Below are 142,625 nucleotides of genomic sequence, written 5' to 3' on the forward strand. Positions count from 1 at the left end.
CCCACCATCAACTTTGATAGTGGGTGCTTTTGACTATCTCATGCATGATTATTTTCATTAATTTGATAAAAATATTCACATAATTATATGAGAAGCCTTCAAGTAAGGCACGTTTCATGGCTTTGCATGCATAATGATAATGATATATATATATATATGTCCCTTCAATTTCAACTTGATAGTTAATATAATATTGCTTACTTTAAAAGAAAAATGTGGGCGGGTCCAAAATCTAAATGGAGAGCATGCTGCTCTTGCAATATGTGGACTACTCAAAATTTGGTTACTTTTCAAAATTTCACAAAATTATTGTGTGATCCCGTATTATAACACGTCGTGGTGCAAGATGAGTTTATTACGGTATAATAAATGTACACGTGTTATAATTTAGGTAGATTAGAAACACCATGTCTGAATGGCACGTGGTGGTGCAACGCAGTAAGGCGAATGGGCGTAGGGTATAGAGGGGGTAAATGAAAATAATTTCTTCAAACGTCACTTGTCTTTAATTGTCTATTCACGAAGGGTCATAACTTGTCTTCTTGTTTAACTTCAGATGGGGGGTACAATGAAATTAACAATAAAAGGGGTAGACACCAAACAGAAGCACCCTTTGTGAAATTGACAATAGAGGAAACACAAACACATCGTTTATCATCGGAATGTCATGCCTGTTGTTTTCAATGACATTCTTTTCTTGCAGATATCCCATTATTCGGTGGGTTTTAACACTTCTAGCTAGTGGTAGAACAGTTACTTCTTACACATAAAGTTGAACTCTTGCCTTCTATCAGTTCCCTTACTTGAATCGGAAATATAAAAATCAGGAAAATTTGACTTTTCATCCTTTGATAAGGTTGCAAAAATCAAAATCTAATCTAACACTAAGGTTTAAGAAAAGAACATCTTATTTAAGGATGAAACTCCATTTTAAAAAAATAAAAACTCGTTATTAATCTCTATGTTTTGTAGCTCGAACTGAATTGGACTATTTCAATTGAATTAGACAAGTGTTTTGGCCGTTGCTTTATTAACTTATAAATGTTGGGAATTGACTTACTAAATTAGCCGATTAGTTTGGTTCAAATTTCAATATCTGAAAATTATTGTTGTAATAGTTAGAAGTTCAGATGATCATGATGGTTCTTGACAGGGTTCGCCTAACTATAAAGCCCTCAATTAATTCCCCAAATGAAGCCATGCAATGAAACACTTGTTTGGTTCGATCTCCAAAACAAACAAAAACATACTGTCAAAATGAGGAAGGAAGTGATTGTTCAATAAGGGAAGAACGTGTTCTTCTAGCAACCTAGCAAATAAGTACAGAACAATAACTATTGAGAACCAAATAAGCAGAGGGTCGCATTCCGATCTGTCCATCTGGGTACAAAAAATTAAAACTGGTTTCAGCCACAACATACAATATAACAGCTAGCTACGGAATCTCCAACAATCACAAGTTTTCTGTCAGTGTGTGTTGTGTACGTGGTTCTTTTTCTTTGCATGCACCATCCTGTCATGTATGGCATGCATCCGTACGACCACACCCTATTGCTGGGATGGTCCCCAAGCATTTTGAATGCATGCTAGAAATGCTGCATTCAGTTAGTTTTATCGGTGATGCACACGAATTTAGGCTCGACCAAACGTAACACTTTTCTGATAGAAACAGGCACCACATGACTCAGTTTTATTAGTGATACATACGAATTTAGGTTCAATCGAACGTAACACTTTTCTAATAAAAATAAAACGAGTAATCGATTTGGTTTCCGTCATTAACTTCTTCTTATTTTGGAAGATGACAAATTGGACAAAATATTTGGCGGCATACATGTATTGCAAATCTTTATATACTAGATTAGACAAGCTTCTGAGCTTAGCATAAATGAGGAAGCTTGATATTCATAGAGTATGCCTTCATGCGGCCTTCCCCAAAATTTTCAGCAGTATACGGCATATCATGACCTAATGAGATTCATTTTGGTTATGTTTTCAGCTGTGTGCGGCACCAATTCAAACTCATCCAGAATTTTATCTTATCCCAACACCGAAAGAGGAAAAAAAAACACTATTTTTTTCTTCTCAAAAGGGAAAAAATCTGGTTGGCTTCTTCCTTCACTCCAAGCTGAAGTTTCCATTGATTAATATATTTATCATTTTCCCCTAGAAAAACGAACATTTGTCATACTATTGAACTTGATATGTTCCCTACTTCCTAGTGTATATTTTTCAAAAAACAATAATTTCCCCACTGAGTTGTGTCTTTTAAAATTCAACTTCTATACTCACCAACATAATCTTCCAAAATGACATGTAATATATCATTTTATGTGGTAATGGTGATATTTTATTTCGTACAGCTCCAAGCCTCAATCTCAGAACCAATCATGCATTCACTGAATTTGTCGTATGCTAACTTGGACTATGATAATATTATCATTTCTCCACATGAGTCGAGGTGTAAGAGCTCAATTAACCTTAACAAATATATGTTATGACTTATTTTTAAGATCATCAGTTAATTAATTAAAAATATGAATGATACATATGGTTGTTAAGGGATTATTCTTGGTCAATGAAGGTTGGTTCAGTTGATAAGGTCCATACACTGTGTGTAGCCCAACCATTATTTGAGTCCCTCTGCCAGCAATCCTCATTGGTGCGAGATCTGTAATTTCCTACATAAATCCATACCGATGGCAGCTAACAATTGAGTGCCATACATAAAGTTCTTCTGACTTGAAGTTATGAATCTACCCTGACACTGATTGTGAGAGTAGCTAATCTCCCCTTAAACTGTTATTTAAGAAAAAAAGGATTATTCTTGCAGTTAACATTTATATGATCCGTTGAGGCATGTTCCCCAATAATTAAATGGCAGCATCTTAACAGCCAATAGGAAGGTGATGCTCATGCAATTATTTATTTTGAGCCCATATTAAAGTCTTCACCTTAATTGCTTACACTTTAAAATTAGGGCTTCACTTAAATACAGCACCCATGTGCCCATGTAACCTTACCAACCAATTACTATCACTTTCAACACTAACTATATATTCCAAAACCAACTGCTAATCTCTATTTTGAAAGTCCTTTCAATAAGACAATAACCACCTCATTTTCTCTGCTAATTGTTGCCTTTAATATTAAGTTGTCGACTTATTTAATAGTATCATAATCAAGTTTTGTCCAAGTAATTAAGAATTAAGTATGCCCCTGGTTTTATTCAGAACGCTTATGTAAGATTGTATATTTCCCTGATGTATTTCTTTTAATATTTAATAAAGTTCTCTGGTATTGACGAGTTTCATAAAATAAAATAAAAATTATTTGAGTACTACTTTCAAAAAGTCAGGAAAGAAAAACTCCATATCCTCCTCAATCCTAATGACATAATCAAATCTAAAAAAAATTGGTAATTTAAAGAGCTTAATTAATGTGTTTTCTGATCCCATAATCACATCCTCTCCACAAAATAATAATACTTTAGTTGGAGCAGCAGCTTTAATTATTTGAAGGAGCAACCAACCATCTCTCTGAGACGTGATCGGGATTTGATCATGGTCTCACTTAACCCCAATTTGCAGTGACAGATTATAATTAGACAGGTACAATGGACTAATTCAAAGGTTTTTGTTGAATGCAATGTGATGGGATCTCTTGATTAACAAGTTGCAGGCAACAAATCCGCAACTTGGAGTTTGCAAAATGATGGGATCTTTTGCATATGGGGTGTCCAATTATGTCATGTGCTATGTGGTCAGTTTTCTAAACTCCAAACTAAACTGGTTCAAGATATGTATTAGCTCAAGTTGCCTAGTAATTTAATTATATATACTTGCTTCGTGCCACTCACCTTTGCAATTCATCACCTACTTGTTTTGACTAGAACTAGAAGCGGTAATATTTTCAGCTTAGCAAGATATTGTTTTTGGGTCTTCAAGTTCAAAATACATCTTGCTAAAGGAGATGGACTCTGCACATGTGAGACACTTTACTTTCCCTCACCCAATCGATGTGGGATTGTTAGAGTACGTAATCACTTAAATAGTGATGTGAGGCGTTGAAGCCTTTGGTATGGTACGCGTTGCACCATTTTTTGCCGATGAATGACATGAGGGGCAAGGTGCAAGGTGTCGAGAGGCATAGTGATGCCGAGCGACATTGTGATAGTGCAGCCATGCGTGGAGGTGTCAAGCGATGTGGAGATGTATGGTTATCAATCGGATGGTGAAAAAGTGATCTCCTTTTATAGGTGAGGGTGACCCGTTGGTCAATGGTCCATTTGATATTCTTCATATTGGAGGAGCCTCCTCGTTCCCATTCGTTGTGGATTTTCTTGTGAGGCTAATAAGAGCACAAACATGTAAGAGCTTTTGGATTTGAGTCATTAGCATATGGGCTGCTTGTGTTTTGTCCACAGGTGAACTCGTGATGCGTTATTATGAAAGGTAATAATAGGCCAGCTAGTACATAGTAGGCGGACCCTATGTTCTATTTTCCCAAGTTATTTAGGTTTGAACGATCTAAAAGCTCTCCAACGTGTGAGTCGAAGGGTTTTGGTTATCATCTTGTGTTAGGATACTTGTGCATTTTATTTGATTGGTGGGATACCTAATTCTAATTTGAAATCAGGGGTTGAACCAAGTGCATGATATGCTTTAAGCCTTTTCTATTTAAAAAATAAATTATTTGGTATTTGAAAATCATGTTCATGTGACGTATATCTAAAATATATGTTGACGGATTCATGCTTTAAACATTTGCCACAAATGATGGATTAATTTGAGCTCTATGAGCAATGGAAACCCCTATAAAGGAAATTCAATCACTACAATGTAGATGAATCGTGGCCATTGATATAGAGGAGGACGATAATTTATGTCTTTTATAGCAAAGAACACTAATAAAAATCGTATGTAAACCCAATTATCCTTGTAGTGATGCAACAATATCACGTAAATTGCAACATGTGCATATCAATCACTGAAACTTTTGTGGCGGTTTATACCTTACCCACAACGAGTCAAAGTTTGATTCTTGCACATCATTTTTCCTGAATAAAAAAGATGTTGAATATACTAATTTTTGGTGTTGGAAGATTGATTGGTAAGAGGACAAGTCGTGGTTTACTACTACTTTCGTAGGCAACTTTTCATCATTATATATATACATGTTAATTAGTGTATAATATAAAATGCTATTATGAGTCATTTTCAAGCAACAAGAAATCTTTACCCCCTAATTTGCGTTTAATATAATCATGCCATCTTTTCTGGTCTAAAAATACCACTTTATTCCTCACCCGATCTTATGATGTGATGTGAGTTAGAATTAATCATGATAATAATGATGAAAAAACAACAAATTAAGGCTTCAAATTACAACAAATTAAAGTAAGAGTTGTATAAAAAATCAACACAACTACATTAGCTTTGTTATTTTATTGGAGATACGTGAAATCCATTAATTAGTAGGTCCTCTTGTTTGTGTATTATATTTCTTTTGATTGAAACGTCTTTGTTTGGATTTGCAAAGAAACTCAATTCAAAATGAAAAAGAACATGGGACTTGCTTAGAAAAATAAAATTAAAAAAAATTAGTAAAAAGGAAAGAAAAAGAAACTGGATTTAGAAGTATCTCTCGAGACAAACAAAACCATTCCTTTCATGATTTGTTAGTTCTTACTTATTCATCATCATGAATATGCGGTCAAGAGCTTTGACTGAGTTGGGCTAGATTAGATTGTGCCACGTGGAGATAGGGCTAAACACATATAGGCGATGATGATATGACGACGATGAGTAATCCCACATGGTATGCTAGTGCTACGTTGGCAAGTAAAGGGGGCCCACGCGGGAAGAAATTAGCTGAGCTTTGAAGACCACTAAAACATAACAACCTCGGTACTCACGATCATCAGCTGACATGCATGCATTAAGTTGTTGACTGCAGCATACGTAACAAGAACTAAAAGAGCCCACTGCCCACTGACCTGACCACCACCCTTTAATAACAAATTATTTTGAAATTTGTGTACCAGATATTAGATTAAATCATACTCATTCAACGGTAATTAGTGTATGATAAATTTTCATTTATTTAATGGTAATTAACTTGATGGTAATGTTGGCTTAGGTAATGATGTCCTTTGACTCTAATCAATGGGTGATTAGAAGTGTTATTTTCATGCATATAGAGCTTGGAGTAAATATGTCTTGTTCTTGTACACATGTAATTATCTCATTGGGGTGTATAATATGTATTCCCACATCTACAAATGGAGAATCTTGAAAAAAAAGAGCATACTTTGTTAATGATTGTATATTGACATTATGTCTGAATTAGCAATATTAGATAAGTATGTCACATGATATATCATGACATTATTCAATATTTTTTCATTTTTAGAGAGAAAGCTACACATAACACTGCATACTTTGTTTCATCGACCGACGTTATTTAATTTTACCCATTCAAAGAATCAAATATTTTCATTGGAGCTTAAATTTGACAAAGTCTAAAACCACAGCCTATCATTTGAAACTTTCAAAAAGATCCCATTCCAAGCTGTTTACCCAATTAATAAGCAGTTTAGTCAATTAATTAATTAATAACAACAAGAAGAAATTGTCCAAGACTCAGAGATTGAGTGTTGTCTTAGAAAGTAAAAGCAAAAGCAGAAGCAGAACAAAAATAGTTAAGATATCACTAAAATCTAAATGACCTACGTACATTTGTGGCCAATCAATCAATCCAAAACTGCCAAACAAAACACACACACACTCATCTCCCACACGGAAGTCATCCACGAGAAGAAACTTTCTAATCCAAATAACTAAACAAATGGTTAAAGCCACTTTTTACTTTGCCTAACTTGATTTGAAAAATATTAAATTAAAGTTGATAATTAAGAATGATTAGGTTCAGATTAGGCTTTGATACTTTATTCTTCAAGGAGTTGACATTTTCAGAAACTCTTTCAGCCTTGGACCTGAAGAAAAACGTCAGCACTGGAAGGAAGAGGGCTAGGGTTTTGTAGCTAACGGCGTTGGACTATTCACAGACCTATACGGGTCCCACGTGAGGGTCGAAATTATTGACCATTCATGACACAGTCACTCTTTGCTGTCAAAATCACACTGTGCCACTCTGTGATGCTCTTTTTTTTTGGTTTTTGGGGAAGGTACTCTGGTACTATTGCACTCGCAGCTCTCTATAAATATATATAAAATATTGTCATTTCATTGCCTTGGTTTGCTAAGTCCACATTGTTTACCCAAAAAGAGGAAAAGTACACAAGTAATTTACAGTTTACTGGGAGTGCTTGAGTTTTGAAAGCTTTTGCTCTATAAATTGGGTTCAATAATGCAGCTTTATGGGATTGTGGTATAAAAGGGAGGTGGAGAAAGACTTTCGTGAAATGCTATGGTATGTGAGATAATTTTTTAACGTATCATTATGTATTTGGTTAGGAATATAAGTAAGATTTTCTAAGAGAAGTGGTGTGGGTGATTAACTTGTATTGTTGTTGCATCCTTAAATGTTAACGAGATCAACATCCCTAGACTTGTTAGAGTCAATCGTGCATGAACAAGACATTGATGTGTTCTGAGAATCGAATTATGAATATTGACTTATAAGTTAATTATAAATATAATTTACAATTTGAACAAATGAGAGAAATTAGAAAAGGAAAGATAAAGATATTATATTGTGCGCATGTAAAGAAGGTTGAAATTAACTTAAACCTTTAGAGCAGTAGGTAAAGAAGAAAGAGAGAAAAAGACATGTTATCGGCTACATACCTTTAAGGATAAGGGAAGATGACTGAGAGCACATTCCGTCACAAGGAAATATAAAGGTACCCAATAATCACATATAATTCTCATGATATCATATGTTAGATTGTCGTGGTACCTTATATAAAAGTCTAGATATTTCTTTGTTTTCAAATTAATTAAAATTTTATCTTATGATTCAATAACGACAAACAATGTACAAAGAATAAATGAAATGACTCATAAAGCGACACACCATAAAAGAATGAAACTATATAAAGTTTGATTTGGATAAGTCTAAACCTAAAGTGTGAAGGTAACCTTTGGAACTTTGACACCTATTACAACTCTAGATCTTGTCAAATCCTGGGAAAATTTAACTAGATGGGTTGTTGTTTAAGTATATAATCCAAATTCATTGCATGTAAGATTTCTTACCATATCATCCCCACCTATTCTCTTTCCATACACTCCATTTTTGACTTTTTAACCATCCCACTTGCTCTGATTCCGTATGTTCTCCACATTTCCTTTTTCACCCTACCTGTAGGCTACAGTAGCAAGTGTCATTTCCACGAGGATCACGTGACCTAAGCTTGCTGCTGCCACAATGGAAGCAGGCGCGTGAGACAGGTCTGTACATAAAGGAGCATGGAGCATATAAAGCCATGGATGAGGAGGATATAGAGGTGAGGTGGGTGGTCGTTACCGAGGGTAAAATCCTAATTACCTTTTCCAATGAATATTAAATAAATATCGAATTTCATTAAACCTCTGATCACGTAAAGAAGCAGTAGATCTCTAGTCTTTTGGTTGCAGAGATCTTTTTGGTGCTATCAATGGAAAAGAAAGAGAAAAAACAAATAAAAAGGCAAACGAGTGGGAGGGGTCTGGTCCGAGTCTGATCTGTGTAGACTCTATACTTCCTCTTCCTCTGTATTCTTTCTCTCTTATTAAATCCTTCCCACCCCACTAGTTTGTCTCATTGCTTTTTTCTTTTCATTTGATCCCATGCTCTAAATTCCATCCTCCCCTTTTGTCTTCTCCACTTTTCTCTTTTATCTTCTTCTTCCTTCTTCTTCCTCAACAAAGGTAGAGGCCATAGATTTTGATAATATCAGAAAGAGAAAACAGAGCCTACCCATCTACTGTGCTTCTTTCTTTTTCTTTTTTATGGTCTTTTTTGGGTTGAATTAAAAAATGGGTACTGGTTGGAGACGAGCCTTCTGCACTACAATCCCTCGAGATCCAGCAGATCAAACCAGAGTATCAGAGAAGCAGCAGAGAAGCCCAAGCCCAAGTCCCAGAAGCTGTACGAGGCTTGGTTTCTTCTCCAGTGGCAGCAGCAACCCTTCTACTCCGAGATTGCAATCTCAGCCGGTGATCTCAACCCAGAGCTCCATTGATGACCATGAAAGCCCCAGGCTGCTTGAATGCAAAACCAGTAGTAGCACTCCCAAGAGTACAAGAACTTCCTTTCTCTCCAGCTCAAACCCAACTTCTCCTCGATCCCCTCTCAAGCTCTCCCTCTTCAGAAACAGCTTCAAATTTCGAGTATGCAACTCTCTTAATTCACCCATTTATTTTATTTGCTACCCAATGATTTTTATTTATTTATTTATTTGTTTGGCTTATTGGGTTTTTGAATTTTCGTTTTCTGTGGGGAATTTTGCAGAGCAACTGTGGGATTTGCTTGAACAGCGTGAAGACAGGGCAGGGCACAGCCATATACACAGCAGAGTGTGGTCACGCCTTCCATTTCCCTTGCATAGCTGCTCATGTGCGCAGCCATGACAGCCTCGTTTGCCCAGTCTGCAACTGCACATGGAAAGACGTCCCTCTCCTCGCCATCCACAAAAACCTCAACCAATCCCGAAACGACGTCGTGGAGCCCACCAAACCCAAGCCCAGGGAAGTGGAGAAGAAGATAATAGTGGAGGCCTCCTCACCCAGAGCCTCATCGAAGCCATTGTACGACGACGACGAGTCTCTTTTCTCTCCCACATCACGGATCATCCCTATACCAGAAGCCGACGATGAAGACGAAGATGCCACAGACCCATTCCCCGAAAACGACGACGTCGAGGAGTTCCAGGGCTTTTTCGTCAATCCGAACCCTTCATCTTCCGACGCGCAAATCAACGGCCGAGATATCAGAACCAATAATGTCCAGGTCAGGATTTTACCCGAGTCCGCTTTACTCTCGTCGGGTCGGGGCTTCGACACCTACGTCGTGGCGTTGCGGGTCAAGGCTCCTCCGCCCCCAGTTTTTAATACTTCGCGTCGTGTTTCGATCGATTTGGTGACGGTGCTCGACGTCAGCGGAAGCATGAGCGGCGCGAAGCTCCAGATGCTGAAACGGGCCATGCGTTTGGTCATTTCGTCGCTCGGCTCCAACGACCGGCTCTCGATTGTCGCATTCTCAGCTACCACGAAGCGGCTGCTGCCGTTAAAAAGAATGACGGCTCACGGTCAACGTTTGGCCAGGAGAATCGTTGACCGGCTTGTGTGCGGTCAGGGGACCAGTGTTGGCGATGCATTGAGGAAGGCGACTAAAGTGCTTGAAGATCGGAGAGACAGAAATCCGGTTGCTAGTATCATGCTCTTATCGGACGGTCAGGATGAGAGGGTGAAAAATTCAGCCCATCAACGTCAGGGATCCGGCCACGTGTCGGCTACCCGATTCGCTCATATTGAGATCCCGGTTCATGCTTTCGGGTTCGGTGAAACCGGCGGCTACAGCCAGGAGCCGGCTGAGGACGCGTTTGCCAAATGCGTTGGGGGAATTTTGAGTGTGGTGGTGCAAGACTTGAGAATTCAGCTCGGCTTCGATTCCGGCTCGGCTCCCGCTGAGATTGCAGCCATCTATTCGTGCAATGGAGGGCCTGCGGTGCACGGTTCAGCTTCCGTGCGGCTCGGCGACTTGTACGCCGAGGAAGAGAGGGAGCTGCTCGTTGAGCTGCGTGTTCCCCGAGCTTTGGCTCGCGGGAGCCACCATGTTATGTCAGTCCGGTGCCTTTATAAAGACCCGGCTACTCAGGAAATTGTGTATGGGAGAGAGCAGGCGCTTTTAGTACCTCTCGCTGATGCCGTTCGATCAGCTTCCGGTCCAAAGATCGAACGATTAAGAGGTCTTTTTATAACCACACGTGCCGTAGCCGAGTCACGGAGATTGGTTGAGCATAACGACTACTCTAGCGCGCATCATTTGCTTGCATCGGCTCGGGCTTTGCTCCTAAAGTCTAAGTCTGCATCGGCTGAGGAGCACGTACGCGGCTTGGAAGCTGAGCTGGCGGAGCTGCATTGGAGGAGACAGCATAAGATCATGGAGGAGCAGCAGCAGATGCTGATGATGATCCAACGGCGGAGGGGTGGCGGCAGCAGCGAGAGGGAGATAGCCGTGGACGAAAACGGGGAGCCGCTTACGCCGACATCAGCGTGGAGAGCGGCTGAAAAGCTGGCTAAAGTGGCTATGATGAAGAAGTCGTTGAATAGAGTCAGCGACTTGCACGGCTTTGAAAATGCTAGGTTTTAATATTTATTTCTAGAGGGAAAATAAAACAGCATTTTTTCCTCTTTATTTTTATTTTTTGTAATTTTAAAAATTGGATAATATGATCATTATATAATAGGGACAAGGTGGTAGTAGACGGGCGCGACCCTCATTCATTGGGTGTTTTTTGGTTTTGTTGCTTTTCTTTTTCAGTCATTTTATTTTGAGACATTTTCATTTGCATGATGAACCGAAAGGGGCAGAATGATAGGTGGGTTGAAAATGATGAACAAATCATTAACTTTAAATAAAAATCATAACTTTTCAATATTTCAAGGACAAATTACTTTTAGATCCTTCTAGCTTTCTAGGAGACATGAAGGTCTTGTACCCTAATTTTTCCTTTTTGTATATCATCATCAGGCTCCCTTCTGTCCTCATCAACTCAAACCGAGAAATCGAACGACACCTCATTCGATAAAAACTTTCCGTTCGAAAAAAGTAGTCTAAAAGTTAGCCCTAGTCATTTTTGAAACGACTCTCTCCGTTCCTCTTTTTGCCTCATATTCTCTCACCATCTTCTGCCCACTCCCAAAAGAAAACCCAGTCCAATACCAACTCCTCAAAACCACTATCTAGGTTGCATAAGTAGCTCAGCCGTGATCAAACATGGCAAATGACTAGCTAGCTTCACTGAAAAAATTTCACGCTCAAAATCCTCCCCCAGAAGGATCTTTTTATTGAACGATATTTTCAAAATTATTATTGTTATTCCAAAAAGGCTTGCACTCTAACCCACTAAAGTTATTCTGATCACTATGCCCCCTTTATCAAGCACAAGATACACAAGGTTGCAGCAAAAATCTGCAAGTCCCACACGGCCTGGTGGTATTTCCGCAACTGTAACCAAAGGGTTCTTCACTTCTCAGTGGTGATATATTTTTTTTTGGCTTCTGCAGCAAAGCTTCCAACTAGTTCAGGCCATACAAACTTATGTCCTGTAAGAAATCAACACTTAAGTTTGTAAATATTCTGTCAACATTTCAGTTTTAATTTCGCTAAAGAAAATCTTATGTAACATGAAAGAAGGAGAAAAACTTTCAAAATGGGTCCGATTAGAATAGGTTAATGGTTCGATCTTTTTCAATGTGAAAAAAAAACCCTTCTACTGTAAAATTTTCTCATAATTTATTTATTTATCTTTTAATTGAGGAAATGCACAGCATACTAAGATAGGCTAGTAGGGTAAAACATACCTCGCTCAATGCAAAACATTTTCTTCTTCTTAAAATTTAGTATTTAATGTAATATGAATACAATTTACTGCTTAAAATATAGGAGTTCATTCTCACAACAAATGAGATTTTGTTCGTATCATAAATAAAAAATTCTCCAAATAAACTATAAAGATTGCACATGCACTCCTAAGATAGACTTGACTTGGACTAAGTCATGTCCTAGATTTGGTGTGGTGTTGGACTAGGAGCTGGAGCACCATCCTATGTATGTATGGTGGAAAAATGACTATAATTCTAAACTATTAAAATCATTATTCCCCAAATATTACCCCCTCCCCCTCCCTAGCTATTGACAAAAAAAAAAATCACAAATTAATTAATTGCACTAATTATAAACTAATATATAGATCCAAATCAAAGTAATTAACTTGAATCATATTCCATGAATCACTTGTTTATGCATAATCAACTTTAACAATATCACAAAAACAGGGGCGATCCTGAGGGTATGTAAGTGGTGTCATTGCATAGGAGTCACGAATTTTTTTTTTACGTGTATATTATGTATTTTAACATTATAAATATTATATATATGGTTGAGCATGCAGGAGAGTAACACAAGTGTGTATCTAGTTGAGCTAGAATCTCAAAACCGGCCCTCCACAAAAATCTAATCCCCAACTCTACCCAAAGAGTTCTGACAAAACAAAATACTAATAATATGCTCTACCGAATAGAAAACAAGAAAAATTTCCATTTGCCAATTCCCAAACCAAGCAAGCAACGAAACCAACACTATCAAAAAAGAAAAAAAAAAAAAAAAACCCAAAAAATCCAAAACAAACAAAAAACGAAAGAAAATGCCTGCCAGTTCATGGGGTGCTTGCATGCATGCATATGCTTTTAAAATTCAAGCCATAATTAAATTTTAGGTCCAACCTAACTTAAGTCTTCTGAGTCAATAACCCAAGGACGTTTGGTCATTGTCCACTAATAGCCGAAATAATATCTGACCATGACATTTTGACATCCCCATTGTTTTTTTTTTCATTTTAAGGCCACCCATAGAAATACAAGTTGAAAAAGGATTTGCAGTTTAAAGGAAGTACCGCACGTGAAACACTCCATGAACTGGAAAGCATTTCACCACCAATGATGATCTTTGATTTCTTTTGATGGAAAACTGAGCAATATTGCTTGTGATTTTTCCCTTCACAAATAGCTAGTGTATTGCTTGTGTTACTTACTCTGTCAGAAACTTGAAAATCTGAGTGCAATGGAATCCAAATATATTGTTTGGTTTTTTTTTTTTTCCATTGCAACCTTGTTTACCATTTGCTTATGCATTGGAAATCCAAGTGCGCGATGCAAAGAAAATGAAAGACAAGCTCTTTTGGTGTTCAAGCACGATCTTGAAGATCCTTCAAATCGGCTTTTGTCCTGGGCTGGTGAAGGAGATTGTTGCAGTTGGTTTGGAGTTGTCTGCGACAATTCAACCGGTCAATTCAAAGTAATTTGTTTGAAGACGTTTGATTCTATCTGAGCTTGGGACTAGGATTTCTCTTCGGGTTTTGGAGTGTTCTTGGCACTTTACTATGTTGAACTTGAGCAGTTATTTCTTATTAATGTGAAGTCATGGATGCTCAGAAAGTTCAACCTACTTGAATTGTATATATATCATCGCGTAAAACTTCTTTGTTGTTTTGTTACATATATTACTTTCACAAATGCGCTACAAGAAGTTATGAAAATCTTTGATGTGTTTATTAGCACGTTACACAGCACGAAACCGCATCTACAAAAGAAAGCAAAAATCTCAACAAAAATGATCAATTACAATTTATTAATCTCAAATATGCAAATATCCTTTAATTACAAGAATTAACAGTATTACAGATACAGACGACACACCATAAACAATACGACAATCGTACCAACATGAATAATTTCACCTCATTATTTCGATACAAAGCCGAACAGCCACTTAGGAACATGTGGTAGACATATTTCAGAACTCCCAGATAAGAATCAGGTTAAAGTGTTTTACACCAAAGAATGAATTGGAAGATCCCCAAGCCGGGACCAACACGGTTTATCAATGGAGTTGAAGATTACACCAGAGCGAACACTAAAATGACTGTGAGGATGTTTTCCCCTTATTCAAATTTGAGGAAGTAGATGTATCATGGAAGAAATTTGACATCGAGCTTACTTCTGGGTTTGTTCCACCTTAGCTCGAATCTTCTGTTCCAAGACCGAAATTTCTGTCTCAAGACTGAACATTCTATTAAGAGCATGCATATTCTCAAGGGTTTCACTCAGAGTTCGGCTATCACTCCCATCGCATCTTAAGTGCTGCATTGGACCATGAAGGAGCTTGTTCACAATACCTCGGCTAAGATCATCGACAGCTCTTCTAGTTTTCTTTGAGATGTCATCACCCATTTTTGATAAACATTTCTCAAGCTCTGCAGCTCTGATTCTTTCAGCATAAGCTCTTAATTTCTTGATGGTAGGGACTGTCTCCAATGAATCCCTCCATGCTTCAAATTGTTTTGATTCTTCAGTAATAATTTCCTGAGCTTCCATTGCTTTCCGGAGGCGATCCTCTTTGTTAGCAGCCACAACCTCCTTAAGGTCATCAACATTGTAAACTCGCACACCATCAACATCAGCGACACATGAGCCCACATTCCTAGGGACAGAAATATCAACAAAAAACCTCGAACCACCAGTCTCTGGACCCACAACAGGAAGGTCCTTTACATCCTCTTTGAAAAATAATGGGGTTTCTGATGCCGTGCTTGTAAAAATCACATCTGCCTCAGCTGCACAGGTAAGCATTTCTGTGAGAGGCTTGTAGATTATCTCAACACCATTCAACTCCTCACAGACTGCAGTCACTCTCTCCTCGGTTCTATTCATAACAACCATCTTTGTGCAACCTTTTGCTACCAAGTGTTTGATCACAAGCTTCCCCATCTTCCCAGCACCAATCACCAACATTCTCGCACTAGCATGTGAGGATGCAGGAAGCTTCATCAAGGCAAGTTCAACAGCAGCAGAGCTTACAGAAACTGCCCCAGCAGCAATGTTAGTCTCAGTTCTAACCCGCTTTCCTACGGTGATTGCATGCTTGAACAGCCCACTAATGTTCCTGCCGAAGCCAACAACTCCTTGCCCAACTTTAACAACTTGTTTCACCTGAGCAAGAATTTGACCTTCTCCCAGGACAAGAGAGTCAAGACCTGCTGATACTTCAAAGAGATGCTGTGTGGCATCTTTATTATAGAGCAAAAACCGGTGCTGGCATAGCTCAGAAACAGGGACCCCACTTGTCTGCAAATAAAAGCAAATAGAATGTTTTAGATCAAGAAATGATCATAATCAATTCAGGATACTTTTTGTTAATAAGAAGGTGAAAGTAAAGAGCATACAAGGTCAAATGTAAACTACACATGAAAAGAGTGTAATTCTTCTTTCAAAGGAAAAGAAATTAATTGCTCAAATGTAAAATACAAATGTTGATCCATGTCACAAAACACATGCAAAAGAGTCCCTCACAATCCATTACACTATTGTCCCAGAAACACATTATAAAGAGAAGACGAGTACCTTTGACATCCACTCAGTCACTTCTTTGACACCACGATGCTGAGATAGAGCAACAACATATATCTCCATTCGGTTGCAGGTGCTGAGAACAGCAGCTTCTTCTATATGATTTAAGCCACACAGTTCCCCTATGGCTCGAGGCCATTCTGCTTCTGGGATGGCTAGTTTTTCACGCATTTCAACAGGTGTTGTGTGAATACTAAGCCCAATGACCACAATGCTGCTTCTTTCCTTTGTATATCCTGAGAAGATTAGTTTTAGAAATTTCAGTCAGACAATATTATACAAATAATTTCAATATCCAAAAGAACATATGCATTGTTAAACAACCTTGAATTATGAATTCACAAACTGGTGGGTTGCACAACTGTAATTAAACCTAATTTTATGTTCTAGTGAATGCTGGCAGCAAATTTGCCACGGGGTTTAAAAAGTGAAGATTATCCTCTAAATGCAATCAAACAAGTGTCATAAAAAGCTTCTGAACAGACCAGGGATGGGGTAAATGACAATATATCTCTAACTTATGAAACAGTGGAAGTCATGACACTTGAACCATATCATCAAGTTTCCCTTCCAGTTTTTTCCCTACAGGTAATAAACTCATCAATACATATGTGATACAAGACCAACTGTGGATGGGAAAGATAGTATCGGCTGTGTTTTCTGTTATACTCTAAATTTCATACCATGAAGATACTTGGGCCAAACAGAAAAATCCCAAACTGCACTTTCTTATCCAGCAATTCTAAAACCCAGAAACTCTACGAAAATTCAAACAGATATATTGTGGTTTATATTTATTCACTCATTCAAAAAGTGACAGTAACTTAAACAATCAAAATGCAATATACAAAATCAATCAGAAAATCCAAACCAACAATTGCAATATGCAATATGCATTAACCAAACCAACAATTGCAAGCAGAAAATCCAATTCCAGCACAAACCCATCAAAGAATCCACCAAAAAGTTCATAAATTTAAAAGAAAAACGAATAAAGTAGAAGGTATTAATGGGAAAATAGAAACGTACTATCAGCAGCAGAGGTCTTGAGCTGCTCAAGAGCCGAAATATTGGAAACACTCTGACCGGTCTGGACAGCAGCATCAGAAGCAGCCACTTCGCACCTCACTCCCCTCTGAATCACAGCCCTTCTGCTCCTGACGGGTCTCAAAGACCCAGACAACGAGCAAGAACCATTGGAGGCCCTCGACGACGTTGTCGCCGCCGACGAAGAAGATTTCAACAACAGAGCCTCCAATTTTGCTCCGGCGAAACTGGTCGACACCGCCATTAACCCAAACGACAGGCCGTTTCCAAAAAAACCCTCAGAATTGAAGAAGAGAAGAGAATAGAGGAATGGGCTGTGCGCTAATGGGGCTGCTCAACGAAAACTGGCCGTTGGGTTTGGTTTTAATTTTTTTTTTCGTTTTTGGGTTTTTGGAAAAAGTGGGAAAAGTTGGAGGGTGTTTTGGTGGGTACGAAAGAATTGACCCCCTCTCGTTCTGAGTCTTTTTGAGACTCTGAGGAGTTGATGACAATTGGGATATGAGTTGGGGATTTTGGGAGGGTGGGGTGTTTGGGATTTCTTTGGGTTCTGATTGGCGGATGGAACACACGTTTTATCCACACTCTCTTCATCTTCCATGGGCCCTACATTGAGATTTGAAAATCATTAGATTTTGATGGCAACAAAAATAAATAAGAATTTTGTTTTTGTTGGAAATGGAATGGTTAATTGTGTGGGACAATCCAGTGTTCTGTTATTAAATGGTTAAAATTGTTCAGTTTTTAATTTTGTAGTCAAATAAGAATTTCGCTAGCAAGTAAACTTAAAATGCAAAGAAGACACTTCTGTTAGCGTAAAGTATTGAGTTGTGATTATCTTACTGTTTTTTTTAAAATGATATTTTATAAATGGGAAGAACTTGCATGTCACAGGGATAGTATTATTTTGTCATCCCCAACCAATCATATTTTACTATGTGAGACAATTATCACGCATACAAACGCAATTACGCATGTTTTGCATATATATGGTCTAATTCAAAAAAGTTTGATTTTTTCCTTTCGCCTCTTTGGTATAACCAAAAGTTAGGCTTATATTGGTCTTAATCAATAAGCATTCTCCAAATGCTAGTATACTGACAAACTAACTTCTGCTAAAACCAAAAATGGGTATCAAACTAAAAATGTTTCACTGATTCTTTCACACTGATTTGCATGATGCCCTTTTTACAAAACAAAAAAAGATGAAAGATATACAACATACAAGAAAGGGATAAGGTAGGGAGAGGTGGGGTGTGAAGATATGTGAAAGAGATTGGTTTGTGAGATTTCAGGCCTCTGTTTGCCACAACTTTGATTACAAAGTCGTACGTGGAGAACAAATATGCTCTCACTTTTGGATATGCAACTTTGTGGTTTTCATAATTTAATCACTACGTGTGACTTTTTCTACCATTCTATCATTTATATGCTCTTCTGTAATATCATGCGATTGCAATTTGGACATGTTTACCTCTAGCAGCAAAATATTTTTATTCTCTTTTTTGGCCTGATATTATATGGATTCTTTGACAAATTTGCAACCCCGATATTGTCCAGATTTTTACTTAACTCCCATCCTCTAAGTTAAAAAAAAAAAAAGAAAAAAAAAAGGAGCATTTGAGCTATATCTTTGAGAGGAAAAAAAAAAGAAACTATAAATTAGTATGTGCCTGAGAATTTACCCATGCATCTGAAGTTTTAGATTTGATTCCCCTCTCCCAATATCATTTATATCAAAAAAATAAAAAAATGTGGATAGGTTTTTCGATGTGCACTAACATATTCAAAAGTCTATATTCCATCCAAAATTAAGAAAAGAAATTTCTTTTAAAAAAGTACCATGATCGTATATTTTGCGTGGACAATAATTCAAAATGAATACTTTAAATGCGTGTAAAACCCTCTAGTTCTCCCTTTGTTTTTTATTTCAAGTTACTTAACGTCATTGGTCGCCAGTAATTCAACATTGCATTCCGTTGTAGAATATTGATCAACATGATAGAAAAATAGTGAGGATTAATAATAAACTAAACAGAAAAAAACTAATAAAGTACCAAACCAATGAGCAATATTGCATAGAAGTACTTTAGGAGCAATATAATGTGAACTGTATTCTTCCAAAGCCTGACTTAAAAGATCTAATCCGACAATCTTGCCGTAATGTTTTTGTCAACATAATGAAGAATTAATAGGGTTTTTCCAAATGGGGACAGCCTCTCTGGCTAGCTTGAATTTATTTCCAGCCATTTGCATATCTGCATTGTGTTTTACGAAACAAAAAATGCAAGCTAAAACACATGTCGATCACCTAATCCGACTCGTGCTCCACAGTTCTCATGTTTTCATCACCAAAATGAAGAAGAGGAAAATTCCTAGCTTGAATTCATCTTCATTCTAGTTTAGAACATGATCTTGGGTGCTTTCCAAGATAACAGTACAACTTGATACAAACTTGGTATCTGTATCTGTATTTTTTAACAACACTTTTCAAGAAAAAGGAGTTGATTTTAGTGCAAAAGGCTACTTTCCCACCAAAAAGGACATTGATTTTGGTGTTAAAAACTCTGCATATCTTCAAAGTGAATACAAAGGCATGCACGATTTTAGAAGTTCTATGCACAATTGGCCAATCTCTCTCCTCCTTAAGAATAGAGAATGAATGTGATTAAGATGGACCACAATATTTTTCGTCACCATCTACCTTTGTCTAGCTTATAGTGCTGCTGAGAGTATATTATTCCACGCTGGAGGAATGGAAACTTTTCATTAGTTTTAAAACATTTTGCCAATTGGTTTTGAGTTAGATCTTCCAATTTTAACATGAAATCGAAGCCACCTGTTATTCAAGTCTTCTACCTATATATGTCTACGTGTGTGAAGAACAATTAATCCTTTCGTTGTCTACAAGTAAAATCATACTAGCATTGCAAGTTAAGTTGTGTTAAGAAGTCCAGCAGTAAAGAACTTGTAGTTCAAGTGGTTATCCATGCACCCAAGATTCTATGTTCGACTCTCCATTTTTTCAATATCGTTTGTATTAAAATTTAAAAACAAAGAAGAAGGTGCTGCAAGTTGAAATCAGTCCGATTCTATCCCAATCAAATATGTTATAATTGCAGACTTAATTCAACAGAAAAAAAAAAGGTTTAAACAAACAAAAGGTGGAAATATTTCAAAGGCTGACTTCCTACCCAGGATACATTGGCTGGTTTGAACATTAAGTTGGGTTGCCTCAGACCATAAAAAAAGTTGGGTTGCCAAACTCTTGATGAGGCCCCTCTACTATCTGGGAGATTTCTATATGTTCACTAAGCCCATAAATTTTTTTTTTTTGTAGCCTCTCAATTAGGGCTTGGTCCTCCATTGTAACAAAAGAAGAATAGCCCTATCCCATCCAAACTTTGTGGTGGACTGATGCAAGAACCTAGCCCATTGAGAATCTCTGTTTGGATTTGGACCCTGATTTTTAGTCGGAACTTTGAGTGTGGACATCTTATGCTAATTTCAGAAGTGAGAAGGGTTCCAATTCAACAGTTAGTTACAAACTTTTGCAGTCGCTTTGTTTTTGGTAATTCATTTTCAGATTGGATTTTCTCTTATACTAGTCAATTACCATTCTTTCATTGTTGTTAGGCCAGACACAGGTTCCAAATTTTCCAAAGTGTCAATTCCTCGAAGTCATCATGCACACTGCAAATTAATGTCCGCAACACTCACTCTATGGTCGTCCTTGAGTTTTCTAAGGTACGAAGGTCTAAATTATGTTTGTTTATAGACACAATAACAACGTCACGATACGGGAGAATATGTGCAATAATTTGATAGAACTAATTAGCCAACTTCCATTGTATCTCATGGGCGGAGCCAATTAAGGTCCACAAGGGTCATTTGATCCTTCTCCCCCTTTGATGATTTGTGTTTTATATGTATTGCATTTGACTCAATTACTTTCTATGGCCGACCTTTTTTATCTTTTGAGTTTACTCAACCAAGTACACTACAAAATCCCTCTTGGTTCTAGTAGTATCTTTTTATAAAACACAACATCACATAAAACACACCTCATAATTTCTAATATTTCTCGTGATTTTTTAAACGAATGAGCAATCAATTAGGCAAAATTCTAATCCTCCTTAATAAATTTTCTGACTCCGCCCCTAGTAACTCTTGCAATTTTCATCTAAGTTTAAGGTCTGAGGTTGCTTTCTTCGCCATTACTATTCCTCATGACGTCAATGCGCTCATGACAAGGACATGAACCATCTGAAAATTAAGACACATAAAGAAAAGAAAAAGAGATGAGGATGAGCCCAAAACCAGAGCAGCCCTGTGATTATTTGGAAAAACAAGAAAAGAAAAAGGAAACTACAGAGAGTGATCTTGTGATACATCACGGATAATTCTCTGTCACTTGAAACTTGTGATTAGATCATTAGATGTTAGCATGTGACAGTACAAGCAATAAACTCTTATAACTTTTTCCTCTTTATTTTGATGGAGATAATTGTTTTCTTCTTTTTAATTTTAAAAATTATATATTCTTTTTTAAAACACAAAACTATTTGAACATACAAAAGGGTTTCTTTTTCTTATCCAGCATGGATATTGTTTGAAAATCGCCGTGTCATTTGTGATGCCCTTGGCTTCAATTTTATCCGTACATGCTTTGTGAAGTTGTGATGGATAGTGTAAGAACATTGAATGTAATTTTGTGGGCGACAAAAGTAGTATCTTCTTTTACTCATAATACTGTTCCTAGATACATTCTTAGTTTTCATTACGAATTTGGCATCGGAAAGGGCTAGACTGGTACCACACCGATACTTATTGACGGAGTAGAAGCAACCTTGACCATATGTTGACCATCTGAAACAACCCCACCCCAACACAAGTAAAGGAGCCTTTAGTTTAGGGCAACAACTTTGGTCACATTCTACGGTGCTCATTGGCTTATAAATTAAGTATTGAGCAAAGCCCAATTTGGCTGCACAAGATAGAGATGCATCATAATCATGCATGAACAGATAACAGGTGTAACAGCGGTTACGTTCTTATCCTTGCCCAACAACTGCAACAATAGAAAACGCGTGCCACTTTTGTCACAACTTGACCTGCTCGCCCATATCGCAAGCGTTTCACATTTAATTTCCGTTTTGGAAATTTCTTCCTCTCCCGATTATGATTCTTGCTGACATGTCTCTTTCTTTTAGTTTTATGGGAGTCTCAACCATGGTTAAGCAAAACTAACCCAAGTTAATCCATAAATCTTGAATCCCAGGACTACTCAAAGCCTTTTTATATAGATCATTTTCAAGTCTCTCATATTCTCAAGCTCTCTTTCATCCTCACGTTGACACTTACAAGCTTTTTCTTGTTGGCTTCTCTCACAACTTCTAGTCCAAGGTTGTCTTTCTTTGTTACCATATCCTTCACATACAAAAAGATAAAATCTGGTTACGGGTATCAATCTACAGAGACATTCGCAAATTTGATCAATAAAATTAGGGTTACGATTGATATCCGGTACCAGCCAATCATTGTTTTCGGCATAACAACTTGTTTATGATTTGCATTGGTTCATGTGCTAATATGCATGTTTAATATGTGTTATTTGCAGGGACTTGATCAAACATGGCTCAGAACAAGGCAGCAGAAAATGGAGGGTTTAGTTTCACGAGGACAGGAAGCATGGGACGCCAGGGGTTACCGAAGATCCAAACCCACCCTGAGGCCACGTCTGAGGTTTGCCACGACGACAGCGGGACGCCGGTGAAGGCGAAGACCATCGACGAGCTTCATTCGCTTCAGAAGAAGAAGTCATCGCAGCCCACCACTCCCATCAACGGGAAGCAGGGATCTTTTGCCGCCATTTCTGAAGAGGATCGCCAGAAACAGCAGCTGCAGTCGATCAGGTACGTACGCGCCGGTGCAGAGTAAGTTAGTATGCTGAGATCGAAACGGTGCGTTTTAATGTTTAACGTGGGTGTGGTTGTTTGTGATGCTATAGTGCGTCTTTGGCGTCGCTGACGAGGGAGACGGGGCCCAAGGTGGTGAAGGGGGACCCAGCGAGGAAATCGGAGGGCCAGAAGGCGACGCATGTGGAGCATCATCTGTACGACGCTTCCCTCTTTGGCGTTAGTGATAGCGCCCTCAAGTTTACCCACATCCTCTACAATCTCTCTCCTGCTGGTAATTTTTTAATTACATGCCATTCATCACAGTAATTTACTATTTTCTTCTAATATTTATAAAGTATTCTAGACTGGTAAGAATAAAAGGAAAAAAACTGATCCATCAATTTGAAATTTAAAACAATTTGATAAAAGGAGGATAAAAAGTGACCCAAATTTTTTGTAAAAAGGAAAACAATTGACTCAACATCTATGCAAAATTGATGACAAACAATATATTAAACAAATTCAGCACAATAAATAAGACAATCAAAATACAACAAAACCTATAAAGCATACCAAATTAGGGGTATTTTAAGAATTTGAAAAATAAAATAACATTTAAGCATAAGCATGTTTACTTACGGAGTCATGAATCGGATAACTTAAGAATTTGGAAATAAGGAACTGAAATCGAATCAACTACTCTCCCTAGTTGATTTGATTTCTTGTTTGAAGGGTATTTAATTACGAATTTTACCATGGAACTACCCATAATTTTTTTATTTCGCACGTGTAAGTAAGTGCATGGAAAATCATTATAATACTCATTACTAATAAGTAAACATACCATAAGCTTACTTAGGTATTTTCTTAGTTGAATCATAGTCATCGAAATTTGCCAAGAAAAAAATAATACTAGGGACTATAAGTAAGAATAAAGTAGTTTGAAACGACTATAGGTCATAATAATTGATGACAGAAATATAGAGTAGTGGATGAAAGATAATTTGACAAAACCTCTGTTTTTATTTGAATTAATGGAATTGGGTTTAAATATATCCAAAATTTGATTAATAAATAGAGTTATTTTACAGAATTGTACGAGCAAGCTATCAAGTACGAGAAAGGTTCATTTATAACAGCAACTGGTGCCTTGGCCACATTGTCTGGAGCAAAGACTGGCCGTTCACCGAGAGACAAACGAGTGGTGAAAGATGAAGAAACCGAAAATGAGCTTTGGTGGGGAAAGTAAGTGCTTTTCTACTGCTACTGCTACTGCTACCTTTTTTTTGTGGCCATTATATCCGTGACTTTTGGTCCTTTTTCTAGTAGTGATTTGATTTGATGCCCAGTGGAAAATATGTTCCCTGAAGTTGATTAAGCTATACATTTTTGTTAATCTTAATCAGGGGCTCACCCAACATTGAAATGGACGAGCACACTTTCTTAGTGAACAGAGAAAGAGCTGTAGATTACTTGAATTCCTTGGACAAGGTACGTACCACATGTTGGTATATCTCTCATTCAAATTTTTATATGTGGTTTAGATCAGTATGTCAAGATAGTGTGTCCGCTCAAAGCATCTGAGTTCGGTCATTTTTTTCATAAATTAGATACGTATTTTAATTAGTTTGCCTAAAAATGGGCCTAACATCATGAAGCAAACGTGTTAATCAGCTGGCAATGACTGTTTGCAAAGTTTAGCTTGGTGGATGCTTATCCTGTTAACCATTCCTGAATCTAAGGGATATGCAAAGGTGTACATGATGATTGATGATGCTAGAAGAAGAATATGATATCCTCCCACCAACTTTGTTTGCTTTTTCCATGAAGTTGACGTGGGTTAAATGATATTATAAAGAAAAAGTTGACCAAAGTATTTTTAAGCCTTAGTGGTGGGTCTGACTATTTTAGAGAACTTCGTGGACATTTTCTTGTCCTTTGTGATAGCGTTCCACTCCTGTCATAATAAACTATACGTCCAAGTGTTTTGCTGGTAAAGTATTTAAATTAATTATTCAGTAAGAGACAACAAGCTATAATCATGTAAGGCGTTGACTTGTAGATTAGCAGTTTCAGATTCATAGTATTTTAGTAGTGTGTGTATGAGAAATTTCTCTTTCCCCTTGTAGTTTAGACCATCGCTTCTATTACCCATATAAGATCAATCCTGCCTTTTCTTTCCAGCCAGGAAGCAAAATAAATATTGGATCAAGAATTTTAATAATCTTTTAATAAAAAATAAAAAAAGAATTTTGATAGTTATCTCTGTTTCTTCCAATTTAATCTGTAATGAGTGGTGACCGCTGTTCTGATAATTCTGCAACTCAGGTATATGTGAATGATCAGTTTCTAAACTGGGATCCTGAACACCGAATCAAAGTTCGGATTGTATCCGCAAGAGCTTACCACTCCCTCTTTATGCATAACATGTAAGTAATGAGGTTGATTTTCTTGCCTGTATGAGCTTAAACATATTACCTGCTGGCACGTGACAGGTGCATCCGCCCTACTCCTGAAGAGCTGTTGGAATTTGGTACTCCGGACTTCACAATCTACAATGCCGGGCAGTTCCCGTGTAACCGTTACACCCACTACATGACTTCCTCCACTAGCGTAGACCTCAATCTTTCTAGGAGGGAAATGGTCATCCTTGGCACCCAGTATGCTGGGGAAATGAAGAAAGGCCTGTTCAGTGTCATGCACTATCTCATGCCTAAGCGTCAAATCTTGTCCCTACACTCCGGCTGCAACATGGGGAAAGATGGGGATGTTGCCCTTTTCTTTGGTTTATCAGGTAGAGTTTTATTGCATTTTCATGGCTGTATGCACCGTGATCAATCCCCAGCCAACCGATTTTTCTTTATTCTTTGTTCCAGTTTCTTTTGTATCTTTGCAACTGATGATTCATATGTTTGCCATAGGCACTGGGAAGACGACTCTGTCTACAGATCATAATAGGTATTTAATTGGAGATGATGAGCACTGCTGGAGCAACAATGGTGTGTCAAACATTGAAGGTGGTTGCTATGCCAAGTGCATTGATTTGTCAAAGGACAAGGAGCCAGATATTTGGAATGCTATCAAATTTGGGACTGGTAACACCATGACATAACTGAACTTTCTACTTAGAAAATGAGTGTTATTTTTTTGGGTTTGTGTCATGATTGAATTGCTATTCGCATTCTTATCAACCACGATTGCATATGTTTGGCAGTTGTGGAGAATGTTGTGTTCGATGAGCATACTCGAGAGGTGGATTACTCCGAAAAATCTGTTACTGGTAAGGTTCCTGCATATTTTTTAATAAACTGATTACTTTTTCTGTTTGAGCAAACTATCATTTAGTAAACTTCAAAAATGTTGTGGTGTTTGTTCGTGGATACTTATTGTAGCAATCCGTAGCACAAGCAACAATAAGTAGATCAGATTTTTCAGAAAGAATGACATGAAACATAATTCATACACACAACATTTTTTTCTGTACGACTAACATAAAAAACCATGTTTTGTTTCTTGCTGATTTTTGTTTTGACCTTGACAAAAATTGTTGCAGAGAACACTCGGGCGGCATATCCTATAGAATACATACCAAATGCGAAAATACCATGTGTTGGCCCCCATCCAAAAAATGTCATCCTTCTGGCATGTGATGCATTTGGTGTGCTCCCACCTGTGAGCAAGTTGAGCTTGGCACAAACTATGTACCATTTCATCAGCGGCTACACTGCTTTGGTACTTAACCAATCTTCTTTCTGTTTGAAATATTTACCTGTTGCATGCATTGCATATTATTGATGGAACTCCCAAATGTAAAAACAGGTGGCTGGAACAGAGGATGGTATTAAGGAGCCGCAAGCTACATTCTCAGCATGCTTCGGTGCAGCATTTATAATGATGCATCCCACAAGGTATGCAGCAATGTTGTCTGAAAAGATGCAGAAGCACGGCGCCACTGGATGGCTTGTTAATACAGGCTGGTCTGCAGGAAGGTATGAAATTAATAGAAACAGAAACATACTGATGCATTTGATGATGCTCTTCGATTTTCTTTTTATCAATAGGGGAGGTGGGGATTCAAACTTGGGACATCTTCCGATGTTAGAATGAGAAATACCACTAGACTAAGAGCTAGTCGGATGGACTTTGATTATCTAACATTCAGTTTTTCTGCAGGTATGGAACAGGTAACCGTATCAAATTAGCCTATACCAGGAAGATTATTGATGCTATTCACTCGGGGAGGCTTTTAAATGCAAGCTACACCAAGACTGAAGTATTTGGTCTTGAGATCCCTACTGAGATTGAGGGTGTACCTTCAGAAATTCTGGATCCAACAAACACTGTCAGTTCACTCATTTTTATTTGGTTCCTTCTTATTTGATTGCTACTACACATTTTTGGCTGGCATTTAATTTGTATTAACTAGGTTTGAGTGAATTTTTCCAATGGCAGTGGTCAGACAAAAAAGCCTACAAAGATACACTGCTTCAGCTAGGTGGTCTGTTCAAGAAGAACTTTGAGGTATTCTTGAATCACAAGATTGGAAAGGACAACAAGCTCACAGAGGAAATTCTTGCAGCGGGTCCAAATTTTTAATGAAATAAAATATTGGTGAAGGTGAAACAAAATGAAATGAAAGACGAACCTACATATGTGATGTGTAATGATTAAATCTTTCCCAAAGTTATGTATAAATTGCTACAATAATCAGCCAATAACTTCATCACTTTGTGTAAAGAAAGAAAAGTGTCATTAAGTTTTCTCTGTTCTCTTTTGGTCGTGTGTTGAGTACCAAACTGAATGCTACTGAGCACCCTAAACCTCCTTCCCACTTCAACCAGTTTTATTCCAACAAAATTGTTTTTACTTTGAGACTCTAAATTTCATGTTGGTATTTGGATACAAGTTGCTGAATAACTAAGAACTTATGTTTATTTTGGGAATTTTGGTATCGAGGGCTAGACTTTTTTTTGTTTTAGTACAAGTGATTGAAGAAAAAAGTTTACACAAATATTCGGGTGCCTGGGGTTTCGAACACCCCCACTGGCATCAAGGACTATAATCTTATGAGTGGCTTTTTTTTTTTTTTTTTTGTTTTTCTTTTGGGCAACTATGAGTGGAACCACGATCAAGATGAATGGGATAAACTAATTAATCCATTGAAGGGCACTTCGGATGGAAGTAAAATTATACTTACTACACGGAGCGAGGCAGTCGCAGCAATAACTAGTGCAGCTCCCCCTTACCCTTTGGAAGCGCTAAGCAAAGATGATTGTTGGAATTTGTTCAAGCAACTAGCCTTTTCAGAGGGAAAAGAAGATGAATTTCAAAGCTTACTGCCCATTGGTGAACAAATAGTTGACAAGTGCAAAGGTGTACCTTTGGTGGCTAAAACTCTTGGAAGCCTACTGCGCTTAAAAAGACAAGAAACCGAGTGGTCAAATGTGCAAAAGAGTGAGCTGTGGAGTGACAATGGAGGTGAGAACAGAATTTTAACAATCTTACGACTGAGTTACAATCACTTGCCATCGCATCTAAAACCTTGTTTTGCATATTGCTCAGTGTTCCCTAAAAATTATGAGATAAATAAGGAAAAGTTGATCCATCAATGGGTTGCACAAGGCTTAATTGATGATCAAGAGTCTTTCCTGAATATGGAGGACATTGGGAACGAGTATTTTAACAACTTATTGATGATGTCTTTCTTTCAAGGCATAAGAAAATCTGATGATGACGAAGTTATGACAGAGTTTACAATGCATGACCTTATTCATGATCTTGCAAAGTCTGTCTCTGGAAAAGAATTTATGACTCTTGGGCATGACAACGTGCGTTCTAATTTCATAGAAATTCTGTACCCGACAGATGGTTTCTCAAAGATACGCCATGCTTCAGTTGTTTCCAATCCTAGCTCTTATTTGATCCCCAAAGCCTTGTGTAAAGCAAAGAAACTGCGTACCCTCAATTTGCTGTCACCAAGAGAGGATTCTGAGCAAGTCCCTCCTGCCGTAGTCTCAACTTTTAAGCACCTCAGAGTGCTCAATCTGAGTGGTTATGACACTAAAAGACTGCACAGATCGATTGGGGGGTTGATATATTTGAGATATCTTGATCTTCTTATACTCTCATTGAGACCATGCCAGCAACAATCTGTGATCTCTGCAATTTGCAGACACTGAATCTTTCAAATTGCAGTGAGCTCAGGGAGTTACCAAGGGGTACAGCAAGGTTGATAAGACTGAGACATCTGCATATAGATAATTGTGCAAAACTTTATTACATGCCCCCATCAATCGGAAACTTATGCCAACTTCGGACTTTGCCAGTATTTATTGTAGGTTGCAAAATTGAAGATGACATTACTGAGCTTCTGAGACTGAGCAATCTTCAAGGCAAGTTAAAAATCACACACCTGGAGAGAGTTCGTTCTATATATGATGGGCACATGTATATTATGAGTTGGATGTCATTAAGAAACTTCTACTCATTGGAACTGTTATGGGGGAATGTTGATGAGGGTAAGTCAGCTAGTAACACATCCAGCAGACAAAGTCCCAGGCGCAATCCACTTGCTGATCTGGAAGTATGCAATTGTTTAAAACCAAACCACTATATAAGAAAGTTGTCCATAAAAGGTTATTCAGGAGAAACCTTTCCCGATTGGATGAATATGTCTGGCCTTGAAAATCTCACTCAGGTGAACTTAATTAACTGCGAAAACTGTGAGAGTCTTCCTACGCTTGGGAAACTTCCAGTTCTCAAGATCCTTAACATCCAAGGAATGCATTCCATCATAAACATCGGTGTTGAGTTCTCAGGTGAAGGTGACAGATCATTCTCGTCCCTGAAAGAACTTACCCTCAGAGACTTTCCTGAATTGAAAACTTGGAGCATTGTGGATTCCGCAGAAGCATTTATTTGTCTGGACAAACTAATCATCACAGAATGTCCATTGTTGAGGAGCATGCCATGGTTTCCACGTCTCCAATACTTGGAGCTGCAAAAGTGCAACCAATTGATAGTGAGGTCAGCGTCTGAGCTAAACACACTCTCCACCCTCGTTATTGACTTCTTTCAGGACTTATTCTTTCTACCAAAAAAATTGTTGCAAAACAATTCGCGTTTGAAATCACTGAAAATTGGATGCTGTGAAAAACTAGAAACTTTGCCACATGGATTAAAAAGCCTCACTTCACTGGAGAACTTGGAAATTGTTGAGTGTCCTAGTTTAATCTGTTTGCCAGAGGAAGGCATGGAAGGCTTGTGCTCACTTCGATCATTCTCAATTGAGAATTGTGCCGGCTTAACATCTTTGCCAATGGGGATGAAACACCTCACAGCTCTTGATAACCTCACAATTATGTCTTGTTCAAACCTAGTTCATCTGCCAGATAATTTCCACTGCCTTGTGGAACTTAGAAGCGTGACAATTATAAACTGTGAAAAGCTCACATCTCTGCCGGAGGGAATGCAACACCTGAAGAAATTGCAAATTCTGGAACTTCGTATGTGCCCAAAACTCACGGAGCTTCCCAACTGGGTGGAGCATCTTGTTTCACTTCGATCTTTGGCAATCTCTCAGTGTCCAAATATAAGATCGTTGCCAGAAGGTTTAGGACGTCTAAGTGCACTGCAACACCTGTCCATCAGAGACTGTCCTGATCTTGAGCACCATTATGAGAGAGGAAAAGGCGAGGGCTGGGAGAAGATATCTCATGTCCCTTATACCTATGTTGAATCATCGGCATTGCAGCAGAGGCAACACATTGCGTCCACGTCACAAAATCCTTAGGTAAGTAATTTCGTAATGCTAATGTGGTTGAATATCATAACTAAAAATTATGCTTCAGATGCTGTATTCAGAATCTAACAGTGCTTCTTTCTTTTCTTTTCTTTTCTTGCAGTTTTGAAGAACTGATGGCTGGTTGTACATAGCATAAGAAGCCATTTGGGATCATGATCCGACGGAATTGTAATCGAGTCAAAATGGGTCACAGTTAATGTCCATCTTGTAAATTTGCACCTGAGGGTTTTAAGAATCTTGAAGGCCATGCAGTTGAAATATTCTCTGTTCAAATAGTAATGTTTTCAGTGTTGGGTTGCTATGACTTCTGCAACTCTGCTTGTGACCTGAACCATTGGCCCTGTGTTCTCATGTTTGTTGTTTCCTCTCAAGTCCAGTGCATCTTCTACAATATCAGGTATCATGAACCAAAATCTGGCTGGCCGTTAGATTAACAAGTTCAGTACGTTTCGTTTTTCTGTTTCTTTTATTTTCTATGCCCTTTTAGGGTGGATTATGTTTTTCCTCCTGAATTTCAAGGAAATGACCATCCACTAATTTCAATTTGCATTTGTTTTCTTAGGAATTATATTTGTTACCATCACCATTTTAATCAAGGCTAGTAATCCCCTGATTTCATTTACTTACTGTTAATTGCAGTTTTCCAGCAGGCAATGAATTTGGGTAAACAAGCTAAAGCATGATAAAGATGACAGAACAATTGGGTTTGTGGAGAGTTTGTATTTGTACCTCTTGTAAATTAGGACTGGCCTCTTATTTATGCGTGCTTCGTAATTTGTATCTATTGTGTGTGCTTGCACATTTAATACTTGTAAGAATCAATGTATTCTTATTCTGCTGGCTGCTACTGAATAAATTTTTCCCCAAGATTTTAAATCTCTTATTACAATAGCTGGCAAGTTTTTGGGACTTCGTGAAGAGAAAATAGTACAAATACAAAAGGGTTCGACCAAAAAAAAAAAAAAAAGTACGAAAGGAATTTAGTTGGTGTATAGACTAAATTATACACATTACTTGTTTTGAAATAGGAAACATCATGCAATATGGTAGAATTGGAATGTTATTAGGTATGAAATAATTCTTGAAAAGAAAGGCTTCATTTGAATAATGGGTCTTGCTTTACTATTATTTTCACTCTTTCTTTGTGCTTTCTCATCCTTCAGTTACCATTTTTTTTTAGTGTTATTCTTCAGAAACTTATTGCTTCAGTGTTTTAACTACTGAATCTACCATCTCACTGAAGCAATAATTTTTCCTACTTTAACAAATGAAAACTGTGGATCGGTGTTGGAATACCCTCAAAATTTGGAATTGGATCAACTAGGATGAGGTAGTTGATCCAATTCCAATTTCCAACTTTCACTATTTCCAAGTTTCTAGATTCCTACTTACATGTCATAAGCCTAAAAGAGTTGCATGTATTAACAACTTCAATGCCTGATAGTTTATGCTAACATACTATCGATCCTCCAAATTGAAAATGGTGCGCATTGTTGTGAGTGAACTAAATAAGTCTTTGTCAGAGAAATATTTACAATACAAAAAACTCAAGCTGAAAAAGAGCATTTATACCCAAGAAACCAGATCTGGTCACATACACTCATCAGCTCAATTCTTTTGAGCCCACATACAAAATTTGGAGTATAAGAGACATCGAATTTGTCTCTGGATGCAAGAAGGTGCAAGTGCATAATTGAAGCCTAACTCGAGCATCATGAGTTACCACTTCAACCATAGAACACAAACAATTTTGCAAAAAACACAAGAAGCACAAGAACATATCAACAGAAAAGAAGCTGAAAAAAAAAATTTTGAAATAAGAAAAAAGAAAGGGGTGTGAATTCATATCTTACAATGTGCATGTATGCATTTCAAAGCTAAAAATGAAAATGGCTTCAAGAGTATGTATTTGATCTCAAAAATGTATTTCTCTGCAGATAAAATATATGCCTCGGTTCCGGTAAATTGCTACTTATGGCTCAACACTTATTTTCCGTCATCGAGGTTTACTCTTACAGCACCAATATTACATTTTACTAAGATTCAGCTGATGATGCAGCATCATCTTTGTGCTTAACCATACCAGAATCCACAAGAATGGGAATCTCTGCTGCAAGCCATGGTGCAAGACCCAAACATAGTGCATGTGCTATACCAAACCTCGGACTGCATAACATAAGAACGATCATAAGAACTACTAGCTGATAACCCCAAAAAAAGTTATTATGAAAGATGTAAAAATGTCATAGTGTTTGCTTGCTTTAATACTTTCCAGAAGTGATTAGAGTAAGTAACTTGTATGAGATTAAAGGAAGACTGAAATTTCTAGGTAAGCAATTACCATGTGAATGCCATGAAATGTAAAAGTTCTATATATCAATGTTTTTCATTTTAATTCAAATTGAACAACAAGAAGAAACTATTTTGTCCTACTTGTGCTTGTGCACCAATGTAACTTAAACAATTACTTTCCTTCCACAGAACAAAATACAAATACCATTCTTCCACGAAGCGAAGCAAGGCAAATAGAGATATAGTTGTTACGAAATCGAAACAGGTAAATTACTTTCACAAAAAGAGACGAATGTATTGAATTATTCAAATTATGCATTTTGTTTGTTCAGTTACGTCATACTGCTCAAACCAATTAAGCGCCGAGTTCACAAAGCCATAAAATTATCAGACTTTCGCACACAGCGGATTTTGAAATCTCTTCTAAATCCAAATACTACAAAAAGTACGCAATTATTTAACATACAAAATTTAAAAACAACTAAATAATAGCAAAATTACCAGTTCTTGGCCCAAAGCGGCTTGAAATGCACTGTCAAGCAGATCTTCCCCCCTCTATACATCTGAACCAATCCAAATCACCCATCAATTGACGAAATACTCATAATTCAGAAACAGAAACAAAACAAAACAAAAGGAGGAAGGGGCAAATCGGAAAATCAGAAAAAGGTCCGACCTTTTGGGTCTTGCCATCGAGCTCAGGGAGCTCGAGCTCAGGTGCGGTAGCAGGGTAGGTGACAGGGATATCGAACTGGAGATCGAACTCGTACTTGAGGAGGTTGTGGACGTACCAGCACTTGCCGGTCCAACGTGTCCCCTCGGGATTGTCCGCGGAGATTCGGAACCAATCGTTATCGTTGGACTTGTTCATCTGGGTGTAGGCGATCAAAGCCTTGTACTCCTCCTTCAGCCTCTGCGTCCATGCCGCCCCATCTCTCGGCCCGGCCTTCGTCGTCAACAGTGGGATCTGGGTTAGCGTCGACTTCGTGTTCGGGTCCCAACCCTCCATTTTTTTTTTTTTTTCTCACAATCAAAACCCTAACCCCAAATTCAATCTCCTTCTCTTTGTGCCCGTTAAAAAGCTGGCTTCGTTATGTTTTTCAGGAAACGGGTTCAGTGATTCAGTGATTTGTCAATGAACTGAAACTGAGGGTATAATCGACATTACTCTAAAATTAATTCTATTTTTTTTCTTTGTTGTCAATTAAAATTCTTCCAAAAGAAAAATGTAATAGAAAGTCCTAAAAAAGGTAGGGGGTGGGCATGGTCCGTTTCAGTCTGATTTATCTCTTAAAATTGAAACTTACACGTTGTATGATTTGGTTTGATTTTCACGTCTAAGGTAACTAAATTAATCTGAAGTGGTACAATTTTAGTTCAATTGGCTCAATTTTCTATTTGGGTAGATGAGATGCAATGAAGAGATGACGACTACAAGCCATCGATTTATCAAATTGAGCAAGATGTGAAGAAGAGAGAAAGAGATGAAAAAAATAAAGAGATGTGAAGAAGAGAAAGAGAAGAAAATGAGCGAGAGGAAGAATAGAGAGAAATGGGGAATAACAAGAACAAAGGTTAGGGTTCACCGAACAAAAAACAAAAGTAAGGCTAAAATTGCACTTAGTTGAGTATAAATTGGGGCTAAGACATTTGGATATTAATTGGCTTCAATTTTTTAAATTATAATCAGTTTTGTTGAACTAGGTTAGGTTAGGGTTAAATTTGTTTGGGTTAGATTAGTTTGCTTTTAATATACAGTCATTATGGTTTCGACCTTGCATTTACAATTTACAAATTTGTATGTTTGCGAGTTTTTTTAAATGAACATAATAATAGTAAAAATAATTTCTTATTATATATTACAAGTGACAAATAATATCAACAATACAAAATAGTATAGCCCGGCTGGCTATACTCAGTTATGATAAAGTAGTATGGCCGCTCGGCTCTACCATTTTCACACAGTAGGGCTGCTCTGTTTTTTCTTTAGAAAATAGTATAGCCGGGCGGCTATACATTTTTTTTAAATAAAAAGTATAGCGAGAGCGTTACTGGTTTTTTTTATTTTTTATTTTTATTATAATAATATTTACTTATTAAAAATTTATCTTTAATAAATAGTATAGACGAGCGGCTATAGTCTTTTATATATATATATATATATATATATACACACGCATATGTAGGTACGTATTTTTCAACAATACATTCGTTTTTTATATACGTCTCACGTTTTCTTTAAAAAGCAAACATACAATAGTCGTATTGTACATGTACGTACGTATTTCTAATATATTATATAAGTATTTTCTACAAAATTATCATTAAGACACACAAAATTCAAGTATTATAAAAATAAGTCTCACATATTATTGAATAAGAATAACATATGTTATAAAAATTATATTAAAATATCATATAGTGGAAGATTAATATCTACTTTAGATATGTTACAAATTAATATCCATACGGTACAAACTAATGCAACTAGGAGGGTCCTTTTTTATTATTAATTTTTTAATTAAATAGCATAGCCGTGTGGTGATACTACGATTTTTTTATAAAAAAAAATAGTACAACCGGACAGCTATACTTATTTTTGACACGTGACTTTTATTGATAGAGGTTCTTCTTTATCTATTAAAAAAAAAGAAGTACAGCCAGCTATGCTCCATGTTTTTTTTTTAAAGACATGTGTTCACACGTGGAGCCTAATGGCTGGGGTCCTTTTTTTATATTAAAAAAATAGTATAGCGGGCACAAGTAGGGCTGCTCTGTTTTTTCATTAGAAAATAGTATAGCCGTGCGGCTATACCTATTTTCTTTTTCTTTTAAAAAAATAAAAATAGTATAGCCGGGCGGCGTTATTGGTGTTTATTTTTAATTGTCTTTAATAAATAGTATAGACGAGCCGCTATAGTCTATATATATATTTATACTTATGTAGGTACGTACTTTTCAACAATACATTCGTGTTCTATACATGTCTCACGTTTTCTTTAAAAAGCAAGCATACAATAGTCATATTGTACATGTACGTAAGTATTCCTAATGTTTTATACACTTATTTTCTACAAAATTCTTAGTAAGACACACAAAATTCACGTATTAGATAAATAATTCTCACATATTATTGAATAAGAATAACATATGTTATAAAAATTATATTAAAAATATCATACAGTGGAAGATTAATATCTACTTTGGATATATTGCAAATTAATATCCTTAAGGTACAAACTAATGCAACTAGGAGGGTCCTGTGTGAAAATAGTATAGCCGTGCGGATATATATATATATATATATATATCAATAATATGTAAAAAATACGTAGATAATACATGAATTTTGTCTGTATCATTCACAATTTTGTAAAAAATATGTGTATTGAAATTGAAAAATACATACATACGTGTATAATACATGTATTGTATGTTTGCTTTTAAAAAATGTATATTTTACCGAGTTTTAATGATGTATATGGAAAACAAAAGCACTATTAAAAATACGTAGTACGTGTATAATATGAGTATTAAACGGAAAAATACTAACTAGGATCACAACTACATAAAGCTCAATTACCAGCTAATCATCTGTCCCATACCTTTTTATAGGTAAAATATGTGTATTAGTTTTTGCTATATCAATTTTTGTTTCCATTTTGTATTGTAACAACCCGTGAAGTTCAAGTAGCTGATTAGAAAGAAAATTTAGTTCGGGTGCTAATTGCACAAAAGTGGAAAAGTGTGCCACTTGTGCAATTTTTCCCAAAAAATAACAGTAACGGTTTAAAACGCTACACATCCAGAAGGTGGTTAGATTTGCAAAATAAATAAATGAACAAGCAAACCAAGCATCATGTATGTAGGCCTCATCATTTGGCCCGTGGGCTCATGGGCAAATGGGGGCCCGTCCGGCCCATCGAAAAAAGCCCAGCCCGACCCGTTATGCGCTTTGAGATGACCCAGCCCGCCTTGGGCTGGGCTAGGCTTGGGCTTGGGTATCTGAGGCCCGACCCGATTAAGCCCAAAAAAGCCCGACTCGGCCCGATTAAGCCAAAAAAGCCCGGCCCGGCCCGTTAGGCCCGCATATATATATAATTATGTATAAATAAGAGTTTAGGTTTAGGATTATATCACTTAAATCACATATATAATTTGTTTCATTTTATTTACTTTTCTTTACTCATTCATAGTTTATAATTGGATGATTAGCACATTAATTTGTGTCAATTATTAATTCAATAATTATATAAGATGAACAACATATCACATCACTAAATATAATCATATCACAAAACATAATCGCACCACCAAATATAATCATCCTTTTCTTGAACACATCGCCAAATATTTGCATATTTATTAATACCATCCTTAAATTTTTTTTTTTGATACTTATTATTTTTTAAAACGTATTACGGTCTAATTATGTAATAACCTAAAAAATAATACTTGATTTTATTATTTTTGTGGAAAATCTTACTATGTTGTGTGACTTTATTAGGTGTTTTATGAATTTGGTTTGATGTGAAAATATTGGAATTAAGTGAGTTTAATCTCAAATTTGGACTAAAATGCCCTTATGATTAAGTTTATGATTTTTTTTTGAAGTAGGCCCGTTTAAGGCCGACCCGGCCCGATATGCTTTCTCAAGCCTAGCCCATTGGTTGGGCTTGGACTTTGAATTTTCTAAAAAACTAGCCCGATATTTTCTCTCTTCTCTTTAAAACCCAGCCTGACCTGGCCCAAGTCCATTAAATTTGAGCCGGACTAGCCTGGCCTGGCCCTTTGACGAGCCCTACATGTATGTTCCTCTCTTACAAGCATTCTTTCCTCATTCACATATATTTACTTGAATAAATGAGTAAAAAAACAAGTGCATGCTATCATCCAATTTAGTGGGTAACCAAACAAAAATCTAAACTACAAAATTTGGTCGAGCCAGAGAGTAATTAGTGAAATCACATGAGAACTCCTTCAACATTGTTCAGGGCCTTCTTTGCAAGCTTAAACTTATCCTTGAGGGCCTTATTGGTTTCCACAATATACTTGACGAAAAATTCAATCCCACGTCGAAGACTTTCGAGCTCCGGGGAAACAGCTACACGCGTGAATATATTCCAAATTAGGCTATCAGGATACTCAAAGATGGCCTCAAAAAGCATCCGGAAATGCATTATCCTTTTTGCTGTTAGCTGCTTGATGTCGGCTAGATCTACTGTCTTCAGCACTGCAAGGGAGAGAGTGAAAGAGGATACCATCTCTGCTACAAACTTTGCTAGGTGCATTGACCTAGTAAGCTGCATTGACTCCAGATCTTTGAAATGGTCCCAAAGGCAAAACTGTGGAGGAATAACAGATACAGGAAGTATTAGAAGATGAAAGTTAAAAAATCAAGAAATTTTCAGAATTTTATAAATAATAGAAGGCTAATATTTAATCTGGATTCTGCATTTTACATTAATTAAAATCAATCTAAGGTCTAAATAAAAAGTTTTCACTAAGCATTTACTGCAAGGACATATCCGCAATTTTGGTTCCTAATGAAAAAGAGTGAGACACGAGGCTTGAACTCTCCTTTCCCTTGGTGGACCACTCTAGAACTTTAGCGCCCACATATGCATTTTAGCTATTTGCAAAACATAAAATCTTAAGTAATGCAGCTCTACATATCAACTACTTCAATGCTTCAATCATCGATACGTTTCTAAGTCAAATAAAAACTCATAAATGGTGACAAGAAACAGAAATAAAATGGCAATGCAACTTGAACTAACCATCAAATCATTTATGCACGACAATTACATATAAGCCACAAAAGTGCTCACAAATCATGTAGAGAGTGACTCCTGTTAGACAAGTAAAGAGGAGAACTCAGAAAGCAAAAGCATTAAACTAATCTTACTTCCAATTCTCATTGACAAATATTCTTTCCCATGATTACGCATTAGATGTGGAGCCCACATGCATTTGAGATTGCCCATGTTAACAGTTGTGAAAGTTTGTCTCAAACAGTTTAGAGTTAAATCAGTTCTTACACAAATTCCGTATTTTGATCTGCTCTTTAAACTTCAGTTCTCTTCCCTTGGCTCCCCAAATAAAACCTAAATCGTCACATAGTTTCCACAACCTCTGTCCTCAAAGGTTGCTTTCCACTGCTATCAGAAGGTCCCAACAACCACATGTTTTTTTAAATATATAAAACAAGTCCCTTTTGCTCCTTAGATAAAGTTTTCTTCTACGACCCAGACCCCTCAACGATACGTTATAAGGTTCTCAATCCGCACTACATCAGTTTCTTGACAAGCAATATTCAAAACTCACCCTTGCAAGGTCAATACCACACGGAGGCTAAGTGACATACAGACTACAGATAATAGAACCAAAGTAATTGGTCACATAAGACCACGTATAATAGAACACAAATTACGAATACTTAGCATGGCAATCAAATTGTGATAGGCTTATGAATAAGTTAGAATTACTAAACAGGAGCACTATCAATTTCCTTCTACATCTTCCTTATTCCCAATTATATGCCATCTTAACTGTGAAATGGACAGAAAAAATACCTGTAAAGTGAACTTGTGATTTTTGTCATGCTCACAGAATTTGGAAGCCAGGGTGGTGTAATACTTGTTAAACACTTTCTCCTGCAAACAGCACTCCACAATAACTCGCATGATCTCTCTGTCCTGTACATAGAACATAGAAAAATTAATTTTTCAAGACAATAGAAGATGACAGAAAAAAGAGAGTATATAAATAACCAAATCAGATGGCACCCACCTGCTTTCCTTGCAAATCCAATCTTAGAAGCTTCTCAAATGCATCAATATAATCCTCCCCACTCATAATTATACAAAAGATTGCCTTTCTGGCATCAGTGTTCATTCTCTGTTCAGCAGCAAGCTGCAGCATTTTCTGGGCTTCAAGAACCTCTTTGTCTATTGTGTTGGCAACCTCTTCAACGTTGTCTGTTGATGAGGCCATATCCCCAGATAACCACCATTGGCCCTTCTTATTAGAATCAAGAAGTTTGCTCCATTTGAGCCCTCTTATTAAAATGTCTTCTACCCTCAACTGAAAAAAAAAATTATCGAATGTAAAGACAATGAAACCTGGTGAAAGCCACAAAAATGTCTAACACAAATGTTTGTTCAGTGTCTAACAAACAAAATTATGGCACTTATATCTCTCTCACTAGGACATGGCTACCATAGTTTTTCTTATCATGAGAGCATTAGCTCTGCACTACTTCAGGTCATATAGGCATGCTTATCAAAGTTTTGGCATTTTCATTGGGCCAAGAAAAGTCATCAACCTTAGCCCGGAATGTATTTTGTCAAGTCCATGGTCTTTGCTCTAACCTTTTCCTAATGAAATTATAGTAAGCTTTGCTAAAAGGATGCATAATTGGTTTTACATTTTCAACATTCCTCACGAATATCCAGGGCTGAGAGAGAGAAAGAGAGAGAGGCAACAGCCAAAGCAGATAAGGGAAACCTCATAATAGCTTTCCTCATCCTAATATCTCAGCAATTAGTAATTAATACTGTCTCATATTTCTCTAAATTACCAGAATCACATGAAAGACAAAGGTGCCAGCTAAAAGTCTCTTTGTTTTGAACCATGGGCATAAGAATAAATTTAACCTTTACCAGGATGGAAAGGGGTGGGTGACTCAGTTGGGCTTGGCAATAACCCTTACATCACTTAATATAACTACTCTGCTTTTGCATTTTTTTGCACATTTTCTCTCCGTTGGATATTCATATAATTAAACTACCTTTTTTGTACAACTAAACATATAATCTCTAATTTGAGTGTTAGAACAATCTAAAAGATATAGATGGGCTAAGAGTGGTGCAGATTGAAGCACAGGAATACACAGGTTAACAACTACCAATCGTCAAGTAGATATTACCAACCTAACTCACATAGTTCATTAGCTAGTAGGGTGTAAAGAAGGGCAGTTAAGTCCAACGTTTATTGGTAAAAGAAAGGAAAGGTTACATCAAAACTAAATTAGGTAAAATATTGGTTGGCATCAGGAGAACATTTGCTGCCAGAATGATCACAAAGCACAAGGACATAGACAAACTAGTATAATGTATCAAAAGACTAGGTTAAGGTTAGTTGAAAAAGGGGATTAGGTTTAAGTTTACAATAACCTGGTTTAGAGTGAAATTGTCATAACCAGCAACTAACTAGACTATAAGAATCCAAATGACCCTAACACCGAATTTGGATTATACCTCTAAATTGTTTAATTAGTGCTTGTTTGGCACAGCTTATCAAAGGGTGCTTTTTGTGGAAATATAATTTCTTTTGTTTGTTTTTTGTGTGTGTTTCTTTAAGCTGTTTGTTTGCACTGTAAAAGCTGCTTTTTCCATCCCCATGGAAGCTGGAAAATGGGTCTTTGGAGAAGAACCAATTTGCAGCTTTTCCAGGAACAGCTTATGTTGAATCATTTTAACGAATCAATATTAGCATTGTAATTTTAACTAAACTTCACTTATACCTTTGGTATAGCCAATAACAGAGTTCTTTGCTTTTGGTGATACGGGCAGCATCTGGGTATCACTTCTTAAAAATGCTCAACTGATGCAAATGCTTTTCCTGTAAAATCTCTACTATCATAGCTATGCCAGAATACTTTGTTTCTAAACTAGCTTAAACTTGCAGTTTGTAAACTTTGTATCAACAAAGGTGAAGCATTTTGACCCTCTCTCCACACGGCACTTAATTGTGATAGAAGCCTCTTCAGCCTATGTGTACAATATAATTTGATCAGTAAAAAAAAACACCTGATCACATTTTGCACAACAATCCCAAGCTAAAATAAAGAAGCAACAGTAAAGAAAATGTAAATGAAATTAAAACCTTTTGTAGCCATTTCTTTATCCTGGTATGCTGTGCATTATCTTCTTTAGACCTTTTTTTGTTGTTCTTGATGTCACATATAGTTTCAAGCATGAATTCCATCTGCAAGTATCATATTAGAATTGTCAGATTTTGATGCAAAGGTTTAGAACAGTTCTCACAGTAAAGATGTATAGCTTACTCTTTTGCTGTTAGTATTATCCTGGTTATCTCCACAGGAGGCTTTTAGCTCATTCACTCTATTCTGAACACTCTGAATAAAATTTTTCATTGCAAGAGGATCATCAGCCCTTATTTTCATTCCACAGCCTGTTTGATTAATGACAATTCCTGTTAGAAATTATTTGTAATTTCACGCGCCTTATTGACGTTTCAAATTAATTTGAGAGTACAGTAGATAATGCTTCTGCAAAAGAATACTAAAAACATGAACAGAGACAGACAAAATGCAGAAACACAGCATGATAGAAATATGAAGTTATATTTTCATATATGAATGCAGGCTTAACATGCAACTCTTTGCCAAGAAGTTAATAACACTATGCCACAGATGTGGCATAACATGTCCAAGTCAAAATGTAAAAAAAAATTATGGACGCCAAGGCCTCATACATGGATGCTCATGGTAGAAATTCAAAAAGGCTTACATTGTAAAACTGTCAAGATTGTAGAGACATCAACCTCTGTTAACCGCTTGCTCAAAACAATCAGAAAGTCATATATCAATTCACTGAAAAGCATCACCACAAGAACAGCAATTAGAAAAGGGTTTTCCATAGCAGGAAACATTGTTACATATACTCATTGAAACAGAACTCTGGAGAAAAATGTAATTTACTAATCAAAGAACAAGTCTTTAATAGTCTTGATCCAAAAAAAAAAAGTCTTTAATAGGGTAGCTCCAGTACGAGATTTAGCTTCTAGAATTATTGCAAATATTTCTCCCCTTTTTTTCTATCAATAACCAAGCATATAACTGTGTCATGCTATATTGACAGTTAATCCCTTAGATTCACCTAAATAGAAGCCACTTTTTAGTTGTACTGTGATGTAATGCACAACCAAGTTTGAAACCTAGCTGGAAATGATGAGTGATTGTAAAGGAACTTAAGAACTAGACTACAATTATTGATGCTAACGTCAAGATTGACTCCTTTTCAATCAAAGCAAACATATTATTAGGCATTAGAAAGGTTTAGTGAGTGGAAACTAACCTGCCAAAATTTATAAACTCAAATAAAGATCAATGTAATAAATGTTTGAGATAAATGTGGCTTACCTTGAGCAAACTCCAAATATGCATAAATGAGAAAGTAAAAGAGTAACATTTCTCAAGGAAATATTGTCTTCTTTGTGGTATTCATCCTAAAACAGAAAACCAGATGTATAACTTTAAATCAAAAGCTTTTGAAATAATTGATCATTAGACTTGAAGAAGTTATTGACCCACCTCAAAAGTTTTCGCAAGTGAAGCCATAAGCTTTGCACCGAAGTCAATTCCTACTGAACAGGCCATGCCTGCAACAAGAGCAGCAAAAACAGCAGCATATCTTCACAACAAAAACGCATAAACAAGTCAATACAAGGACAAATTGAAACACTAATTTTTTTTTTAAATTTAAATTTTTTATAATAGAAAAAAGGATTAGCTTTATAGCCAATTATGATGGGAAAAATTTAGTGATCTGATCAAAACATAAACAATCATCTTCAAATTTACAAGGAACAGTATATCATGTACAATAGCAATGGACAGCTATAATCTGTTTGACTTTTGATATGTGAAAATCTAAAAGCTCTGATCAATAAATTAAAATGAAATATGCTGTCTCGTAAAGATAACTTGCTGTGCTCCATGTTAGGTGAAATGGGAAGGGAAAACTAACTGATTCTCCTATAGTTAGAATTTATCCACTAAAATTCTTCAGACAGTATAAGAAAAGCTTTCAACAAAAAGGAGAAATACTAATAACTTACATAAATGGATACAACAATACCTCTTGAGAAAGAAGGATTCAAAAAAATTATTTGAGAGATACCATAAAATGGGAAAGTTTATTTATAGATCTATCTTTCATATCTGACTGCCTTCACAGGAAAGCCAATAACCAAAGTTCTTCAATGATTCATTGGGGATGATATATTTCCTCCTAGGATAATCTCTATTAACCATTACGGCCCCAAAGTAAATTTTTGATCCTGTTGTGAACACGGGAAGAGATAAACATGCAGATCAACTTAAGTCCTCGTTCGCAAAACTTATGAAAGACATACACGAAATCTATTTTAATGACGACAAAATTTTCATTTAAAGACCAACATATATTACACCAGAAAACACATTGGCAAGAGGAGATTTTATAATGCTGCTCAACAAATCCAATTCCAAGCCACACAATGAAACTACAAATCTCCATGCAGCAAGTTACACTTGAAGATACTAGAATGATAGTATCAAGCTTTAGTAAGTTCATGTGACCCAACCATGAGGGAAATAAGCATGAAATAGAACAATTAAAACTTAACTGTTCATTTCCACGAGGACCGCCAGCACAAGATGCTAAAAGCTCCTCACTGAACATCTGAGATGCGATGCCGCGAGGAAGGGAACGGAATATAGCAGACAGGTCTCCTGTAATAGATTCCACGTTAGATTCAGACAGCCTATTCAGAAGACCTCGTACTCGTCTACGGATCTGACTATGCTCTTCTGGCTCATTGCCTGCACGAGACCTCAAGTGAGGAGCAACATATTTTTCAGGTGCCTTCACAGGAGCCTTTTCTAATGCCATCTCTGTAGCACATGACTTCATTTTCTTAGATACATCAAAAGACATGTCACCGGCTTCTTCTATCCCCTCCAGCAACTTTCTCTTCTTATGTTTCTTCCTCAATGATATCTTGGAAGAAACATCTTCAGATTCCACCTCAACACCATCAGTTACTGCCACCTCAGGAACTTCAACCATTAAGTCACTAGGTAGCTCATTTTCTAGCCTGTCCTTCAATGGCTTATCCTTTTTACATTTCTTGCCTGAAGAGCTACTCTTAGATTGTTTGGCAGGTAATGCCTCAACATATGTCGCTTCTTTTTCCCCTAGGGAATCAACAGCTGAAATCCCTTCAAATAACACATTAAGACCAAAATCCTCACCCTTCAATTTTCCATCCTTCACTTTAAGTTTCTTAGCAAGTTTCCTTTCTAATTCCAAATCCTCCACCCCCCTATTCCTATCTATGTCAAGATACTTTTCAAAATTCGTTTTTGGGGTTCTCTTTGACCCCTTTTCTTCTTCAACCGCCTTCGATACTTTATGATCCTTCTGTTCTGGAGACTCTGATCTAGCTTTAACTTCTGTTTCCTCAGCTGTATGCTCATCTTTTGTTTTCTGTACAGTTTTTGACTTGACAAAAATAGCTTTATCCTTTTGAATTTTCTGCACACATTAAATTCACAGTACATTTATATAAAAAATCCCAAACTTAAGGTTTCAACTGGAAAAAGTTCTGACAACATAGCATCAAAAGAACAACCTTTACAACTGAAAAAACACATCCATAAGAAAAATTTGCTGCCAAAGAAAACAGAAGAAAAAAAGAGCATGTTTTTGCTGCTACACGGTACCTTATGTTGGAGCCACGACTCATGGTTTCTTGCATTCTTCGACAAGCGAGCTTCTTTTCGCTTTTCTCGTCTCGACTTCTCTGTTAAATATGCATCAATTAATCTTTTTTTCTTCTCCATCTTCCTCAAACACTCAAACCATAGGCAAAGAATACAAACGAAAACGCATGAGGAATGTATTAAAACAATAACGATAAAGATGAAACTTACCCATACTTCCTCACTGAATTTCCTCAACAAACTGACTGCCAGTTTAGATTTCAGCCTCCAAGCACGCGTCGATGCGAGGCGGCAGCAAATCTCCGGAGGCCGTCGCGCTGTTTGCAGGCTTAACGTTCGCGCAGTGAGGCGCCGCTTTCTGTCTCTGTGAGGCCCAGCTGCGCGAGGTAGATGAGAGCCCGCGTGTTTTATCTATTTATTTATATGTTTAATTTTCTTTTTTATTATAGGTTCTCTATGAAACGACGTCGTATGATTTGCTAGGCTTCTCTATTTCATTTAAGTTGAAACGCACCGTCTTGAGGGGCAAATCCCTTTTTCTATCCCTTCCCTTCCCCTCTCTCGCCCTCTCTCGTTCAAAAGCGGTATCAGAGTTCTGCCATTGTTGATGAGGTAGGAGTTGCAGAGTGGCTTTGCCATTAGCCATAGTCGATTAGGTCACAAATTTGGGTTTGTTTGTAGAGTGGAGGCTGTAAGTTTTCTCGCTCTATCTCTCTCTCTCTACCCCCACCCCGCCAAAACCCTCTCTCCCCCTTTTCAAAACCCTAAGACGCCAAATTGATTTACCACCGGCTTCAAGTCTAACCAGTCGTCACCTAAGAATGGCCGGAGCAGCTCCCAGCGACCGAGCTCTTTCTCTTCTCGCCACGGTCAACAATCATGGCGATTTGGCCGTCAAGCTCTCGTCTTTAAAGCAGGCCAAAGATATCTTATTATCCATCCATCCATCTGTGGCTGCCGAGCTCTTCCCCTACCTGATCGAGCTCCAGTCCTCCCCCGAAACCCTTGTCCGGTTATCTCTCATCGAGTGAGTTCTTGAAACCCTATATTCTACAACTTGCAAGTGCAATACGATTGATTGCGAAAGCATGTTATAGTTGCTTTTGACTTTGTAGGCCTTTTTTTGCTTGAATTGTATGGAATTTAAAGTTTTATCCTGTTGAACTTGGTTAGTTGGTTTCGTAGGTGACCACCTGCAGATACAATTATATGTATAGGAGTTTTTGGTGTGCGAGTTCAGTGAAATTAAAGTTTGGATCTTTATTTTGTTAATGCGCTCAATTACACCAAAATTTGATAGACCTCTTTCTTTTTAAGGAAGAATCTTAGTTTGTCTTTTGTTACTCTTGATGAATATATTGACTTATGCAAAGTATTTTTATTCTGATGCTAACTAGTCGTCTTTCCAACAGAAGCGTTGGTCATATAACTCAGAAGAAATAGACTAGAACTGTTACCTCCATTGCACCATGATTATTTTTGTGGGTTTATGCTATTAAAGCTTGTTGCATGCGTACTTGATTGTCATATATGTAAGGGCTAGAATTTCTTTTTTGAGGTCAAGCTTAATTATAATCTATTATTCTTTGTGACTGGCAGGGTCGTTGAGGAGATTGGATTGAAAGCAATGGAGGAATCTTCTGTACTAATGTCTATCTTATTGGAATTTTTGAAGGACAGTGACTCTATTGTTGCACGGCAATCCATAGTTAGTGGAACAAATTTATTTGTTAGTGTCTTGGAGGAGATGACATTGCAGGTCTCCTCTCTCTCTCTCTGTCTGTTTGTCCATCTCCGTACACACGCATCTCATACATGTGTGCACAAATTTGAAGGCGTATACAAACATAGAACATGCAATGACGTATGCACTTTTTTTTTGTTGAGGTCAACAGACTCAACAGCTCATTTGCAGATATTAGCCCAAAAAAAGAAAAGAAAAGAAAAACACGTATGTACTTAACATGTTATATTGAAGATGGTTGTAATACTGAACAAGTGCGTTTTGATTAATCTTTTTATAAGTTTTTTTATTTTGCAATTTCCCTCCTACTTTCTTTTGATAATTAGAAGAAAAGTATTCCACTTTCCATAAACATAATGAGAGCAAAGAGCTTCCTCCTTCTAGATAATGATGCTCAGCACTCATAAAGGTTCGAGTTAATACCAGACAAGAGATAGACCTTCCAAAGAGCAAGCCTCTTTTGAAATAACGCAATTCATTTTTACCAGAATAAATGTAACGAAATATTTTTTCCCAGATTTTGTGCATTCTTTTAGAAGAAAAAGATTTGTTCATGTTTGCGAGTACCTTCTAGCTATATGCTAGAGGTAAAAAGTGATCTGTAACGTACTAAGCGTATTTTTATATGTTCAAATACTTATCTGATGGAAGCATTGTATATTTCTTAGTCTAGTTTAATTCGCAGTTCGCTCTTCATTTTTTGAACCATATTCTAAATTTTTGAATGCTTATGGGTCTTAATTAGTTTCATCGGCGAGGTAAAGTCGAGATATGGCTTGAAGAACTTTGGTCGTGGATGGCCAAGTTTAAGGATGCGGTTTTCACTATTGCATTAGAGGTAGGTGGTAACTTGCTTATGTTTGTCTGCATATTCTGAAATATAATGTACAAAATCTCCTCTGTATCCTTCACATATCCATGCTTGAATAATAAAAGAAACCATAGTTTAGTAGGCTCATATCGTCATATGTGTCTCTAAATAGAATTAAGCTATATGATACTTCTATTTGACTCCTACTGTAGAAGAAACCTTCAAAAGGAGAACACTGCTATAGATTCTTTAAGTACTGGAAATTTTACTTACGGGTTTGGAATTAATATTCATATGGAACAAGAAAATTTAGATTATGTGTTAATTTTTCTTAATCTTATTCTCTTTTAATCATATGGTGGTAGTGTGGATCATGAGAAGGAATGGGCGTGCTGTTTTAGTGATTTTTTATGGAAAGGACATCATGCATAAAATTTAGTCCTCATGAATTGGTGCATCAAGATGTTAGATTAGTTCTGAATTCTAGTCTGCACTGCTGGAGAGGACATGTGACTGTGCTGGGGTCCAAGATGGAGGATGCCTTAGAATTGGTGGATTTAAATGTCTACTTCTTGGCCTTTGTTAAGGCATGCCTATTTGCTTACTCAGTTTATCATTTAGGGGGATAATATTCGTTGATCTCACGAAAGATCTGGCTTTTACTACAATAGACATCTATGATTTCGTTTCTGTTTGAATTTTTGTGGTCTTTGCTCTATGAATTTAGTAGTAGGAATTATGTGTTTGAAATTTAAATTCAATTGTACCTCGACTTGCATTTCCATTTCAACTTGCATTTCCATTTCATTCCTTTATCGGTGGCGGCTAAAGAAAGTATAAGATTTGTATTTTGAATACAGTAAACTTTTGGCTATATATTTTTCTAACCTGAAATTTGCTTTAATTTGATTTTGTAGCCTGGTTCTGTAGGGACGAAGTTGCTTGCATTGAAATTCTTGGAAACATATGTTTTGCTATTCACTTCTGACGCCAATGGCTCTGAAAAACCTGTTGCAGAAGGTACTGCATTCCAACTTTGATGGCCTTTTTCTTTTCTTTTCTCAAATAAATTGAACATGAAACAGTCTTACTGTCTCACCAGAAGAAAGGTCTTACTGAGATGGTGTAATGTAGGTTTTAGGAAGTTGCATTGTCTTTTACCTAATGCCTTTTTCAATCTTATGGAATTTAAGCTTTCATGTATTTTGAAGTTTGGTTTGGGTGTTAATTTGGTTGTGTAGATACAACAGCAAGTAAAAAGGCTTTTAATGTTTCGTGGCTGGTTGGTGGACACACTATTCTTGACCCATATATACTCATGTCAGAAGCAAATAGGACTGTTGGCATTCTATTAAATTTGTTGCGGTCGGCTGGTAGTCTCCCTGGTTGCGTGACAATTGCCATTGTAAATTGGTGAGTGCTCGCTTGCTGGTAGTAAGTTCTTTGTTGATTTTGTTTATTGCTCTGTATTTTGTGTGATTACATAATATTCTCATGATTGGGAAATCTGTTTCTCTCTTCTATGATTTCTTATCATGGACGTGGATCTTTAAAGGGAAAAATACATGGGAAATAAGTAGAATGAAACATGTCCTATAAAAAATAGGATAAAATTTATGGCATCTAAAGATTGTGGAACATTGAGTGCAGTGTTTGGACTGATTTTGCATTTGACCTGTTATATTCTTTTGGTAGCCAATTCTCATATTCTTAATCAGCAAGGTAGGAATAAATTAACATTCGGATATCGAAACCTTCATCCTAAGCAGTAATGTTCAAGTTTATTGGATCTATTATGTGTTATTTACCACAGTAACATGAGAGAGCTGCGGGTTTGCGTTAGTTTTCATTTTCTGTAGATTTCCCTTGCAAATTGAGAATGAAAAGCTTGTACTATCTTTCGTTCTGGATACATGTTTATGGAGTACATATTATCTGAACTTAAATTTACAATCTTTTTGTATGCCTATTGGTGGCGGGTCACTGAATGTATGGATCAGGCATATATTGTTTTAACACGATAAGATTTGGATGATGAAAAGGAAGACAAATGCATACACGCATGCATATAAGTTTTTCAAACATAGTTACCATTATGACTGTATGCATCATTTGTGCCAAGTTTTCAAGCATGCTTGCAGTTCTTATATCTGAAACAAAACTAAAACAGAATCATATAAAACACATATGTTTGTTCCGTCAAATGGCACACTTTGGTTATCATTGTAGCCTTAATTCCCCTTCTCCCCCCACCCCCAATCTCTTTTGTGTCCAAAATTCATCCTTCCGTGCAAAGAGGTGACTAGTCACTAGAAGTTGCAACATGAATGTATTTGGTTGTAATTCAAAGTGATGCTATCATGTTTCTTCACCATTACTGATTCCGTTAAATATCTTCAGATGAACGAAGACCTTAAATATTTAACACATAGACGGTATACTTTTTGTCATCAGTTTAACCATCTTTAATTTTATGGAGGGATCACTGAATCTTGGGAACAGCTTTAGTACAAGTTCAACTGCTTGTTTGTGATATTATTGCAGCATGCTGACCAGCTCTCTTATGAGGAGGTAATGGCATTGGACACTGCTGCATTGGTGGTTCAGATAATGGGAGTTACAGGGCTAGACATGTTAAACTGCAATTTTTTTGGGTACTTTGGCGCAACATTGGTCAGTGATAAGATTGGATAACTGATGGATAAAATGATCATCTCTTGTGCTGAGGGAAACATGGTGGTCAAGCAACGCAGTTTATGTTTGTAAACTGTTAGAGAGACCATTTACTTTACCATTGTTTTAAGTTTCTAGGCTGTATGCACATACAGCTAATAATGTGTGAGCTATTTGAAAAATGTATTGATTATTTTATAACAGCTGGTACACATTTAACACATTTAATAATCCAAATTTCTTTTTAACCTTATTCAATATGTTTTTTTGTTTGTTCTCCATCTCACATATTGAGTTCTTTGTAACACTGGTTTGTATACATGGAGTTATATGCATACACATTATGTTACTTAGAGTATTGCAAATAAAAATTGTTGTAATATCCCATGTTTCTATAAATATAGGTGATGTGGACCTGGTTCCTTAAGATTGAAACGTCCGCCTAGACCATCTATTTAGACTTGAAACTTGAAATGATTTTATTAACAGTTCTAATACCAATATATTTCATATGTGAAGACTGAAAGGGGCAAACAGCAGAGATTATTCACTTATTGCTTGTTAATTTCATTGTGCTAAGGGTTATGGGTTCGAGCAATTTAGAGATGCAGTTCAGAGAAGTTGAGGGAGTTGTCGACTCATAGTAATGAATATCAGTTACAATCAATAAAATGCCTCTGAAGTTGAGTGGAGACATTGGTTGTTGGCATTTCATATGAGTTTCAGTTATATTGAAAAGGAAAAATAATCCAGTGTAGAAAAGATTTTCATCATCATTATCCTGGTAACCATTATTTTCTATATCATGTCTTTGTCAACCAAGCTTTAGCCTCAACAGTTGATTGTTTTCATTCATTTTCATGAAGTCTATTCTAATCATCTTAGTACCTGGGACATGAATCGCATAGATGAGAATTATGTTATGTTTCTGTTTCCATGCTATATAGTGGAATTCCTTGAACCATCAAAAGATAAAAACTATGGAAAAATCCAAGAATGTCTTTGATGACAGCATTTGCACTTGGAAGCATGTATGACAAAAAATTTGTTAGACTTAGATGTGATGTTGTGTTGTCATCTTGTCTGGGAAGTGAGGTGCTAATAATGTTGGTGTTTTGGATATATGACAGCTTGAAACGTGTTCTTATCACACGTAAAAGAGATCTGATTAAGGACAATGAGAAAGTTCAAACAAACTTGTTTATCTCATACGAGGGAGTATTAAGAAAATATGCAAACAAATGTGTTTGTGGATGGTCTAAAAGTCTTTTGACATAGAAATGTGAGAATTTATGTCAGGTTGATGTGATATAACAGCCTTTTGCTGCAGAATTTTTGCTTCATGAAAATTTCTCTTCTTGGATGCTGTGTAAATGTAGGAAGCAACGCCTATGTTGGTAAATATAGTTATCTGGAGATACTGTTTTTCTTCACCTTCTTACAAGTTACAACACAGCATTAAAGAGAGATTGCCTATGTGCTACTTGTTTTATCTAATGATGTGTAGTATTATTGTGTGGTACTCGGTTTCAGTGTATAGTTTTATGGGCATCACACCATGTTAATAACGTCGATTGCAACGTCATCAAAATATATAGAGATATTATCATCAGATATTTATATGATGCATTGTTCTATGTGGATGTATATTTCCCTTTTGGTTAGAATCAGAATACGTTTGTTTGCTAATCTACCAGTAGTGTAGCTGTTAATTCGGATGGTGGTACTGCTGTATTGTAGACTTTTTTCCTGAAGACTCAATAGTGAATATGAGTCTTCATTTATCTGCTAATTGTTTACTTAGATTTAGGTGGATGAGTTAAACTGAGGCTGTTGTCAACTCGAGACCACGACTCCTTACAACTCGTGGCCAAGGTGGTTGTGACTGAAGTAGTGATGGTAGTGGTGGTTGGTATTGGTGATGCACTATGATGCATAGTAATCAATCTTTCCTTTCATATGTGACTTGCTCTAATTTCTTTTTGGGCCACTCCAAGTCTCCTTTTAGGTTAGCCAACAGTATGTGTGGAGCTGAGGAGTTCCACTTCGTGAGAGTTGTGTCTGCTTGCCCTTGTTTGTCGTGCTGCTTGTCCTAGTTAAGCTATCGTTTCTTCAATTAGGATTGTTGAATAAATTTTCCAATGCTTGTAAATACTTCAATAGGTGTCCCTGATGTATAAACTTAATTAATCACATTGACCTCTGATGCAGCAACAATGATTTCTAAATGAAGTGAAAAGAGTAGAGATTTAGGGGGTTTTTTTTTTTTTGGGGGGGGGGGGGGGGGGTGTTCATGGAGTAGAGATTTAGTTAATCTCAGTTATTTATACTTGTTTTTGCTTGTTCCAGAAAAGGTTCATGAAGTATTATGCTGCAGTTGATCAATGTTTAAGGACAAAATTTATATGGTCTAAGAATCTTAATCATGATACATTTTGTTCTATTTTACCCTCTCATCCTTAATCATGGAGGCCTGTATCTACGCTAGTATATGTACCCATTTCATGTCCACGACTTTTCTTATTTGCGTAGTTAGTAGGGCTATATATCCCTGACTTTCCAAGGAGATGCTTTCTTGGTTTCATAAAGTGGCCTGAAGCTTTTGGTATTATGTATGCTTTTCACCCATAAGTTACCTGAACCTGTCTTTTGGAGTCATTTGCCAAGCTAACAAGAGGAAATGATATCAAAAGTCTGGTAAGAAGGATATAACTGGGACACCTATATAGAAAGCAAAATGAATAATGAGTGAAATGCCCATTGCATAATTATCATTTAAACTAAATTTATGAACATATGATAGATTGTTGAAGACAAAAGTAGAATCTAAACTTTTGTTCTCGGTAGCTGTGCTGCAGAGGTATCATCCTCTTGGTTAATCCTGGATGGAAAAATCTTGTGTATTATTTTTGTCTAGAACCTAACTTAATTATGTGGCTTAATGGTGGGTACTCACATGTGTGGTTGATAAGTTATTCAGTTGCATGTTCTTCATTGTTCCGTTGCAGTTTTTTTTCTAGCTTTTCCTTCATTTCCTTCTCCGTAGTTCTTAATTTACTCTGGCAAGCATTTACAAAGTCTTCTTGTCTGCTGTGATTCCCACACATTTAGCTTTCGGATTGTTAGATGATGCATTTTGCTTCTGGCAGATGTATGCATGACCCTCATGCTATGAGAGATGAAGTTTTTGGCTTCAATTGTTTGCATTAATCTAATTGCCACAGGGAACTGAGGTTTTATTTATGTGTAAAGACAAAAAAATAGACAACATATTTAACCTGCTTAAGACATTTTAGAAGCAATGCCTTGGTTGAACAAATTTATCTATGTAGGTTGTAAGCAAACAAGTAGAATCAAGACATATGGTTCAATAGAGTCAGCGAGGACGTGATGGAACACTGGAAGTTACTAGATGTACAGAAAAAAATGTCTATTGACATCTTAAGTGTGTAGAGGATTCTATGATCTCTGGTTTGTTATCAAGCTGTGAAGAATAGGTGCACTACTTTCTCTCAACCCTGTGGACCTCAATCTGATGACATCAGAGTATCTTGCTCTTGATGATTGTCCACCACACTATTAGATGCATTCAGAAAGCAAGAAAATGCATCTTTTGCCTCTTATTTCCTTCACAATCTGGTTTTGCCTTGTTTTCTTCCCCCCATTACTGCAGCTTTTCATTCCCTGTTCAATCATCTCCTCTCTCTCTCTCTCTCTCTCTCTCTCTCTCTGTCTTTGTGTGTGTTTCCGTATGCACATGGTTGAGATAATTTGTAGTGCTTTTGTAAAAACTCCTGGGTTAGCTTTGCTAATCTTCATGTTCATTTCCTGGAAGTGGTTAGTTTTTCTGGTGAGAGCATGCATTTGTTACTGAAAAACTTTTTGTTTTCTAATTTGTTAGCATGTCTAGCTATTTGTGTAAGCTCAAACCTTCTTTTCTTCTGCTTGTGGTGACCTATGTATAACGCGTGTATATTTCATATATAAAATAATATACAAACATGTATATATTTTTCTGAAACCTGACCTTTAGTTGCGTTTTGCTATTTAGCTTTCATGTCTATATCTGCTTAAAGTGTCACTTTTCTTCTTACTTCTTATTAGTAAGTGCTTTTCCTCTAAAATGTTTCTTTTGCTTGACAGTCTTGCAGCCATAGCAAGGAAGAGGCTGGTTCATTACAATACCATTCTTTCTGCACTATTAGATTTTGATCCAAACTTTGAGATAGTGAAAGGACACCATGCTGCTAGCATCCAGTATTCTTTAAGAACTGCATTCTTGGGATTCCTTAGGTGCACTAACCCAGTCATTGTAGAGGTAAAAGTTTTTATAATTTCTTAATATTTTGTATGCTTTTGTGGTTATTACCAGTCATCAGTGTAATTGCGTCCCTTCAGATCCTTCTTTCTCCATGGATTTTCTAATCCTGGATTGTGTGATTTAACCAGACGAATTATGGCAGGCTTACAATTTATGGAGTATTTGATTCTTTTAGCTCTGCATTTGTGTATCACGTAGCCTATAGATCATGCAGCAAAGAATTAGTTTCGGTTGATTGATATGGCTTCTTTGTTTTTCTTTTAACCATAATTTTATCAAGAAAACCAGAAAGCCCGACTCTGTATTCTTAAAAACAAAATAGAGAAATTAGAACCAAGTCACAAATCGGTGAACAAGACATCCACCAAATGTACAACAACCATAGCCTTACAACTAAGACACTGCCCTACCACATTTCACATGAAAAACTTTATCTCTACGATACTACTGCTTTCCAATCCAAATGTGTTAAATAAAAGGTAAACTCCCTAAACTCTGAAGACGTAGATGCCCAAAACCTAATACGATCCCATAACTGATCATCTCATCACCCCATCACCCTTTACATTATAAAAAAAACCATTGAAAAGTTTGTTTGGGTTGGGTAAGAAGAGATAACATGACCAAGCATAGAGAGAAGAGAACATAATTTTTTTAGCCTAGTATTTTATCCTAGTATTTTATCCTGGCCCACTTTCATTCTCTCCAACTCCAAAAGGAGAGAGATTTGGAGAGAAATTAGAATTAGGAATTTGTTTTTTGATACTCTAAAAATATCTCTAATTTACATTTCCTCCATTTTGTTATATACATCTAAGCTAAAGTGAGATAAATTATTGATCTCCTCTCTTATTTTCTTGCACATAGTTTCTCTTCTTTTTATATCATAGATTATCTCTTCTAACGAGAGTTTCAAAACAAATTGTAAATGTGAATTTCGGTTTTCTTTCTTTTGGGCCTTTTTTTTTTTTTTTGGAGACCATCTTTTGGGGCCTATTTAACAGGTGATATTGATGTCGTCTTAAATTTTTTAGTCATTATGTCACAATAAAGCCAAAATCATATCTTGATATAAGATCAAAACTTCCCTTAATTTCATGTTTTCTTTTTCCTTGGAAGTGGATCTTTTGCAATCTTGAAAGTTAATTTTTGCACAGGACGAGAATGGGCATGGATATGGTCACATTCTGTTAAAAAAAGATAAAGTGCAAAAGTATTAAAGTATTTGTATTTTCCATCTGGTCTGATGCATGACAAATTCGTCCCTGTTACATTTTCAGTCAAGAGATAGACTGCTTAGAGCTCTACGAGCTATGAATGCTGGTGATGCGGCTGATCAAGTGATCCGTCAAGTTGAAAAAATGTTAAGAAATGCTGAGCGTGTTTCACGTGATGCTCGGTTGGGCAAGGTAAAATAATTTCATCTTGCAAAGCTTATTGTTTATTCTTCACATATAGAATCCAATCACTGATATTAATTTTTTTTTTCATTGCCTCATTGAAATTCCTATAATCAGGATGATCAACAATCAAGCCAGTTGCCTGTTTCGGGGGACCTGCTAAAGAGAAGACTTACTCCTCTGGATACTGAGGAGGCATCTAATAATCACGAGATGCCTTCCAAGCGAATTCGTTATGGTCCTGACTCCTATTCAACTTTGCCAGTTCAAATGAATGCTTCTGGGCGGGACACCACTTCTGTCAATGGAGTGTCCTCTGACCTTCCTGTATTAGATGGTGAGTTGACCCCTGTGGAGCAAATGATTGCTGTAATCGGTGCTTTGCTTGGTGAGGGAGAAAGAGGTGGTGAATCACTTGAAATTCTTATTTCAAATATCCATCCCGATCTGTTGGCCGATATTGTTATAACTAATATGAGGCACTTGCCTAAGATACCCCCACCCTTGACAAGGCTCGGGAATTTTCCAGCTCCACGGCAGATAGGTTCTTTAAGTAGTTCGGCACAAGTTGTTGCAGGCTCCCCAACATCTTCTGTGCAGTCTCCAGTTCTCACCGAACAAGTGCCTTTCTCTTCAGCAACTGTAACCAGTTTAACAGTTTCTGATGCGTCCAATGTGAATAGTCTTCCCACTGATTCCAAGCGAGATCCGCGAAGGGTAAACTTCAATAAATCTCAAGTCTTCATTTGCTTGTATATACTACTATGAATTATTCAGTTTACAAGAATTTTAGGATTTTAAATACTTTAAATGCTCAGTTGCATTTTCAGGATCCTCGTCGCTTGGATCCGCGAAGTGCAGCAGCTTCTGCTGGACTGGCATCCACACCCATGGAGGATACTACTGCTATGCAGTCTGACTTGGATGGCTCAATGTCTTTAAATAAGCTTAATCTGCTCCCCAATGTGACCACTGTCGAAACTCCTTTAGCAACTCCCATGCTCCAAACGGAAAGTGATGAAAAGACTTTTGATAGCCAATTGGTTTCTGGAAGTGGCCAACTAACTCCTAAGGAGGAGGTTCTGGATGGACCTGTTGAAATTGACCCTGCTTCGAAGCTCGGTTTATCTTCCGATCTCACAGATTCTCCCGTGCAAACAGTTGATGAGGACCTGATTGCAACGAAGCTTTCAGATATTGAAGGGAAAGATGAGGATGAGGACCTTGATACCTCATCCTTTTTAGAATCTGATCAGCATTCTCCAGTTCTTTCAAACACGTCTGCATCCGAAGATACTTATCAAGATTTTCCTCAGCTTCCCATTTATGTTGAGCTGACCCAAGAACAGGAACGAAGCGTGGGAAAATTAGCTATTGAACGAATTATTGAGTCATACAAGTATTTGCATGGTGAAGATTACAGTCAGATGCGCTTGGCATTACTTGCTCGATTGGTTGCTCAGGTAGGGATCACTCTTATGATTGTTCGAACTCAAATGAAAATTGGTAATTGTTTTCTTCTCAGAGTAGATTAAATTAATATAATTGTTGAGTGATGAGTTCTTAGCATTACTGCCTTACTTTTTTTGTCTCAATATGAGTGGCTTCGATATCTAAATAAGCACCCACATAAATTTCTTTTCAAGTATTGTCCTAAAACTATTCAACTTCCTGTAACTCTTAAGCCAGTAGACAATGCACTGGAAGATCACCCAAAATTTTCTTTGAACTCTTTCAGCATCAGTTCACCAAGATCTATTCTCTAATTATTGATTTTTGTTTTTGAATTATTGAATTATCATGTGCAGAATTCTGTTAAATTTTTTTTTTGTTTGGCATCTTTAGCATATTCAGAATTATCTGTAAATGTTTTGATCTCACAGATTGATGCGGATGATGAAATTGTTGTACTGCTGCATAAGCATATCCTTGTGGATTACCAACAGCAAAAGGTATATATTGCTTGAAATTGCAGGTTCTCTTGTTTGTTTTCCCAGTTACTTTCTTGAAGTTTTTTCTCTGGGTAAGACCTGGATGATAGCTGTCATTGTGGGCTAGATATATGGTATTTGAGATAGTGTGGTAAATTATTTTTAGTAAGTCTAAGTAGTTAGTGATATAATGATGAAAGCAAGCTTTATGTTGGTTCGTTGATTTGAAAAAAGAAGAGTTGGTTTTGCAAATTATTCCCGTTGTTAGTCCATCCCATATTGTCTTGGGTGCACAAGAATTGTTTCAAGGATTATGCTTTTGAACTAGGTATGTCTGTATCACTATTTTCAACAGCAGACCATTTTCAACCGATTGTAGATACTGATCTTCTTCAGTATTACCAGCCATTCACTTTGGTAAAAACAGATTAACTCTTGCTGTTGTGTTGTGGTGGATTTGTTGTCCACTGATTGTACTGGTTTATTACTATCAAAATTCTCTGTTCTGTTAAACAAAACAGATTAACACTGAACGGCTTAGTTTATTATTTAATGTTATTCAGTCTGATTTGTAAGAATTGATTTCAGGGCCATGAGCTAGTATTGCATGTCTTGTACCATCTGCATGCTTTGACGATATCTGATTCAGTTGAAAGCTGTTCATTTGCTACTGCTGTATATGAGAAGTTCCTCTTGGAAGTGGTAGGCACCTGCTTTTCTGTTTGTACCTTGTTTTTATTTTTGTTTCTGTAAGAAGTGGATATATTATGTTTTTCAATGCAGGCTAAGTCTTTGCTGGAGTCCTTTCCAGCCTCAGACAAGTCGTTTAGTAGACTTCTTGGTGAAGTTCCAATTCTGCCCGACTCAACTTTGAAACTGTTAGATGATCTATGCAATTCTGATGTTATTGATAAACATGGAAAAGATATTCGTGACGTTGAGCGTGTCACTCAGGGCCTTGGTGCTGTTTGGAGTTTAATTTTGGGGAGGCCACATTATCGACAAAGCTGCTTAGACATCACTTTGAAGGTAACTTGCTGAACTTTTAACAATCAAATTATTAAATACTTTGATCTATCTGTAGGTAATGGTGATCTGTTGTTGTATATGGTTCTCTCTAACATACAAGGCAATATAGAAATGCTAAGAATCTCCAAAAAGAACTTCATTTTTGTTGATCCAGGCGTCGAGGAGGAGGAGGACTTGTTCTGCATGTTTGCATGAATGGATGTTTCATGGCTATCAAATGAATTTTATGAACCAGATCAAGCATTTCTTGCATTCACAGGGTTATAATATCATTATGAGGACTATAAAAGTGAACAGGCTAGATTGTCTGTAGAGCTGACAATGTTGGATGTTTAACAATTTAGCATTCTGCCTAGGAAGGTTTAAAGAGGACAGATTGTAAAAGTGATATTTGCTAGCTGACTGTTATATGCTAGCCTTCTGCTTTGTAAAACCAGCAATGGTAATATTTCAAGGTTCTAGCTAGCCTGCTTGCAGTGTTGAGGGTTATACCAGAGATTAGGGAGTTACGATTGATTCCTGCATTAATCATAAGCAGGGAGCTGGTATGGGTACACAACCAATTTTCATTGTGGATCCTTGTCCACTAAAGGATATGCAAAAACAGTGAGATATTTGGATCCAAAAAATATTTATTTCTCCGTAGCTCCTGTAGAAGGACTAAGTAACGTTTTACAATAAGGTTCAAAGTGTTGTAATTTTGAGCTTAATTCTCACTATGTAGATGAACCTGCCTGTTGTATGGAAACTATTTCTAGTTATAGTCTGCTTCTTCTGCTATTTAATACATAACTCAAATCTGTGTTTCTTTCATTTTTAAAAATGCATAACCCAAACAAATATTTCCTCATGGCAGTGTGCTGTTCATTCACAAGATGAGATCAGAGCCAAAGCTATCCGGCTGGTATGGGATATTACTGTTCAATAGAATCCCCAAGTCTTGCTAATATACTGATTTCAAGATGTTGGCAGGGCTCCCTTTTTCAATTAAATTGTAGTCCGTCTTGCAAAGCAAGAATTGTAGTCAGTTCTTTTTCTGATACATGGTCTTTTGTTTGTGTTCTATAGGTGGCAAACAAACTTTACCAGTTGAGTTACATATCAGAAATTATTGAGAAATTTGCTACAAATATGTTGCTGTCTGCTGTTGAACAATCTCCATCTGGTACAGAGCATGCACAATCGGGGCCCACTGGGCAAAGAGCAGAACGGATGGTATGCTTCTTTCAGTTGCTGTTACTATTTCCTTTCTTGTCCATGCAATTGCAATCAACCATGAGAATCTTGCATGGTGAAGATGAATTTTTTTTTTTCCCTTTTCATCTAGTGGGCCATGATTCGTTAGGAAATGCCAGCAGCAATATAGCAGTAACAGCTTATCAATTGAATAGATCGTGAGAGTTTTGCATTTGAAAGTCCTTTGATGTTCTAAGCTTAAATCTTTTATGATTTTGACAGCTGATATGCTGAAATTTCTGAGTTGTCTTCTCTCAAATTCTATGGCTTTGTTTTCTAAGACTAATGGCATCTTTGTAGCTCATTTGTATGGCATTCTTGACATAGTAACTTCTGCAGGGTCTTCTCCTGATTATACTTGTTAGTTGATGGCTGCTTTTATTATCTCTATAGTTTATGGGGATTCCCCTACTAAATGTCTACCTTTTAAGTTACCCTTTTGAATTAGTTGAGATTAGCATCTACAGTATTTTATGGGGGATAGCTTCTGCATTTAACATCTACTTTAATCTCATCTCTTCCTCCTTCGCAATCATTTTCAGCTCGAAAGTCAAGAACCATCTATTAGTGATTTTGAAGTTTCGGAGTCAGGAAATTCTGAAAATGATTCCTCAAGAAAGGACCAAGCACTATCAACCATGTCATTTCCTGAAGTTCAACGACTCATTTCTTTGTTTTTTGCCTTATGTATAAAGGTTTGCCTTTGATTTCTCATGACTGGTAATTAATTAGCAACTTGTCATAATTGGTTTTTTTTTCAGGCGACACTAACTTAGGTTCTTTTTATTTTATTTTTTATACTTGCAGAAACCTATTCTTATTCAACTTGTATTTAATACTTATGGACATGCCCCGAAAGCTGTAAAGCAGGTGAAACTTTCGTTGATTCTGTTGACATATATATTTGTAGTAATTGATAGCATGTTAGATGAGTTGTTATGTTTTGTCTATTATGGTATCTTTCCATGTAAGCGGACTACTTAATGCATGAACTCTGTGATGGTGCTGCAAACTGTGAGCCACATTTTCTTCCTGTGAGGTTATCATGTAAAAAGAGTCTCTACCATACTGAAATAAGTGTGACAGTTATTCAAACTAGGAACCTGTCATTGAATTTAGTATCTTTGTGCTGGTTTGGGTCATTATATTTCAATTGTCCTTGTTGTCAGGCTGGTTTGAGTTGGGCCGTCAGGTAAACCAACTCTGTATGTGATGTATATATGACTGAAATGATCATTCAAAAGCTTAAGTTGATAGAATTCTGGCCCAACAATGTTGCCCTAAGCTGACACAAGGACGCAACATTGCCATTCCTTATTACAGACTTACATCAGATTCAGTTGAGTCTTATGTTAATTAACAGAAGCAGATCTATACATTGTAATAATGGTTCAGTTTGATTTCTAGGTTAAAAAATTAAATCAGTTGTGCAGTATATATATCAGTGTTTGGACTAGGTTTATTCTTGTGTTGACCCTCTAAGGTTGTCAATCATTTTTAGGCGAACATCCCATGCCACTAAGGTTAGACAATCAATGTTCAGGTTATACAATCATTGCTCCTGCGCCTGCCCTTCCAATTATTGGGAGCTATAAACAATTCAGTACTGTCTTGTACTAAATGCAAACCAATATATACTGGGGTGTATTCCTGTGATTTTGGGTTTTCCTTTGCTAAATTTCCTGAGCTCATGCTAAATTTCCTTTTTAGATTTCCAAGTGCTTGCATATTGTAGATGAAATTATATCCCATGACAATATGCCTCATGTGAGAAATGGTTTTCCATGCTACTGTTTCCTAATCATATGTAATTGCTAATGGCATGCATTTAAATCCTTTGTTTACCTTTGAAATGATGCAGGCTTTTCATCGCCATATTCCCATTCTTATAAGGGCCTTAGGGTCATCTTATTCCGAATTGTTAAATATTATATCTGATCCACCACAAGGAAGTGAGAATCTTTTGATGCTGGTGAGTGCTGTATTTCCTGTTTTATTTCGAGTGTTTTTAATTTTGAAGTTTTTATTTGTTTTTTTTTTCTTGTTAATATGGTTTTGTTTTTATGTATAGATTTGATGCCCACATATAATGCTTATGGTTTTTTATGTTTTGTTTTGTTTTTGTCTTAATATGGCAAGGTTCTGCAAATATTGACCCAGGAGACTTCGCCTTCGTCTGATCTGATAGCCACCGTTAAGCATTTGTATGAAACTAAATTAAAGGTTTTCCAAATAACTAAAGCTTCTTCTTTCGATCAGTAGTTACATCTCTTTTTTATTACCATTTTTATGATTAAACCTGAGTTGGATATTATTGGCTGTAGGATGTCACAATTCTCATTCCAATGCTGTCTGCACTTTCAAAAAATGAGGTTTGTTTCTCCTCCTCTAGTACTCCTCAAATGATATGTAGTGTTCTTGTTTTAACACTGTTCCCAAAAATTAAGCTGTTTCAACTGGGGAACACGATTAATGTTTTACCTTTTCTTTTTAACAAAGTATGAAGAAATTACGAAGTAACCAACCTGAACGTGAAGAAAACATTTTAACACCATAGAAACTTATGCATAACACATCACACTACAGAACATGTTACAATAAAGATTAAGCTTTCTCCATCATGTTGTATGCATGCTTAAAAAGATAATTACATTGCGTAATATTAAAAGTTAGTTAAGAAACATGAATTAGATAAAGTAAAAGAAAAAAACTTTATTAGTATAAAAAGTGGTACATATTATCTTCATTATGATTTCAACCTTTGTTATGCGCTTGTGGCACAAGCGAGAGGAAAATGCATGTTACTAAGATCTGAAGTATAAAAAAAACAGAAACGAATTTCAATTTTGTTTTGATTCATGAGAAGCTAGTTTTATTATTGTGTTATAATGTTCCTTTCTTTAGCATGGTTTATTAGTCCATGAAACGGTATCACACATTTTGCGTTAAATAAAAAAGGGTAACATCAGTACTGAAATTTTTTATGCTGTTATGTTAGTTTCATATAAATGTATCCTTATGGCTGTGTAATCATTTAATGGGACCAGGTTTTACCTATATTCCCTCGGCTTGTCGCTCTTCCATTAGAAAAATTCCAGACAGCACTTGCTCACATACTACAGGTACATGCAGTTTTCAGTGTCTGATTTCACACAAATGCTAATTGCGCAGTGTGTGTTGTGTATTTATATACGGATGTTTAACACTTTTTGTTTTTATTCATGTATAACACTGTTTTATGTGTCCTTGATATGGACACACACAACTATATATAAAAAATTGATTTCCTTTCACATTTCAGTTTTTTTTTTATTTTTTATTTTTTATTTTTTATTTTTTATAATTTTAAGTACATCACATTCAGATGTTATAAAGGAAAATCAGACTTAAGTTTTTTATCTTATGAATTTGAGATTTGCAAAGGATACAAGGTGTGTATAAATATGTAGGATGTTGAGAAATTCTGAAGTAAAGCTATTCAAACAATGGGTAGAATCATATACTCTTGACTTCGTGAACTGCTGAAGTACTTGTATGTGTAGTTACTAAGTTTATATCCTATCAATTGCAGGGCTCAGCTCATACAGGTCCAGCTTTAACGCCTGCGGAAGTTTTGGTTTCCATCCATGGAATTGTTCCCGAGAAAGATGGTCTCGCACTTAAGAAGGCACGCACTTATTGATTATTTTCCGTTTCAATAAACTGTTATAGAGTAGACAGTTGGATGATCTATGAACTACCACTTATTTGCTTACAATGCGCCATCTGGTCCTATCTTCTATCCAATGTTTCACAAGTAGTTGTGTACCCAAAATTCACATAATATAATGGTTATAGTCATTCGGTAGTACGTTTTGATCAATTTGGACGAAAATACGGGCCTTGATCAATTTGAAGTTTCCCACATTCCAACCTTAGGAAAATAGCTCTGCCCAAAGATAGGTTTATGTTGTACTTTATATAGTAATCTTCTTTGCAATGTATATCAAGGATGTACTTTTTGTAATAAGTACAACTCGGATGGAATAAAAGCTCAAACAAATTGGGATGGATCAGATTGAGGTTTATTAATCTTGAGTTTTGCAATTAACTCTGACGAAGGCACATCCCTTCAATTTGTCTTGCCAAGGTGCATCCCACTGGCAGGGTTTAATTTTCTGCCTTGTCAACTCAATAATAAATAATATTATTATTGTGGCACGTATCTCATTGTACTTCTACACAACTCAATGAAGCCTCCCTTTTTATTTTTTTTATTTTTTTTTATGTACTTTACCTGACAATACTTTATATCGCCTTTTTTGGTGGCTATGCATGATTTGGTGGTGATAGTATGGTTGCTCCTTTTGTATCATGCGCCTTGTATAATTATTAACAGTTTTGTATGCTTGTATTTTTTGCAGATAACAGATGCTTGCTCAGCTTGTTTCGAGCAACGCACAGTTTTCACACAGCAAGTCTTGGCAAAGGCCCTGAATCAGATGGTATGCATATATCATCTGTCAATATTTGTCCTTCATGTAGTATTTAGTTAACTGATTTGTTTTTCAGGTTGATCAAACTCCTCTTCCTCTTCTCTTTATGCGGACAGTTATTCAGGCAATTGATGCTTTTCCTTCACTGGTAACTTTCTTTCCTTCATTTTCCTTTTCCTTTTTTTTCTTTTTTTCTTTTTTCCGTTATTGTCCTGATTTCCATATTTATGTAAATACACGGTTTCATGCCTTCGTTCTATTCAGGTTGATTTTGTAATGGAAATACTTTCCAAACTTGTGAGTAAACAGGTATGTGTACTGGGGGGTTAGAATTACCATTATGCATATGTGTTATTTTGGCTTGTATGTGATCTTTCAGGTTGATGTGTCAGAACTCGTAATTAGCATGGCTAGGGGACAACTGATATTTTATATGCAATCTTGACTGCAGGTGTGGAGAATGCCAAAACTGTGGGTTGGCTTCTTGAAATGTGCGTCTCAGACACAGCCACATTCTTTCCGTGTATTGTTACAGGTATCACATTGTCTATTTATATGGAGAACTTTCCCTTGCTGTCTATTGGTGATTTTAGTCACAGCTTTCTTTGCCTATTTTTTCCTTGCAGTTACCACCCCCACAACTTGAAAGTGCTTTGAACAAATATGCGAACCTCAGAGGTCCCATTGCTGCTTATGCTAGCCAGCCTAGTGTAAAAGCTTCACTCCCTAGGTATTGTGCAATCTGATTGACCACCCACTTTATTCCGCGGAGATTGTTTTCAATTTTTTTCAGGCTACTATAGATAAAATTTGAAAGAGCATGGTCTGTGGTTTTTCATTGAAACTCAACCTCTTTGTCTGACATGTCCGGTCTATACAAATTGTCGGAAGTGAAGTTTGACTATGAAACTGTGAAACATCTGTTTGACTTTAATATTTGCAATTGCTTCAGTGATTCATAATGCATTCGTAGGCTTCTGAGTTATTATTTTGATTGAACAGGTTTATAGTATTTTTCTTCTTGCGAAGAACATTCTAGACTGTAGAATTTGCTCACTTTTTTTTTTCTTCCCCTTTTGACTTTAACTGCAGTATTATTCCGGTGTTTACCTTAATTGTTGTTTAGTCCGTTCTCCTCTATTTTGCTTTTCCATATACACTGGGGGTGGCAGTTTCTTTCTTCTGTTTAAAGCTTATTGCATGTGTTTTGGCAGACCGACACTTGCAATTCTTGGTCTTGCAAATGAAACACATTTACAGCAACCGCATTTGCCATCATCATTTCACCCTACAGACACGAATTCATCAGTTCATGGAGCAACTCCGACGTGATAAATAGATAGCTTTTGGACTCTGGGAATTGACCAGCTATGTATAGTACAAATCAGGACATCCGATAATTAGAGAGCCATAATTGTGCGAAAGGCCACACACATCGCGGCTTATCGCTTGGAGCTGTTGTTTGGTAACCTAAGATGGGTTTCAGTACGACTGCAGATGGAAATATCAATTCTTCAGAAATTGCGAGTCATGCAAAAAAGAAAAAAGAACAAAAAAGATAAGAGAGGAATTGCCATTGAAGAGATGCATCCTAACCACTCATCTACTGCTCTGTGAAATGTACCATAATTGATTTTTCAAAATTATATGTATTTGTATTTTGTCCTTGTAAATTTTGGTTCTTCCAAGTCCCAATCTAATCTGAGGGCAGGTGTAGTTAACAGTTTTGTTTTTGGGTGGTTAGCTGCTGAAAGCAAGGTCCAGCTCATTAACAGGTCCCTGTAAATTATAGTTGAATTTTCCTCAAGCTTTTTAGTTCATATTTTTTATTTCTTTTGTCGTTTCTTTTCCCAATTATAATTATTTCCATAAGACGCGCACTGAAAATGGATTAAGCAATGTAAGGAATGATTTAGCCTCCTCACTAAAAAAATTCACCTTCTTCCTGGCACCACTAATAAGATTAATATTTTTTGTTTCGAAGAGCGGATAGCTTGCTTATCCTCAAATCCAAAGCTGATATGGGCTAGTTTGCGTATACCCTTCCCTTTGTATCTCTATTTCTCTTTTTTCTCCCTCTTCCTTTCCTCACTGGACCCTCTTGTTGGCCGCTGACCTTGTCATCTACAGTGGATGTTGGGGAAGAGGGAGAGGGAGAAAAAAGGGAGTAGAGAAAGAAATGGAGAGAGATCGAGAGAGAGGAGGGGGGTCGAGCTTGTTCTCTGTAAGGTTGTTTTGTGTATGGTGAAGATTCATTAATTGCAACTAGGTGGTCTAGGAGAGGCACCTAATGAGAATAAAATAGGTAAGTTAGACATAGCTCAGTTGGTTGAGTTCTTCCACATTTTTTCATGTGCTAGTTTGTGTTTTTTTTTTTAAATTAAAAATTTAGACTCAAGTCACAAAAAGTATTCTTTTTACTAATATTACCATTAGAAAGAAAGTGGCTATTTTACAGTCGAATTAAAATGAATTAATCTTTGATTTGTTTTATTAATTATTTCTTGATTTGCTTCATTATCGTTAATGTATTTATTAAAAAATTTTAATTCAAGAAAAAATTGTGTATTAATGATTTTATCATTAATGCGTGCTTAACCATCAATCAAATTTGATCGTTGAAAGAGAACTTTTCCTTTTTCTTAAAGAAAAATAATGCATAGTATCTGTAAACGTGTCTATCACACTGAGGACACGACCTGTTTCATGTTTGTCTTAATCATGTTTGGTTTGCACTGTGTTTATCTTGAATATTTGGCAAATTAAACTCTAATTCAGTAACTGCAAAGTAGAGATTTGGCACCATTATTTCACATGGGGTTATTAGCTTCGTTTGACAAACTTAATTTCATTCGAAGAGACCATGTGATTAATTTTTTTTCAATTGTGAGTGGAATATGTATTCGAGATGTTGACTATGCAAGACCCGGACTTGTTCTCGTTCGTAATTTTATTTTTCAAATGACCGGAAGCAAGAAGGTTAGGTTGATTTATTCAACCCATCAACTTCAAATGATAATTGTGTTCCCATACGAAGTAACAAACAAAATGCTAGAGTTGAATTTTAGATCCCAACAGGAAGGAGAATGCCAAAAGCAGAACGGTTTTTACTTGAATATGTGAACCTATTTTAGGACAAGCCCTTTTGCTTGATTGGGTAAAATACAAGTATGGGATCCATAACAAACCTAACCCCTACCCTATTTTGGTGGGGTGTACGAACTGTTCTGAATATTAAGCAATTTGAAAAGAACAAAGAAACGATATCAAACACCAAGAAATCTACAACAAAAACGAAATTTCGTTTCTGTAAAAGAATATCATGCAGGGAAAAAAAAAATCTACAAACAAAAACCGTAAATCTTCTGTTTGTTTGTCGTTGCCTGTCGGGTTCTACTAGGCTGCTTAAATGCTTTGATTGTACCAAAATCAAGCAATGATCTATTCAGGGGCAGAGAACCACCAACATGAAATTCGAGAACTGTCACAAAAATGTACTTATATTAGATAATTTATTCTACAATGTTAAATGGTGTTTATGGCAGTAGAGATAAAACTACCATATGAACCTTTTAATTGATTGTGTTTACTGATAATTACTTGCATACATATGGCATAAGGGAGTCTTGAGCATGAGGTACATTATTTTCAAAATTCAATTTTGAATTCTAGAGAATCAAAATTTCATACCTTTCTCCCGCTATAGGAATCAAACTTGCACGGTTAGTGAGTTCTATCATTTAATGGGGAGAACAATATCTAGGTTCTTCTGAAGTTGCCAGCCTTTGGGATAAACAAGACTATGAGCTTGCAAATGCAGATGCCAGTTCATTACTTTTGAACAACCAGTTGGCATACTTTCCATTTGTCTTTCATCTTCCACAACTTGTTCTATAAAAGTGGTTTCCTGAAGATGAAAAGGAAGAGCAATGTCAGTGCATGAAAAATAATTGAGAAGCAAGAAAAATTAAGACGATATCGCAAATGACTCAAACAAATGGGATGATATGACCCGTACTTGGAAACCCTCCTTCACTGTGTCTAATTGTCGAATTGGAACATAAGTGGGGCGGTGCCATCTCTTTGGATCCCACAATATTGTGCTATTAAAAGCAAATCCGGACATATCAACATGAAACCTACGGAGTCTCTTGCTTTTCTCATTGGTGTGCCATCCAATTACTTGGGTCCCATTGCATACTGGACCTTCTAATATAGCCTTGTTTTTGCTTTGTGCTAACATAGCAACTGGCCAAGTTCCGAAACGGCTTCAAAACAGATCAAAGCATGAATTAGCTGTAGAGTTTTTTCTTTCTTTTTTCAAAGGCAGGCAGGGCAGCATAAATTCATCAAGATTGAAGTTGGCATTTGTAACATTCTGCAAACACGTTCAGACACTAACAGCACATAGAGAAGCCAACTTGTAGAATGAACGAAATGGTGCTCATGAAAACCAATATGTGACGGTTTCTCAAAGAGACAGAAGTAACTCAGTAATTGTTGTTGTATTCACTCTCCTTTGAACAGAATGGTCCAAAGAGGCAACTCTCTTTACTTTTCCCATCTTTCAACCAAGGCGGGCTTAGAGAAAATTTGTGGGCTTTCTTTACTCGCCTATTAAAATCATGTGATATACAAAACTACATTCACATCTCTCAAGCTAAACAATTTTTTTTTTATGAACCAGTGGGAGGAACCCCAAACAAACAACAACCTACTCAAGCTAAACAATTTAATTTAGTGAAAGAGATCAAAATATGGTACAAGAAAGATAAGAAGAAAAAAAGGGAAGGGCCTTGAATAAAAATCATAAAATTGACCAAAGCAAGAAGACACAATCATAAAAATCCACTACCTAAACGATCATAGTACTGGTAAATTGTACATGTTCGTTTGTAGATATGAAGAAATGTGGGAAGCTATATGAAATCTATCAACTAAAGCAAATTCTAACAAAATGAAGTTTAGTGAAGGGAAAGAGTAGCACCAGCTACCATTCTTCAGTACAAAAATATTCGAACCAGAGATGCAAGAAAGCCATGAAATAGAAATAAAAAATAAAAAAAAAGACCCGAGTAGCTCCAATTGCTAAAATTGCAATAACAGACCAATTTAACAGAGAAACCAGGAAAACCACCATTCCAAAACAAGCAAGTGAAGCAAACACAAACACCAACAGAAGCAAAAGTGATTAAAATGAGTGAAATGAGCTCAATTTAGAAGATATCTACCTAATGTCTCTCAAGCGATCAAACAAGTCGAGCGAGTATATATTGTCATCATCAGCAAAGTACACAATGCCATCAAGTGTATGCCTTTCAATGTGCTCCAACGCCGTGTTCCTCTGATACACGCCTCGGTCCTTCGCGCTCGTCAAGTTGTTGCCACACACCAAATGCCTATACATCACGCTGCTCTTCCTCAAAATCTCGGCGGTCTCAAACGACGCCGCTTTGTTCTCTACCACAATCCAAAGCAGCGGCGGAGGTACAAGCCTCAGCAGCTGCCCCAACCTGTTCAAGAAATAGGCCTGCAGCGCGCGGTTGTACGTCGGCGTCACAATAATCAGCTGCTTCCTCGGCACCAACTCCCCTCTACTCTCCACCACGCCGAGGCTCACGTCGACGACGAGATCCTCCCTCCGTTTTACGACGCGATCCGTGTTGTCGTTGTCGAACTGCACATTAACGTGCGAAGGCTTGATGTCGAAATTGAAGCTCCGGCCTCGAATCTCTTCATCGTCGTCCACGTGGCCGAACGGCAACAGACCGAGCAAAAACCCTAAGAAGAAGAAGAGCAAGCACCTGTAGAACACTCGACGCCATTGCTGGCCTTTGCGATTAGGTCGGTGGAAAAGAACTCCGGCGACGAAGCGCCGGATGGTGACGGTGAAGGCGAGAATCGCCGACGGAAAAGGGGGTGAATATCTGGAGCTGGACAGAAGCTTCGGCGACGGCGATTGTACCGAAAATGGAGACCCGACGCCGTTCACGTACGGCCGGTCTCTGAACGCCGGCGATAGAGTTCGCCGGATCGACGCCATTGATCGATCTCCGACAAAAAACCCTCAGAGGCGTAACATGGTCGAAATCCAAATCCCTCTCTCAAATCCACTAAATCAGATTCAAAACTCCAAAATATTAAAAAATAATAAAAACAAACTTAGAAAGAAAAAAAATGTTCGGGGAAAATGAAGTCGGGTCGGGCTTGGAAATGGAAATGGTAATCGGGTCTGGTGCGGTGGACTGAGAAGATTGTAGGGACAGTGGAATTTGTAGGCTTTGAAAAAAAAAATTGCAGAAACAGAGGGGTGTGTGGGTTTGGTTAAGCACTTTGAGGAGCAGCAGCGAAGTTGGGTTTGGGTGGGTCTTTTTTACCGCGGACGGGTTTGTGTGTTGGCGCGTTTTGATTGGCGGAGGAGGGAGGAGCTCCGTTTCTTTATTTTAAGCTACGTGTGGTGCGGCCATTGAGTAGTCAACACGTACGCAGCTGTGGTCAAAGGTGTACGCACTTGTGTATATATTTATCTGAATTGTTGTCGGAGAGAGGGTGTAATGATGTGGTAATTATTGCGTATGTTTGGGTTCCGATGGTTTTTCAGTACTATATCTGAAGTAACTAACTTTCCAATTTTACCATGGGAATTTTCTTTCCTTGAAAGGTGATTTGTGAGCTTCCTTAGAGAAAACTACATGTTCGATTTCTTGATTTGAGAGCTTCATTAGATGCCAAAGCCAGACAGCAAGCATAATCATCAATACCAGTATCAAAAAGGGCTCCTAGCAATCGGCAAATTACCTCTGTCGTTATTAAAACGAGAAAGAGAAAGCGCCCCCAAGAGAAAGAGTATACCACTCAATTCCTTCCCATACCGAAGTATCCAGTACAATCTCCTTTCTACTAGGGCCCGTTTGGTTCATAGGAAAGGAGACTTGAGGATGCGAAATCAATTGTTTTCTCATATTTGGTGAGTCTATGCATAAGAAATGATTGCCTAGCACATAGAAAAGTAAGGGGGAATGTGAAGCCCTCCTTCCAACTTGGGTTTTGTTTTCCCTCCTTATGAGAAAGTTTGGGAAAATTTGAGAAAATGAGCCAACATTCAATGCACATTTTTCATGACCATTTAGTCCCCATTAATAATTTAGAATTACAATATATCATTAAAAGCAATCTTTTTTTATTTGATTTAATATGGGTATAATTGAAAAATTATACAAACTTTGTTTTCCATTTCTACTCAAAACAAATATGGGAAAAGAAATAAAGTGAAATCTCCTGGTTATTTTCTCGGCATTACCAAACATGGGAAATGAATCTTTCATTTCTCATCCCTTGGGAAATGATGTTGGAAGTGATTTCCCCTCAAATTCGTTCCGTGAATCAAACGGGTCCTAGGAGTCCAACACCCAAACTCTGTGAAAATCAAATCTTGGCTTCTCCTCCAACAAGTAACCCCTAATCCTCAAGAAAGTAGAACCCCAAAGCTATGAGATAGATCTAACCAAATCAGAGAAGATCCAACACACAATCAAGGTAGAATTCTGAGTCATGGGTATGGGCAATAGCGGATTCAGGAATATTTACAGGGGTGGGCTATTTATTTATTTTTTTGTTGGGATCAATTATAAACCCTAATTTTAAACAAATAAATATATCAAAAGCAAGTACGAATCCAATTTTATAACGAGCATTCATATCTGGCATATCAATGTCATGACTTTTGCAAAATGGTTCCACGTTCTCTGAAAAAATAGATGAAATGTACAATAGTGAAGTGAAAGAAGAGTCTATGATTCCTCTTGCCTCCTTATCAAGTTCAATGAGATGAAAATAGAGAGTTTTGGTAGCAGAGAGAAAAGAGAACAGAGAAGCCAAGCTTACTTTAATTCCTTCCTTATTGAAATTCCCACCATTTCTTTTGTATTAAATATCTCATATTGTGGAAAGGACTCACTAGTGTAATGGTTTGAAGTATTTACTCTCTCAGGCAAGGTGAATGTGCTGATATTAAAATAAGAAAAGACATGCATACGTGGGCTAATAGCCTAATATTTATATGCTGCAGTGGTGGGCTAATTGTTATTGTAGTAGAAATAACCTTACAAAATTCACATAAACCCAAAAAAAAAAACCCCAAAAAACTGGGGTTAGATTAACCATGCCAACAACATGGAAGAACAAAAAATTGGAAGGGAAAAGCTCTCCACAACATAACCGTGGTTTTTTTGGGGGGGGGGTTTGTGGAGAGGAGCAGAATCAACCAATCCCTTATTTTTCTGAAGAGATATGGGGGAAAACCTCCCAAATCCAAAAAGAAAACCATTGGGTTGAAGTGTTTTCTGGGTTTTGAAGGGATAAGAGGTTTGAGAGAAATACGGAAGCTTATCATTTCATTGGCTCTCTCCTACTCTCACTTTTTGCTTTCTCTTAATACTTGGTGAGAGTGTCATATGTGGACCTTCATATTAGCTACATGATTTATCTAAATAGTAACTTCACTTAAGTTTAATGAAATAATCATGTGGCTAATATAAAAATTTACATAAGGGTTCTATATATGGCACCCCTCGCTATAGAATTTCGCTAGGAGGGAATATGACTATCAAAATCTAATTTTATTGTCCATCAAGCTCCCAACTGAAAAATGGGTTAGGCCAAAGTTCACACAAGCCCATTCTAGCTTTATCACACAAGCCCATTCCAGCTTTAGCATCTAAAATTCTTGACCCATTGCGGACTCCATGGTTTCAAGTTACGAGTGGGCTAAACTGCCACTGGGCTTGTGAGTATCCTTATTTCACATATAAATTTTCATAAACTTCTATCCCACTATTCTTCAACACAATGAATTCTCTTCCTGCAAAGTTATTTCGTTCATGCCTGTTTGAGTAGGTATGAGTACAACCATGCTACCAAATCAAGAATTTTAAGAGATGGGAACTTATAACTTCGGTCGTAAAACAATTATCTGACACCTAGGGTAAGAGTTCAATTATCACCCACTCTCTTGTCCCAAAGAAAAAGGCTGACAGAGGGGAGGAGGAAGAAGAAGTGCCTCGGTACATGCCTCTATGTTCCCTCCTCTTTTCTCGTCTTTTCTTTTCTATTTGTTTTTTCTTTTGGATTAGTGAATAAAAGTCCCTTGTGATGACTTCGTCAGAGCCATTCCAGATATGAGTTCCCACACATAAACTATTTTTGGCTAATTCCCTCATTCCAATTATTAATTGGTGTCTTTTGGCATGGCATGAAGCATTTGTTGTCATTTAGTAAGTGTTTGCAACTTTATTTGCTCGTATACCCCTTGAAAAGTCAGAATGAGCATCTTTTTGTACTTATTTTGGGTAATTTCCCTCATTCCAATTCTATAATTGGCAGTACAAATACCCAACTATATGCCCTTGTTCATCACATAAACAAACAAAAATGTGATTTTCAAAATGTATGAGATGATCGTATACATATTCCTCTTGTTATTCAACCGTGACCAACTGATCGTACAGATATTTATGTTCTTGGCTTCTACCATTCAAACTCTCTCAATTTTGCTACACCACTGCCAATGGGGTATGCTTCCGTGTGAAAAACAGCCAAGACTAATTCATGTTCCAGGCTCAAATCCATGTCATTTTCTAACTTGTGCATGCCCAACATTGTTAGCGTTTTTGAACAAACAATATATATGACTAAGCTTTGTGCTTTGACTCATGCACTAAAAGCTAGGGTTTGACCACAGCAAACCCTCTCCCAAAAGAATTATAAAGAATGTTTTTTTTAACTACTCTTTGCCTCCACTCCATAGAGTTCATAGCTTCTTGGACTTCTTTCCCACCTCCCCCCTCTCACTTCCCGATTAGTCGTTGTTCAATTAAGAATAACGTACCAATTTTAATTGGAGGAGAGGCCCAACTAACCCTAACAGTCAAACCGCAAAAACATTAACATAAAAGGGTCAAAAACAAATGTCAACCCCACTATTAAGTTGGAGAGAGAGAGTGGCATCTATTATTTGCCTCCCTTTCATTTCAGATATCAAAGATACTTTCCAATCTTGAAGCATTATGAGGCATTTGCTTGAGCTGCTTTTTGTAGCCCCCTATCATCCACGTGTTGTGCATCAAAGCCACAGTGATGTTGTGTGTCCTCCCATTCATGCGTTTTTATATATATATATTTGGAAAGGAAAAATAAATGGGAAAAGAAAAAAGAGGTTTGTAGTATTTGATTTCACATTTTGATCAATATTATTATTTATTTTTGGTAATATTCTACTGAGTTTGGTGGTTCGATTTGTACTGAATTGCAGTTAAGTTCAAATTAATTTTTATGAATTTTACTATTCAAGAAGGGACTTGTAAAACATAATACGTTAGACTATTATCTAATTTAATAAATTCAACCGCTTCATGTTAATTGAAATAATCAAACTCAGACTAATACGATCCACCAAACTTGACCTTATTACGGCCTAATCGAGAATGGTGGGAAAGAGAAGTGCGTGCGTGGCTCATCTTCTATCACAACTAAACTTCTTATCACCGTTTTATAAATTGACACGACGTTATAAAATGGTGTGCTATAGTGAGAAACACAAAGTGGGCCAACAAAGACCAACAATTTTTGGGAGTTTATTGAAACATTCCAAGATGATGGGTCGGTTCTTATCTGGAGAAACTGAAAACATAATCATCTATAAGAGACAAAGGAGAAAGAGCCTCCCCACCCACCCCTTATTTTATTTTCAAACTTCCATGGTCCTGTAGCTCACGTTGCCCTACAAAAGACTGTTTGTTCCCTTTGAGTGTACCATGCCCCACTATAAAATAAAAAACCCTACAACGTGTAGGCCCCTTAGTGGATGTTTTAGTGAAAATAATAATAGATAAAAGCAGGTAAGAGAGAGAGAGAGAGAGAGAGAGAGAGAGAGAGAGAGAGAGCTAAAATGGTCCATGCAAAGCAGAGCACCATGCAGGGGACCCCTATGGAAAATCCATTACGGCACTGCAGTCTGTTCTTGAAAGAAACACGATTGGCATCTTTGAATGTTGCACGATCGAAGTTTTTTGGATTTTTATATATTGAGTAGGGTGCTTCTGGTCAGCACGGCAATGCTATATATTATGGTATAGTCTGTCGAAAGCTATATAGGGTTTGTGCTTGTGGGTACAGCAAGAGAGTGGGGAGTGCACGGGTGGAGCTCCCATGGCTTTTCCCTTTATGCATTATATAATTTTTCACTTTTCAAATATATATATATATATAAATATATATAAATTTTTTCTTATGGGGACGTTCAGACGTTATTACCATATCGAATGTCATGTATTTTCTACTACTTCTTGTTTTCTTTCTTATTTACAATAACATCCACATAATAATAACATCCGGACGTCCACATGGTTATATATATCCATTTCATGAACATGAAATTCTATACAGATATTACCTCCTACTAATGTACAATTAGGGGTTAAGTAATGAAATACTTAAGCTATACATATATACATTTGAATGTATTTATGCTTGTGTATGTGGTCTTTTTCTTTCCTTCTTCTTTCATATGTGTCCATTAGAAAATGAGGATTCGAACATCATATATAAGTATAAATGCTTTTAACTACTGAAGTTATAAGGCCCCGCTATAAGATTGCGCTTATGGAGAGATATTATAAAGAGATAAGGAAATACACGAGATTTGGAAGAATTGTAAAGTACCAAAACTAAAGACCAAAAGAGGCCATTATGTAAGTGATAGAGTATAGGATGATCTATGAGAGCATTTCCACCCATTTGTCATGGTAAAAGATAAGGGGAGGCAAGAGTTGTTACTATTCACATGAATAGTGCTCGCTCTAGTAATTTTATTTTTTTTGTTTTCCACCCATTGCCATGGCAATCCAAGAACAACCACTATTCACATGAGATATACGGAGATGAATTTGTATCTAGTTTTGGTGTGGGAAATGACTAATATGGCTAGGTATTTATAATATAAAAAAATTCTAAAATTTTTGGTTTTTTTTTTCTTTCAATTTTTATTATTATTTAAATTGACTGCTGACGTCACAATGACATCAACATTAAGTCATCTTGTCTCGGCAGTAGCCCAAGCAAGTCTTGCCTTAGATCTTGTCCGGGCTTGTGAAATCCAGCGCTTAACTTGGCAAGCTTTGGTCACTGAAAACGGGATTAGGGGCCTAAAGGTCTTGCCCGGACTAGGCCCTCCCGCTGGAACTGCTCTAAGGTGTTATGTGTCTTTGACAAACCAATACTTTTTTTTTGGGTCAATGACAAACTAGTACTTAATTAGTTCTTTTCTTCGTGTTGTATATTGACAAGTGGTAGTTCTTTGTTGGAAGTTTGGATATTGGGCTCCACCTAGTTGTGTCTACATCGAGCATGTTTCGAAGGGTGCAAGTCTTGTGTCAGTCCAATTATATGTCATGTAATGGTTTCAGTCGTAAAGGTATTAGAGTATATGGATACCATGAATATAATGTTTAGAGTCGTCTAATTATACTCCAGCAAATAGATGACTACAATATTGTATTTCATAAACGCTGATATTTTCTTAAAGTTCTTATAAAATTAATATTATTTCTTTACACGTTTGACTTGCATTGTTGTGCAAAAGGCTCTCTGTATTTGTATGATTAGTAGCAAGTTCAAGTAAGAAGACGTTGTGTGACGCAAGATTTGAGGTATGATTAATTATGATTAATTTATTTAATTGATAATTTGATACGCATTTTGATTAGATTAATTGGTATTGATTTTGGTTAGATTAAGAGTATTTAAAAAATATATATATTTTAAAGCCTTTAGCCTTTTAAATATTGTACTTTTGCTGAAAAATTTCTAAATCCGCCATTGATGATCACTATTAACAACACGAGAATAAACCACTGCATTGCCACATGTTCATTACAACAAAGGGCACATATTCAAAGTGGCTACAGTGAAATGAATATGAATGAGTCACGGATTACGTCATTATGTCAATTAGTAGGAAATAGAGGTTTTTTGAGTCAATATTAATCCCCATTTTCTCACTCCTTATATGTTTGTCTTCCTCAATCCATCTATTTATCACAAAGATGTCAATTGCGAACTCATTTCCAAACAAATTAAACACTTGAGCTTAGTGGTTTTCTAACCAGAATTAAGAGTAAAACCCATGTAAGAAAGTACAAGCCAGTAATTTTACTCGTAACAAAAAAAGATGGAGCAAAAAAAAACAATGACAATGACAATGACATTGACAATGAATGTAAGTACAGGGTAAAAGTTGCTGCGGCTACAAAGCCAATGGATAAGAATTAGGCCATAGCTAGGTCAGAATTCTACTGTAAATCACGACTTTCGGGAAGTGTTTTTTTTCCATGTGGAGGCATAAACAGAGGGGTCGGTGGGTCACCCTCACCGATGGAGATGTACAAAATGTACACCCTTTTTATATAATTTGTCTGTCTAGGGCATTTTGGCGTACAAGAAAAAAAAAAGGAAATAAATCTATATGAGTTGGCGTTTGACACAAATTAAAGCCATTCTTGTGCTTGCCTTCCTTTCTTTGCCTAGAGCAGAAAAGGTCCTTATTCTCTCAATACTTGTTATGATAAAAGCATTCATCCATTTCATGTAGTGGCCACTGCCCCAATAAAGCCTTTAATTTCCTTTCACTTATACCACCAACGGCCCTCTCTCTCTCTCTCTCTCTCTGGGAGGGTGGTTTTTGATTAGACACTTATGTTCTTAATTTTCCACATTAAGCAATTAACTTCTTTAATTAAGCAAACAACCAAGTAAAGGAATTTGATTTCTTTAATTAATCCTTGTTTACCAACTTTTTTGTTGTTGCTTGTTGTTTGAATTAATTCCTTCGGTGCAATGCAATGAAAACCCTACCACTAATTCATTGGGGCGGTTTGATTTTGCCATGTTTCTTATTAGTCCTTTTCTTAATCCATGGAAAATTGTTCTTTTGGCACATAATGTGATGCCATTGGCTACTTAACTTAACAAAAGTAGTCTGAGATGCCCGACACGTGTCGAATTGTCGACGGTCTCCAAAAAATAAATACATATTATATATTTATGAAATGTACGTGGCCTGAATTTGTTCGATTCCAATTTCCATTTTCACTATGATGGGTTGGACAATGATGGTTTTGATTGATAATATCCCAGCAATATATTTGTAAGCAGATTCCCTTGCAAAAAGAATACCATTTTTAAAAGGCTTAAAAGATGAGGAACACCATGCATGCTTTGATTGAAGATAATATATGTTTAAGGAAAGCACAACTATATAAAATAAATACAAAACAAATCCCACTTATGTTTTCTACAATATATTGTTCTTAATGTGGGTGAAAACTTTTTTGAGCTGATTTGGCAATCTACATTTATAAAATGGGGCTTTATTTTTATTTAATTTCTTACATAAGCGATATGAGATTCTTCTTGATCACTTGAATTGCAAGTCCCTTCCATTTTATAAACGATCCCTAGAACACCTAAGGTCAAGCAGTGAGGTGTCTGCTAAGAGTGTAAAGAAAACCCTAACAATATAGGCCCTTTCACAAGTGTCACTAAAGCGAGGTGGAATGCCTCTGCTTTTTTAGGTCAATGACATGCTATCCAATAGCTAGCCATTATTTAAAGAAAATATTTATCTCTTTATCAAATAAGTAGAATTTTATATATTCCTGTCAATAGTAGTTTGATATGTGTGTATAAAATTTTTTTTAAATATTTTTAATAAATTATTTTTACATATATATCAAACTGTGATTCTTAATGTGAATTTAAAATTAGTCTAGAGATAATGGACCTAGGCTTACCTGAGATGCTCTTAGGATTATATAAATTATTTTATTAGTCATTATATTACTTGGACATCCAGGTGGCTACTTATGATTTTGACAAATGTATGATTTTATTTAGACATACCATTTGAATAATAAATTAGTATGTGCCACGATGTTTAGTCAACACAAATTATAACATGTGTGCTAAGTCAAGAATTCATCATTTACAATTTGAGGTTTATATACAGATAAATTTTACACGTTGTCTTACTGTCATCAAATATTGTCTCCACTTAGAAAGAATTCAGACTTACTTTCAACTTCTTATTCATTGTATATGCGAGTCAAATTGAACACGGCTGATTAGTTTTGACATAAATACAAAATAAAATAACACAAACCAAACATGCATGATCGGTCAACGAGGCTCAAACACAGGTCAATTGAGAAAATATGAATAAATTAAAGGATTTTTATCACAAAGTGGTGCTTGAAACTTTTAAAAGTCTTCATTTTAGTTTTCAAACTTTTAAATTAATTAATGTGGTTTTTTATTTTTTGGTCTCTATTATCGTATTTTGATAAATTTTTTGATAAAATTGATTACATATGATTACGTGATCCTAACTTTAAAGAGATATTATCATCTAAATATAGCTTATTTTAGTCCTACAACACATGTTTTACTCAATAAGACCATATTATCTCCATTTAGGGCTTCACATTTAGAGTCACATCGACGAGAGCATATAGCCTTGTTGAGCAAAATATGTGAGTTTTATTTTGTATCTTGGATATCCCCTTTAAAGTTGATTAATTTGAAAGTTAAAGGACTCAAATTTGGAATTGTAAAAAATTTAAAAACCATTCGTGATAAAAACCCTAAATTAAATACTATTGCATTATTGTTTGTATATTCTAAAATTTTATGATTGATTTAATCCCCTTGGATCGGAACCCATCTAATCTTTTCCTCTTTTTCTTTCTATAAAATATATATATATATATAAACATAAAAAAATACAAGTAAAATGTCAGAAGTGGGATTTGAACCCACGCCCTCGTTAGAGGACCAGAACTTGAGTCTGGCGCCTTAGACCACTCGGCCATCCTGACTAGGTCATGTTTATGATAATCCGCGCATCTTTTGGTACAAGTACCGAGTGGTTGGGAACAGACAAACATAAATTCTACTTTCGTTTTCGATTGCTATCAGTCTTTGAATTTACTTGAACAAATGAAAATGACACAATCAGCATATATTTTTTAGGAGTATCAAGTTCCACCAAATGAAACGTCATGGATGATCAATACTTATTTTGTCCAAATTTGATATGTTTTTGGTCATTACTTTCCATTATTTTAATCCCACTATTTCATGTTAGGTTTAAATAAACCCTTGCATTGTGGTTGCCAAATACATATATAAAAGTACACTTTACCAAGTTAAATCATGTCGGTATCTTCCCCAAAAACAGGAAAAATAATAAGTTTTATTTTGTGGGTATCTGAGCAAAGATGCACGTACTGAAAATGAAGTTTCACAATGACCTAAAAGATTTATTATTATTTTTTTTAATAAAGAAAAAGACAGAATATGATTTTCCAGCTTGCAACCCAATTTGGGGGTTATTAATTCCCACTACGAAATCTAAGAAATATATATATATATATACGTATACCACCCATTATAAAGACAATTGCTTGCCACTGAGTGCATGATGTTCGTGGAGTAATACTAGGATGGCTAGATAGATAGAGAAGTTTATCCTATAGAAACAAGATAAGAGGGAAGCTGATTATGAGAAGTGGCTTCAAGCACTAGCTGCTGGAAATTGCCATACCAAAAAACCTAAAAGATCACAGACGAAAAGATAACAAACATTTTTTATGGCCTTACGTGCGCCACTTAAAATCATTAGCAAATTGGGATGTTGTTGGAAGGGATGTTGCTGGAAGCTTTGTTCATGGTTCATTATTTACGGTTTAGGGTTTAGGACAAAAAAGTATAAAAAAAAGGGCTTATGAACAAAAGTGCTTCTTATTAAAGTCATCTCAAATGAGTTCTAAAATCGATTTTGATTTGAAGAAATAAATATAAATATGCTTTTGTAAGGATTCTAATCCCAATTAATCATTAGCAAGTGGGGTTTTCCCTTCCCTATATTGTCCTCACATGATCTCTCCCTTGTCTTTGTGTGCATGTTTCTATGTTGAAGACATGAATTAAATTATGGAAATCAATTTAACTGGAATTGTTCTTAATCCATAATGTTTGTTTCCAAGCTTGTTTGATTTCTGTTTTTATTTTTTGAAAAGCAAATGGAAGGAAGGTAGCTAGGCAGGATTATGATGGGTTGTGGGGAGTGGGAAACTGGTAATGCAGAGCCACTACTGTACCAAATTTTTGTCATCTGAGAAGTAGACAGAGGCAATAATAGCTGGATTTTGTTTCTTCAATTAGAATCTGGGGCCCCCCCACACCCCATCCAATGCACCTCATACTTCTCTACTACCAATTATTGTCATCATTTTACATCTCTCTCTCTCTCTCTCTCTCTCTCTCTCTCTCTCTCTCTCTCTCTCTCTCTCTCTCTCTCTCGTGTTATGCTAAGGTTTTTGTTTCCTTGTCCCCTTTGTGTAATTTCTTCATGATGATTGAGTTTTTGGCATAAACAATGATGTTATAAGCAAAGTGGTGCTGAGTTACAATCACTTATGATAGAGAGTGTTTTAAATTGAAAATAGAAAAAACAAAAACAAAAAACAAAAAAGAAGCAAAAAAATATATAAAAGATTTAGATGCATGCATGAAAAAGATTTTTGCATGTTCTAAAAATGATCTGAAGCAGACTGTAACAAGAGAAAAAGAATTATGAGATCAGATTACTGTAAATTTAACTTATACGTTTAGTCCTTTTTGAAAGATTCTAATATTTTAAGACCCTGCTTATGTTTTGTTTAAAAGAAAAAGTATACCAATAAATCTCCTTTTTTATTTTAAATGGTAAAGTGAATATATAATTCAAATACAATTTTCCAAAAGCCTTTAAGAGTTTGTGACTTTGGAAATGAAAACTAATTTCAACTTCTTTCTTCTTCTTAGAAAATGAATATTCTATACTTCCATGTTTTCTTAAAGGTAATATTATTAGATGTGAATTTCAACCCATGAAGATGTCCAAGATCTTTTCAACTATTATGTACCGCTTTCATTTTTCAATGTGGGATAAACTCTCGACGCATAAAATAAACAAGACACGTTAGATATTCTGCTTATATATATATTTATATATATAGTATGTTTATATTTAATTAGATCTCTCTAAACAACTATATTTTGGTAATGAAGTATAGAATCTGCATAGGAAAAATATAAGTAATAATGAGTGTGAAAGATGCTAATTTCCCTTTTTAGGCAGCAAAGTTTTTGCCTTATTGGGAATACACCAAGAAGAAAAAGGTGCAAAGATCCTCTTTGCTGCGGCTCAGGAACAACCGACAATCAAACCATTTTCTCTCTCTCTATCTCTCTTGCTCTCTCTCTCATCTCTCTCAAAACATGCATGACCAACAAAAGGAAAACTAATTTAAATATTTTTACTCAACATAGTACAATGTTTAATACAACTAAGAAAAAAGAAAAGAAAATCCAGAAAGGTGATTGGAGATGTTGGTATTTATTTTTAACCGCCATACAAAAATATAATGATTTTGGTTTGATGATAATAGTGGCCCATTTTGGCACTTTCTCAATAGTGGGTTTAACTTCATACATAGTTTAACTTTCTTGCTTAAGTGGATAATCTTGTTTAAACCCCCCATCTTAATTTGGGGTCTGGTTTTCTACACCTAGAAAGTAAAAACAAGTTTATCTTTTTAGAATGCCAAGTGGAAGCAACTGGTCGAGAAATTTGCTAAAGGCCCTTTGTTTGCTTGAGAAATGACAAGAGCCTATAAGTTGGTTTTGTGTATTGTTTTTCTTCACAAATGGGTAACAACCGTTAGCTAACTTGTGGGCAGGAAACATGTTTGCATGTTTGAGCTTTTTGGCCATGCATTTTCCAACTTGGTGCAAAGTGCAAAACCCATGTAACCAAAACCCACTCTGAGCACTACTCTTTGCTGTCTTCTTCAACCCACTTCATGAACAACACCAAAGACATCACTAGCTAATGACTAGTTAACTCCATTTGAGAGGTACCAAAACTCATGCAAATCCTCTTTTTAGTGTTCTTTCTAGGCCTCTCCTACTTGTGCTAGCTATAAAGGAGGAATGAAAGTGAGGCATGGATTTTTAGGTAAATCTAAATTGATATTGCTATTATAATATAACTAGTGGTGGAGTTTTGTATCTCTTGAAAGTGGCTTTGAAACTATGATCCGTTTAGAGATTTGTTAAGATCCTAATCACATATAAAAATCACTTTAGTAATAAAATTAAAAAGAAAGAAAGAAAAAACTGACATGGGTATAGTCAAGTTGGCTAGATCGGTTGTGCTCTCCACTCTGCCACCGAGTTCGAATCCCCCTTTGCGTAGTTAAATTAGTTTAAAGTAGATTATCTCTTGTATACCAAAAAAAAAAAGGAAAGAAAACAGAAACCAGTCATTTTCTGATGTTTGGTTCTTTTTAGGTCATACATTACCAAGGGATATCTGGATGCTGAGATGTTGATCAAACTTTTTTCGTGCACTCAAAACCCAAGCCATCTAGAAAGATGAGGTTGCTGGTTTAGGACGTAACAAGAAGAAATAGAGAGATTTGAAGAGGGCCAAAGGTATCTCCCACCAATAAGATTGAGAGCACCAAATAATTTTTTTGCCTAGAAAGCTAGTACATGGGGGCTTTAACCTAATTAACCAAACAAGTGGTTTGTGGGTTTTGGTTAATGGGTAGGGTTCTGTCCAAGTGAGGAAAATGTGGCAAATCTAATGCACCTTTTTAGCATGTTGATTATTTAAAAAAAGAAGAGGGTTTCATTGAATTGTTTATGTGTTTGATGGGTAGGTGTTTAGTCATGGAATGGGACCACTGAGAAGGGATTTGAATGGGATGATGACACAAACAGTAGGAGATGGCTGTGTGGAGAAGAGGCAGATGGGAGAAAGGGAACACTGGGAGACAATTACGTGCTCCACTTACAACCATTTAATTTGTATCCTTTTCTCACAACAGAGAGAGCTTTGGCTCTTTCTGTTTCTGTTTCTGTTTCTGCTTCTGTTTGCTGCTCTCTGCCCTCTGCCAGATACCACCAGCCCAAACAAGCAGTGAATCAGAGAGCAAGTTCAACCTTTTCCCTCCCTCCCTCCATTTGAGAGAGAGAGAGAGAGAGAGAGAGAGAGAGAGAGGCATCAGATTTCATTTGTTTTCATGCATTTCGAGATTTTATTACTTCCCTGAAACCCATAACCCGCCCATGTCAGATACCATGTGTACCCAAGCAACAAAACCAATGGACCAAAATGAGTGCAAAAAAAAAAAAAAAAAAAACTCAAATCAAAATCCAAAATCCAAAAATCCATAGAGCTTCATTTACAGAACCAATCATACATAAAAACTAGTATTTTTTATTATTATGGTTTTTGTCATATTCTTCTGTCACACATTTAAAATGACTCACGGGTCATTTTCTTTTTTGGGTTGCATTATTTATGCACGAATGGTTATTTATAGACAAATGGCTATTGCGACCATCTTTATCCAAATGCAAAAAAAATCCCATTTCGAATTTTAGCATCTTAAATGGGAAAGTGGGTCTCCCAAAAATGCAAATTCCACCAGTTTTGCAGCAATAAGAAATGGTAGTGACAAGTATGTACCGTCATCAATCAAACACAGTTTGCACCAACTTGTGCTTCTAGTGGGGCTACAGCAAGCAAGACCCAGAATTTTTATATACAAATACCAATGCAAGTTTGGGAAGAGGATTTTTGTAATGACAGGGCCTGTTGGGATTTGACATTAATAAAGATTATATTCCTCTAAAAATCGAACAAATTCACTGATTCTATCCCTCTCATCAAAAGCTTCTCCCTTTCCGTTCCTGGAAAAGTCTGATATGCTTAAATCTCATCTATAACAGAAATGCAAGTAGCATCATCTATAGTGAAAGTTGTGCCATATGTTTATGTGTGTGCTTAGTATTTTATGAGCAAAAACCCATTATGCTTTCCAATTAGATTCTGCAGACATTCCTCAACCTAGTTCAATGATCTTACTAATATGCTAGTACGGGAACATAATTCTCTCCCTTTTTCTACCCACGCCTCCATTTGCTGTAATATAGCTAAAACACAGACAATTCGCCGTTGAAGATTTAGAAATATAGCCACTCAACTCACATCGAGCAATGCTTGTGCCCCCTTGAGACACCGCTCGAACCTCCTTTGAATGGTTGTAATTCTAAAAGACCGAGAAAAAAAAAAAATTGGCTAAAATTAACGTCCAAAAGTTGGCTAGATTTCAAAAAATTTCCTGTACCCAAGAGACGGATATTTTTATTCTTTTTTTCAAACACTTCTCAGAGGCCCGATTAGAAAACATTGCATGGGAACACTCAAAGCAAACAAGTTCCATAGATACTGATAAAAGCAATGAAGGCAAGAATTTATTCCAAGGTTCGGATACAAAGTAGAAAAGAAACTTAAATTATAATAATAAATAAACAAAAAAAACAGAACAGAATAAACATAAACCCATCAAAGGAATGACCCAATCTTTCCAACAAAAAATTAAAAATCAGAGAATAAAAGACATGTCTCTATCAAGGTTTCAATCAGTACAATTCACATATTCACTGTTGGCCACCAAGAACATTTCGCCATATTCATACAACAAATTCATGCATAAAAACGCATGAGATTCCAATACCTCATAATCAAACCACCATCGCACAATCAACTTTGCCTAGAAAGAGAATTATGATATTTTCATGAGGAATAATTCTCAAACAGCGGAAACATATCTTTGGTTGGTAGGGAACTAGTCTAGGAGCAATTTCGGAATCTACAGCTGAGGCTTCACCTACTTTTCCATGGCAATTTGCCACAATCCAGCAGATGGGACTGATTTTCATTGAAGAAATTCTCCACTAATTGTAGATAACTTGTCTCATCAGGCACTAGTGACAGCTATTACATCAATGTACTTGCCGGCGTCTGCGAAAGATTATCGCTTTATGACTAACTTGTTTCCCATCACACTTCTAAAAACGAGAGGTCTAACATCACCCATTGCAAATGGACTCCCAATGTCTAAACAAAATTATGATTCTGACATAGGGATTTCATCAAGTGCTCAGCAGGAGACGGTCCTCAATTTCAAATAGGAATTATATATATTGTAGAAGCTCTGATGTACAATTTGCTGAATGGAAGCACTTCAAGTGGAAGTTGAGCCCAACATCCATATAATCACTGCCAGGACTTTCAATTATTTGAATATCTAAAGGGAAAAACAGAATGCAACAAATTTCCAGGACAAAAGAAAACTCAACTAATTGACTATATTAATCAATGGCAACAAAACATCTATTTACAATTTTTTATTACTTATTGAGATTTTACCATCTTTTTGACAGAAAAGTTTAGCAGATAGTAGATACAACAAAATACCTCATGTGAAAGCTCTGGGCTTCTGAGGAGCAGACCGCGGAATAGCCAAGATGGCCAGCAGCCCTGCGGCTAAGGCTGCAACTGCTGCCACAACAAAGGCTGGAGAGTTTCCACCACCAAATAGCTGATCCCATGGTCCACTTCCCAAGGATACCACCACCTGTTCACAAAAACCAAATATCCATGACCAAAGTTGGTTTTACAAAAGATAATAGATGTAATTTTATAAGAACCATATTGCCAAATGACTTGTTATTCACAAAGAACTGCAAGGGAGTTCAATCCAGTGGTATTGACTTAATAAAAAACAACTAAACAATTGAGTAATTGATCTAATAAGGGAAAGTCTTGAAAAAAAAAAAAAAACGAATGCATAAATCAGATTCTTTTCAACGCACGCTCTTCAGTTCAGGCTTCAATGCTTGCATAAGGCACTAACCTATACCAGAACCATCACATCCTTGCAGCAGTATGAGGGGTTTCGTTTCGTGGGTGGTGTCAGTTCAGAAAGATTTGCTCCCAAAATGTCATAGCGATGCAGGATGTGTAGGACCTAAATTTATTAGTTTCCTAGATTCTCTAATTTTCCAATTTCTAGTAGGATTTCTACTTTTCCAGATTTCCATATTTCTAGTTTTAAGTTTCCTATTTTATTTGGGTTAGGATTTATGTTTAAGCAATGGATTTTTATCCTATTATTTCTAGGTTATAGTTTGCCATAAATAACCCCATGTAGTTCTTTGAAATTCAGATTTCAATGTTGAGTAAACATTTTCTAGAACTCTCTGATTTCTGCCCTTTCTTTCGTCCCTTCGATCTATATTTTCTTCTCCTCGATCTCTGATATTCTTCTTGTTCTACTGTTCTGCCCTTTCTTTCGTCTTTTCGATGTATATGTTCTTCTCCTCGATCTCTTATATTCTCTGTTCTATTGTTTAAGTGCTTAATCTAATACCTACGGGCTGTACTACATCAATTGGTATTTAGAGCCTCTTGCTCCGCCGCTGTTACTCTACTTCATTGCCTCTACTTAGAGAAGTATTTAGAGAAGCTTCGGTGATGTTGCTTCTCAACCACATCACAACCTCGACTCCTGAGCCATCCTCCACATCCGATGTTCTATCCGGTTCGTTCACACTTCTCCACAGGCTGGTCTCCTTCCCCATCCGTCTATGGATCCCAAGTTCCCAGGCCACCTAGGCCTTCCATCATCTTTTCTGGGGACGTCTATGGTTCGGCCCGAACCAATTTTTTCTGCAGCATCTGCGCCTAAACCACATTATACAAACATACGATGGGTTCTCCTCTGGTGGATGCCACTATCCCTCCCCCGCCGCCCTATCCACACGAATATAACGTCGTACACAAAAACTTGGATTTTGAGACCGCCCATCATGCTAAGCCTACAGCTCCCAACTTCGATGGTCGCAAGGATACTACTCGCTTTGTTGATTGGATATCCACTATGGAAGATTATTTTGAATGGTATGATATGTCCGATGCACAACGGATCCGGTTTGCCAAACCTAAACTGGTAGGAGACGCAAAGCAATAATGGATGGCTGCGAAGCACCATCTTCAACAACTAGAACAACCCCCTGTGATTTTATGGGATGAGATGAAATTGAAACTCTGAGAACAATACCTTCCATCTTTTTATCGTCACCAATTGTTAGATCAATTATGGACTCTTTCCCAGGGTACTTCTACTGTCCAAGAATATTATTCTTGCTTTGTGGAGCACAAATTGCGTTCTGTTGTGCAGGAAGAGCTCGCAGTTATAGTTTGTCGTTTTATTCATGGCCTCCGAGATGATCCCAAACACGAGGTAAGTAGGTCAAGTCCGGATGTGTTGGAGGACGCCTATTGCCAAGCCTTGGAAGCTGAGACATATTTGTTGCCACAACATTTTGGGTATTCTGGTCAACTTGCAACTGATAACCAAATTCACACCACTACGAGTATGAAGACGGGGTTTTCAGGACCATCCAACCCTACTACACCAACACCTAACAAAGGACCGGCTGTTTTCACTAATGCTCACATTAAATGTTTCCATTGCCATGCCAAAGGACATATTGCCTCTCATTGTCCGCAGCAAACTTTAACTATCAGCACTGCTGCTGGTGAGCTTTGTGAGAATGTGGAGCCTCTCGAAGGTGTCTATGATCCGAGCATCGATGATTGCTGACCCTAGTCCCTTATTATTCATACTAGGGGTCGGTGCCGCCATCGTTAATTTACATTTTGTGGCTGTTTACTAGTCGGAGTCGAGTTCTTTTCGCAAGGAGAGAATGATGCAGGACCCGTAAGACCTAAATTTATTAGTTTCCTAATGTATTTGTTAGTTTCCTAGATTCTCTAGTTTTCCAATTTCTAGTAGGATTTCTACTTTTCTAGATTCCCATATTTCTAGTTTTAAGTTTCCTATTTTATTTGGGTTACGATTTCTGTTTTAAGGAAGGGATTTTTATCCTATTATTTATAGGTTTTAGTTTGCTATAAATACCCCCATGTAGTTCTTTAAAAGTCAGATTTGAATGTTGAGTAAACCTTTTCTAGAACTCTCTGATTTCTGCCCTTTCTTTTGTCCCTTTGATCTATATTTTCTTCTCCTTGATCTCTGATATTCTTCTTGTTCTACTGTTCTGCCCTTTCTTTCATCTTTTCGATGTATATTTTCTTCTCCTCGATCTCTTATATTCTTCTTTGTTCTATTGTTTAAGTGCTTAATCTAATACCTACGGGCTGTGCTACATCACATAGTAGACAACAATTCCAACATTGTTTCACACAATAATACAATGTAAGGGTGCAGAGTTTCAAAGTGATATTCCGTGGACATGTTCATGAAATGGTGTTGCTTTTTTTTCAGAGTTAAAAAGGCTTGAGTTTGAATATTCAATTCTTAAACAAAAAAGATCCAACAGAACTTCAATGTAATGCTGATACAAAATTTCACCAATACCCAGGCTCAAACCAACGCACACATTTGGAATGTTTTGTTGCCGGACAGTATGGAAAATTATGCAGATTTTCAATATGAACTATTTATCAGGTGCAAACTTTTGTGACATGCAATCCTTATTCAGAGTCTGGAAAGGAAGAGCAACTATATGCATTTACGCACATATATAAGTGTCTATACACACACACACACACACACACATAGAAGGTGGTGCTACGGGGAGAGGAAGAGCAACTATAACATAGGTAGGTGCCAATGCTCAGGAAAGATATCATAACATATGACTTAAATGAAAGTGCAGCCAATGACAAGACAGGACGGGGATTAGGATTCATATAGCCGACCCCAAATAGTTGGGACAATACTCAGTTGTCAACATATGTGCATGTATCTCTTAATTTTGGGTTGACGACTGTAGAAGTGTAAAATAACCTCATACCATTACATATTTCATGTTCATATAGTACCTGCACAGAAGCATGTGCATGCATTACTGAAAGGAAAAAAGAGTGTCCCTACCTGTGGGATTACTATTGCCAGATTCAGTACACCCATTGATAACCCTGCAAGAACCAAGCATCAATTTAAGAAGTCCAACTAAAAATCCAATGAAAATTTTGTAACCACACCAACTTCTGTTACAGATATGCCCACCTTGGCCAAGTCCCAAAGACTCGATACGAGAAGAAATCAACGCGTACGGAACACTGTATGTGATCTGCAAAAAATATTCAGGCAATGTAAATTGGATTCATAAACTGAGTCCGCACACAAAGCATAGTCAGTCCCATAATCATTGTGCATTGAAAAGGACATTCTCTAATCATTATATACTTCCAATGCTCCCAAAAAGTTCAAAAAAACAAAAAAAACCAAAGGGGACCTTTTCTAAAACAAAAATTTCTTGCTCGATAGGTCAAATGAATGAAGATCAAGCCTTATTTGTTCTGATTTAAATCCTTGATATTTTTTTACTCTCAACTAACAATCATAAAATAAACATTATTCTTTTTCTCACCATGAGTCTGCTCACTAAAGTTTGTAAACATGGATTAAATATACTTCCCAACTGTTTTTCCCACAAGTTATTTTATAGTAGCAAAGAAAAAGGATGCTCCCCTCTTAAAAGGTCTACTTCCCATGTTCCTCTCGTATCATTCTCATTCCTCCCCTGTAAAACTTTAACCGTGTATGCCTTTTAACAGCTAATCAAACATTGCCAAATAGGCATGCATTGCATTCAACGAGCTAAGTAAGCTTACCGCCAATGGAACACCAAGAATTGCAAAAACAACCAGTGCAGCTATCACAATGCCATCTGGAGGTGAATCACGGCCCACAATGCCAATACCCTTGTTCACATATGTAATAACAAGCATTGTAAGAAAGCAAAGAGTCATGAGAAAGTTTGAAATCCCCCACACGAAACCAGCCCCCCATTTCCTGCAAAGCTTCTCCATAAGCACCGAAGTTATACCAAGAACAACCGAGTTCAACATCAGACCAAGAGCACCCATTCTAACACCTGTACTATAATTTACCCCTTCATTTGGCTTGCCACCATAAATCTCTCGACCCATCCAATCGGTATCAAAGAGAAGAAATGGAAACCACCCGATCCAGTTTAGAGCAATAACAAGTAGGATTATCCATATAGACCCTGAGAAATATCTAAAAGTCCCAAAAAGCTCCCAGAGAAAAGCTTCTTCAGCATGACTCGACTGTCCTGGCCCTTCCTCAGAAAAGGGTGTAGTACTGTTGCTTGAACTCAGAGGTAATTCCTGAGCTGCTGATATGCTTACACACGTAGTAATTACAATGAAGGCAATGTCGACCAAGAAAGCAGACTTGAGATTTGCACAGTTAATATTGCACGCAGAGGTAATTGAAAATGGAAAAACCTTGTACAAGTAACTGAATGATCCAGTTGCATAGCCAAGAACATTACCAACCGCCATAAACAGAGAGAAATAAGCATTTGCCACTCGAGTTCTTCGATAATCCTTTGCTAACAAAAGAGAAAATATGAAAAAGATAAGTGTTATTGGTTGTTAATTTTGAAAGTCCGATCTTTCAGCAGATTAAGCTTGCAGGTTGCTAATTAATGTTCTTCAAAAGAATCAAGCATGATCCATGCATCCATAATTTCTAGTTGTTCCTTTCATTGTGAATATCACATAGAGAATGTTAGATAGCAATTTATCAATAAATCTCTATTCACGTAGGCATTATCCATTCTGTGAAATCAAATAATGGTGGTCTACTTTCAGGGGTACAAGCAAAGGTAATCAGGACATGGTTTCTTTGCAGCAATTTGGAATTCATTCATTACAGACTCCTGCCTTCATAGTCTTTTGGCAATTATGACCTTGGCTAGCAATCAAAATTCTAGCCTTTGCAGACATAGTCTCTACTTAATAGTTGTCGTGGAGGTCTGTTCATCTAGCGCATAGGCGAATAAAAATACAATTGTGACCATTATTATTATGTATATTCTTAAAATATGCATACTAAATACTACACCCTAAGGCTTATAGCTACCCTATGGACATAAAACAACCTAAAAAATCCATAAGCATTAGTGGATCTTGAGTTCTAATTTGCACAGCCAGATCAAAATCTCAGGCTTGCTATAGTACACAGAGCTTAATGCATTCATATTAACTTTTAAGAACAGGTCCAATCAAAAACACAATTACTCAAATGAATAAGATGATTTATGCATAATGGAGAACCATTTAATATCACTACTGGATCTCAATGAGATACACGATTGCTTCTCATTTTTCACCACAGGATATAATTTATGAGTTTTCAACGGCATTTTTTCACAAAATATTAATTTGTAATTAAAAATCATGCAAAATATAACAGCCACAAATTTCTTTAAAATTCTTCCTCAAATTTACTGTAAGTTGACTAAACAAGAACGATAAATATCAAAATTGAAGTTCCTAAAATTACAAGAACGAGAAAGAAAAAGAGAAAAAGACTCAAATTGAAGGATCGTACCAGTGAGATCAGCGAGGAGAGCTCTGCAAGGACCCTGAGTCACATTATTGGCCACGTCCAGAATCCAAAACCCGAACACGAAGACGCCGATGGCTCTGGGCCTGACTCCGCCGCCTCGGTCGCCGAGCAAGTACCCGATATCGGCGGAGTATCCGATGATGAGAACCGCGACGGCGATGCAGGCAGCTCCGATCACGATGAATGGTCGCCGGCGACCGAAGCGGCTGTTGCACCGGTCGCTCATGTGGCCCACCAGGGGCTGGACCACGAGGCCCGATAAGGGCCCACACAACCATATGACGCTGGCCCAAGCGTGAGGGATTCCGAGCTCTTGAACGTAGGGGGTCAGGAGCGAGAGCTGTAGGGCCCACCCGAATTGAATTCCGCATGCAACCGACGCGACCCGGAGGAGCTGCCGGAGCGGGACTCGGGTTCGGACCGCGGGTCGGGCCCTGGCTCGGTGCCGGTCTGCTTCTGGTGCTGGCATGCCGGCCCCTCTCTCTCTATTTCTCTACGTAGAGCTCTGGAACTTTATCTCTCTAGAACTGTAATCGGAGTTTCTCTCTCTAGAAATGATTGTGGTGAAGAGGAGAGAGAAGGTGGCGGTTTTCTTTGGCCGCGGGAACGTCAGGTGTGAAGTCAGTTGGGAAAGTGGAGTGTGGGGCGAGAGGGAAGAGAAGTGGAGAGACGGAAATGCCCTTGCTTTTTTGTTGAATTTATGAAAATGCCATGGATGTGGATATAAACCGGGAACCTGATGGCATATTATGATTGGATGGAAGTGGAGGGCAAATTGTCGGTTTGGATATTTTCATTTTGGAGGGCCGTCTTTGTTTGAAGCTCGACTGAACTGACAACCTGAAGTTTGCACCGAAAGGCTAAATGCTAATCATATAAACAATTGAAGATGCATTTCTGTGAAATAAACCACAAAACGACGCGAGTTCTTAAATTCGAATTCTTTTTTTATTTTATTTTTAATAATATTAATATTAAAACGATACAGATGCATATAATTGAGATTAATTAGTCGTTATTGATGTTTCGCTCTGTTGCTTAAATAATAGTATAGACATATGAATCTTAACAAGGCGTTTGTAATTTAAGTGGTTAAGAATATTTATTTGTGTATATGAGGTTTTAGGTTTAATTTCTCCTTTCTTTTAATATCGTTTGTATTAAAAAAATAACATATCTTAATAAAGAATAAATAAGTTCCATAATTGAAACAAATAAGAACAAATGAAAGAGTCATATAGATATAGTTGAGACAAAATTATACAAGTTTTATATGATGCATTTAGTATTCGTATTGCTCTTTGAATATTGGGTAGGCAACAAACAACTCAAAACTCACAACCACATATGGTTAAGATATGTGTTTATTAAGAAACAGGATGCACATGGTGCTAATAATATACCTGTCTTTCAATAGAGGGCTGGGGGGTGGGGTGTTAAAGGATATTTAAAATTATTTATTTATTTATTTATTTTTAAAAAGGTGCGTTTATACTTATTGGACAAGTATGCTTTGTCGGATACTTTGTCTGATATAAAAATCATAGGAGTTCTATTATTGCACAGAGACTGTGTGTGTGTGTGTGTTCCCGCCGGGGGGGGGGGGGGGGGGGTGTTAACTGGGCAGGCACAAAAATCCTAGGACCAGGCCACCTATTTTAATTCAATGATACGCTATTTAAATACACATCTCAATAGACCTTTGTGAGTACCTGATGTTGACAGCATTGACAATTTACTCATAATACTGGAATGTGAGAGGTAGGAATTTTGAACTCTTCTTCTTCTTGCAAGGCCACACAACAAATTTTCACATCTGTTTGATCTCGAAGTTATATTGGATGGGACGGGAAAGATTTACACAATGGTAAAAGTTTGATTATATTTTTACCGCTATAGTTTGGTTCTATTTTCACTTATATCCTTATAACTTAAAAACTGATGGAGAAAGTGATTCAAACTCAGGTGCTAAACACAAATGAGATTTGTTTGTTACTGTCAAAATTGGGATCAAAAGCATAAATGTGAATTATCTGGTCATGATGTTTTCTGTGTACCCCATATTCACAAACTGTTCAGACATTCCCAGTATCCAGAAAAAAGATGCTGGTATAATATTCTTCAGCACAAGAAAATATAGTACGAGTGCTGTATTTTTGCTACATAATTGAGTTGGGTGGATAAAATACCTACTTCCAAGTTCCAAATTGTAATCAAGCATTTCTTCCTTCTGGCAATGTAATCTAACAAAAGATTAACATAGAATGCCCTGCTTGATCGAGATTTTCCCATAAATTTCAGTTTGCAAGTCACTACAATTCAACATTTACAAGAACACTGTGATACAGATACATCATTTCTAATTTTTAAATTGATTACAAGCACAACACAATTAACATAAAGAAAATCCCTCTAAGCAGATGTATTGCATAATTTGTTTCCTCACAAATTTTTACTGGAAAGATTGCTGAATAAAAAGAAAAATAATGTGTTTCATTGTAGATGCTCGAAATGAAACCACAGATAAACATAATGACCAACTTCTATAACACCAAGCATTCATCCCGTTCATATTGTTATGCACTGAAACCTAGGACATGACTTAAATGGTGTATAATGTTTGGTAAATGGGATTTTATATAATTACCGAGAAAGTATAAAGGACTTTTAATGAAATTTTGGTAAAGTTGCACTTGTTAAAAAAATTCTTATATCCATTTTCACATTCCCCTCCAAATGCATCTGCCACCACAGATACTTTGATAAATATATATTTCTAAAGTTCAAACAACTAAAATAATAACCAAATAACAGGACTAAATGAATGTAAAACACTTAAAACAGTTTCGTACAAAGCTTTTCCATGAACAGAAAAAATTAGAATAATTCCCAGACCACTAGGGTCTGATTTCTTCTCTTGCAAACCAGCTTCAAGAAACTAGTCTCTATATTTTCACTCTGTTCTCTAGCTTGTTGGGCCATAGTTTCATCACTACAAATTAAGGGCATGATGTTGAAAAAGAATGCATTCATGCAATCCCTGAAAGACAGTTCTTTGTTTTTCTTTTTCAATCAACTTCTTCCTTAAACCATCGGGAAGGCAAGCCAATACGCTTGGGCCATAATTTCATCACTATACAACCTAAGGGCATGACGTTGAAACAGAATGCATTTACACGTTCCCTGAAACCCAGTTCTTTGTTATTCTTTTTCAATCAACTTTCCCTTAAACCATGAGGAAGCCAAGTCAATGCACTTCATGTGGATGAGATACACCAGACTAGGGAAAAAGGAAAATCAAATAATTAACATAAAATATATAGCAATTTAAAATAATATCAAGATTTCGGTAAGTGAGAGAGATCAGTATAATCAAAACTTTTCATCTTTATTTGGTATTTTAACTAAATCAAAATCATTGGCCAAAAAAAGAAGGTTCACTTCAAAACAAAATCATCAGACAGACAGGAAAATTCAAATGCCTGTTTCACAGAGCATGGTCTACAAGTAACACAATACATACGGTTTCCGAATACAATAGAGCAGAACTCTCATGAAGAACACTGAACCACTAACCATTTTCTTGAGAGAAAGGACACTGAAAAATTATCAAGAACACCACTCCCTGGCATTCTGGAACATCCGCAACCATGGACTAGGGCCTTTCTTGTCCACATTCCACTGCTTGGGATACCAAGGAAATTGCCACATTAAGAAGCAACGCTCTGGATGAGGCATCATGGCAAGATGCCTTCCATCAGGAGAACAAATAGCTGCAACTCCCAAAGGAGAGCCATTGAGGTTAAAAGGGTAAAGTTCTGTCTCATTACCATCATCGTCACAATATCTTACTGGTGCCAACTTTGAATGAAGCATAAGATCAAGAACACCATCATCAGGGAAATATGCTCTTCCCTCACCATGGGCAGCCCACACACCCAATGTACTGCCCTCCATTCCTCTGAACATTATAGCCGGTGAGTCCTTTATTGTCACACTGGTGAATCGGCATTCAAATCGTCCCGACTCATTGTGAATGAACCTCGGTTGTGAAGGGTCCCCACCACCACCAAGCACACCTCCAATCTGAGGACCCGGAACCCACCCCAAAAGAGCCATAAGCTGGCATCCATTGCAAACACCAAGACTGAAAGTGTCTGGGCGCTTGTAGAACTCCTGAAATTGATTTAGAAGGGGCTGATTAAATCGAATTGATGCAGACCAACCTTTTGCAGAATCAAGCACATCAGCATAGCTAAAACCTCCAACAAACACAATTCCACGGAATTCATCAAGTGATATGACTCCATTAAGAAGGTCTGACATTGTGACATCCCACGGTTCAAAACCAGATGCATAAAATGCCGCAGCCATTTCTCTGTCCCCATTGCTGCCTTCTTCTCGAATTACAGCCACTTTTGGTTTGCAAGCTATGGTCATGTACTTTTCATCTGTGAAAGAAGGAGTGAAAGACAATCCCCATGAAGGCTCATGCCTATCTTTCAACCATTCTTTTTCTGAATCCACACAAGAAGCCAATCTTTGAAACTTTTCCAGCTGAAAACTAGTTTCCTCCCACAGGTCCCTTAGGAAAGAAGTACTCTCATTCAAATGAGTTACTCCATCAACTTTTAACTCTATTGAGGGTGCGGCAGTTACTTTTCCAATGATCTCAGCAGAAATACTATCACTCTTTAACTTTTCCATAATGAGATCCAAGTTTCTCTTGCTGACCTCGATAATCAGACCAAGTTCTTCAGCAAAAAGTGTTTGGAAGAGGCCCTTCCCATGTGAAGTTAAGTCAAAGATAATGCCATGGTTCCCAGAAAATGCCATTTCAAGGGCACAGACCAGTAGCCCACCATCACTGATATCATGGCCAGCAGAGATCAGTTCATCATCTAGAAGGACCTGAACTCCCTCAAAAACCCTCTTAAGATAAGGAACATCCTCAAGGTCAGGACAGTCATTTCCAATTTGGTCAAAAGCTTGAGCAAGAGCAGACCCACCTAATCGCCGCTTTCCCTTTGCCAAATCAATGTGAAGCAACACACCATCATCTCCAAGCTTCAAATCAGGGGTTACTGTTTTTGTTATGTCAGGACAAGTGCAATAAACACTGATTACAAGATTTCCAGGAGCCTTAACAACCTCACCTGCAACATGGGCTGCCATCGAAAGACTATCCTTTCCCCCATCAATAGCAATACCAAGTTTGATCATAGCGTCTGAAAGAGCTGTAGCAGCATCATACATAGCTGCACCTTCTCCATCAAGCTTTGCTGCATACATCCAATTCCCACTTGCTTTAACATCGGATAGAGAAGTGACCTTTGCCCAAACAAGATTTGTGAGTGCTTCTCCAACAGACAATCTTGCCATTGCTTTTGGATCCAGCAAACCTTTGATTGGCTGCTCTCCAATAGCACATGCACCTCCAGTCAAGTCAGTAAAACTCTGAGAGATTACTGCAACATCAGAGAGAGGAATTTGCAGGGGCCCAACAGTTTGCTGCTGCGCTACAAGACCTGTAACACACCTGTCTACTTTTGATGTCAAGAAGCGCTTTGAACAGACAGATGGAAGTCTCAATACCCTACTAAGCAAATCCATCACTGTGATTCCTGGAGCAATATCAAGTGACTCTCTTGAATCAGTCATCCGGTGGAATTCAAAGGTTTTTTGTGGCATATCACCAAGTACTTTCTCAAGCTCCAAATCGACGGCAAGAGGAGGGGGAGGGAGTCCACTTGAATGGCATCTTTGAATAGCGAAGCTATCAATTAAAACAATACGCCCCTCGCCATTTATACTTCCAATAACAGCCATTGAAACCCTCTCTCTTTCGCATATTGATTGCAAAAGATCGCGGCTTTCAGGCTTCACCAAGATTGCATCTTGTTCCTGATATTCTGCACCCCATATCTCCAAAACAGACATTGTGTGATCACCAACTACAATTGCCCGGATATCAATCTGACCACCCTTTGGATAAATGATTTCCTTAACAACATTGCAGTTTCCACCAGCTCCCTGATCATGAATGCTAATGATTGGATTATTCTCCCCCATCTCTATGCAGGAACGAACCACACGATACAATTTTTGAGCCATCTCCGCATCTCCACGCTGTACAGCATTAAAATCAAGCTCAGCATCATTTTGACCACTAACCATGCTTGATGCAGCCCCACCACCCATTCCAATACGATAAGCAGGGCCTCCAATCTTTACTACCAACATGCCAATGTCAGGCTCTCCTTTTGATATATGGGTGTGATCAATCTGACCAATGCCTCCACTAAACATGATTGGCTTCAACCATTCTCGTCTGTCCCCACTTGGGAGTCTCATTCCAAAAGTTCTAGTATAGCCCTGAATCAAGGGCTCACCAAATTTGTTACCATAGTCTGATGCACCATTGCTAGCATCTATTAGGATCTGTAGAGGTGAAGCCAAATTCGATGGATATACAAAAGATGAATCTTCCCAAGGTGCATAAGATCCCTCCATATTGAGATTCCCAACACAATAACCAGCTGTAGCTGCTACAACATAAGAACCCCTTCCAGTTGCATGGGTGTCCCTGATTCGACCTCCAGCACCTGTCTCTGCACCAGGGTAAGGTGCTACAGCACATGGGAAATTATGGGTCTCGGCAGTAAATAAAATATCAAGCTCACGATTAGCTATGTTCAACGGACTTGTTGAACCTGGCTGAACTGGTCTCATTTGCTTCACAAGAAAGCCCTGTATTGCACTTGAGTTATCCTTGAACCCAATCACAGAATTGTTTGGATTTGCTTGCAGAGTGCTCTTCACAATTTGCATTAGAGTTCTATCCATTGGCTGTCCATCTATAATAATTTTACCAGTAAAAAACCAATGCCTGCTATGCTCACTATTGGATTGTGCAATATCAAACAGTTCAACTGTTGTCGGATTCCGCTTGATATCCTCCCTGAACAGCCTAGTGTAGTATTGGAGATCTTGCTCATCAAATGCCAAACCCATTTCCTGATTAATCTCCTCCAATGCCTTTCTACCTCTCTCCATTACAGGTATACAACGAACTTCTTCCGGAACCACACTCGTTTCAAAGGAAGTGAGCTTCTGGGTATAGACACACTCAGTCATCCGATCATGCACCATTGCAGCAAACTCATTAACTTGATGATCAGGCAATGTACCTTTGCTAAACAACAAGTACCGCCTCGACCGTTCCAAACGAGTCACCTCTGACAACCCACATGCTTTACAAATTGACACAGCATTAGAAGACCAAGCTGTCGTAAACGACAACCGAGGCCCAACCTCAACGATCACTGTATTTAACCCTTCTTGCTTTTTCTTTTCAAGAAAGCTCTCGGCCCCCAAATTCTCAGGCTCATAAGTCTCCTGAAGAAGCCACTTCAGAACCGAAAGCTTTTCACTAGAAAGCTGCAAATCAAGCCCAATGTTGAAACACTGCTCAGTTTTCAAACCAACTATCTGATTCGAAATTTTCGTCTGAACTGTCTTGAGAAGCTCGGATTTTGCACTCTCCTGAATCAGTGGGACACGATAAAAATGAATAACTTCCGAAGCAGGTCTCTCAATCAAGCTTGATTGCTCATCTTTCGACACGCTTACACCACCAGAAATAACAGCTCTGGGCTTTTGTCTACCACGACAACTCAATAAAACTTTCTTTTTATCAAAACCCAGTGCTGAACTGCGACCCTGAAGCTTGCCCCAAAGGACATGACTTCTTTGTTTCACAGAGTTTCTATGCAAGAACAGGCTTTGCCTATTGGTACCCTGAAATGAATATTTTTTTAAACAAAATGATATTTTTCAAAAAAGTCACTTTCAATGAAGAGTTTTCATATGATGTTACAATTTTATAGGAACCAAACAAGGATAATGAAGATTACGAACCTGTAAGAACTCAGCAGCCGTTATTTCCCGAACACCAGCCATCTCCTCGACCTTTAAGGAACTGAAAAGAAATAAGAAACTATCAAACGCATGGATTAACAATATTGAGTTCAAATTGGAAGAAGACAATAAACACGAAAAAAAAATTGCAAAAAAAATCTTACCTTGGAGATGAAGTTGCAGGAAATCGAAGAATAAGGAAGATCAGGGGTTGCGAGAGAGAAAGAAAGATTTCGGAAGATTTGGGAGAAGGTGGCGCGAAGGAGAATAGGGCTGAGAGACCTCAGAGTATAGTCCGGGATATTTTGGTAGAGGAGGCGAGGCTGCTTCAGCCTTCAGCTTGAGAGTTCAGTCCAGTCAAAAGAAATTTAAGAAAAAGGTTCGTTTTTATTTTGTAATAAAAAAGGGTTTCATTAAACGGCGCCACTGGGATGAGGGAGTACAGTGGGAGCCCACAGCCTTTGCATTAGGTCATGGTTTGGTTTGATTTGGTTTGCAGGGTGAACTTCTTATCAATGAAATTAAAAATGGAAGATGTTTATTTCCTTGTTTGGAATGAACTTTTTAGGAATGAAATTGGATATGGAAGATGTTCATTATTGTGTTTATAATAGAAAATGAGGACTAGAAAATGTCAATTCCTCTTAATTATTATTATTATTATTTTTTTGGTAAGGTCTTTCATTTCTGTATTTGGTTTGTGAACCATTAGCCATTAGAAATGAAAAGTTATTAAGTTTTTCAATAATGCCATTTATTTTTCTATTTAAAGACATTAATGAAAATGAAATTCGAAAATTAGAATGTGTGTAATTTAGTCCCCAAAAAAGTGCATTAAATGAATTATGGCTTCCTTTTAAATTAAGAATTTGATTTTTCAAAACATAGTTTCATAGGTTTCCTGACATAATTTAGGGTTCCGTAATTTAGAGATTTATTTTTAGTGAGTAAAAATCATAGAATCTTAGCCTAATTTAGGGTTTATTCAAGGTTCACTTTAAATTGGGGCATTGTTTCAAATTAAGGTTTTTTTTCTTTCCCAAATTCAACTGGAGCATTGATTTAAATTAAGGACTTGGTTTTTTTTTTTTTTTTTTTTTGGTGAACTGGGGGGGAGGACCCCAAACACACAAAACAAACTAGCCAACACAAATCAAGCGGGGTCTAGACACCCCTAACAAATCATCCACCAAAGAAGCCCCAACCCAACTTGGGGCCTCATAAAAAATGCAGATACCAAGATCTAAGTTATAACTCTAAGCAGCCAGTTGATCTGCAACACTATTTTTCTCCCTAAAAATATGATGGAGGCTGCAATTCTCAAGCTTCTGCATTAATTGCCAACAACTAGAGGCCAAAGATGCAAGAGGGTGCAAAGTAAGAGAACCATGCTGCTGAACAAGATGGATAGCAACAGCCGAATCCATCTCAACGATAAGGTTATTAAACCCTTTCTCAACAGCCATCCTCAGACCAAAAAACAAGCCCCATAATTCAGCCTCTAGAATCTGCCCTTTTCCCAAATTAATTGCAAAACCACAACAGCAATCACCAAAAACATCACGCAGCACACCTCCAGCACCAATATGGCCAGAAGCAACTTTCCTGGAGCCATCAACATTCAGTTTAAAGACCAGCAGGAGGAGGTTCCCAAGCAAACCAAGCCTCAACCTTAACACACTTAATAGAATAAACATTAAAAGCTTTAAACCATTCCTTCACAGTAGCAGTAATAATCTGTATGGAGTCAAAAGCTAACTCTTCATCACCATGAAACACATAGAAATTCCTCCATTTCCATATGTACCAACATGTGAAAACAAAGACCAAATTCCAAGGAATACCATCAGCCCAAACAATCTTCGACATCAAGTTTACTTTAAGCCAAGGCTGAAAGTCCATAGTAAAAAATCCAGCACTTTGACTAGAATTAAGAAGAGCATTCCACACCTTCCTAGCCTTAACACAATCATGAAGAATATGAAGAATAGACTCCACAGGCCAATGACAAGAACCACAAGAAGCATCCAAAGACATCTGTCTTCTAGCTCTTTGCTCATTAGAAAGAATTTTTCCTTGAAAAATAAGCCAAAAGAAAATATGCAACTTGGGAGGAATCTTAAGCTTCCACAAGAACTTCCAATCAACATCAGAGCAAGCAGAGCCCTCAAAAAGCATATTATAAGCAGATTTTACAGAGAAAATCCCATTGGGGGAAAATTTCCAAATTTGAGCATCCTGAATCCCACTATTAAACCCCACAGATAACTCGTTGGACCAGATCATTAGGTAAAGCAGCCCTTAGTTTCTCCATATCCCACCAACCATTTTTGTAAAAACTGGAAATAATAGAATCTGGGTCACAAATATGCACACTACTACCATTTTGGTTTAAAGGAGCATCAAAAACCCAATTATCCTTGGTTTTTCAAAGTTAAATTCATAGGTTTATAACCTAATTTAGGGCAGGTAGTCAATTTATTTCGTGCATCATTACACCATATAGTGGGTGGGATAACATGTCTTGACGGGCTCAATAGGCACACAACATGCGGCCAACATCGGCAAGAAACCAACCACTCACACCAATAACTCTTCTCTAATTTCTTATCAATCTAAGTGCATCAAAGGTTCTTTAGCTCGCTCACAACACAACAATGTGCTCAAAGACTCACTTGTCTTTTGTTCTTATATCTTCAGTGTCGCTTTAACAAAATTCCGGATTGTCTATATTTCAAGTCATCCTCCAAAGGTTATTCGTGAAAAAAAATCATTCAAAGTCGAAAGTTGTTTTTGTTGTAAAATAACTGAGATATGTGCGAATATTGAGCTGCACGTAAAATAGATGAGACACAGTATTTAACGAGGTTCGGCTATGCCTACGTTCCCGGAGAGCAGCAGCAGTAACTTTTCCACTATGTAAAATAATAGGGCTACAACTTTAGTGTTTACAATATGTATGGCTCACTCAATTTTCTTTCTTGGAGAATTTCTCTCTTGCTCTCTTTCCTCTCAACTCACTCACCCTCATTCTTCCTTCTCTTCCTCTTCTATATGTGTGTTTACAAGCAAATATAATGCCTATTTATAGGCAAAGCAAATGGCTCTTAATGGAGACATAATGATTTATCCCCAACATCATTATCCCATCTTTTGACTAATACCTACTAGCTTTATCTCCACTAATTCCCACCTAATTTTACCTATGTGGGCTTCATTTATTTTATAACAGTTTTAGTAATCTAAAAGATATATTCCATTTTAGACAGTGAGTGTCGTATATATTCCGTCATTGAGGTTTCACAGAACGTGCTTGATTCCTTACCAAAAAAGGAAACAAAGAAGATTACAGCAACAGCCGAAATAAGTTAGTTGCAGACCATCTTTGATTCCTTCAAGGCCACCAAAAACCATATCTCTATGACAATGTCGGTTGCAGGGGCCCACTCGAATACAAAATCAGAAAAATCACCCAAACAAAACCAAGCAAATTTAGAGCACTTGAATGTCTCCCGCATTGCCAAATACGGGTCTCTCTGACTGCCTGACTCCTCTTCCCCTCCACCTCTGTTTTCCACAGTGCCACACCACCACACTAACACACTTTCATGTCATCTTCCAATCCAAGGCATCCTTCACCACGAAACAACTGCATTGCCTAAGCCTTGCCTAAGCCTTGCCTAAGCCTTCAAAGGCACAATATATATACACACGCTGAGAAGAGGGATCTCTCGTAAGCTTATTTGAGAAACACTCCTCGTATAACTCATTTCTTCTAGTATTTCACTAATTCAAACCGTATAACTTATTTCTTCTAATATTTTACTAATTCAAACTGTTTATTTGGTAAATATTCAAAAATGATCTATAAACAAATGCTCGAATATCCGTTTTATACCTTTTCAACACAGTAAGTCCAAAACCCATAAGCCCAAAATGAATTTTATATAATTATTCATTTCCTCTTCCCAAGAAAATCACCTAAATAAACAGATGACATACCACCCTTCTTCTTTTCAAGTCACTCTGGTTGGCTCTGCTTCGCTTATTGTCTATCCCCTCAAGGAAATGGCGGCTGCTGCTGCTAATCCAGCAAGAAAGCGGTTCATCGCGTTTCTTGGGGGCTGGTTGGAGCGTCAGCAAACCTTCCTCAATCAGCTCCTTCGTTTGGTGGATTTACCTAGCTCAGAGAACAAGGCCCACCAACAGAGGCATTTGATCGAACAAGTTCTATGCCACTACCAACAATACTTCGCAGAAAAGGCCCTGACCGCGGAGGAGGACGTTTTCGTGCTGTTCTCTCCGCCGTGGCTGAGCTCGTTCGAGCGGACCATGCTCTGGCTTGCTGGGTTCAAGCCCTCATTGGTGCTGCGCATGGTGGACAGCTCGGTGGAGGACTTGACGGCGGAGCAGGCGAGGGAGATGGAAGCGGTGAAGGGCGAGACGCGGCGGGCGGAGAGGGAGCTGTCGGAGACAATGGCGAGGATACAGGAGAGCGTGGCTGCGCCGCCGATTCTAGCGCTGGCGAGGAGAGTGGGTAGGCTGATGGACGGCGAGATTTCGTCGCTGGATTTGGCAATGGAGACGCTGAAGACGGCGATGCTGGGGGTTTTCGAGAGCGCCAACGGGCTTCGCGGGTCGACAGTGAGGAAGGTGGTGGAGGTCTTGAGCCCCGAGCAGACCGTGAAGGTTTTGGCGGCAGTTGCTCAGTTTCAACTCGGAATTAGAAGGTTGGGGTTGCAGAGAGACTCTCAGCAGCAGAGCTAACGTTGGCATTTTGGCATTTGGATGGATCATATCATCAAAGCTTTAAATAATTTCTTAGTGTGCGGGGCCTTGATTGAGTTTGAGAAATGGCAAATTGTATTTTAGGCCCAACTGGCCTTTTTGTATTTTCCTTTCGTTTTTTATTTGCTTTTTTCTTCTTTTGTTTTCTACTTCCCTGAATAAGTAGATTCAGTTCCTCTAGTGTGTTTTGCAAAACATCATCTACTGGGATTTTAAGTATGATATGTTATGTTGTTATACGTTAATTTCAAGGTTGACATGTTATGTTGTTAGACGTTAACTTCAAGTCTGAAATATAATGTTATAGAAGCTAACTTTAAATTTAATATTTGGTTTGAGCTGAGCGTGAGCTTGAGTAATATTATTAGAGTTGAGTTTGAGAACTTTGGCATTTGGCTTAACTCGATTCATTTATATCTTTAAATTTGGCATGTTATGTTATCAAATGTTAAATTTATAGTTGAGTAAATGAAAACGTGTAGTAATTTCTTTTATAGATAAACAAAACAGGCCACTCTCTTGAAGAATGAAAGTGTATCAAAATGACAATTTGCAATAAAAATAACAATTGCCATTCGGCGATAGATCCTATTTTTATATAACATAACTACTCATTATCTTTTTTTATTATAAAATAAATTTAAATTTTAAAAAAAACAAGCCTCTCGCAAGCATTGAAGCACGTGCAGAGAGACTAGTACTTGTTAGGCAACAACTGCCAAATGTCAACCAACATGTACGTGGAGCTTGTATGGCCATTTAGGTGCACAATAGACATTTTTTATATCCTTTTATTTTAAATATGCAATAGACAACCGAAATCTCCTTGCTGCAGGAATTATATAATAGTATGGTCCTAGATATGTCAACAACACAAAAATATGATCTTAGAAAAACTTGCTATCCTTTCGACCAACAAAAAAAGAAATACTTACTAACCCAAATCCTATTTACGCACTTAAATTGGTCCATTGGAGATGAAGCCCTCCTTGCCTTGAAGCCTTACACAAGGCCCTTCAACATAATTTTGGGTTTACAGTTTACTTAATACCCATGCAATGAGAGTATATTAAGGGGTTCAATCTAGCCGTCAAATGTTGAGGAATTTATTGATCGAACGAAAATTATAAATTCCCTCATTATAATCCTTCAACATAATCTCAATGCTCTGCCTGAGCACGATAAGAATTTCAAAGTCAGGAACCTAAGTAGTTTTGGATACTAGCTTAGCCCATCATGCATAGCATAGATTTCAGTTAGGCGAGGTTTGTGCAAATATGTCCATTCATACAAAAATTGTCAATGCATCCATTTTTGCGTGGTCTCCAGATGAGCCACTCACCAAGATCTGCGGATGCTGAAATGTAGGTTGTAAGTGGAACCCAAATGGTGATTGCCCAATGTCATCCGGGCTACCTTAGCTTATAGCTTATTCTAACTTTCAGGCTGAATGGGCCTTGCACTAAAGTCCAAACATATGCATGAAATTCCATTATCACTATTGACCAAATGTAAATGTGAGTTAAGTTAGTTAATCAGGATAATGAGTCAATTCGCTTGCACCCTAATTCGAGTCCCTTCTCGTAAATTAGATTAATTTAAAGTATTTTAGATTATCACTTGTATAATAATAAAAATAAAAAACTATGATAAAGGGTTGTACATTGTAATTATATAATTTTAATAAACTATGATAAAGTTAACCATTATGTTATTGAGCTCAAGCATGGCTTATTGTCGAGTGGGGAAGGGAGATCTTGGGGTACACTTTAGTGGTTTCAACGAGGATATGGCTTTCATACTTTAATCCAAGGTGTACTCTCACCACATTTAATATGTGTTCATGAGCATAATTATAGTTAACTTTTTGCTTTGTATTTGTGGAACCGTAGTTATGCCCGTGTACATATGTTAAGTTTTAAGAAGAGTGGTAAGGATATACTGTGGGTTAAAATGGTGAGCAAAAATATCTCGTGTTCTTGTGTGTCATTTCCCAGTTTTAACGTCCTTTATAAATTTTATACATAAACGTCGATATTTCCATCCTTTTATATCCTCCTAAACCCTAAATTGAAGAAAAAGAAAGAAGAAAAAAACTGTTCCATTCCCCAGTTAAAAAAGAACTTGAGGTAGAGCTTGAAAAGGCCATATCTGTGTGAAAAGAGGAAAAAGCCAAACAAATTTTTCGGAAAAGTTGGTCAAAAGATTGGATTGAGTGGGTTAGTATGTGGAAATGTGACTGGTGGTGTAATGGGGAAAGCAAAGTGATGGTTGCTTTAGGATCATCATATATGTGTATATGAGCAATGACACAGCATGCACTTGTGTGACACTTTCTAGTTCACATACTTTGTGCCTGCAAAAGAAGTCATGACCCGACAAAAAGGCAAAGTCAATTACTTGGACTAGCTCCACTAGAAGACACATCTTCTGCAGATCGTATTAATTGGGGGAGAGGAAGCAGATAGTAGCTGTTCGACGAGATGATTATTCAAGTAATGAACAGTTTGCGTTGAATGTATTCGTTGATTAAAAAATAAATAAATAATGGTAAATGGAGTCTAACCTAAGTGTGAAAAAAGGTTTTCATTTGCAAATCAATGATCTCAAAATCGAACTTCAATAACACATCAGCAGTGCGTGTGAGAAAAGCCCTACCTTCTCCTAACTTTGACAAAAAATGAAAATTGTCGGATGGGATGGGATGGGATGGAAAAGATATTTGCATGATGGAAGGAGAGTGGAAAATGTGGCATGGACAATGGTCTTCTGAGTCGACTACAGTCCATTCATGTCTCTATGGAAAGACAAGGCTCTTAATTATTGGTTGGATCTCCCAGCAGGGCAATCTACTTGGTTGTTTGTGTTTCATTTTCCCTATATTTTTTCCTGTAATATTAAGGGCTTCAACAGGAAATGTAAGATTACATCAAATGATCTTTCTTCAACTTTCGTATAATGTAATTATATTTTCTTTCAATTGAGTAGTTGGTTAGGTACGAAAATGATTATGGAGCGAGGGAAGAGCAAATGGTTTAGGCTTTCAAGCATGGACGAGGGAAGAGCAAATGGTTTAGGCTGACAGCGAAAAGTGTTCCGAAAAGTGTTCCATAGAAAATTTGGTTTTTCTTTTTGTGTCAATGAAATTTGGATTAGGTACGAAAATGAGTCTTCTTTTCAATGGCACAAAACAATATTTTAGTAGTTAAAAAAACCCATAGAAAAAAGTGTGTTTGAGAACTTGACAATTAAAGAGCAATGAGTGGAAACTAAATATAGTATGTGTAGAACTAACAATTTTTCTTGAGATTCATGTAGATGTTAGATTAAATTACTCTTGTCCAGGAGCATAATGTAATGGTAATGCTTAACACTAATTACGGGTGGTGCAAATAATATGACAAGGATCATGTAGTACATTTGGATTTGAAATGACTATATGTTTAATGAGTCATTTGAAATCTGTTTGTTTTCTTAATTTCAAATCCAAATGTACTATATCTAGTTATTTCAAATACGTTCATTATTTTTCTTTGACAAATTTAGCTTTGTTGTCAAATTCAAATCTTCTTTTTGAAATGCCTTCATCCAAACGGAAATTTTGAGTCTGATTATACTAACAAAATATAGTAAAATCATAGTTTTTTTAGAAAACCTAATTTGGTACGTAGAGTCATCTGTTCAGCCCAATATAGATCACCAAACATCATCCGTGAGTTTGTTAAATAGCTTAGATTTTTATCATTTGTTTTTTTGTGTTTCTGTGATTGATCATCCTCTTTACGACTAACTGAGCTACGAAACCTTTTACGATCTTTTTTAATCAAGAAAGAAAAAGGAAGAAAACATAGTGGAATGCATGAGAGGTGAGTGAACCATATCATGTGCAACCCATTGTTTTGTCTTCAATTATTAATCAAGGACTTGACCAAATTGGTTGCAAGATCCATTGGCATTATCTTATCGGCATAGCCCACAAGATTAGGTTATTATAAATATATAAATTATAATGCCACCTTATAAAATCGTCATCAATGTGCACGGATTTTGTCTCTGTCTCGAGTCAAGTCATCCCCATGGCCCTTTCTTAATTGGCCATCACTTTTAGCCTTTAGCTTTTGTTCTTTTTCTCTTTTATGTATTATAACTTTTAATTTACATGTTAATTATTTGTCGCTCTTATATACCGATCAAAGCTGCAGAATAAATTAGATATATAAAACGTTGATTACCTGGACTTGATTCGATTCCTGTGAGAATAATACTTTCCAGAGCTGCATAAATTAGTCGACAACAACAACATTATTAGTAAATAATAATACTAAAGTGGATTGAAGTTTGGTGATGAGGTAATTTTCATGAAGTCTTCTCTCTTCTAGATGGAATTATTTCTTTAATCCATGCATAAGCCATATAGAAGAACGTCATCTCCGATATTTTAAAAAAAATACCGTAAATTAAGTTCATAAGTTCTCGAAAACTCTTTTTCAAAAGTCGGTGTTTGTAGGTTTAAGTTATATACGATGATTATAATGTTTGTAAGAAGAGAAAGGTGTCTAATAACTTATAAATTATCTTAAGAAAAGTTAGATTAGTTCCAAGACGTGCAAACATAGTGAAGAACGTAAAGTGAAATTAATTACAAAAGGAGATGGGAGGACTACATCTAAAAGGTCACTCTTTTTTCTAGGTCTGTAAAAAGGTCATGCATCCTGTAATTATGTCTGTAATATCCAAATAATAATACGTTAGTATGCCAATAATAGACGTATAATCTATTTTCATGAAAATATAAAATCTATTTTTAAACTTCTATAACTTCGGTCATCATAAAAACAAAATTACACACATTGTGTTTATATCCAAAACAAATGTCATATTGGATTTTCTTTGCGTTATTTCTCTTTCAAATGCAAACCGTAAAGAGTAAACGTGGTCCTTTACATAAAGTAGCAAGCGCAATATCATAAAGGGAGTGCCGACATTTTCCAAGAATATCAGTTGACTAATTTTCATTAATCTTTTGAAATTTGTTTGTCTGCTAATTTTCAGCCTAGAATCTCAATTATGCATAATGCATGGGCATATCTTGTACGCAATTTACACCTTTTCTTATTTCATAAATGAATTTACGATTTCAACTCATTTGAATTCCATGAGTTTGTCTCTCTCTTTTTTTCCTTTTTTCTGAAGGGTCATCAATCATGTTCCACAAGCTGTGTTGTAACTGGGGAGATGATCAACTAGTTTACTCGGTGTTGAAAGTATTTGTACCACATTAAAAAGTTAAAGAAATTAGCATGCAATAGCAGATCTAGCCATGTATTGGGTAGACAGCCGCCTATCCGAAAAATATGAGAGAGAGAGAGAGAGAGAGAGAGAGAGAGAGAGAGAGTTTAGTATGTAAATTTTACCTACTCAACTTTCGAATCTTAAAACCACCACTGCTAGCATGAGTCTATAATTAGTTTTGATTTTAGGTAAAATCTCAACATCCTTCACTCATGCTGATTTGATTGTGCATGTAAGAAAGCAACACGTGTTAACAAAAAGAAAAAAAAACAAGAAGAAGCAAAAACTGGAAATTGTTGCTGTCTATGGAAATTTTTTGTCGCTCTCCACGCCTTATTAACATGCATATGTTGGTTCGCATCAATTCATGCATCTGGCTTTCTTTATTTCTTTTCATTTTTTTGTTTTTATCGGACTCTCAAATTATAGAAATAGGATTGTCACCTCTTTAGCCACGTAATAAAAATAATAAGCTCATAAATGTATACAACTGGTAATAGGACATATTTTGTCGAATATAAGGCACATGCTCAATCTACCCTTCTAGTAAAAATTCTTCTGAATTAAATCTAAAGCCTCTTGTTAGTTAAGTTAATTTGCTCTGACAAATTAACTCTTCCCCTTCTAGTTTTGGGAGAAAATTGCATCCATAAACCTCATTCTAATTTAATTTTGAATTTTCTCACTTATGATACGCAAATTTAGACTTAATTTTCAGTTCAGTACCTAAATTGTAATTTAGTTCAATTTGATGCAAGTCGAGATGGAGTTTTACATGATATAAGGTTCATAGATCAACATTTGGAGTATGTTCAGTTTTCTTTTGTTTTTTGTAGTTATAAATCAGATCGCTTGCCCATATTAATTGTTTGGAATCAAATAAAACAGCTAGTGAAATGTCTATATCCCATCCCAATTATCAAACAAAATGTTTTGAAAATATCATAGATAGAAAGCTGCACTTGAAAATTATATCACAAGGGTGTGGTTCAAAATTAACAAACAAGTGTTTCCCTGCTTCACTGGCATGTTTGAATTGTGAAGGACAAAAAGAGAAAGTTCCAATCACTTGGGACTCCATGCACAAACATTTTAGTCCACCTCTGTGCTAACCACTATCAAACAATGTTTTCTTGGGATTGATGACCAAAAATTCTACAAAACAATCCAAAATTCTCTGCCAAGATAAGGCAAAAGAAAGAAAAATTATCCCACTGAAATTATTAGTTATCGCAATCATTACAGAATCATAGTAAATGAATTTTGTCAAATACTTCCAGAAGGTGGATCCCACATGGACTCAGTGCATTGAATCTTCCTTGATGTCTGATAAAATATATAATATAAAAAAAATCCTCACCATTCATTTTTGTCTGGCTCTTGGCGCGCATGCGATTGGGATTAGCACACGTGTGAGTTTAACGCTATCCACGTTTTTATTAGCGAACGGCTTGTGTGTGAGCGATTGTTAAAAGTCAACAAGGGTGGCTTCACGCTGCCGTGCTTCACCCATATTCCTATTCTTTTTGATAAGATAGTCGCCGTCTTAAAGAATATTTTTGAGTAAGTCAAGTGACTAATTAATAATTTAATATTATTCTGGCAAAAAAGGAAAAAGAAAAAGAAAGCGACTAATAATATTATTATTATATTTTTTCACTCCATCAGCTACTATAACTCTAATTAAGAACAAGGAAAATAAAACTCTAAATTATGTGTCGGTCAGTTCCTCTTCACCCTGCATGTTTTTATTGCAAACTATATTATAGAAAAGCATTGGGTTTAGTTGTGTTGTTCTTCATTTAGTTGGTGATTGTTTCATTTCATGTTCGATTCACATAAATGACGATGATAATATTACGATGAGATCGATATCTAGTTGTGACTAACCTCATTGTGATTGTACATTTTTATTGTAAATGTATTAAATTATCGTAAAAATATCTTCTAAACATCCTATCGTTTGTCAAAAGAAAAAAGTCCACAATTAAACTTATTAAACTTTTGTTTGAAATATATGAAGGATTAGAAAAATGTTAGTTAAATTGTATTTCTATTTTTAATATTGAAAATTTTATAAAGTTTGAATTATTCTTCTCCTACTAATAGAAAAAGAGGTTTTATATCCTAAATTTTTTAGAAGTTTTCATTTTAGTCCTCAGAATTGGTCCTTAACCCTTTTGTCCACATATCAATTTCATCATGGTCATCGCATTTCATCAAAACCTTCAGTGGAATTGGTCATGTGTCCAATTTTAAACGGGTAATCTTAAGATAAAAATTCTAAACAAAAAATATAAAGAAGCTTTGATAGCAATTTGTCTCGTATGAATAAACAGTTAAAAATGATTCAGAGATTTCATATCCATATTTGATATGCAAACTTATTGAAATTTATTACATTTGATATGAAAATGGAGAGATCGTCCTCCACTGAAATCACGTTAACCTCTGCACATCATGTATGTTCAGGTTGTCTGATTCCATAAAAAATTATGTTAATTTGCTAATGTGACATGCATGTGAGGAACGCAAGCGCTCAAATCACGCCATTTGGACATTGACGATTTACCTTTTAAAAAAAAAATTATAACGAAACACAAAAAAAAACTCCATGATGACTCAACAGTTCTGACTCGACGACAATTTCATCTGTTAGGCAGAGGAGCAGGTAGTGTTACCATCAATTACTATGATTTGGATAAGTTCAAGGTGTTATAACAAAACACAAAAAGAAACTTCACGATGACTCAATGGTTCTAATTCGATGATAATTTAGTCTGATAGGCATAGGAGTAGATAGCTTTGCCGTCAATTACTACGATTTTGGATAAATTCAAGGTTTCAGTCCCTCCAAGATAACAAAAAAGCTGATTGCAAGTACAACCCCATTAGAACTGATTGAATCACAACTCATCTCATCGATTAATTTTCATGTAGTTGCAACATCAAGTAACATGTCACTTAATATTACCAATATACTCAATTATACACTTTAGTCATCCATTACGTGATTATAATTTAAAGTGAACTAGTATACCACATCAGCAAGCCATATAACCAATGGCGGATCTAGCCATGTATGCCTACCCGAAAAATTTCAGAAAAATAAAATATGTATGCAGCTCCCTAAACCCAAGACCCTAGAGACATATGCATGATGAGAGAGAGAGAGTTTAGTATGTAAATTTTGCCGATCCGACTTTTGAATTCTGAAACCGCCACTATAACACTAAAGTATGCAATATCTTTTTTCACTGATTTCATGTTGCTAATGGTCATCGGTGTATACATTGAATATGTGCAAACTAAGTCACAACATTCAGAGAGATAGAGAGAGTAGTATGTAAATTTTGCCTACACGACTTTCAAATTCTAAAACCGCCACTACATATAACATTAAAGTATGCAATATCTATCATTAAAAAATATATATATGCAATATCTCTTCTCATTGATCTCATGTTGCTAATGGTCATAGGTGTATACATTGAATAGGTGCAAACTAAGTCACAACATGCACACAGAGAGAGAGAGAGAGAGAGAGAGAGAGAGAGAGAGAGAGAGAGAGAGAGAGAGAGAGAGAGAGAGAGAGAGAGAGAGAGAGAGAGAGAGAGAGAGAGAGAGAGAGAGAGAGAGAGAAGTATGTAAATTTTGCCTACCCGACTTTCGAATTCTGAAACTGCCACTACGCATAACATTAAAGTATGCAATATCTCTTCTCGCTGATCTCATGTTGCTAATGTTCATAGGTGTATACATCGAATAGGTGCAAACTAAGTCACAACATGCCAAGACTCATCAAAATGCCTCCTTTACTTATTACTTGCAATGATGCTTTCAATCCTCATTCCCTTGCCAACACAAATTTTCCTCTTCCTATTTTCTTCTTTTTCTTCTTTTGCTCTGTTTTGCAAGTCTAGATGATTTTCTGTGGGTCTTGTTTTTAGCTCTTGTTTTAAGTCAAATTTACATGACCTACATACCTTGGTGGCTGCTAGTTCTCAGTTGCTTCCGATCTTCAACAACTGCAAGTGGGCCACAACCTCCACATAACTTATATGGCTCGTGAAGAAGTGGGAGAACAAAGGCAAAAAGTGGTGAAGATACACAATATCTTCCTTTCCAACCATTTTCATATAAACTAAAAAAAGCTTAAGCTTGAGACAAAAATTAAAAAGTACAAATATTGTTAATAATTAAGAAGTGGAAAACAAAAAAGAAAAAGAAAAAAAGAATTTGAAAACAAAGATACAGCTACTAGAATGACAAGGGTACCTTAAAATAGTGCGGTGTGTCAATGAATTTTTGTGTTTATGACCACGCCATATATTCAATAATGCAGTTGAAGCTAACACCAACACAACCATAAATACATATTATATACTAATGAAAAAGCATTTCGGTTGTTAAATCGAAACTCATTCGGATTTTTCAAAGCGTTTTTCATTTTCCACCGCATTCTTTAGTTTCAAACTCGAAATTAGTTCGAAATTTCTTTGAACCTACAGATTGAAAGAGCTTCGATTTTATAATCTAATCCTTTGTTTGTGTGGTAGTATGTGAGTTCTATAAATTTTAGAATTTCCAATTTAGAAGGTTCCTAGAAATAATAAGTAAAATGTAAAATCTTAATTTGGTCCCATGTAAAAAGACATCATACATTGAAACCCAATCGACAAGTGGGCAATAATTATGAGCACTCAAATTCAACATCTTATAGTTTAAAATGGCACACTCTTCAGAGTCGCACTTCAAATGTTCCCTCTTTGAAGCTCCATTCCCAAAAGTCTATCCTCCCGTCAACCCCAAGACATGTCGTCATTGACAAACCGGGAAAACCATCTCCGCCTCTATCTCCTCTTTGTCCTCTGCCTTCTCTCCAACACAAAAGCCGCCGCGGTGGACGAGCTTCAAATTCTCTTGAAACTCAAATCCACATTCCAAAACTCAAACACCAACAGCAGCATATTCAGCACATGGAACTCCTCCAATCCCCTGTGCAGTTTCAGCGGAATTGTCTGCAATGAAAAGAATTCAGTTCGAGAAATCGAGCTTTCGAATGGGAACCTTTCTGGGTTTCTTGCGCTGGACGAAATATGCCAGCTCCAATCCTTGGAAAAACTAGCTTTGGGATTCAACTCTTTGAATGGCACGATCAAGGAGGACTTGAACAACTGCACAAAATTGAAGTACTTGGATTTGGGAAACAATTTGTTCACAGGATCGTTCCCTGAGATATCATCCTTGTCCGAATTACAACATCTTCATCTGAACCACAGCGGAATTTCGGGTACTTTTCCATGGAAATCATTGAACAACATGACGGGTCTGATTCGGTTGAGCTTGGGAGACAACACTTTTGATCAAAGCTCCTTCCCAAGCGAAATCTTCAACCTCAAGAATCTCACCTGGCTTTACTTGGCAAATTGTAGCCTCCGAGGATCAATTCCGAAGAGTATCGGAAACCTCACAGAGCTCATCAACTTGGAGTTATCTGATAACAACATGGTGGGAGAAATTCCGTCCGAGATTGGCAAGCTCACCAAGCTCTGGCAGCTGGAGCTATACCGCAACCAATTGAACGGAACGCTTCCTTTCGGGCTAAGAAACCTCATAAACCTCGAGAATTTTGATGCCTCGGAGAACTTACTCGAAGGCGATTTGTCAGAGCTGGGATTCTTGAAGAACGTAGTTTCTTTGCAACTGTATAATAACGGCTTATCTGGAGAAGTGCCAGCTGAGTTCGGCGAGTTCAAGAAGCTTGTGAACCTGTCTTTGTACACAAACAAGCTGACAGGTACTTTGCCTCAGAAACTAGGCTCCTGGTCTAAAGTTGACTTCATCGATGTTTCTGAGAATTTCTTGACGGGAACTATTCCACCTGATATGTGCAAGATGGGGACGATGAGGGGCCTTTTATTCCTGCAGAACAAGTTCACAGGCGAAATTCCTCAAAATTACGCCAAGTGTTCGACATTGAAGAGGTTCAGAGTCAACAACAACTCGCTCTCTGGTGTTGTTCCTGCTGGGATTTGGGGCTTGCCGAATGCGGAAATCATTGACCTTACTTCGAATCAGTTTGAAGGTATGATTACTTCTGATATCAAAAGCGCTAAGATGCTTGCACAGTTGTTCGTCAGTTACAATCGATTATCTGGAGAATTGCCGGATGAGATTTCCGAAGCAACATCTTTGGTGTCCATTGTTTTGAATAACAATCGGTTTTCGGGTAAAATTCCGGGGACTATTGGAGATATGAAGCATCTGGGTACTCTGTACTTGCAGAACAACATGTTCTCTGCTTCAATACCAAAATCTTTAGGAAGCTGTCTTTTCCTGAGTGACTTGAACATAGCCAACAACTTGCTTTCTGGAAACCTCCCATCATCTTTAGGCTCTCTTCCAACCTTGAACTCTCTGAATTTATCACAAAACCAACTTTCTGGTCAAATCCCAGAAAGCTTAGCATCTTTAAGGTTGAGCATTCTTGATCTATCCCAGAACAGACTCACCGGTGCCATACCAGACACTCTGTCGATTGCAGCCTACAACGGTAGCTTTTCTGGTAACCCGGGTCTCTGCAGTATGAACATCAACTCCTTCCCGCGGTGTTCATCTAGTTCGGGCATGTCCAAGGATGTCCGCACATTGATTATTTGCTTCTCAGTAGGCTCAGCAATCTTGCTTGTGTCCCTCACATGCTTCTTGTTCTTAAAGAAGAGCGAAAAGGATGACGACCGTTCATTAAAGGAAGAATCTTGGGACCTAAAGTCATTCCATGTGTTGAGCTTCACTGAGGGTGAGATTCTTGATTCCATTACGCAAGAGAATCTAATTGGAAAAGGGGGTTCCGGAAATGTTTACAGAGTTGTACTTGCTAATGGTAAGGAACTCGCTGTAAAACACATATGGAACACCGATCCAAGTGGCAAGAAAAAGTTCAAGAGCACAACTCCAATGCTCGTTAAACGTGGTGGAAAGTCGAAAGAATATGATGCTGAGGTGGAGACCTTGAGCTCAATTAGGCATGTGAACGTGGTGAAGCTGTATTGCAGCATTACAAGTGAGGACTCAAGCTTGTTGGTGTATGAGTACATGCCGAATGGAAGCTTGTGGGATCGGCTTCATATGTGCCAAAAGATGAAGCTTGATTGGGAGACAAGGTATGAGATAGCAGTGGGAGCAGCCAAAGGGTTGGAGTATCTGCATCATGGCTTGGAGAGGCTGGTGATGCACAGAGATGTCAAGTCTAGTAACATTTTATTAGATGAGTTTTTGAAGCCTAGGATTGCTGATTTTGGGCTTGCCAAGATTGTTCAGGCCAGTGCAGGCAAGGACTCGACCCATGTGGTTGCTGGAACACATGGCTACATTGCTCCTGGTAATTAATGAAATTCTCTCATTTTATTTTAATTCTGTAATTTTGAGTTTTTTATTTTATTTTATTATGCTAATGTAATTGTTAATTACGCAGAATATGGATACACCTACAAAGTGAATGAGAAGAGTGATGTGTATAGCTTCGGAGTGGTGTTAATGGAGCTAGTGACAGGGAAAAGGCCGATTGAGCCAGAGTTTGGGGAGAACAAGGACATAGTGAGCTGGGTATGCAGCATGCTCAAGAGTAGAGAGAGCATATTAAGTATGGTGGACTCATATCTTCCAGAGGCCTACAAGGAAGAGGCTATCAAGGTGTTGAGAATTGCAATTCTATGCACAGCTAGGCTTCCTGAGCTAAGGCCTTCCATGAGAAGTGTGGTTCAAATGCTTGAGGAGGCTCATGAGACATTTAAATTGATGGGAATTGTTATCAGCAAAGATGGCACTGCTTATAATAAGAAAATGGAAGTACTGAAGGGTACAGAGAAGTGAAATTAATCAAGAATCAGACTTCGAAAATCGGTCAAAGCACCTTGATTATCTCCACGTAACCTAAAGCTTAACATGGAATTATTGTGTAATATATGAAAGCTGAGATTGCTTGTAACATATAAGCCAGAGCCTGCAGATCATTATATTTACATATATATATGTTTGTAAGTTTGTGGATGTAAAATAGTTGCTGGCAGGGCTCCATTTTGTACCCTATGTAGAATATATCTACTAGTTAGTCCTTAGCTCCCTTCAGGGGTTGAGTTTCATTGAAAGGAGATCTACTGTTTATTTTAGTTTCTCTTATTATTGTTAATTTTTGGGTAATTGGGACAATTTTTTGGTACGCAAAATAACCAAACAATAGAAATAGACACGGAAAAGGAAAATTCAATTGGAATATTTGCTTTTTGAGGTTGGTAAGTGGCTTCTCAGATGGTTTATGGGTCTCTCATTTTAGAAATGGATGCTCAAGAGGTGATTAGATGTTTGAATGCTTCAGAGGAACACATGGATTCCGATGGTACACTGATAGCAGAAGCGCAAACATATCTAAGGCTTTTTCCTGCTGTGATTTGTCAATATGCCTCTCGCAATTGTAATAACGTAGCACATTGCCAGGCTAAGAGAGCGTTGTTATTTTCAGGTTTAGATTGAAGAGGGGGCTTCCGTGGCTGTCCAACGTGTTACTCTCTGATGGTTGTCTCTTCTGTTTTCCAAAACCTGCTGCAGGTTGGACTAGTTTTCAAATCACCTGTTCCCCAACCTACATTAGATTCACAGGTTCTTATTGATTCTAGTTGTTGTTTTGTTGCTTGATCCATAATATGTATTTACTTTGTTGTTTCTTTTGCTTCCTACCCTTTTGATGCATTGGTTGGTTTAGTTAACAGTAGTGTTTTCGTTTGGTTGATTCTGGTGTGGTTTTTTGTTTTGTTTGTCCTCTCTTGATGCCTGCGTTTTCCTGGTTTTGTAGTTCCAGTTTCTATTTTGTCTTGTTTTCTATGCTTTTTGAGGTTTTACTAGATTCCTTTCTCTTACTTGATCTGCTTGCTTTTCTGTCTTCAGATTTTTCTTCGTTAGTAAGATTCTGACTTATTCGTGGTTTTGTTGTCTGTTTTAGTTCAGGTTTGTCTTTCCTCTGCTCTCAGTCAGTTTTTTATTTATTTATTGTGCTTTATTTCTCTTGTCAGTCTCTTTGTTTTCATAATCGAGGTTTCCTCTTCGCCTGCTGTTTGCTCGTTTTCCTTCTGCTGTTTTTCAGGTGTTAGTTTAGTTTCCTATTCTGTTCGTTTTTTTTTTTTTTTTACCTCTGTCATGGTTTTACTGTTAGTTTTTGGTTATCTTCTTTTTTGCTACTTTTTAGGTTTCTGTTTGCTCTTACTTAATTTAATTTCCCTTTTCTAGTTTTGTCAGGGTTTAGTTTTAGTTTTTGTCGTGTCGTGTTGTGTCTTCTAGATTGCTTTAGGTATGTTCCTTTGTCTTTATTTTGTTACTTATTTTCTCTTATTTTTTGGAGACCCTTGCAGGTTGCCAGGTTTGTATATGATCCTCTCTTCTACTTCTCTTTATTTTTTGTTCCAATTTATTTGGTTCCTTGTGTTCATTCAATTTGGTTTCTTGGTTGGGGTTCAACTCCTTTTGTATTGTGCTGGGTTGGTTCTTGCCATTTTTCCTTTTCTTCTCTTCCCTTACTGTTTCGATGTGTTCCATTTATTATTCTTTCTTTATTCCTTATTTTACTTTCTGCTTGTTTAAGAAGTTTATGAAGTTCTAGCAGACTACATCAAGGAGAAGAGTAAAGAAACTAGAAGCAATTCCTCAAAACTTCAATCAGATCATACCAAACAACAAGAAAGCCGTAGATGACTCGAACAAAAGATCGAGGTAAAAAACTGAATAGTACATTCTTCCACAGCCAAAATTGCAAATCTGAATCACTTTTAGTTGGGGACTTCTTCAGCAAAGTTCATGGTAACCAGTGACAGAAACTGTCAGCAAAAAAGAAAGAAGAAACACATAAAAAACTTAGTTGAAGTCCCTTGTTCTTTGTGTCCCCTTTTGAGGTTAAGGAATCAGCCAGTCTTATGATTATGCAGACTATTGATCCAAGTAGTTTCGAAGCTGTGACATGTGAAGCATAAGTAGTGTCAACACTTAAAATATGATGTCATAAGACATAGATATTCAACATTTGTTATAAGTCAATCCCCAAAGCCTCAATCACGTTGATTGGTCATACACAGAGCTGCAGTCTAAAGGAAGTAGCAGGCCGTGAAATGCATGTCATATAAGATGCTAGACAACAGTATATGAGTGAAAAATTAGCTTTATGTGCTACTGTGTCATCCCATACTAATACTTACAGTCAGTGGCGGATCCAGAAATTTTTTAGCGGAGGTGCAAAATTGATTAAGTATGAAAAATAGTTTTTCGGAATAATCATTTTCTCAAGATAATTTTTGGCGGCTTTTATTCCTTACACATTAAATAAGAAAACTTGATTTTATGGGATTTTAGTACGAAGTATATATTGACTTAATGAGCCATCATTTTTAGCCTAAATCGTATTTTGCACTAAAACCGATTTTTCATATTTTGATTTGACAGGAATTTGATTTTCTAGTATTTTTATTTGAATCCAAATGAGGGGTACTTCCTTATTTACATTGTAAACTTAAGTAAATGAAGTAATATAAAAATAAATTAAAGTAAAATGACAAAGACATTTACTTAAATGTTGAAAATGGAAATAAGGTAATCTGTACACCAGTTGAGCAAAGGGGCAGTTTGAAGCACCTACAATAGTTTTTTCGGCGAGGGGAGGTGCAAGTGCACCTCCTTGCGCCTATGTAGATCCGCCAGTGCTTACAGTCTTTATTAATTCACTGACAGGGAAAATTGGCTTGAATCAGCTCTTTCGAAACAAAAGAAGAGAAAAATTATTGCATTCCATGAAAGAGCTCAAACTGGACTGATTTAGAGAATCTACTTCCAACAAAGTTGGAGACTTTCTGCAGCAATATTGATAGTTTCCCTATGTGCAACTAGTTCCAAACATTCACAAATGGAGAAGAGGGCCTTACCCATAACCAGGCAAATCCACAAAGTACCAACTTTTATTCACCAACAAATGATTGGTAAGCTGTCTTCCCTACACAAAATCACACAAAACTAAGCAAACCCCAGAAACTAACCTAAACCTTCTCCAAGCCCATTTCCAACTTTGTGCATGTGTGCATGGTCTATTAGTTTAGGGCTTAGTCCATAACATTAGCCTTTGTGAGAAGCAAGCCCATTCATACCCCAGAGTCCACTCTTTGGATTTTTTATTTTTATTTTTTTCATGTGCACACTTTCATGAGAACCATGACAAAATTTTCAACGTAATCTCTCACAATTTGACATGTGTCAAATTGTGATTTACAGTAACCAGAAAAGCACTGTCCTATCAATATCGCTTCATATTCCATCCCATGAAAAAACGATTGAATTGCAACAAAAGAGAGAGAGAGAGAGAGAGAGAGAGAGAGAGAAAGAGAGAGAGTATTGACTATATCAAAAGCAGACATTATATTCTATCTTATAAGATAAGGATTTTGAGGAATATTTTACTTGATCTAGTGGGACGCGGCCTGCCGCAGCATGAAATGTGTGTGGCCATTTGCAGGCCTTTCATTGCAACTTTGATTATCAATTGCTTGCTTCTATTAATCTAGCCAATCAAACATGAGCACCTGGCAGGCATCACTCATCTGAAGTGCTTGTCAATTTGTCACCAAAAAAAGACAACGCATGTGTCCAAAGTTTTTTCAGCAATGCCCCATGCTATTTTGCGCTCATGATTCAGGCGCATGTTAGCCTCCACCCAAAGGAAAAGTGTGTGTCTCTCTCTAAAAGCAAAAGCAGCTTGTAAGGCATTTCCAACTAAGATTTGGTGAAATTCCAAACTTCTATGGCTTTTCAAGAGTGGGGGTATCTAAGTATCTTTGCTTTGCGCTTCATCATTGAGCACTCTTATGATCCTCCTATCCTATCCAACAAGAGATTCCCTTCAATGATTCATAAGGGTTGTTGGAGAGGCCTATTGGGCTTTTTTCTTAGTGACCCATTGAGTTGAGCATGCTACAATCTACATGTTTATCCAAATAATTAAGTGAAGTGGTGAGATTTTAGTTGGTAAGATCATATTTTGAAGAAAGAAAACATATGGCTCCGTCCCTGTTACTGCACATAACCCTACTTTCGTCTTCATATATTTAAACTCTTCGAAATTCTTTTCTTTGACTTGACTGTTGCGAAGTTCTTGATAGACATAGCATTGGTGTCTCATTGACAACTAGCTAAAAGCTTTTTGTGTTCTTGGCAAAGATTAGATGGATAATCGGCAATTATGGTGATTTTCTGTAACCACCAAAATAACCTCTCTAGTTTCTGAAGGGAACCACATTTAAGATTTCATAAAATGAGTGCTGAAGTGTGTTACAAATCAAATGGTTTGTATTGCTTTTGGATGTTTACCATTTTGTAAGTGGATACAAAAGTAAGCCAACAATCGACATTACCATTTCATCATTTGTTTTCCTGTATTTTAAGTTTATTAAAGGATTCATCGTGATAATGGTCATCTAGTCATGGTAAAGGGGCCATGGCAGCACCCAATTTAGGCAACATGTGCCTTAGAAGGGAGGTGATTTTTATTTTTAATTTTGGTTTGTTTTGTGCGAGTAGAATCATGTTATGCTTACAAAATGAATAGGGCAACTAATGAGGTAATGTTCATATTAGAGTCTTTGGAAGAGATTTGCTTTCTCTAATATGTAGTCAAAAGACTTTCAAAATGGGTCACGTCAAATTTTTAGACGAAAAAATAAATAGAGTTCTACTATAAATGACACATTGTAATAAAATTTTAATTGAAGTAAAAAAAAATTGACTAATTTATTTCAAATTGCACGTAAGCTATAACCCAGGTGATATTAGTGTAAATTTTTCCTCTTTATAGATCAAGGAAGTAAAATGAATGAATAAAAGGTTGTTGTAAAGGTTTCTTGAATTCCAAAGAAAAGGAGGACTTGCGATGTAAACCCATCAGATTTAAAGCAGTAACAGAAGTCTCAGCAATGAATGATCCTATGTGGATCTTGTAAAACAAACTACAATGCTGCCCTTATGTACTTTTTTGGTGTGAATTCCATATTAGAGAATATAAACTCCCGAAAACTTGAGTAAATAAATTACAATTTATAATATCAAGATCTTTTGTGATAAAACTCCACACATATTGGGCTTTATAGGTGTTAAGTTGGAGACCATTTCGATGTTGCTAGTAGCGGGACTCCAACCTAGACCCAGACCGGCCACACCTTGATTGGGTGTGTGGTCATCGACCCGATCGACTCCGACTCAAACTTTAACCTATGAATACACAGACCCAGATGATTAACTCCGATATGAACCTGGCTCCATGTGTGGCCCATCTCTCTGAAATTTAACATTCCCCATAACACAATTTTATAATGGATATGATTCCCAACTTATCCACCTCCATCCAATTAGGAATTTTAGGGATTATTGAACTCTTCTTTGCCACTAAACCAAAAGCTCCAAAACTAGGATACTGATCATAAACAAATTCGCAAGTAAAATTCTTCACCCCTTGAAAACATGTAGAATATGCCACCATTTAGATTTCGATTGGCCTAAATGGTCACCTGAAAAAGGTTTGTTTGCCATTATATGCTGCTTTTGTTCTTCTACTTATCTTCCAACAAATGTTTCATTGCCGTCATTACTAAGCCACATGTTGAGAAAAGACTGTTGGATAAAAATTCTCTCTCTCAACCAATTGGAGAGTAAATCAAGTTTACAAAACAACACTGGTTTACAAGAGGACTAAAAAAAAACTACCACCCAATAGGCTTATAAATTCTAAAATCTTCTGCAAACTGTAGGAAAGCACAATACAGCAGAAAAGCACCCAAAATACCAAATATGCTGAAAACCAACTAGCAGAGGCAGACCAGGTGATGCTTAAACAGTAAATTAGTGTTATTAGCACTTATGGACTGCATTAGATATAATTAGTAGATAATTTTTTAATTTGACTAGCTTCATTCTGAAGTTTTTTGAATATCAACATATTTTAGTGTAAATATTTTTTTTAAAGAATTATTCCCATAAGATATATAATATATTCTGTAACAATATATACTCCAAACTCCCAAGTACTAAATTGTCCATCAGCACATGTTTTTATACAAGAGACTCAATTCCATTCAATTATGGAGATGACTAGTACTTTGATTCAATGGCCATTCTATACACCTAAGTTCTTCACAATATAACACTAAGAAGTGAGCAGCACAACTAGAGTGATATATTGTTATACGGTGAGATTCCTAATTTACTCCTAAGATCCACAAAAAAAATTGACGGAAGTGATGGAAAAAACTAAACATGGGACACATGGTCGAATTGAAGGATTACGAGAACTAAAAATTGGGTTGAGGGGTTAAAATGTAGCTCGTGGATAAATTTAAGAACCATGACAAAAAAAGCAACACAAGAAAAATAACAAAAAATGAAAAACACATGGCCATACAGTGGAAAAGTTTCTGCAGACATGTTTTCTCAGCTGAAGATAAACCCTAACAGTACCAATAAGTCAGTAACCCAAGCATTTGTATCGAAATTCATAAGTTGCATATGCCCTCTACTCTCTAGCAGAAGATACTCTAATTGCATTTAGTATTTCTGATTTTTCTACTTGTATAGCAATTAGACCCTATTTTTCCAACACGTTACACGTACTCTGTGATCGGTATTTTGGTTATACAAAAATACATAAAATTGGTGCCCCAGCAGTCACAGCTACAGAAAATTTATATAAATATCATAATCGATCAGGTGTGTCTGTATCTAACTTTGTGAGTGGTATTGGGGGGTTCCTCTTCGAAGAATGAGATTCATGGAGACAAATACAATTTTCTTTTAGTTTTGTCATGTGGCTATCAGTATAAAGTACTTGGCACTGATGTTATTCTCCTACTACGTACATCTAGTGGAGTATAAACATAAAGCCTCTTTATGCAAAGATATGCCATCTCTCTCTCTCTCTCTCTCACATCAGTACTCTGTTCTACTGCACAAACCCTCCTTTTTCATCATCAAGGCTGCTTGTTTTTGCTGCACCCAATGATCCCCTCAATCATCACATTTATATACTTCTTCTCTTCCTCTCCTCCTTCCCTGCCACAATTACTATCAGTTTTTTAACTACCCGTTATTTCCTTCTCTCTCTTTTTCCTCTGTCCATCTTTGATCTCTTCAAATATGGCTTCTCCTAATCATCTCACCTACTGCCTTTCTCTGTCCCTTATAATATACTTGGTTTTTCATTCTTCCCAAGCCATGATCAGCACCACCAACACTAACCAGTCTCAGTTTTTTGTGCTCATGATAAAGTCTCTTTCAGATAATTCAGGCAATTCCTTGTCCGATTGGGATATCACAGGAGGAAAACCTTACTGTAACTTCTCTGGTGTCACCTGCAACAATGAAGGGTATGTTGTCAAGATGGATATCTCCGGTAGGTCACTCTCCGGCCACTTTCCTGCAGACATCTGCTCTTACCTGCCGGAGTTGCGCGTTATTCGTCTTGGTCGTAACAATCTCCAGGGTGACTTTCTGAATAGCATCACCAACTGCTCCGTCCTCGAAGAGCTTAGCATGGATCACTTGTTCCTCAGCCAAACGCTTCCAGATTTTTCACGCTTGAAATTTCTAAGGATACTTGACCTGTCTTACAACTTGTTCAAAGGCAAATTCCCCATGTCAGTTTTCAATCTTACCAACCTTGAGGTGCTCAACTTCAATGAGAATGGAGCTTTCAACTTATGGCAACTACCAGAGGATATTCAAAGGCTGACAAAGCTAAAATCTATGGTCTTGACAACATGCATGGTGCAAGGAAAGATCCCAGCATCAATAGGAAACATGACTTCTCTTGTTGATCTTGAATTGAGTGGAAATTTCCTGGGGGGTCAAATTCCAGCAGAGATTGGTTTGCTCAAGAATTTGAAACAATTAGAGCTTTACTACAACCAATTTGGTGGAACTATTCCTGAGGAGCTTGGAAATCTCACAGAGCTCATAGACATGGACATGTCCGTCAATATGTTGACTGGAAAGATCCCAGAATCTATTTGTCGCCTTCCCAAGCTCGAAGTTCTGCAACTCTACAACAACACCCTTTCAGGTGAAATCCCAAGTGCGATTGCAGACTCGAAAACACTGAGCATGTTATCACTTTACGACAATTCTTTGACCGGTGAAGTTCCAAGAAATCTGGGGAAGTTATCGCCTATGATTGTCCTAGACTTGTCAGAGAACCGTCTTTCTGGTCCATTGCCAACAGAGGTTTGCAAGGGAGGTAAGTTGCTCTACTTTCTAATGCTGGAGAATAAGTTTACTGGAGAGATACCAGAGAGTTATTCAGAATGCCAGTCTCTTCTTCGATTTCGACTTAGCTATAATAGTTTGGAGGGTCCAATACCTGCAGGACTTCTTAGTCTTCCCCATGTTTCAATCTTTGATTTGGGTTACAACAATTTGAGTGGTCAGATTGCTGATACAATTGGAAGGGCTAGAAATTTGTCAGAACTGTTTATACAGAGCAACAGAATTTCAGGTGCTCTACCCCCTGGAATCTCTGGAGCAATCAGTCTAGTGAAGATTGATCTCAGTAATAATCTTCTTTCTAGTCCAATTCCTTCTGAAATTGGCAATTTAAAGAAGCTAAATTTACTGATGTTGCAAGGCAACAAGCTCAACTCTTCCATTCCGGATTCGCTTTCTTCACTAAAATCTCTCAATGTTCTTGATCTCTCCAACAACCTCTTGACAGGAAATATCCCAGACAGTCTCAGTGAGTTGTTACCAAACTCTATCAACTTCTCAAACAATAAGCTTTCTGGTCCAATTCCTCTTTCATTGATTAAAGGAGGGTTGGTGGAAAGCTTTTCTGGGAACCCAGGTCTCTGTGTTTCAGTCTATGCTAATTCATCAGATCAAAATAAGTTCCCCACATGTCCACAATCTTTCACCAAAAAGAAACTAAATTCTTTCTGGGTAGTTACAGTTTCAATAGTCATCATCCTCATTGGAGCTCTGCTGTTTCTAAAGCGCCGGTTTGGAAAAGAAAGAGCAGAGGTGGAACATGATGAAACCTTGTCCTCATCATTCTTCTCATATGATGTAAAGAGCTTTCATCGAATCAGCTTCGACCACCGTGAGGTCATTGAAGCCATGGTTGATAAGAACATAGTAGGCCATGGAGGATCTGGGACAGTATACAAGATTGAGTTGAGCAGTGGTGATGTGATTGCAGTGAAGAGGCTGTGGAGTAGGAAAGCAAAAGATTCTGCAGAAGATCAGTTGTTCATAAACAAGGAGTTGAAAACTGAGGTCGAGACTCTGGGAAGTATAAGGCACAAAAACATTGTCAAACTGTACTGCTACTTCTCAAGTTTGGACTGCAACCTTTTGGTTTATGAGTACATGCCAAACGGTAACCTTTGGGATGCCCTTCACAAAGGTTGGATCCATTTGGATTGGCCTACCCGCCACCAGATTGCGCTCGGGATTGCGCAGGGTTTGGCATACCTCCACCATGATCTGATGCCTCCAATTATTCACAGAGATATTAAGTCTACAAATATCCTGCTTGATGTCAATTACCAACCCAAGGTTGCAGATTTTGGCATAGCCAAGGTTTTACAAGCAAGAGGAGGGAAAGATTCCACAACCACTGTTATTGCTGGGACATATGGTTACTTAGCTCCAGGTAATTTTTCTGCCCCAACTTACATTCACAGTTACATGACAATTTTTATGATATAATAAACGCTTTTATATCTTACTATCTGCATTAAATTTTGGTTTTGGTAAGTTTTCTGTAGCCAACTTTTTATGGCTGCTCTAAGTTGTTGCTTTTTAAAAGCTAAGAAAGTACTATATCCATGATATCTTGATTTACTTTTAGTAAGCTGTGTTTTGACACAAGGCAATCTGAAAAACAAAAAACAAAAAAGTAGTTCCTAAAATCAACAGTATCCTATTATAGTGTCACTTAGCCTTTTGGCTTAATTTACTCATTTCTCCAAATCAGTTTTGGATGGATTACATAGAATGTTTCACTAAATTTAATTGATGTCTGTGACAGAATATGCATATTCATCCAAAGCAACAACCAAGTGCGATGTCTACAGTTTTGGGGTAGTCTTAATGGAACTGATAACTGGGAAGAAGCCAGTGGAGGCAGAGTTTGGAGAGAACAAGAACATCATATACTGGGTTTCAAACAAAGTGGACACTAAAGAAGGAGCCATGGAGGTTCTAGACAAGCGATTATCAGAGTCATTCAAGGAGGAGATGATCCAAGTTCTTCGCATTGCCGTTCGATGTACCTACAAGGCTCCTTCTCTGCGCCCAACCATGAAGGAGGTGGTTCAGTTGTTGATTGAAGCAGACCCTTGCAGATTTGATTCATGCAAGTCATCAAAGACTAAAGAATCATCAAATCTGACAAAAATCAAAAGCCCATATGATTTATGATCTGCATGAAGAGTTTGCTTGGGTCCCAAGTCCCAGGTTAAGTAATATATTATAGTATATGATCAGATAACTATGGTCCCTCTCAAACTTATCAGGGGACTGGTCATAAAGATAACTAATTACTGTCTTAGTTTTCATGAGGGTGGCTTGTAGATTCTTTATCTCACTCTCTTTATCTTCTTTCTTTTTCCCTTATTTTGTATTTTGTATTTTTGCTCTTGTAAGGATTTGAGGAATTTAGTCACTATAACTGCTTTACAGTAAAGCTCAGCATCCATATCTCAGACCAACAAATGAAATCATTCCCTAGCTTTTGTACATTTTGTTTTTTCCTCTTTATCTTTTTTGCTCTTTTCCTATTAGAGTGGGGGGGAAAAGGCACATATATTAGTGAGGAGTGGAAGCTTATGAATTGTGAGAGCCTTCTTTATGCATGAAAAAGTAGGTTCCTGATTCTGAATTTAAAGGTAAAGAGGCATACATGATTCTTGTGTGGAGGGGCCACTTGAGTTAGCCATCCATTGGATAGATAATTTGATCGATAGCTGAGCATCTGTGACAGAGGAGAAAGCAGGAAATCTTTTTTTTTTTACCTGTTGTTTCCTTGTTTTGTTTTTCTACATGAATTTTATTGATTTTTGTTGGAATGGAGGAGGTTTGTGCATGTTAAAGCACCAAGCTTGTTTCACCATAGATAGTGAGCCATAAAACCTCCACTCAAAAGGTGGAAAAATCTTTAATGATTAAAGGTATTCTAAGTGTGACTTGGGATTATTCCATATCTCCCAAGTTCATTTCATCTAAATATTCTATCACTAGCTAGTTTTCTGCTGCTCTATAGCTTAGCTATATCATGTTATAGACAACATCATGTTCAACCCAAAATTTATCAGTTATCATTTTCCTTTAAAAGGCCAAGGATACAACTCCAGTACCAACTTGCGCTAAATAGGAACACAATCTAATGAATTATGATTAATCTATGTCATAATAGAGAAAGATGAATCTGTCAATCTAGCTGTCACAAAACGTCGGCACTAAATTACGAATTCGAACTGTAAAAAAATCCAAATACACATATCTTATACAATAAATGAACAGTCTCATAATAGTTGAGTCATGTCATAGAAACATTGAGATAGAAAATCGGTCGGCCATTTGGTGCATACTAGAGTCATTTGGGAAAGACAAGTTGTGACAAGCATATAAATATATCATGATTCATGGCAACATGTGCATGTGTTTTCAATGCAACCGTGTGAGCAAAGCGCACACTTGCAAGGTCTTTCTGTGTCCAACTTTGTGAGTGGTGTGCGGGGTCCTCTTAGCAGAATAAGATTCATGGAGACAAATATTTTTCTTTTGGCATGGTGGAGAGGCCATGAAGGAAAAAAGCTAGAAGCTTTGAACAGTTTAAAGAGAATGGTTCTTGAATGAAAAGACAGGGGTATCAGTATCAAGGCAATGCAAAGCTGTAATATATAAGAAGCTTCATTCTAAGGACAAATATGTCCTCCACAAGTACAAGAGGGCAAATCAGCAAAGCAGGAAACAAATTCTAAGCTGATTTGGTCATTACCACAAACACCTTATGGTCATTCTTATCAACTATCATCATTGACTTCTTTCCAAATTCCAAAGCTGTTTTATGTTCTTACCATGATACCAAAAAGGAGCTAATGATAATTAACTTTTAACTGCATACATAGTGCTAGAAAACAAAGCTGTCAATGTTTTATTTGAAAACTTTACCTCATTGTAGGGCAAAGGATTGCTTATTTGAAGCCACTCCACCGCCTGAAATCACAAAATAATAAATTAGTGGTTATTGTTGGCTAACAGTGACATTCACGAACAAATAGAAACAATTATTACTATCTCCACAACGGAAGCACTGATTATGCAAGTAATTAAGTGCTAATGTAATAAGTGAGAGGCATGATGCAAGAACAGTGATGCACCAAAATAATGGTGGTTAATTTAATTGGGTTGAAACTTGAAAATCATACCAAAGGAGAACTTTTACATGCATTCCACTTCACACTACATACTGAATCTGAGTAGTGCCTTTAGGACATGATCTTTAAGAGAAAAATAAATAAAATAAAAGCTAGAGTAGAAAAAAATAGTAAGGGAATTAAAAAACTTGACACTTGCAACAAGCACTACAAATTTTTTATTTTATTTTAACTCTGATGAATGTTATGTACAATAAGTCTAAGAAAAGAGAGACACACTCATACTTTAGGGGGTTAAAACGTTGAGGCCTGGGGTTGTGTAGTGGCAATGTCTGTGAAGTGCACAGTAAAGTTGTATCCCACTCTAAATATAACAGAAGGTTTTTACTTTTTACTTTTTGTTTTTATCAACACTTGGAAGGTAATTATGTAATCAACATTCAAGGCCTTATACTCCACTTTTCCCTAAAGAAAAAAAAAAATCAATGAAAATAAAAAGGCTACATCTCTATTTTTATTTTTTTTTCATTTTCGTTAATACGAGACGAATTTGAACTTAAGATCACTTTCAGCATTAAAAAATATATATATTATTAAACTAAAAGCTAATTGGTGTAAGATGCTCCATAAGCAGACACACTGAGTGAGTAAAGAGTTTCTATCATTGATCTCTTGTTTGCACAACATGGAGGAGAGCCATGGGTGATGAGTCCAAGCCCAAAGTTGCCACTTGCTACCCATCCCAATGTCAGTTACGATATTTTGGGCCACCCCAAGTTTGCAACTGTGTGTCCTCCAGGGTTTCCAGCAAGAGCAAGACCCACAAAGACACCAGAAAAATGTGGTATTGATATTCTTTTTCATAGAAAATTGGGTACAACAATAAAAAAAACATCTCACCAAGATGCATTTTATTTCCGACACAGACCAGTACCCTCGGAAAAAGTCTACGTGGACGTCGGAAACATACTTTTATTTGGCACCACCTGTGCAACGCCAAAACAAGGTCTGTGTGTGCAGCGACAAGAGCATGAAATTATGAAACTAAACCAATGATCTATTGCTATTATCTTGTGCCATGAGTCCTAAGAATCTGAAGTAAACACAATGTTTATGTGAATGCTTGATACACACAATCATCATCTGTACTTATTTTTTCCCCTGACGATGCCACCGTAAAATTAAGAATTTACGTTTTTACAAAATCATCTTCTTTCCCTTCTTCTTTGTCCTTACAAGTGAACTGTCACAATCACTTGATTCCTAGTTAATGAGTTACAAGCCCAAGAGGGCTCATGGATTTCTCATTACTCCATAGTAGATATCTCATTTTTAGGGAAAAATTACACAATTTCCGAGATGTGTATACCAATAGAAAGAAAATTGTTATACGTATATTATATGAATTAATTATATCATATAATGGTGTTACGATGATGCACAAAAATTGCTCAATTGAACTGAAGAAAATCGTAAAACAAACGTTAATTACGGTTGATTATAACTTTTTCTTATGAAATAGAAATAACAAACACACACTAGTATAATTTCAAAAACTGTTGGTCTAAATGTGGATTAGCCAGGCATTGCACATTTGATGTGCAATGATGGTGAACTTTTTCCCGTTCATTATTGTTTTTACCTAACAAGAAATGTCAAACAAACAAAACAAACAGGATCACAAAAGAATGGGGATGGCAGAGTCTCTTTGTCGGGCTGTATGTCTTAATTCTATTACACTATTTTAAATTCTCAAGCCGTTGGAGTTTCTCAAAATGGGATGCCCCTCTTTATGGTAGATTTGGATTTGGAGAAATGCAGAGATGAGTTTGGGGTTTCTTTCATTAAAATATTTAATGTATCCTTTTTATTGAATTCAATTTCAACGCCCTAAGTCCAGTATCGTTGGGGCACAACAAACTTTTTGGCGAAGTTAGGAAAGAGTTAGGTTTTCTAGAGCTTGAGGTCATTAGTTTTTTTTGGCGAAGTTAAAAAAGAGGTAGGTTTTCTCGAGCTTGAGACCATTAGTTTGTAGGACAAAGCGGACTTGATCTACTTTTATTTGTTGATGACCCCAGCCAGACAAGGCACTGGACGGCTGTGGCCTGTGTTCTTACTAAACATTTATTAACAATTAAACATTTAATCAATTGCTTCCAGCTACCACCTTTTGATCTGACAGCTTCACATTAAATATCTATATTTGAAACAAACAGAAATCAGAAATGTAAAAAGTAAAAACAGATCAAATGGCATGTTTGGGACAACAATTCTGTGGGGCTTATGAGCTCTGACTTGTGCTTTGGGTTGGCCCACGGGTCTTGCCGGTTTCAGATGCTGAAAGGAGAAATACATCAAAATCAGAAAAGATGGTGGGGACTTTTTGGAGTTGGACAGGTTTTCATTTTCAATTTCATGCGGGTTCCAAAAGCTACAATGCCAGATATCACTTTAACAAAAATATGTATTTAACAATACAGTAAAGCTGTCTACAAGACATTAAAAATATAATTCCAATAAATAAAAAAATGCAATCAGCCAATAGAGAGATAAATTTTCATACACACCGCCAACAAATTAGTCTTTTAAGTTTTGCCAATGAGTATAATTTGACGATCCAAATGATTCATTTTTTTTTTCTCTCTTCAAATATTATCAGTACGAAAATAATATAAAACTTAGCTCAATACAAAAATTGGTTAGAAATATAAGCAAATAAATAGAATAATAAAATGATTTCATAGAATACCAAATCGTGAAATAAAATTGTAAATTTGATCCAAAAGATTAATTTGTGATTACGGCCGTCATAAAGACAAAAGCATATGCGCCAGTGGAGTATAAGTATATCTCAGTTGATTGAGTTTTTTTTTCACTTTCACCTATGTGGGTAGAAGTTTGAAACTCCCACGCACTCAATGAATATTTGTGTAAATCCCCCTCTCCGAATCGTTTGAATTTGTTTCTCTAAATTAGGATGAAATTTAAGTATTTTTTTAAAAAATTGATATATTGCATTGATAATTCAAGTACAAAGACCGTCAATATATAAAGGATCCACAAAAGGATTAATTCAAGTACATAGGAGTCTACCAATAACATGAGGCACACAAAGTGGCCTCCACTCATATAACCACAAAGGGTCAAAGAAATTCTAACATAAAAGTCTTCTTTTAAACATCATTAAGAAAAAGGCCATAAAAAAAAAAAGAAGTTTGATTAGCGTTTTAGTTTCATCAAGTCAATTTCTGAAATGTGGAAATGGTAGATGAAGATGAACATATAAACCGAAGAGTGCTTGTGATTCAAGTACGCTGCTACGATTGTAAATACCAAATTAAAGGATTTGCCGACACACACGCACAGAAGATGAGTACAGGAAAGATTGATTGTGGACGGTTTGTGACCATTACATTTATCCAATTGTAATTCTGTTCATATTGTAAAAGACACTGGATTTTGCTCACAAACGTATGACTCAAATATAATAATTGATGCTTATACTGGACAAAAATATCAACATCACCTAGCTAGTAGCTGCATTCGTATTTGTTCAACCAAGTTAATGTCAACTTTTGTCTTGCTCAAGTTACGAGACTAGGTCGAGAAATGAGTTAGTATTAAGTTAGGTTAATGTTTGATTTCCTTTCATTGTAATAAAAAAAAAAAAAAAAAAATTGCTAAACAAAGTTAATTTTTGCTGATAATTTTGCAACTTTTGCCTTGAACATGGATTTGAGATGCACTATTAACAAAGCTAAAACCAACTTTAGCTAAGTGATTAAGGTTATTATTGTTGGCGTGACTTGTGGATATTGACTTACTTTCCTTACACACTAAGAATTCCTATTATAATTGTAATTGATTTACTTTAATTCCTGATTTCCTACTGCAAATAGATTTAGGAATTTATTATTTACTTGCCCATTCAGGTTTCGTTGTATTATAAATATGACCTCCTACAAGGAGAAGAATACACAGAAAATTCCCACAAACAAATATTCTCTCATAGTTTTCATATTTTAGCATGGTATCAGAGCGGCGATCTTGGAATTGCTGACTCTAGTTTCAAACCCCCGCCGCTGCTATGGGGGTTGATGATTTTTTCAACCCTCATGGAGGTAGCACCACCGACTCCTTCTCTCATTCTCCACCAACCATCATTGAGTTGAGTGCCCAGATGGCTCCGCTCCTACAGATGCAGACTTTGACCCTGAACCTGATCCAGAATCAGGATCCTTTTTTGACTTTGACGACCCCGACCCCGACCCTGACTATGACGACGACGACCCCGACCCCAACTATGACGACGACGACCCCGACCCCAACCCCGACTATGACGACGACGACCCCGACCCCGACCCCGACTCCGAAGACGACCCCGACCCCCACTCCGATGATGACCCCAAACCCGAATTTGTCTCTGATTCAGACCCTGATCCCAATTTCGACTCCGACTCCGGCCCCGACTCAGGCTCAGATTCCGATCCCAATTCCTACTCAACCAGTATCCTATGCATCTTCCGCTGCACAAATTATGACTTCTAGACTAACGACCCCGACACATGGACTAGATTGCGCATATTGTGGTGATCCACGACACACTTGCGAGACTTGTTTTAAATCGCATGGCTACCCCAATTGGTGGGCTACTCTTATAGATCGAGGACAATGCAATATGACCAGTACTGGTTATGGATTCCATACTTCCGATAAGATTGATTCCATGAGCTGGATAATTGATTCCGGTGCAACTGATCATATGACGTTTGATCCTGATGATTTTCTGAATACTACACAACCTCGACGAACCTGTATTGCAAATGCCAATGGTGTTACTTATCCTGTGACAGGGGCTGGCACTGTTGCACTCTCATCCTCTCTCACACTGTCTAATACTTTACTTGTTCCATCTTTATCCACTAAATTATTGTCAGTTAGTCAGCTTACTGAACAATTGAATTGTTGTGTACTCATTTACCCGAGTTTTTGTTTGCTTCAGGATATTCACACTAAGGAGATTCTTGGTCGTGGTACTAAGAGAGGGGGGCTATATTATGTCGATGACTTCAGTCCCGGCATGGCTAACAGCGTGACACATCCCTTTGATAGCAAACAAAAGCAAATCTGGTTGTGGCACCGTCGATTGGGACATCCTTCTTTTAGTTATATGAAGCATCTTATACCAGATTTATTCTCAGGTTTCAAGGACTCTGACTTCACATGTGATACTTGTATTTTGGCCAAGAGTCACCGTGTGCCCTACCCGTTGAGTACGAACAAGTGTACTACTCCATTTACGTTAATTCACTCTGATGTCTGGGGACCTTCTCCTATCACTGCTCCTTCTGGTGTTCGATGGTTTGTCACATTCATCGATGATTGTACACGGATGACATGGCTTTATTTGCTGAAGAATAAAAACGAAGTGTTTTCCTGTTTTCAGTCCTTCCACAAACAGATGAAAACTCAGTTTAATGCTCAAATCCAGATTCTTCGCTCCGACAATGGTGGAGAATTTGTCAATCATGACTTTCAGACTTACTTCCAACAACATGGAATTATCCATGAGACGACTTGTCCTCAGACACCACAACAAAATGGTGTTGCTGAACGAAAGAATCGACATCTTCTTGAAACCGCCCGAGCACTTCTGATTGGCGCTCATGTTCCTCGCCATCACTGGGATGATGCTATTGTCACCGCAGTTCATCTGATCAACCGCATGCCTTCTAGTGTACTGACCTTTAAAACTCCCTTACAGGTGCTTGCACAACACAGACCTCTGCCTTCTGTTTTGGTACTCACACCCCGAATCTTTGGATGTGTGGCTTTCGTTCATCTCCACAAAAATCAACGTAGAAAACTTGATCCATGTGCGCTTCGTTGTGTTTTTATGGGTTATGCCACTCATCAGAAAGGCTACCGTTGTTATCACCCTCCTACCCAACGAACCTATGTCACTTTGGATGTGACCTTTCTGGAATCTGAGCTGTTCTTCCATGACCCATCATCCAATTCTACACTTCAGGGGGAGATACGAAGTGAAGAGAATAATTGGAGCAACTTGGAAAATCAAGAAATTCTCCTTTGTACAGAAATGATTGATCATTCCGAGTCTGGAGCACGAGATTACTCTCTGTCGAAAAGCGACCAATCGCCCATTCATAGCGATCAATTGCCTGACCCACCTGATCCACGCGAAGATATTTCTGATCCGAGTCTCACACTTACAGACAATACAGAACAACAAGATGAAGACCCCCCCTCTAACTCAACAGTACCAACAGACCAATCTCTTGAGAATATCCTTGAGGTAACTACTCCTACTAGACTTGTGCATTTAGATGATAAAACTATTGGATATCAATTACCTTTCAGGCAAAATCGTGGGAAGCCACCAAACCGTTATTCACCTGATATTGGCAAGACATCCAAGTATCCAATTGCAAATCATGTATCCACTGAGAAGCTGTCTGAACCACTTAAGGCTTTTGTGCATCAGTTGTCTGCTATCCATATTCCAACCAAGGTCTCTGAAGCATTGAAAGATCCTAAGTGGGTCCAAGCTATAAAAGAGGAGATGAAAGCCCTTGAGAAAAATCAGACTTGGACATTGGAGATTATACCCCGAGGAAAAAAGACTATCGGATGTAGATGGGTGTTTACTATAAAACACAATGCAGATGGATCTATCGAGCGATACAAGGCAAGACTTGTGGCAAAAGGGTACACACAGACCTATGGTATAGACTATGAAGAAACCTTTGCTCCCGTTGCAAAGTTAAACACCGTCAGAGTCTTATTGTCCCTTGCAGCTAATTTAGATTGGCCACTACACCAGTTTGATGTAAAGAATGCTTTTCTACATGGCGAACTCACGGAGGAGGTGTACATGGACATTCCTCCTGGATATAATACTACTCAGACTGGAACAGTTTGCAGGTTACGAAAAGCATTATATGGATTGAAACAGTCACCACGTGCATGGTTTGGACGGTTCACTATGGCAATGAAGAATAATGGTTTCAAACAGTGCAACTCAGATCATACTTTGTTCTTGAAACATCGAAAAGGGAAGGTAACAGCATTAATAATTTATGTTGATGATATGATTATTACTGGGAATGATAAACAGGAAATATCACAGCTACAAGACTATCTGGCTACGGAGTTTGAGATGAAGGATCTAGGTGGACTCAAGTATTTCTTGGGAATTGAGGTGGCTCGATCGCAGCAAGGCATATTTCTCTCTCAAAGGAAATATGTCTTAGACTTGTTGACAGACACAGGAATGCTAGATTGTAAACCTGCGGACACTCCTATTATTCAGAATCATCATCTTGGAGAATATCCGGATCAAGTTCCAACTAACAAAGAAAGATACCAAAGGTTAGTGGGAAGATTGATCTATTTGTCACATACTCGACCAGACATTGCTTATGCGGTGAGCGTTGTCAGTCAATTTATGCACTCTCCAAGTGAAGACCATATGAATGCAGTTCTTCGGATACTTAGATATTTGAAGTCTGCACCTGGGAAAGGACTTATGTTCTCAAAGCATGGTCATCTAAATATTGATGGTTATTCAGATGCAGATTGGGCAGGTAATGTAACAGATAGAAAATTCACATCGGGTTACTTCACATTCGTGGGAGGTAATTTGGTGACATGGAGAAGCAAGAAACAGAATGTAGTAGCTTTATCCAGTGCAGAAGCTGAGTTCAGAGGCATGACTAAAGGGATTTGTGAACTTCTTTGGTTAAGAAAGTTGCTTACTGAACTTGGGTATAAACCTACATCCACAATGAATCTCTTTTGTGATAACAAGGCTGCTATAGCCATTGCACAGAATCCGGTTCAGCATGATCGTACTAAACATGTTGAGGTGGATCGACACTTCATCAAACAAAAGCTTGAGGCTAAAGTGTTTCAGTTTCCTTTTGTGAAATCCGAGGATCAATTGGCGGATATTTTGACAAAGGCGATTTCCAGTAAAGCATTCCACAATTCACTAGATCAGTTGGGCATTGGCGACATCTATGCACCAACGTGAGGGGGAGTGTTGGCGTGACTTGTGGATATTGACTTACTTTCCTTACACACTAAGAATTCCTATTATAATTGTAATTGATTTACTTTAATTCCTGATTTCCTACTGCAAATAGATTTAGGAATTTATTATTTACTTGCCCATTCAGGTTTCGTTGTATTATAAATATGACCTCCTACAAGGAGAAGAATACACAGAAAATTCCCACAAACAAATATTCTCTCATAGTTTTCATATTTTAGCAATTATTCATATAATATTTTGTCAATAAACTTTAAGGTTTTTCTTTTCAACTTTCTGGTGGATTTCATTCTTTCAATAAGGCTATCGTGAACTCCAATCATGATCTTGATATGTCTTATTTTCATAAAGGTATTATAATAGTAGAAAATTGAAAGACATTTTAATTCTTATTAATGCACAAATGAAAAATTGGAATGGTAATGAAGTATTTTCCTCGGATACTATTTCTAAACACGACACCGAGAGTAGTTCAATCTCATCCAGAAATGAACATGGGCATTACATTCTCATAAAAACTATTATGCAAACCAAAAGGACCATATTTTAATCTTTCTTTTTTTAAAACTTACATTGGAACTAAAAACATGCATTTTTTTTTTCTCATAGATTTTATTCACTAGTTTTTGTTTTATTTTGTTTTTCCTTTTCACCATAACATTACATTAACTAAATTGAAAAATTTGCGGGTTATTAAAGTGCAAATAAACCTTTTTCAAATTGCCACACATAGGTCAACAAACTTCAATTTTAAAATTTTGATTTGCTACTACTTAAGACGTGAAAATGAAATAATTATTTTCTCATTCGATATTGAAAATCTCTTTATTCAACTCAAATAAGAACACTCACAAATTAAGATACAAAGCATAATAGAGTGCACCTGTCCAGACTCCACCAAAAGATGAAATTACCACATCATATTCATAATCATGGTGATAATTATAGGAAAAAAATAACAACCTCCAAAATCCAAATAGAGGGATGTGAAGATGACAATTCAAACTCTGTATAGTAATTGTTGTGCCCACCATGTAACACTCATCCCATATATGAGTGGCTGAGTGGCATGGCATTCATTGTTTGCTGGGTCAGTGTGGTTGGCTCTGACTCTGAGTGTCCTACACTTCATCCCCTCCCATTATAATTTTTAATATTTCCAGAAACAAAAAGAATAGAGTTTAAATAACATAAATGTTTTTAACTGCAACCGTCCTTGAATTTGTAGTACAGTAGGCGCAGAGAGGATTTTCGGTGGAGTGGTGAAATGCGTTTGAATTGTAATAAAAGAAAGAGTTTGAATTTTTTAAGAGTGCTCTCTCTTACTTAAATTTATGATTCCGTCATTGATAATATAACAAGCTTGTATATAAATTGACACTTTTATTTTTTAAATAAATGGCTATATTGATATAAATTTGACGGAATAACTAAATTACTACACTTGACATAATTAAAAAATGTAGAAATTAAAAATTAAAAAAGAAAATCAAAATGAAACTCGGATAGAAATTGGGGACTTTGCATTTGATTAACCCAATAAAAAACCAAAGCTAGATCTAGAATGACATAGGGTCTTCTATTGCAATTTTATAACAAGGTGCATTTATAGCCATTGGATGTAATAAATGCCAATCTGCAAACAACTTTTGGTACATGGAATCAGACATTCTACGTCACTGAAAAGTCAGAAGGACACGATGGCGACGTCGACGCAGCATGTCCTTTTGTAACTATTTTTTTGTATTTTTTTTTAGACTGCCTATTTTTTTTTTTTTTGGTCTGAGGACTGCCTCCTGTAACTCTAAAAAGTTTATTTCTGTTACAAAAATATGAAATGTTTTTATTTAATTAAAATATATTTTATGAGCTCTTTATAAAATTATAATTCCAATCACACTCTCTAATTTAGGAAGTTATAAATGTTATAATTCTTTTTTAATTAGTCCATCTCTATTAAAAAATAATTAGCATTAATTAAAGAATTAAAATACTCATAAAATAAAACATCATTAAATTATAGGGAGCCACTAGGAGTACTTTCTCTCTCTTTAGATTTAGGAGCTCCTAGAAATTTTTATATTTTAGAAGATGAATAGGGAGCATGATTGGAGTTGTATTTTTTCAATTTCTCCCTAAAATTTGTCTAAGGATGTAATTTAGGGAGCCCATTATAAATGCTCTAAGACTAATCAAATCTAGGGTTTTGATTCTTTAGTGTTCAGCCCAAACTCCATGTAGTTAGGTTGACAATGAGTTGTAAATTTCTCAGTTGATGGTTTTCATTGTAATGATTTTTCAGTCGATGCATCGAAAAAGTTGATGTTATCACAAAATATTTGTATTGTTTATATTAACATAAGG

At 36.9% G+C, this 142,625-nt stretch overlaps 13 protein-coding genes and 1 non-coding gene across 23 annotated transcripts; 7 read left to right on the forward strand and 7 right to left on the reverse strand.

The window, feature by feature from the left end:
• On the forward strand, positions 8,453–11,453 carry LOC18788750. The gene is made up of 2 exons (XM_007224406.2): positions 8,453–9,338; positions 9,460–11,453. The coding sequence occupies exons 1-2, from the start codon at positions 8,985–8,987 to the stop codon at positions 11,317–11,319; spliced, it is 2,214 nt and encodes a 737-aa protein (XP_007224468.1). The 5' UTR covers positions 8,453–8,984; the 3' UTR covers positions 11,320–11,453.
• LOC18793314 (glutamyl-tRNA reductase 1, chloroplastic) lies at positions 14,332–17,767 on the reverse strand. Its single transcript, XM_007222179.2, has 3 exons — positions 17,166–17,767; positions 16,131–16,372; positions 14,332–15,854 (listed from the first exon to the last, which is right to left on the reverse strand). The coding sequence occupies exons 1-3, from the start codon at positions 17,425–17,427 to the stop codon at positions 14,724–14,726; spliced, it is 1,635 nt and encodes a 544-aa protein (XP_007222241.1). The 5' UTR covers positions 17,428–17,767; the 3' UTR covers positions 14,332–14,723.
• On the forward strand, positions 22,492–27,854 carry LOC18790559 (phosphoenolpyruvate carboxykinase (ATP)). 2 transcript variants are annotated; one of them, XM_020568537.1, is made up of 13 exons: positions 22,492–22,706; positions 22,801–23,095; positions 23,191–23,372; positions 24,172–24,325; positions 24,487–24,571; positions 25,409–25,509; positions 25,576–25,874; positions 26,002–26,175; positions 26,295–26,360; positions 26,634–26,812; positions 26,900–27,069; positions 27,254–27,422; positions 27,533–27,854. In XM_020568537.1, the coding sequence occupies exons 2-13, from the start codon at positions 22,815–22,817 to the stop codon at positions 27,674–27,676; spliced, it is 2,004 nt and encodes a 667-aa protein (XP_020424126.1). In that variant the 5' UTR covers positions 22,492–22,706; positions 22,801–22,814; the 3' UTR covers positions 27,677–27,854. The 2 variants fall into 2 exon arrangements, with proteins under 2 accessions (XP_020424126.1, XP_007226969.1); XM_007226907.2 differs by having other exon boundaries at positions 22,492–22,586.
• Positions 28,055–31,765, forward strand: LOC18792302 (disease resistance protein RGA2). Its single transcript, XM_020568541.1, has 3 exons — positions 28,055–30,872; positions 30,985–31,281; positions 31,524–31,765. Exon 1 carries the CDS (start codon positions 29,217–29,219, stop codon positions 30,870–30,872), a length of 1,656 nt encoding a protein of 551 aa, XP_020424130.1. The 5' UTR covers positions 28,055–29,216; the 3' UTR covers positions 30,985–31,281; positions 31,524–31,765.
• Positions 32,451–34,199, reverse strand: LOC18788479 (ubiquitin-fold modifier-conjugating enzyme 1). Its single transcript, XM_020555650.1, has 3 exons — positions 33,853–34,199; positions 33,678–33,739; positions 32,451–33,050 (listed from the first exon to the last, which is right to left on the reverse strand). The coding sequence occupies exons 1-3, from the start codon at positions 34,183–34,185 to the stop codon at positions 32,921–32,923; spliced, it is 525 nt and encodes a 174-aa protein (XP_020411239.1). The 5' UTR covers positions 34,186–34,199; the 3' UTR covers positions 32,451–32,920.
• LOC18790184 (nucleolar MIF4G domain-containing protein 1) lies at positions 37,990–46,079 on the reverse strand. The gene is made up of 11 exons (XM_007221891.2): positions 45,901–46,079; positions 45,691–45,770; positions 44,592–45,502; positions 43,516–43,615; positions 43,345–43,430; positions 42,713–42,795; positions 42,247–42,374; positions 42,066–42,167; positions 39,969–40,262; positions 39,752–39,874; positions 37,990–38,521 (listed from the first exon to the last, which is right to left on the reverse strand). Exons 1-11 carry the CDS (start codon positions 45,902–45,904, stop codon positions 38,141–38,143), a joined length of 2,292 nt encoding a protein of 763 aa, XP_007221953.2. The 5' UTR covers positions 45,905–46,079; the 3' UTR covers positions 37,990–38,140.
• On the forward strand, positions 46,208–67,143 carry LOC18789207. 7 transcript variants are annotated; one of them, XM_020560436.1, is made up of 27 exons: positions 46,211–46,717; positions 47,290–47,449; positions 48,180–48,272; positions 49,163–49,265; positions 49,487–49,658; positions 55,062–55,236; positions 56,520–56,648; positions 56,757–57,356; positions 57,458–58,102; positions 58,523–58,591; positions 59,159–59,272; positions 59,354–59,599; positions 60,456–60,503; positions 60,668–60,814; positions 61,378–61,530; positions 61,643–61,705; positions 62,697–62,807; positions 62,975–63,058; positions 63,160–63,207; positions 63,883–63,957; positions 64,407–64,502; positions 65,239–65,319; positions 65,387–65,458; positions 65,575–65,619; positions 65,762–65,845; positions 65,937–66,040; positions 66,525–67,143. In XM_020560436.1, exons 1-27 carry the CDS (start codon positions 46,512–46,514, stop codon positions 66,640–66,642), a joined length of 4,041 nt encoding a protein of 1,346 aa, XP_020416025.1. In that variant the 5' UTR covers positions 46,211–46,511; the 3' UTR covers positions 66,643–67,143. The 7 variants fall into 7 exon arrangements, with proteins under 7 accessions (XP_020416036.1, XP_020416032.1, XP_020416041.1 ...); XM_020560439.1 differs by having other exon boundaries at positions 57,470–58,102; XM_020560452.1 differs by lacking the exons at positions 61,378–61,530; positions 61,643–61,705; positions 62,697–62,807; ... (8 more) ...; positions 65,937–66,040; positions 66,525–67,143 and having other exon boundaries at positions 46,209–46,717; positions 59,354–59,411; positions 59,525–59,599; positions 60,668–60,772.
• LOC18793857 (probable beta-1,4-xylosyltransferase IRX9H) lies at positions 68,389–71,848 on the reverse strand. The gene is made up of 4 exons (XM_007222664.2): positions 70,542–71,848; positions 69,329–69,578; positions 69,001–69,217; positions 68,389–68,791 (listed from the first exon to the last, which is right to left on the reverse strand). The coding sequence occupies exons 1-3, from the start codon at positions 71,351–71,353 to the stop codon at positions 69,047–69,049; spliced, it is 1,233 nt and encodes a 410-aa protein (XP_007222726.1). The 5' UTR covers positions 71,354–71,848; the 3' UTR covers positions 68,389–68,791; positions 69,001–69,046.
• On the reverse strand, positions 81,156–81,239 carry TRNAL-CAA. The gene has a single exon. It is a non-coding gene; the product is annotated as a tRNA-Leu (tRNA).
• Positions 86,109–94,428, reverse strand: LOC18791899 (sucrose transport protein SUC4). 2 transcript variants are annotated; one of them, XM_020560480.1, is made up of 6 exons: positions 93,720–94,428; positions 91,970–92,715; positions 91,362–91,425; positions 91,227–91,270; positions 87,740–87,899; positions 86,109–86,528 (listed from the first exon to the last, which is right to left on the reverse strand). In XM_020560480.1, exons 1-5 carry the CDS (start codon positions 94,204–94,206, stop codon positions 87,741–87,743), a joined length of 1,500 nt encoding a protein of 499 aa, XP_020416069.1. In that variant the 5' UTR covers positions 94,207–94,428; the 3' UTR covers positions 86,109–86,528; position 87,740. The 2 variants fall into 2 exon arrangements, with proteins under 2 accessions (XP_020416069.1, XP_007223389.1); XM_007223327.2 differs by lacking the exon at positions 86,109–86,528 and adding an exon at positions 86,790–87,541.
• LOC18792919 (probable phosphoribosylformylglycinamidine synthase, chloroplastic/mitochondrial) lies at positions 97,107–102,127 on the reverse strand. Of its 2 annotated transcripts, none has more exons than XM_007225450.2 (3): positions 101,822–102,127; positions 101,658–101,718; positions 97,107–101,537 (listed from the first exon to the last, which is right to left on the reverse strand). In XM_007225450.2, exons 2-3 carry the CDS (start codon positions 101,697–101,699, stop codon positions 97,347–97,349), a joined length of 4,233 nt encoding a protein of 1,410 aa, XP_007225512.1. In that variant the 5' UTR covers positions 101,700–101,718; positions 101,822–102,127; the 3' UTR covers positions 97,107–97,346. The 2 variants fall into 2 exon arrangements, with proteins under 2 accessions (XP_007225512.1, XP_020416080.1); XM_020560491.1 differs by having other exon boundaries at positions 101,658–101,736.
• Positions 104,759–106,820, forward strand: LOC109948209 (protein DOG1-like 4). The gene has a single exon (XM_020560495.1). The coding sequence runs from the start codon at positions 105,651–105,653 to the stop codon at positions 106,422–106,424; it is 774 nt and encodes a 257-aa protein (XP_020416084.1). The 5' UTR covers positions 104,759–105,650; the 3' UTR covers positions 106,425–106,820.
• LOC18793356 (receptor-like protein kinase HAIKU2) lies at positions 116,429–119,916 on the forward strand. Its single transcript, XM_020560504.1, has 2 exons — positions 116,429–119,121; positions 119,215–119,916. The coding sequence occupies exons 1-2, from the start codon at positions 116,553–116,555 to the stop codon at positions 119,610–119,612; spliced, it is 2,967 nt and encodes a 988-aa protein (XP_020416093.1). The 5' UTR covers positions 116,429–116,552; the 3' UTR covers positions 119,613–119,916.
• On the forward strand, positions 126,669–130,547 carry LOC18788206 (receptor-like protein kinase HSL1). The gene is made up of 2 exons (XM_007226951.2): positions 126,669–129,459; positions 129,838–130,547. The coding sequence occupies exons 1-2, from the start codon at positions 126,948–126,950 to the stop codon at positions 130,227–130,229; spliced, it is 2,904 nt and encodes a 967-aa protein (XP_007227013.2). The 5' UTR covers positions 126,669–126,947; the 3' UTR covers positions 130,230–130,547.

This window comes from Prunus persica, chromosome G1 (genome assembly GCF_000346465.2).
Source record: "Prunus persica cultivar Lovell chromosome G1, Prunus_persica_NCBIv2, whole genome shotgun sequence".
In the NCBI taxonomy this organism is placed as follows: domain Eukaryota; kingdom Viridiplantae; phylum Streptophyta; class Magnoliopsida; order Rosales; family Rosaceae; genus Prunus; species Prunus persica.

Excerpts from the sequence above, each read along its gene's own strand:
- LOC18792919 (XM_007225450.2), bottom strand. The coding sequence starts at position 101,699 with ATGGCTGGTGTTCGGGAAATAACGGCTGCTGAGTTCTTACAG. Across the intron at positions 101,538-101,657 it reads CGGCTGCTGAGTTCTTACAG|GGTACCAATAGGCAAAGCCT; the intron begins GTTCGTAATCTT and ends TATTCATTTCAG.
- LOC18793356 (XM_020560504.1), top strand. The coding sequence starts at position 116,553 with ATGTCGTCATTGACAAACCGGGAAAACCATCTCCGCCTCTATCTCCTC. Across the intron at positions 119,122-119,214 it reads ACATGGCTACATTGCTCCTG|AATATGGATACACCTACAAA; the intron begins GTAATTAATGAA and ends TTAATTACGCAG.
- LOC18788750 (XM_007224406.2), top strand. The coding sequence starts at position 8,985 with ATGGGTACTGGTTGGAGACGAGCCTTCTGCACTACAATCCCTCGAGAT. Across the intron at positions 9,339-9,459 it reads GAAACAGCTTCAAATTTCGA|AGCAACTGTGGGATTTGCTT; the intron begins GTATGCAACTCT and ends GGAATTTTGCAG.
- LOC109948209 (XM_020560495.1), top strand. The coding sequence starts at position 105,651 with ATGACATACCACCCTTCTTCTTTTCAAGTCACTCTGGTTGGCTCTGCT.
- LOC18790559 (XM_020568537.1), top strand. The coding sequence starts at position 22,815 with ATGGCTCAGAACAAGGCAGCAGAAAATGGAGGGTTTAGTTTCACGAGG. Across the intron at positions 25,510-25,575 it reads TCCCTCTTTATGCATAACAT|GTGCATCCGCCCTACTCCTG; the intron begins GTAAGTAATGAG and ends GGCACGTGACAG. Across the intron at positions 25,875-26,001 it reads CCTTTTCTTTGGTTTATCAG|GCACTGGGAAGACGACTCTG; the intron begins GTAGAGTTTTAT and ends TGTTTGCCATAG.
- LOC18790184 (XM_007221891.2), bottom strand. Across the intron at positions 42,168-42,246 it reads ATAATACTAACAGCAAAAGA|ATGGAATTCATGCTTGAAAC; the intron begins GTAAGCTATACA and ends TGATACTTGCAG. Across the intron at positions 40,263-42,065 it reads TAAAGAAATGGCTACAAAAG|TTGAGGGTAGAAGACATTTT; the intron begins GTTTTAATTTCA and ends TTTTTTTTTCAG.
- LOC18792302 (XM_020568541.1), top strand. The coding sequence starts at position 29,217 with ATGCCAGCAACAATCTGTGATCTCTGCAATTTGCAGACACTGAATCTT.
- LOC18788479 (XM_020555650.1), bottom strand. The coding sequence starts at position 34,185 with ATGGAGGGTTGGGACCCGAACACGAAGTCGACGCTAACCCAGATCCCA. Across the intron at positions 33,740-33,852 it reads TCGATGGCAAGACCCAAAAG|ATGTATAGAGGGGGGAAGAT; the intron begins GTCGGACCTTTT and ends GGATTGGTTCAG. Across the intron at positions 33,051-33,677 it reads CCGCTTTGGGCCAAGAACTG|TCCGAGGTTTGGTATAGCAC; the intron begins GTAATTTTGCTA and ends TATGTTATGCAG.
- LOC18789207 (XM_020560436.1), top strand. The coding sequence starts at position 46,512 with ATGGCCGGAGCAGCTCCCAGCGACCGAGCTCTTTCTCTTCTCGCCACG. Across the intron at positions 47,450-48,179 it reads TGGAGGAGATGACATTGCAG|TTTCATCGGCGAGGTAAAGT; the intron begins GTCTCCTCTCTC and ends GGTCTTAATTAG. Across the intron at positions 58,592-59,158 it reads TGGATTACCAACAGCAAAAG|GGCCATGAGCTAGTATTGCA; the intron begins GTATATATTGCT and ends AATTGATTTCAG.
- LOC18788206 (XM_007226951.2), top strand. The coding sequence starts at position 126,948 with ATGGCTTCTCCTAATCATCTCACCTACTGCCTTTCTCTGTCCCTTATA. Across the intron at positions 129,460-129,837 it reads ATATGGTTACTTAGCTCCAG|AATATGCATATTCATCCAAA; the intron begins GTAATTTTTCTG and ends TGTCTGTGACAG.
- LOC18791899 (XM_020560480.1), bottom strand. The coding sequence starts at position 94,206 with ATGCCAGCACCAGAAGCAGACCGGCACCGAGCCAGGGCCCGACCCGCG. Across the intron at positions 91,271-91,361 it reads GTCTTTGGGACTTGGCCAAG|GGTTATCAATGGGTGTACTG; the intron begins GTGGGCATATCT and ends TGGTTCTTGCAG. Across the intron at positions 87,900-91,226 it reads TGGCAATAGTAATCCCACAG|GTGGTGGTATCCTTGGGAAG; the intron begins GTAGGGACACTC and ends TTTTGTGAACAG.
- LOC18793857 (XM_007222664.2), bottom strand. The coding sequence starts at position 71,353 with ATGGCGTCGATCCGGCGAACTCTATCGCCGGCGTTCAGAGACCGGCCG. Across the intron at positions 69,579-70,541 it reads GATCGCTTGAGAGACATTAG|CCGTTTCGGAACTTGGCCAG; the intron begins GTAGATATCTTC and ends TCTGTTTTGAAG. Across the intron at positions 69,218-69,328 it reads CAGTGAAGGAGGGTTTCCAA|GAAACCACTTTTATAGAACA; the intron begins GTACGGGTCATA and ends TTTCATCTTCAG.
- LOC18793314 (XM_007222179.2), bottom strand. The coding sequence starts at position 17,427 with ATGGCGGTGTCGACCAGTTTCGCCGGAGCAAAATTGGAGGCTCTGTTG. Across the intron at positions 16,373-17,165 it reads CAAGACCTCTGCTGCTGATA|GATATACAAAGGAAAGAAGC; the intron begins GTACGTTTCTAT and ends TAATCTTCTCAG. Across the intron at positions 15,855-16,130 it reads TGACTGAGTGGATGTCAAAG|ACAAGTGGGGTCCCTGTTTC; the intron begins GTACTCGTCTTC and ends TTTTATTTGCAG.